The sequence below is a fragment of the Prionailurus bengalensis genome, chromosome D3 (genome assembly GCF_016509475.1).
Source record: "Prionailurus bengalensis isolate Pbe53 chromosome D3, Fcat_Pben_1.1_paternal_pri, whole genome shotgun sequence".
Taxonomy (NCBI): Eukaryota; Metazoa; Chordata; class Mammalia; order Carnivora; family Felidae; genus Prionailurus; species Prionailurus bengalensis.
This window is the reverse complement of record NC_057356.1, coordinates 291,187-393,863: the sequence shown is the minus strand read 5'-3', so window position 1 is coordinate 393,863 and position 102,677 is coordinate 291,187. Positions and strand designations below refer to the sequence as shown.

General features: G+C 43.8%; 2 protein-coding genes and 1 non-coding gene across 11 annotated transcripts; 1 reads left to right on the top strand and 2 right to left on the bottom strand.

Annotated features, from left to right (window-relative positions):
- Window positions 1-2,875: 2,875 nt before the first annotated feature.
- Window positions 2,876-22,672, bottom strand: ZNF605 (zinc finger protein 605). Of its 2 annotated transcripts, none has more exons than XM_043557219.1 (6): window positions 20,675-22,672; window positions 20,436-20,557; window positions 18,480-18,640; window positions 11,391-11,511; window positions 11,074-11,163; window positions 2,876-7,593 (listed from the first exon to the last, which is right to left on the bottom strand). In XM_043557219.1, exons 3-6 carry the CDS (start codon window positions 18,492-18,494, stop codon window positions 5,801-5,803), a joined length of 2,019 nt encoding a protein of 672 aa, XP_043413154.1. In that variant the 5' UTR covers window positions 18,495-18,640; window positions 20,436-20,557; window positions 20,675-22,672; the 3' UTR covers window positions 2,876-5,800. The 2 variants fall into 2 exon arrangements, with proteins under 2 accessions (XP_043413154.1, XP_043413153.1); XM_043557218.1 differs by having other exon boundaries at window positions 2,876-7,596; window positions 20,438-20,557.
- Window positions 22,673-30,194: 7,522 nt separating this feature from the next.
- LOC122470078 (zinc finger protein 26) lies at window positions 30,195-90,844 on the top strand. 8 transcript variants are annotated; one of them, XM_043557217.1, is made up of 7 exons: window positions 30,195-30,495; window positions 30,608-30,660; window positions 40,169-40,295; window positions 40,557-40,652; window positions 45,319-45,790; window positions 46,040-46,463; window positions 85,623-90,844. In XM_043557217.1, the coding sequence occupies exons 2-7, from the start codon at window positions 30,628-30,630 to the stop codon at window positions 87,096-87,098; spliced, it is 2,628 nt and encodes an 875-aa protein (XP_043413152.1). In that variant the 5' UTR covers window positions 30,195-30,495; window positions 30,608-30,627; the 3' UTR covers window positions 87,099-90,844. The 8 variants fall into 8 exon arrangements, with proteins under 8 accessions (XP_043413152.1, XP_043413151.1, XP_043413150.1 ...); XM_043557211.1 differs by lacking the exons at window positions 30,195-30,495; window positions 30,608-30,660; window positions 40,169-40,295; ... (1 more) ...; window positions 45,319-45,790; window positions 46,040-46,463 and adding exons at window positions 60,987-61,043; window positions 62,728-62,841; window positions 63,668-63,860; ... (1 more) ...; window positions 79,123-79,249; window positions 79,870-79,965 and having other exon boundaries at window positions 85,114-90,844; XM_043557212.1 differs by lacking the exons at window positions 30,195-30,495; window positions 30,608-30,660; window positions 40,169-40,295; ... (1 more) ...; window positions 45,319-45,790; window positions 46,040-46,463 and adding exons at window positions 61,243-61,436; window positions 62,067-62,155; window positions 62,728-62,841; ... (1 more) ...; window positions 79,123-79,249; window positions 79,870-79,965 and having other exon boundaries at window positions 85,114-90,844.
- On the bottom strand, window positions 77,414-77,516 carry LOC122471088. The gene has a single exon (XR_006294105.1). It is a non-coding gene; the product is annotated as a small nucleolar RNA U13 (small nucleolar RNA).
- Window positions 90,845-102,677: the final 11,833 nt, after the last annotated feature.

The following is a 102,677-nucleotide window of genomic DNA, read 5'->3' as shown; positions in this document are numbered from 1 at the left end:
GAGATCGTGACCTGGCTGAAGTCGGACGCTTAACCGACTGTGCCACCCAGGCGCCCCACAAACAACTAAAATCTTAAAAAAAAAAACTGGTGCCTGGGTGGCTCAGCCCCTTGAGTGTCTGACGGAGGTCAGCTCAGGTCATGATCTCACAGTTGGTGAGTTGGATCCCTGCATGGGGCTCACTGCTGTCAGCGCAGAACATGCTTGGAATTCTTCTCCCTCTCTTGCTCTCCCCCCTCCCCTGCTCACACTCTCGCTCAAAAATAAAAATAAAATCAATTAATTAAATTAAACCGTTGGGGAAAAGACCATAAAGGAATCCAAGGACAAGTGCGTCTCCCACTGGACATTGGGGTGTGGAATCCAGGTCTGGTCCTGCACTTTGTGGTTTCGTGGGGATTCGGATCAGGTGATATCTGACACAGAAAGCACAGGGTAGATGTGAGTAAATCTTTTTACAGTGTGCCTCATCTCTTTTTAGAAGTTGTGCTCACTAAACTGTAAGTATCCAACTCTTTTTAAGATTCGAAGGATTAGGGGAGCCCCCAGTTTAGCATGGGGGGGAAAAAGCGAGGTGAGCCAAGGGCTGGGCAGAGCATTAACTCTTAACACTGCCGACAAGTAAACGAGAGCTGGTCTCTTGATGTTTCAGGAGTATTTTAATGATAAACATGTTGGAAACTGGCGACAGCTCAGATTTGGTTTGGGTTACCTAGTTGAATGGAAGCTAGAGTTCATTGTTCCCAATGATCACACTCACACATATTAATTCATTCAACAGTTTACTCAGTAAACATACAGGTACAGAGATTTTCTTTTCAAGCACAGCAGAGAGATGTGTGTGCACCAGTCTGAGCTCCCACAGCTCCCACAGGCGCCTTTGCTCTCCAGGTGCAGCAGGCAGTGGAAACACATGCCAGCAACTTACAGACTGCTTCTCACCAAAGGGACAACAGCTGACCTTGTTCATTAGCTGTCTGCCCTGTCCTTGTGTGTGAGGCACAGCTGGCCCAGATCTCAGATGTCATTGCCTGACACATTCTGCTCTGTACAAACACATACAACAGAGTAAGTATATATGACTTGTTCATGCACTTAGAGAGGCCCTGTGGCCACCATGGTTTGGAGATAAAGCCACACAGCCATTCCAATGGCTGCAGTGGTAGTTTAATATGCTTCCTTAACATAACCGTTCTCTAACAAATGCTAGAAGTTAATCTGCTTCCCCATCTTCTTGGGAATCTCAGCTTGATGTGGGTTTTTTGTAAATAATTTTAATCCTAGGAATCATAGCAATGCTTTAAATGAGAATCTAATTACAAATGTCACTTCATTTGTATTTCTCTCTTATCTTACCAGTGGCTGCTTCTATAGCTACACTATTTGTTGGGCACTTTTAATGATTTAAGTGTTGTAAAATATCTATGTATAATGACTTAGTTATGCAATAAAGTTGGTGTTCCCAGGTTTATTTAATCTTAGCATCTGAAAGGAATAGGCTCAATGGCAAGATGTCCAGACTACCTGGATTCAATGAGTAGTCACTGTGACCTAAGTAACAAAGACCCCCAAAGAAAATAAAGTTACCAGATGGCACCACCAAGTCCACAGGTGGGGTGAGCCACGCTGGGAGGCGCCTCGTAACTTAGCTACTGATCATGCTTGTGAGCTGGTCACAAGAACTTATACTGCCTGTGTCTATGCTGCAGACAGACATGATGAGATGAAGTTTTCTAAGATAAGGAGAGTGAGTGTGGCCTGACCCTTCAGCATGACAAAGGGGTGGGGAGGGAAAAGCTGTTAGGCTTATGTGCTGCCACCTAGAGGGCACACGGCACTGTTGCAGACACTGCCACAGCTGACTGTCACAGTGCTAGTCCAGTTGTGCCCAAGCCTTGAAATATTTATTACATTTACTAGCTAATTCCTTAAAGACAGGATCAGAGTTATACACAAGTTTACTGGCACAGACTACACTGTGAATGGTGCCGTTGGGGTTGTACAAAAAGGAACACCTCCGTGAAAAGCTTCTTCAAAATGCAGATCGAAATGCAAACACAAATGGGAGAGAAAATACAGGGGTGCCTGGGTGGCTCAGTCAGTTGAGCGTCCGACTTCGGCTCAGGTCATGATCTCACGGCTTGTGGGTTCGAGCCCTGTGTCGGGCTCTGTGCTGACAGCTCGGAGCCTGGAGCCTGCTTCGGATTCTGTGTCTCCCTCTCTCTTTGCCTCTCCCCACTCATGCTTTGTCTCTCTCTCAGAAATAAACATTTAAAAAATTAAAAAAAGAAAAAGAAAATACAGCTGTGCAGCCTGATGCAATACTTCCCTTCAAAAATGGTTACCAGACTAGGTGAGAGAGGGTACAGAAAGGTGAAATGAAGTCTTAAGATGTATTCGACAAACGACAGGACGGTGCTGCTATGTTGGGCCTCTTTGGTGGTTTATTTCATCCTAACTTATTACTGGGGTGGGGCCCCTGAAGTGATTGTAGTAATGCTGACCCACTGACATGGAAGTCTTGTGTGGGGGTTACAGATTACATAGATTATATGTAATAAAAAGCAACAGACTATGGAATGAGGACATTTTAACTGCACAGCACAGTGTTCCTAAATGACAAGCTAGGAAGTATGAAGCATCATTCCCTTCTGCCTTACTCAGAAACTTTTTCCTTGTCCATACGTATTGAACATAAATGACATTTTTTTTTCTTTTTGTTGTAAATTGCTTGGCTAATCGAGAGGTAGCATAAGACTTCATAAATGTTTTGGTTTCAAGAGTTAGTGTAAGTGCAAGACCACTGGGTATGTAGCAGACAACAACCTATGGAGCCATTTAGATTTGAAGCAAAACAAAAAAACACAAAGAATTCTGTTACTTGTTATAATTTCTACTGCATTGGTTAAAAACAGAGAGAAAATACTGATATTTAGTGTGGGAAGTCTTGACAGATGTCAGTCTATGCCCGACGAGGCACATGTCCCAGTAACTGATTCTCAGAATTGTGTTAAATGCTCGTTTAACACCTGGCACAGAAAACAAGTGCTACAAGCAAAATATTAACCTAAGAACATTCACTAGAGGAACCATGTCCAGGTATGTGTTCTGAATTAAGGAAACCCAAACCAACCAGAGGTAGGTAAGCACCCAGAAATAGTTAACACCCCAAATTGTGAAGAGCAAGGAGAAGGAAGCGTTAACTGAACAACGGTCTATGGCCCCAGGAGGGCAGCAGGGGGAGGGGGGGAGGGTGTGCTGCAGCCCTTCGGGCACAGACACCACTCACACCCACCACTCACACCGACGTCCAGGCAGGGGCGTGGGGTTAAGTGTTCCAACCTCTCTCCTCCCGCCCGCTGACTGAGTACCTCCCGTGTTCAAACCTAAGCACAATCCCTGGTGAGGCCGTCCCTAGGGGACAGCCCCTGGGGGTGCAGAGCCGGGGAAGGCGGGGGGATGTGGAGAACGAGCAGCACATACACACGTCCGTCACATGTGCCATTCTACTGTGTGGCTGCTACACACACAAGTTGCCCTCAGCCCTGGGGAAGCAGGTTTCTGACTCAGAGGGTGCAGTCTATTTAACTAGTTCTGAAGATTCACACTTAAGTGTTGTCGTTGAGATACGCTTTACTTCTAAAGACATCATAACCCACAATACATTATTTGGCTTTAAGCAGTCAATTACCATTTTAAAAGACTCTTAAATGAGGAAAGAGATCTTTTATATTTACCCACATATTCACCACTTCCAGAGCTCCTCTTTTCTTCCTGTAGATCCTCATTTCCACCTAGGATTTTCTTGCCGCACCAAAACTTGCTTTAGTGTTTCCTGAAATAAGGTCTATAGATAAAGTCTCTTTCATTTTGTTTCTCTGAGAAACTTTTTTTTTTTTTTTTTTTGCTATCATTTTTGAAAGATGTTTTTGATGGGAAATCGACAAACGGCAGGTGGTGGGGGTTTTATGTAAAGTTGTCTGTCCCTCACTCCGTTGTGTTCCAGCTCGAGTAGTTTCTGACCACAAGTGTGTGTGGTCCTCTGTTCTGTGCAAGTATCCTGTCTTTCTCCGGGTGCTTTACAACTGTTCTCTTTATCATTGGGTTTTATCCGTTTGACTATGAGTCCATCAGCAGGACTTTCTTCATGATCTTGAGGTTCTTTGAACTTCTTGAATATGTGGAGTTACATTTTTCATCATATGTGTAAAAATTTCATCTGTTATTTACTCAAATACTTTCTTAGGCCTCTTCTCTGCCCTGTCCTTCTAGGACTCCATGCGCATACACGTGCCTCGCTGTAACCAACTCCCTATTGTCTTTTCTTCGAGTCTTTTTTTCCTGTGTCCATCAGTTGGACAGTTTTTATTTTCACTCAAGTTCATTGATCTTCTATGTCTAATCTGCTCCTAATTCCATCCAAAGTTGTTGTTTTGTTTTAATTTTCAGATATTGTTGTTTTCATCCTGAGAAGTTCCACTCGGGCTTTTAAAAATACATCTTCCAATTCATCTGTCACATTCCTGTTTTCCCGTACATCTATAAAAGCTATTTGAATATCCTTATTTAATGCCAACTGCTTCCATTTTTTCTGTATCTTTCTAGTGACTGATTTTTCTCCTGGTTACAAGTCGTATTCTCATGGCTTCTGTATATGCCAGCTATGTTTTTGGATGCCAGACATTGTGGGTCCAGACTAGCTTTCGATCTAGGATTAATTACTTCACTACCAAGATAATACTCTGCTGGGAATCCTACCTGATGCCCCATGTGTTAGAAGTCGTTGCCATTTCAGGTGGTGGGAATTTTATTCCCAGCCCTACATTGATTTCTGGGAACTGTCTGGCGGACTGCTTTCCAGCACTTTTCCTGGACTCAGGAAATTTCTGGTCACACATGTGCAAATCAGTACTAAGCCAAAAGACTAAGCGGCCTCCTTGTAGATTTCTGCAGCCCTCTCTCTGGGAAGCTCCCTCCTCTCCAGTACAACTCCCTGCAAACTCTAGCTACTCTGGCCTCCCCAAATGGCAATTCAGCAATTCTCTTTGATTCAGCAAGACCACATTTGTTCCTTTCCCTGATCTGCAGCCTGGGAACTGGCACCAGGCACCAGGCTGGGCTCTTATGGGCTCACCTCACTCTCTACACCTTCTGCCAGGGATCACACACTTCCGCCTGTCATAGGTCTCGAAACCGTTATTTCATATACATTTTACAGTTTCTAGCTGTTCAAGGCAGGGGATTAATCTGGCCCTTGCCGCATCACCACAGCAGAAAGCATAACTTCACACTTAAAACACAGCTACCACTTAAAATTAACTACTTTTGTAACTTATATACAACACAACTCTATAGGATTATTTCGATAGAATCATGCTTACCAGAATTCTTCCAAACTATTAGGACTTCTCCTTCATACTGAAATCTCTAATTCAAGATGCTCAGTATTTCCTTTGCATATGTCTTCTCTAGTGTACCACGAATTATCCTTATTGACGAAACCCCCCACTCAATTTTTACAACGACTGAGTTTCTCCTCATGTTTAGGTCCTCTGATGAGAAGCTGTCACTCCTGACTACCAGGTTCTGCACTACTAGGATACTGATAAGACTTCCACACCAACAAGTCATTAACGTGTAATAAGCTGTGTGTTTCAGGAGAAGGCTCTTACGCTGTCTACGTAAAAATACCTCCCTCCTTTCTGAACTCTGCTGGGTGGGACCTGCATTCTCAGTGCACCGACAGGATTTCTCCTATCAGTCTGACAGATTTCCCATATTCACGGCACTCGTGCGGTTTCTAGATTACATGAGTCCTCTGATGAGCCATGAGCTGTGACTTCCTGCTGAAGGCAGTCCCACACTCACTGCATCCATAGTATTTATCTCCTGTGTGAATTCTCTGATGCCTCATAAGGTGTGACTTTCTAGTGAAAGACTTCCCACATTCACTACATTTATAGGGTCTTTCTCCTGTGTGAATTCTCTGATGTATAATGAGCTGTGCCTTCTCAAAGAAAGCTTTCGCACACTCACTGCACCCATAGGTTTTCTCTCCTGTGTGATTTCTTTGATGCTTAATGAGCTGCACTTTCTGAACAAAGGCTTTCCCACATTCACTGCACTCGTAAGGTTTCTCCCCTGTATGAATTCTCTGGTGCCTTAGAAGCTGTGGCTTCCAGGCAAAAGCTTTCCTGCACTCGCTACATTCAAAGGGTTTTTCTCCAGTATGGGTTCTCTGATGATGAACGAGGCTTGACTTCTCGCTGAAGGTTTTCCCACAGTCCCTGCACTCATAGGGCTTCTCTCCTGTGTGCGTCCTCTGATGTGATATCAGGCTTGACTTCTGGGTGAAGGCTCTCCCACACTCACTGCACTCATAAGGCTTCTCTCCAGTGTGAGTTCTCTGATGCGTCAGGAGCTGTGACTTCCCAAAGAAGGTTTTTCCACATTCAACACATCCATAGGGTTTCTCCCCTAAATGGGTTTTTTGATGTCTGATTAGCTCTGACTTCTTAAAGAATGCTTCTTCACAGTCACTGCACTGATAGTTCTTCTCTCCTGTATGAGTTACTTGATGCTTCACGAGCTGTGGTTTTCGGACAAAGGCTTCGCCACACTCCCTGCATTCGTAGGGTTTCTCTCCTGTGTGGATCCTCTGATGCCTAATGAGGAGTGAGTTCCTGCTGAAGGCTTTGGTACACTCATTACATGCATACGGTTTCTTCCCCGTATGAGTCCTCTGATGAGTGATGAGCTGGGACTTCCAAAAGAAGGCTTTCCCACAATCACCACATTTATAGGGTTTCTCTCCTGTATGTGTTCTCTGATGTGTAATGAGCTTTAATTTCTGGGAGAAAGCTTTCCCACAGTCACTGCAGCCAAATGGTTTCTCAACAGTATGCGTCCTCTGATGTCTTTTGAGCTGTGACTTCCTGCTGAAAGCTTTTCCACATTCGCTGCATCCGTAGGGCTTCTCTCCCGTATGAGTTCTCTGATGTAAAATGAGTAATGACTTCCTACTGAAAGCCTTCTGACACTCACCACACCCGTATGGTTTTTCTCCTGAATGAGTCCTTTGATGAATAGTGAGCAATGACTTCTGTGAGAAGGCTTTTCCACATTCGCTGCATCCATAGGGCTTCTCTCCTGTATGAGTCCTCTGATGTATAATAAGCTGTGACTTCTTATTAAAAACTCTGCCACACTCCATGCATAAATAGACTCCAGTATGTGTAATATGGTCTGCAATGAGCCACGACTCTCTACTGCTGGCCTTTCTACATGTACTGCAATCACAGTATTTTATTCCACCATGGGTTCTATCAGGTTTGATGTAGAATAAAAATTTCTTACTGAGCTCATCAAGTTTCTTTCTTCCAAGGTTATTTTTTGAAATAAGAAACTCAAAACGATGTTTCAAATGTTTTTCACCTGTGCCACATTTATGGGGTCTCATTGCTAAATGAACAAAGTTAATGCTTGAATGAAATATTTTCCTAAAAACATCACATTCATCGCCTCTCTCCATACTTCTAAGCTCGTCTTGATTATCCTGGTGCCACATTTTGAGATTGTTATCTAGCCAGACTTCTAAAAAGGAAAAAAATGAATCATACTGTGTAAATCCCCCAATGATTATGCTTATTGAACAAAACTTCTGAAATGGAGCCTAGGATTCCAGTTTAAAAAAAAAAAAAAATCTCCCAAATACAATCTCTCCTTATGGGACATGAAAAATGTTCACACACACTGTATGTTAACAAACTGGAATTTAAACATGAGAAACAGTAGGTTCCTGTACTAGCGTTACATTTAAAGAACATTCTCATTCAAGACCATCACCTGAATCACTGATATCACTAACTTCACCATCACTGAAACTATATCTTGGGGTTATCAAAGAGTTCTCCAGAGCTCAGCATCAACACTTTTATTTAGGATTTTTGACATTTTAACTGAATGTATATAATCTACGTAATGAATCTACATGTAATCCTATCAATGAAAATTATTCCAAACCACAAGAATTCTTTTAACATTAGGACAGGCTTTTTTTCACCAAGTACAATTGTTTGTGATTTCTACAACACGACCACTTATTGGATTATTTTTAAATGAATGTTTGTTTGCTTTATGATATCATTTATTAGCGATGGTGAGGTAATATTCCCAATATACCCTGAAAGATAAAAGATCTGCCAAGACTTCAAATACAAGGCAGCTACTTCTCTTCTGCAGGATTTTTTGGAGGGAAGGGGGTTGGGGAGGTAGAGCCTAATCTAATCCTCAGACATATCAGAATGTCCGAACAAGGACCAACTAGAGCTGCTGGTGTGGAGAATAAAAGGATTCAGTGTTTTGAGGTTGAGTGAGTGGACGTATTAATACTATTCACTGAGTGGCTCAGTCGATTAAACGTTCCAACTTCAGCTCAGGTCATGATCTCACAGTCTGTGGGTTCGAGCCCTGTGTCGGGCTCTGTGCTAACGGCTCGGAGCCTGGCGCCTGCTTGGGATTCTGTGTCTCCCTCTCTCTCTGCCCCTCCCCCACTCACACTGTCTCTTTCTCTCTCTCAAAAATAAACAAACATTAAAAAAAAAAGAAAGAGTAGGGACACCTGGGTGGCTCAGTCGGTTAAGCGTCCGACTTCGGCTCAGGCCATGATCTCACGGATTGTGGGTTCGAGCTGTGTCGGGTTCTGTGCTGACAGCTGGGAGCCTGAAGCCTGCTTTGGATTCTGTATCTCCCTCTCTCTCTGCCCCTCCCCGACTCATGCTCTGTCTCTCTCTCTCTCAAAAATAAATAAACTTAAAGAAAGGAAAAAAGAAAAGGTGATCAGGCTTTTTACCCCTTTGCTTAAAAACCCTTTGGTAAATACAAGCTTTCATCCTGACTCACATGCCCTTGCATGTCCTGGTCTCTTCCAACCTCTCTGACTTCGCTCACAGGCTCTTCCTCACTACTGCTCAGCCACAGTGAATGCCTTCCCATCCCTTCCATCCCAAAGGCCTTTTCTGCCTTAGGACCTTTTCATTTGCTGTTTTATTTGACACGCTTTTCCCAGCTTTCAGCAAGCCTGGCTCATTTCAGCGTAAACATCATTTCAAGAGCATACTAACAATACCCTGTTTATTTCCTTCCTGGCTCTCACCAAACAGGTAATCACCTTACTTCTGTGTCCCCCACGGGAATGTAAACCCTGGGGGAAGGGAAAAGGCTCGTTATTTTTCACTGCTGTATCCCCACGACACAGCACACAGCAAGTGCTCAACGCACGCAGGATCAGTACTGTTCACTCATAACTGGACTTCTTTTTTATTTTTTTTTAACATTTATTTATTTTTGAGACAGAGAGAGACAGAGCATGAACGGGGGAGGGTCAGAGAGAGAGGGAGACACAGAATCCGAAACAGGCTCCAGGCTCTGAGCGGTCAGCACAGAGCCCGATGCGGGGCTTGAACTCACGGACCGCGAGATCATGACCTGAGCTGAAGTTGGACGCTTAACTGACTGAGCCACCCAGGCGCCCCATAACTGGACTTCTAAAGCAGTGCCCTTCCGTGCCATTAATCTTGATCATTAACTTTGCATTTTAATACAAATGCTTCGTGTTTGATACTGAACTATTGAATAAATACAGTTTTGCATTGTCTTCTATATTAAAATTCTCTGGTCCTGTGAGGCTATTTCATGGCTACTTCTCTCAATTCCTCTCATTCTTCATAACAGCAGCTGTTCTAAACTAGTAGATGAACATAAAATCTATCTTCACAGGTGGTGGCTTCTAAGCTACATATACCCAGACCTAATAATCCATGTGAAGGGTACCCAGAGATCCATAATTTGAAATATTTCTTAAGGTGAGCAGAGACACTTGCTTAGATGAAAACCTTGGCACTAAAGAAATATTTGATAAACAAGAAAGGTCCTGCCTTACCTGGCCCCATAACAGTCAATTAATGAAACATTTAATCAGTACACACCATAAATCCTACAGACAACAGAGAAGAATACGTTATTTGCCATCTTTCTACGTGGGGAAAAAAACCTGTAAGATCTAATTGTTTAAAAATTCCAGATAATGTCTGACCAGGGCCAAGATTCCTACAATACAATACTAAGTGGGCAGAGACTTCAGAAAGGCTGGGAGTCTATAGTCTCTGGAGGTAAAAAAGGGGCCACCTGAAGAGAGGGACACTGTCTACGTGAGGAAAAGGTATGATAATCAATGGCCCACGTGCAGAGAAAAATGTATGAAATGCGTGGAGGAAGAAACTAGTTCTAATGCAGCTGACCCTGACTTCTGGGCCAAGAAAATACAAACCAAAACTGAATAAAATGCTGCTATACCATGAGTTCTTCAATATACATGTAGTTAAAAGATCACATGGCACATGGGGGTCTTGAGCCCAGCAGACGATGGGTTGAACGAGGAGCTTGGAGAAGACGAACCTCAAAGGCACCAAAAAGCACCACGGAGCTGACCGCACAGGGTCAGTCTGCACAGAACAGGGAAAGAGGCAGAGCCCCCTGAGCAGGTTCACGGTGTTAGCTTTTCATTCTGTATCCTTAGATTCACTGTCTGCTCTCTCTGGGTTTAAAACAGAAATCTGACCAATTAGAGGGACAAATTAGAGGGACTGACTCAGTGTTCCTTTAACAGGAAAAATTTATGAATTCATAAGGAGTTATGAGTAAAGAAGCCTAGCCCTGCAGGCTAGAAGTGCGGGAGAGAAGGGAAAGGAGACCGAGGAGCTGGGAAGAAGAGCCCGGCCCAAAAGCAAGGCCCTAAGTGCTAGCCCCCAACTTATGCTGCTGTATAGGAAAGGGGGTACGTGCCGCTATGAGCTCTGTGCAAAAAGGACACATCCTGATGTGGAGACCGGGAGAGAGAGCACGTGAAAACCCAGAAGGGACTCAGGGCACCAGTCCTGAGCCAACTCTAAAGATTTAGGAATTTCAACCAGTTTTATAAATAACATTTCAAACTAACTTTTCAAAACATTGTAACCTGACATCAAAAACCTTATTAAACTTTCACTGTGTGTCACACACCTGATTACCTCTCACCTGAAAAGTTCTGACTTAGAACTTCATCTATTATCCATGGCTCTTCCTTCTCCAGCTTGAAAATCCCATGAGGCTTGATAATTTGATAACCTGTTAATTAGAAAAACAGACAACTTGGACCCAACTGCTTGGGCTGACGGACTCTTAAACATGAAGAATATTTACCACGAAGGCTAGAAAATAAACCAAGTGAACCAAAATCTTGTGATTGCGTATCAAGTGATCCTTGAAATCTGTAACTCAAATCCAACATTAGTAAACATCTTCCAGGTGCCACAGTTACCAGACTCACGCTGTTTCCACAAGAACACTCTTACCCAAGAACACTAGGTTGCTATAGTTCTCCAGCATCACGTCTCTGTACAAGTTCTTCTGCGTAGGATTAAGTAGCCGCCACTCCTCCAACGTGAAGTCCACAGCCACATCCTCAAATGAGATCTAGAAAAGCGGATTTGCTGTTAAACCTGAATGGGCTCCATGCAGAATACATGCTTTCTTCTCCACGGTGCCAGGCAGCCGCAGGGACCCCTAGCTCCCGGTCCTGGTGCGTGTGTGTCACACTTCCCTCCTGAGTGTGGGCTGCACTTACGGGCTCACCTCCGCTGAACACAATAATGATGGGATGTCACTGCTGAGATCAGGTCACAAAGGAAGGTCACTTCCATCTGGGGAACCCTCCTTGCTCTCAGGGGGAATCCAGCTGCCGTGCCTTGAGGCAGGCCTGTGGAGAAGCCCATGTGGCCAGGCACTGAGGCCTGCCCACTCCCACGTGAATGAGCTTGGAAGGGGAGTACCTCCCTGTTGCACCCTGAAAGGACCTCAGCCCTTCCTAACCTCTTGAGCACAGGCTTGTAGGAGACCCCGACTGGGAACCAAATGTGAGCGCAGCTGGCAAATTTCTAACCCAGAGAAACTGTGAGATAAATGTTGATGTTATTAGCCACGGAGGTTGTGGTAACTTGTTACACGGCAATCGAGAACGAACATAATATCCTAACCGTGCACTATACTTTGAGAGAGAGACAAAATGCTAAAATATTTATCATTATGAATTTAGTTGTCTATCCATCCATCGATCCATTACAAAAGAATTTGGAACAGGTTGTATTTAAAGTCACTGTGCTTCTCAAAGAAGGTACCACTGGGTATTTGGGAACAATTCTTAGCTGAGGCCCACGTGGTGTTAGACCCTCAGCAAGCCTGGCCTCTATGTGCAAAACGACAGTAATGTTTTTTGGTTACTGTCAAAACCCAAACCGAACCTACATATTTATTATTATCATTATTTTAATATTTATTTATTTTGAGAGAGAGAGACAGAGCATGAGCAGGGCAGGGGCAGAGAGAGAGAGGGAGACTCAGAATCCGAAGCAGGCTCCAGGCTCTGAGCTGTCAGCACAGAGCCTGACGTGGGTCTTGAACCCACCAACCGTGAGATCGTGACCTGAGCTGAAGTCAGACGTTTAATCCACCGAGCCAGCTAGGTGTCCCCCCTGCCCCCCGCATTATCTACATATTTAAAACACTCTTCTCCCTCCAGGTGGTTTTGCACCCAAGTAGTAACAATTAACTGGCTCCTTCACATATCTTCTTGAACACATGTTTTGAGCATTAAGGCTCCCCAAACCAGAAAAAGTGTTAGAAATATAAATATGAGTAGAACAAAAACCATGTTCTTAAATACTTTTTGGTCTTTTCAGGCCAGGAAATAAGGTGTTACAAAGGTCATGAAACAAGTAGATACAGGGTTTTGGGACAAAAGGCAAAGGAACTACAATAACAAAAACGAAACGATGTGGAAGAACAACAATGTTGCAGGATTCACGTTATCTGAGTTTAAGACTTCCCATAATGCCCCAGTGATGAAGACAATGGTAGTATTAGACAAAAGTTGAATGAACCAGAACAGAGAGCCTAAAAATAGACCCCCCTAAACATGCTCGGTTCATTTCTTACAAAATGAATGCCATGAAGAAAGGAGTTTTTTCAACAAACGATGCTGGAACCCATAAGCAAAAGAATAAACCTCAACACATACCTCATACCATATAAAAATGAATTCAAAATGGATCACAGGCCTAAATGGGGGGAAAAAATCATAAAGCTCTAGGAAATAACCCGTGTGATCTTCGGTTTGGCAATGAGATTAAAATAAGAATGGGGGGGGGCGGGGAGGGACACCTGGGTGGCTCAGTCGGTTAACTGTCCAACTTTGGCTCATAGCATGATCTCACAGTCCATGAGTTTGAGTCCTACGTAAGGCTCTGCGCTGACAGTTCAGAGCCTGGAGCCTGCTTCAGATTCTGTGTCTCCCTCTCTTTCTGCCCTTCCCTTGCTCGTGCTCTCTCTCTCTGTCATTCAAAAATAAATAAACATTAAAAAAAATTTTTTTTTTCCAGTTTATTTTGAGAGAGAAAGAGCATGTGAACCGGGTAGGGACAGAGAGAGAATCCCAAGCAGACTCTGCACTGTCAGAGCAGAGCCCAATGTGGAGCTCAATCTCACGAAGCACGAGATCATGACCTGAGCCAAAACCAAGAGCTGGACACTTAACTTACTGAATCACCCAGGCGCTCCTTGGCAATGAGATTTTAGGTACAACACTGAATGCATGGTCAACTTAAGAAAAAAATCAACGAAATGGACTTTTTCAAAATTGAAATTTTTTCCTATATGAAAGACGCTGTTAAGAAAAGACAAGGCACAGACTATGACAAAATATTTGAAAACCACTTATCTGACAGAGCGTGTGTATTCAGAATAAATAATTCGTGAAACTCAACAATAAGAAAATACAATTAAAAATGGGTGTCTCTTTTTTTTTTTTAATTTTTTTTTTCAACGTTTATTTATTTTTGGGACAGAGAGAGACAGAGCATGAACGGGGGAGGGGCAGAGAGAGAGGGAGACACAGAATCGGAAACAGGCTCCAGGCTCCGGGCCATCAGCCCAGAGCCTGACGCGGGGCTCAAACTCACGGACCGCAAGATCGTGACCTGGCTGAAGTCGGACGCTTAACCGACTGTGCCACCCAGGCGCCCCAAAAAATGGGTGTCTCTTGAAACAAGGGAAATAAAAGCAAAAACGAACTACTGGGACCTCATCAAGATAAAAAACCTTCTGCACAGCAAAGGAAACCATCAACAAAGGTAAAAGGCAACCAGCAGAATAGGAGAAGATATTTGCAAATGACATATCTAATAAATGGTTAGTATCCAAAATATATAAAGAACTGATACAACACAACACCCCCCAAAATGTAATCCAATTAAAAATGGGCAATAGATATAAACAGACATTTTCCCAAAGACATGTGGATGGCCAACACAGGAAAAGATGCTCAACATCACTCATCACCAGGGAAATGCAATCAGGGAATGGCTAAAATTAACACAAGAAACAACAGGTGTTGGCAAGGGTGCAGAGAAAAGGGAACCCTCTTACACTGCTGGTGGGAATGCCAATGGGTACAGACCCTGTGGAAAATAGTATGGAGGTTCCTCGAGAAGTTAAAAATAGAGCTACCCTACAATCCAGTAATTGCACTACTGGGTATCTACCCAAAAAATACAAAAACACGAATTCAAAGGGATACATGCACCCCGTTTATAGCAGCATTATCTACACTAGCCAAGATGTGGAAGCAGCCCAAGTGTCCATCAGCAGATGAAAAGACACAGAAGACGTGGTATACGTACAATGGAATATTATTCAGCCATGCAAAAGAATGAAATCTTTCCGCTTGCAACAATGTGGATAAAGCTAAGTAAGTTAAGTCAGAGAAAGATAAATACCGTCTGATTTCACTCATATGTGGATTTTAAGAAACAAAACAAACGAGCAAAGGAAAGAGAAAGAGAGAGAGAGAGAGAGAGAGAAAGGCAAACCAAGAAACACTGTTAACTGTAGAGAACACACTGATGGTCACCAGAGGGGAGGCGGGAGGGGGGCATGGGGGAAACAGGTGATGGGGATTAAGAGCACACTCATGATGAGCGCCAGGTGACATATGGGACAGCTGAATCGCTGTATCATACACCTGAAACGAATCTAACACTCTGTTAACTATACTGAAATTAAAATAAGAAACTTAAAAAAAAAAAAACCTCTTATTTAAAAAAAAGTCAGCTAACCAAAAAATAGACAAAAGATCTTAACAAGCACTTAACTGAAGAAGATGTACAGATAAAAAATAAACATATGAAAATATGTTCAACATCATTTGTCAATAGGGAAATACAAATTAAAACTATAATGGGACACTACATACCTATTAGAATTGCTAAATACAAAACAAAAACAAAAACAAAAACAAAAACAAAACACCCCACACAAAAAGTGACAAATGCCAGTGAGGATGCACGGCAACAGCTCTCCTGCCGTGAAGTTGGGAACGCCAAAAGGGCAGTGACTCTGGAAGATGTGTTGGGGTTGAACAGAGACTTACTACTCCCAGGTACGTGCCCAAGGACACTCAAAACTTCTGCTCACCTCAAGATTTACGTTCAAATCTGTATGCACATGAACACAATTGCTAAAATCTGGAAGGAACCAAGCAGCCCTTCGGAAGTGAAAGGGTAAGCAAACTGGCAGGTTCGTACAAGGGGGTGCGATCCAGGGACCGCACTCAACAGGAAAAGGAGCCAACTACTGATTCAAACAAGGGCGATGAATCTCGAAGACACAAGTGAAAAAAGGCAGTAGCAAAAGGTTATACACTAATGAGTCCATTCTATGACATTCTGGAAAAGGCAAAACTGCAGTGACAGAGAACAGATGAGTTGCTGCTGGGGTTAGGGACGCATGGAGGTGAGACGGGGAATTTCTGTGGAGGCTGGAGCTGTTCTAAATCCCAACTAGGATGCTGGTCATGTTAATTTATACATGTCCTGATCACGAGGAGCCCTCCCATGGGCCAAGACATCTGGATACGCTCCCAGTGAGCTTGTCATTACCCGTGTGGATGCTCAGGAGCAAGGCCCCCACACTCACCAACAGACGTGCCCCGTCAACCCAACGTGGAGACCAAACCTGCCTCCACCACAAAGCCCTCGAGTATGTGACTGATTGCCACCAGGACCCAGAAGACGCTGGCCCGTGGAGACTCAGATTCCGTCCTCAGTGGGGCCTGTGCACGTGCCGCCCGGGGCCATCAGAAGAGGCTGAAACGGCCTGGACGTCACGTCTGGCCTTCCACACGCTGGCCGTGGCTAGAAACCGCCCAGACACAAGTTCCTGTGCCGAGGGCCACGACGTTGACAGGTAGCTCTCATTGGGCCCTCTGCCCCGGCCAGAGGGTTTCACTGGACTCTGACTGCAGCTGACACCCTCTTCAAGTTTGGTTTAGCGTCCCCATGGGTTCCACTGACTTGGGCCACACTATCCAGGCACTACAAGACCACATTTGTTCCTTTCTGCGGTTCCCTGGATTCACTACATGAGAACGGCCCCAGATGAGCCATGCAGTTGTCTCAGTGGACACTTAAGGACAGACTTATGTGACTGACGGGAGGGGTCAAGATAGCCCCAGCCCAGATTACACAGCTCAAATGGGCATCCTGGGGCCTCAGTGCAGTAAGTCCCCAAAGGACACTTCTCTTTGCTGCCATGTGAAGACCAGGCTGTCTTCACAGACACACCCATCTTCCACAGTTACTGAGACCTCAGGCTCCATGGGGGACACAGCAAAAGGCTTCCATCCCCTATGACCTCTTCCTGAAGATTTGACGAATGTGAGATTATATAAAACTGTTTTAAAATCTTTTGAAAATTCTGGAGGTTTTGTTAGCTGATTCTTAAACATGATGCATCTTTCCGGTTAAGTTAGATAAAAATATCTGTACCTCTTACATACACCCTTTCCAGACAAAGCGTCTGGACGAAAACAGATGAGCTTTTAAAAAGTTGTGGGAGTGCCTGGGTGGCTCAGACTTCAGCTTAGGTCAGGATCTCATGATCATGGGATGTCCCAGCATTGGGCTCTGCATTGAGTGTGGAGCCTGCTTGGGATTTGCTCTCCCTTTCTCTCTCTCTCTGCTCTCTGTCACTCTCCCCTGCTTGTGCACGCTCTCTCTCTAGAATAAAAATTAAAGATAATTTAAAATAAATAAAGTTTTGATTACTAAATGGGGTACACTGATACAACAGAAAAACAAAAACAAAATCAACCTAGCACCCGGGGAAGCATGGGGGTACAGAAGTACATGAATGATGTTTGTTCTCTGGACTTGCTCCTAAAAGCTTCCCCCTCCTCTTGGAAAAAACAAAAAGCAAAAGACACACCTCCCAGTGCTGCCTCTCCAAGCTCTGGCGAATTCTCTGGATTTAGACTGACTGCTGAGCCAAAACAGATGCCTTCCCGACAGGGCTGACTGGAGACAGCAGACGGCAGCCTCAGTTCCTGTACTTTCCAGGAAGAGCATCCCCAGAAGTTGCCCACATCTAACAGAGTGGACTAATAAACTGGGGTCGTGGACACAGCGATTTGGAAGTAAATGCCCCAAGCACTTCCTCTAAAGCCAAGGACTAAACTACATTATTCAGACTTGACTAGAAACCCAGGGCAGAAGGGCCCACAGTGGAAAGCCACACTGAGGGCCGGCCCTGCTTGAGGTACCCTCCGTAAATCCTTTGTTTCCAGAAAAACCACACGTGTCCTCTAGGGTTGCACTTCTGACCCCAACCTTCGTGACACTCTCCATTTCTTGAGTCAAGAAAGTGAAAAGAGCTAAAGGCAGATACACCCACGCCCAGCTTTTGCCAACAGAAGCAAAGATATTTCTATCCAAAATGTACCAAAATTCCAACTGAGAGAATGTGGGGACCATCTGAAAGTTCTGTAGTGGCCAATTCTGCCGATGATTTAGGTTTCCTTCCTAAAACTGGAACACAGGTAAGATGGGTATCGGGGCCCACTGTTTCAGTCCTGAAACAAACTCTGTTCTGAGCTTTCCTTCAAATTTGTGCCCTTAGCTCACACTGAGGAACTCTGTAATTTCTTAGCACCGCGAAATATGTTTGTTATAGGGCTGCTATTTAGGACTGTGTCCACTCTCTCATCCCCATCAATAGCTGTCCAAATATTTTGGGCTCTGCATCATCAGCAAGGTTTGCTTCTGCTGAGTAACCAGTCTGCTTTTCGTCAGAGGAGACCACGTAACTATTCCCGCTTCCCTTCCTGTCTCCACTTCTGGGAACATCTGAGGACAGCGGGCAGCTCACCTTCCTGTACATCCATGCTTCAACTTTAAGACTTTTGTATGATTCCACAATCCACTTCGTTCTTCTCTGACATCTTCTTTCCCAAGTTTGTATTTTCTGATTATGACTCAAATGTATTTAGAGCTTTCCTGCAAACCTCTCATGTCTACATATAAAAACTGCCAGATAATAAACAAGTAACTCACCTGTGATTTGATCATTTTCAGCTGCTTGGAAAATCTGCTCTGTTCTGATGCTCTGGAGAGAGGCCTCTGGTCAAATGTCTGTACACTGAGAATGCACCCCTAGTCCTGAGGCCTCTTCTTTTTTATCTCACATGAGTTATCTTGTTCCTCAGAGCCATGCCCTGGAGATGCAGTGGAATTTCATTTTAGATGATGTCATTAATCCGGGACCCTATCTCGGATCTCTCTTCCTGACAACGCCCATCGGGTTTAGTGGGTAAGAAACAGGGCGGAAGTCTCGACTGGGCCAGACTGCATCTGGGCCGGGCCTGCGCCACACAGCACACTTGCAGCCCTGGCCCGCACCTGAGAACGCCACGTGAAAGCCACACGTCTCACTGGTTCGGCCAAACATCCCCAGAGGAGCGTCACCCCACCAAATGCTCTGCAGAGGTCAACAAAGTTCAGGAACATAACCTTGGCTCGTTCAATCTGCAGCAGTATTTCCCGGGGACACAGGTGCTACAGAGTAAAATGCAACTTATCTCTAGGCAGGATGGTAAAGGGAAAATGGCTGTTAGACCAAGATGGTGAAGCAGCCTGGGGTGCTGGCTTTCTACTCCAAAACCAGCCCTGCAGTGAAAAGAAAGCCTAGATCAGAGAAACTAACAGAAACAGTAAGAAGAGAGGCCCTGGGGGAAGACTAAGGCTCCCGTGTGGGTCTGAGGCGGGGCGGGGGGAGCCACATCCACGACAGCGAGGAGGCGTGAGGAACCTTCCCCGTGGTGCCTCTCGGTGCGCGCCAGGACAAAACTGCCTGCCCTTTCCCTCAGAAGCCAGCAGGGACAGCCTGGGCCACACTTCCAAGATCAAAATCCCTGCAGAGTGAAGGGGCCGCAGAGATGACAAGGGCTGCCCTTCGTCACCTCCCACAGCCCTCCGTACAAGGACGCTGTCCACACCTGCTGCTCAGGGTCTCTGACCCTTGACGGCAGGAGATGCTTGAGGGGGTGGTGGGACAGCACTGTGTGTTCGGCAGGGTCCACGTTGTCGGCCCTGGCGCCCCTCCCCTCTCCTCCCCTTCAAAGGTGCAGCCTCAGCCCTCCCCTAGTGCAAATTACCCAGAGTGCAGGAGAGCAGCTAACACTCTAGAGGAATATGCATGAGCTCAGAGGCCAGTACAGGCAAATACAAACTAAAACTAAGAAAAAAAAAATTAATTCTCCCTCATGCAAAAAAAGGGAAAAAGACTCCCGACTCCTCTTCGCAAAGTATTTACTTTCGAAAACCCACAACCGTACATTCTCTGTTCCTTTGAGATACGAATAAATCTCTTCTAAAGCTAAATAAGCTTCGTCCAGCTTCCCACCCCAAAACATCTTTCTTAAGGACCTAGGAGCTATCTCTTTGAAATCATCGGGAAGATACACCCCTATTTCCCAATCTCAGGAAGGGCAGGGGCCTGGCCAAGTGCCTGACTTTGGCAGCTGATGTCCCGCTGCAGTCCTGTCACCAACACAGAGGTCTATTTTCCCTTTGGATAAAGGTGATTGGCTAACACAAACAGCCACCCCAAGTGCCAGGTAAGTAGCATGAACCATGTGCGACACATTATCATTTATCTTGAGACCACGTGGACATGGGTTCTTCCGGCCTGGCTGGAGAAAAGAGGGAGATTTCTTTCTGCCTTTGCGATCTCTTTAGCAGGTTGTCTGTGAAGCTCACTGCATTCCAGTTTAACTGCTTTTCTTTTTCTTCTGCTTTTGTGAGATTTGGGGGTTGGCAGATTTGGGTTTTAATTATTTCCCCAACAGACCAAATAACCAGATAACTGAGTACAACCACTATTTTAAAAGCCTTTTAAGAGATCACAAACCACCTAACAGATATCTCAGGCAGAATTTTTGGAACAAATGAACCAAGGTTTCAGCTAAGTATAATAAAAAATACTACATCTTGATGTGTACACATACTTACACTTTGAATTCCTCCACTGCTCATGGACCAGGTCACTTACATTCAACCAGATACAAGATCAGAGCCGGGGACTCCACAGCATGAGGTCACAAAGAGATGTCATTTCCTTCCTAAGAATACACCTAAAAGGAAATGTTCAAAAATCACAGTACCCAGTAAACTTGGGGACAAGAGGGACAAATCCCACCTTTCGCAGCAGCCCTGCCAAGAGAGGTCTGTCTGGCACTTGTGGTCTCTACCTGTGGTCTAGGGTGTTTGCCGAGCACCTAAGCTCCTGGTGCTCCCAGCTTGGTCTCCACAGGCTGACAGGCTACTTAAGAAGACTGGACACGGTGGACTGGTCAGTGGGCACTTTTCCAGCAAATAAACAGAACAAAGAGATAATATAGTACCTGTGGAAGGTTTAGGGCAAGAGCTCTTTATTTAAAGGCACTGTTCTATTAAAGAATAGGTGAGGGTGTCTCCAATGTCCCAATGGACATAGAGACAAATCTGCTGCAAATGAAGATAGGAAGTTATGCTTGGATGTTAGTGAACTGCCAGGTTTTGCCCCAGGGCAACTAATAAGAGTGGGGCCAGACCAGGCCCCCCCCCCCCCACAGGCAGTTACTACCCACCCCAAGTTGGGCCAAGGGCTGGAAACAGACGAGACAAAGCTGCTCTCATCACCAGATGCTGCTTGGTCAGCAAAGCCCATGCCCTGTGCAGACAGTGAGCAGGCAGGAGAAAAGAAACATCTGAACACATCTTAGCCTTGACCTGACCCTGTACATCAGCTTCTGACATCATCTCCTGAGGGCCTTGAAAGTCTCCCACCTTATGATGAAGAGAATGGAGGGACGACTTGGGGCAGTAAGTGGAGACATCAACAATATAAGGAGGTTCCCTTATATTGAGGTTCCCACATCAACAATATAAGGAGGATCTTGTGGGGCAGTCAAGAAAGAATCGAAAGACAGGCTGGATTTTGAATATTGACCCAAAACAGTGGTAGAGGGCAGAGCAAGGGCATCCAGAGCAGGAAAAATTCCTAAAAGTGGGAAGGGAGAAGAACGACAGGGGTTTTGCCCACTTGTGGTGTATATACATAAAAGTCAGATCCCCCCAGGGAAACTGGACTCTGTTTAGTCCAGTGTGAAGAGTGCAGGGCTGGAGGGCAAATCTCTGAGAAAAGGTTCTAGGGGAGCAGAGAGCAACATTCAAAGGTGAAATGCCTCTTTCCAAGATGCCCAGGAAGCTCTCCCGGACACAGTTAGGGGTCTCAACAGTCTGGGAAGCCCTGAGTGAAAAAAGAGAGCTGTTGCCATCCGAACCTGGGGTCCCTGAGATCAAAGGCCCACGTGCCCCAGGAGCTTCTGTCCAGCTTGGACCCCTTTGGGGTTGATGCACGCATCTTCTCTCACCTCTGGAAAAGGGAATGTGCCGACCATACTAACATCCCAAACTGCCGCTCCCGTTTCCTCCTTCAGGATCCCGACATACTCCTGCACCCCGCCCTCACACACACATGTACATTCAGCACTCTCATGTACACACACACTCACACACACATGCACAGTCTTGTTTACGGGCCAGGAGAGCAGCAGTTTGCTGAATGCCTCTCCCAACCAGGCCCTGTTCTGAACACATGGGGGAGACAACTTAAGGTCCCAAGACAGGGTCCCTGTCCTCTAAGAAATGCATTCTAAGATGGAAAACAAGTAAATAAAGTAACGTCAGACTAAAAGAGTGCTCACGGGAAACTTTAAATGTGACAGAGGAAGGGGTGGGTGGAGGGTGCTCCTTCCCACGGCCAGAAAAGGCATCCTGGAAATGACTTTTAGCTGAGTCCTGAACAGAGGATGGAACCCACTGTGGACGCCTGTGGGAAGAGCATGCCCATCAGGGAGCACCACACTCAAACGGCTGGAGCTAGAGAGAGCTGAAGGCGGTTCGGGCAGAGAGGAGGGCAATGAGGCTGAACCAGCTGAGAACGTTTAAGTGAGGAAATATTTCGGTAAAAGGAGCCGTCACTGACCAACAAAGTGATGTGTTGGGTGAGAAAGACCAAAGAACAAAAGAGAATATGGTCATTTAACAGAAGTCACTCTGTGAGAGTCTTGCCTGAGCCAACGCATGGTCAGCACTCATTGAGACTACCCACACCCACAAACACAACCACACAGGCCCATAATCACCAAAGACGGCCTCGATCACACACGAGGCCCAACAGACCTTGCATGACTGAACCCCCAGCCACCCCACCCCACGGACCAACCTTCAGCATTCACAAGGCTCCCAGTTCCCCACCCACCCACCTGAGAGTTCTCCAGCCCCCATTTCACTGAACACAACAGGGACCTCACAAATTCCAGACCGCACAACCACTGAGCCCCATAAGCCCCACTCCCACTTATCCCACTAGCCCATCATCCCACTAGGACCCTCATTATTGATTCCACAGGCCGCCCCTCCAGGACCTTCAATTACACCTATGGTAGGTCTCCAGTGACTGCTCTACAAAGCCCCCGATCACCAACCCCCAAGTGACAAAACCAACGCACAGAAGTGCATCAACCAATGGAATCCAAAGTCTCTCCACAGCCCCGCCCCCAATCAGATCCCCTTAGGACCCTTCATTCCTGATCATTCCAGGCTCCCCCTCGCTCAGCCCCAAGCACCCCGCGTGGTCATTCCTATAGGTCCCTTGACTGATTATGATGGCACAGCCCCTCATCACTGATTCCCACAGGGTTCTAAACACTAACGCCGAGAAACCCGTCACTGGCTCCCCTACACTCCCATGCAGTAATCTCAGCAAAGTCCATTCATTGACTAGGAATGGAGTCCGTGCAATCCTCAACACCGAGTCCCAAAGGACCCCTACAGAATTCCCAGCCCTCCCTCCTTCAGTTGCCCATCCACTCACCTTAACAGTGCCCCAATCACCGGTTCTCACAGACTGAACCCAGGGGATGCCCAATCCGTCATCATACGGGGACCCCAACCACTCACTTCCATGACACCCCACTTTCTAATCTACCCCACGCTCACCCACCATTCACTAGCACCCCCTACAGATCCTCACCATCGTCACCTGAACGGGCCGCCAGCTCCGCCCTGCCCTAACACGCTACCTCCAATGACTCTAGTTACTACCCGCACCGTCTGCTCGCTCACAACCCCCACAGGCCACCCCCACAGGCCACCCACCAACTCGTATCCAGACCTTGTCACTGACACGCAGTGCCCCAGTCCCTGACGCCTCAACCACAAAACCTCCCAAACACAGGCACAGACCACTCAGCAGCACAGGCCACCCCGGTCCTCCCCCTCCATCGAAACAGCTACCGCTGAACTGCCAAATAGAAGGTAAAGAAATATCTTATTCCACAGTTACTGCAGGAGGCGGGGGGCATACTACAATAGGGCGAACGCTGTGGCCGGAAGAGTTGCCAGCATCTACGCAGGGCAAAGACCTACGTGGTTCCTTCCACGGAAAGGGAGATACAAGGTCAGAAGAACCAGGAGCGTGGAAGGAAAGGGCAGGACGATCAGAGAGTAGATCAGACGAGGGCAGTTCTCGGGAAGGAGGGGGCGCAAAGCAGCTCAGGTAGGGAGTGAATCAAAGTTCAGGGCCCGGGGGGGGGGGGGGGTAGGCGGGGGAGAAGGAGGCTTAAGTCCCACAATCGTCTTCTCCTGACTGCTCAGTGGGGACGACAGTCCAGCTCATCGCTGGTGGGGCAAAGCATGGGAGTTTGGAGGCCTGCTCTCCGGCCGCGTCATCGGCCAACAAGCGGGCACGTGTTACGCAGAACACACGCTTCCTGGAGCAGGAGACGGGGGCGGGAGACGTCTTAACCTTCCTGCTTCCCGGGAGCCCAGCGCTCAGTACAATCCAGCACTGCCACCAACCAACAGGCCTTCCAGTCGAAGAAATCCTCGGGCCGCCAATTCTGAGCTCCCCCAAACACACCTCCACGAAGATCTTATGGTCCATCCACACCGGGCCCACTTGCCGACCCGGAGGCATCTAAATCACTGACGAGCAGAGTCCTAATCCCTCCGGAAAACCACCCTTCGGCCGCATCCCCGACGGCACACACTCGCCGTCCAGCGTCTCCACACTGGGGCAGCTTCACGGACTTCCTCTCTCCCGACCCCTGCCCCTCATGCCCAGAACTGCCAAGCCCACGAGTCTCGGCCTCCGCCCAGAGCCGCTCCCACTACGACTCGCGCCAAAGGGCCCCATCACCCACTTAATTCCCTCCGCCGGCTCCACAACCACTCGTCCGCCGCGAACCCCGGCTCACTGATGTATCACAGACACTCCAATCCCTTGACCCGCGAGCGCCCCACGAATGGGCCGGCTCCACCATCTCCCTCACAGCCTCCTCGTCACCCACCACCACAGGCGGCTCCGCCAGACCCCCAAATCTCCCTCCTGACACCCACAGTCGCCGCCCGCCACGCCCGTCCCATCCCTACGCGCCCCCAGGCCCCTAAAGCTGCCCCAGAACCGCACCGCACCGCCCCCACGCCACGCCCCACCCGGACCGGAACCGGCGCCTGCGCTGCGTGGCCGGCCCCCACAAACTCCCCCCCCGCCCCCGCCCCGGGTCCTCGTCGCACCCGGCTCCGGAGCCAGTTCGTGCGCGCGTCAGGGTTCACCGCGGGGCCCCCGCGGACATCAAGGCCGCCCCGGCCCCCGCAGCCTCGCCGCGTCGCCCCTACCCCCCCACCTCAGGCTTCGGGCCGCTGCGCCGGGACTCACGCGGCCCACCTCGGAAGTGTGCGCGCAGAACTACATTTCCCAGAGTGCCGCCCTCCCTAGAACTACATCTCCCAGACGGCTCTGCGGCGCACCTCCCCGGATTGGCAGGTCGGAGGTTTCCGATGGACCTCCTCTCCCGCGCTGCCTGAGGCTTTCTGGGTCAGAAATGTCAGGCGGAGCCGCTCTCCTCAAAATAGGTCTGTGGGTGGACATAAATGTGTCACCAGGAGGAAACTTCTGTATCCTTTACATTTCTGATGCTAAAGCGAAGTCATTTACAAAGTCAAAGTAAGTGAAGCAGGTAAATTCTAGTGCATCCAACTCAGCACTGACCAAAGTAATGAAAATAAATGAAATGAGGGCTTTAGGGAGAAAGAAACTTCAGCGGTGGAAAGAAGAAGAAATTAACGAATATAAAAGCAGAAGTTAGGGGCTCAGTCGGTTGAGCGTCTGACTTCGGCTCAGGTCATGATCTCACGGTTCGTGAGTTCGAGCCCGGTGGCGGGCTCTGTGCTGACAGCTCGGAGCCTGGAGCTGCTTTGGATTCTGTGTCTCCCTCTCTCTCTGCCCCTCCCTCACTTGCACTCGGTCTCTATCTCTCTCAAAAATAAATAAACATTAAAAAAAATTTTTTGAAACAGAAGTTAAGGAATTAAAACAGCAAAAACTTGAAAACCCACGTTTTTAAAATAAAATATAAAATCATACTAGAAATTTTTATCAAAAAATGGGGAGGAACAGCAAAAACAGCTGGTAAAGAGAAAATAGAAACAGCCATAAAAAACACATTTAAGGGGCGCCTAGCTGGCTCAGTTGGAGGAGGGTGTCACTCTTGATCTTGGGGTCCTGAGTTCAAGCCCCACATTGGGTATAGAGATTACTTAAACTAGGCCTGTCTGGGTGGCTCAGTTGGTTAAGTTTCTGACTTCAGCTCAGGTCATGATCTCGTGGTTTATGGATTCGAGCCACAAGTCATGCTCTGTTGAGACTCGGAGCCTGAAGCCTGCTTCGGATTTTCCGTCTCCCTCTCTCTTTGCCTCTCTCTCTCTCCCAAAAATAAAATTTAAAAAAAAATTAGAAAAAATTAAAAAATAAATAAACTGAAAAAATTAAATACTTGTAAAAGAATATTTTACTCAATTCTTTGTAGTATGTTAATAAATTTGGAAACCAATGAAGTACATGTTTAAAGGAATAGTTAGGTAACTAACTTATTTTAAAATAATATCCATGTAGAACTAAAGCCAGTGTTAAAATGCTTTCAGCTCCTGGCTCAGATGTTTTAATGGGTGAATCTGAATCCTCCACACTATGAAAGGACATAGTTCTTGCCAATTTCCAGAAAAATCTAGATCGGAGGGAAGTTCTTCTTAACACAAAGGTAGCAAAATACTTATGCCATAACGAGACAAAGGTTAAAAAAAAAACCCAAAAAACTATAAAGCAATCTCAGTTCTGATATTTTTGTGAAAATTATGAAAAAATAGCAAGTGAAATCAAGCAATATTAAAAATACATATGAGGGCGCCTGGGTGGCTCAGTGAGTTGAGTGTCCTACTTGGCTCAGGTCATGATCTCGCAGCTCGTGAGTTCAAGCCCCACCGTTGGGCTCTGCTGACAGCTCAGAGCCTGGAGCCTACTTTGGATTCTGTGTTTCCGTCTCTCTTTGCCTCTCCCCCAACTTGTGCTATGTCTCTCTCTATCAAAAATAAATAAAATGTTAAAAAAAATACATATCACAACTAAGTAGAAGGCATTGCAGGACTTTATAAACTAATGTAATTAGTAATGTAATGTAATTATTAAAGATTAAAGGGGGAAACGGGCATCATCATCTCAATGGATACTGAAAAATCATTCAATGAAATTCAATCTGGAATGTGTATTTTTAAAGAATTTACTCATACAGGGGAGCCTGGGTGGCTCAGTCGGTTAAGCGTCCAACTCTTGATTTCAGCTCAGGGCGTGATTTCACGGTTCCTGAGTTCAAGCCCCGTTTGGGTTCTGCACTGACATTGCAGAGCGCGGTTGGGGTTCTCTCTCTGCCTCTCTCTCTCTCTCACTCTCTCTCTCTCTCTCTCACAATAAGTAAACTTAGAAAAAAAAAAGAACTGTGTTACAGCTACAGTTTTTTTCACATTTAAAATGCTCATAAAATTTCTCTCAAGTAAGAACTCTCAGATATGGGGATGCCTGTGTGGCTCAGTCACTTAAGTGTCTGCCCTCAGCTGAAGGGAGCTGCCTCACCCGAGTAACCTCCTTGGGGTCAGCCCATATCCAAAAACTGGTCAATATAAGGTTACAAAGTCCCCACCCCTTTACCTCAATTTTCTTCATCTCTGAACAACCAGTTTCAGAGATTCTGTGAAATTAGTTGAGGCCTCTGTTGTGAAAGCATCGCTGTTCAACTTTACCCCTCTGTCCGGTCCTGCTTCCCTCATTCCCGCACGGTGGTCGTTCCTGAGAGCCGTCCCTAATACACCACCCGTTCATTATAAAGTCTGTTTCCCGCAAAATTCAACCTACTGCATGCGTATACTTACTGTCCTAGCTAGCTTATAAATCTTAGAAAAATAAATTTGTCTCATTCTTTGCTGAGTCCCTTAAGGGAATAGACTTAGATTGTAGATATTCTACAAGAGCACGGTAATAGGAAGATCTAGAAAAGCTAAGACTGAGAAGAAACTATTACGGGGGTGCCTGGCTGGCTCAGTCTGTGGAGCACATGATTCTTGAAATCAGGCTTGTTGAGTTCAACCGTCATGTTGGGCGTGGAGCCTACCCAATAAGGAGGAGGAGGAGGAAAGAAAAGAAGAAATGGTGATGTAAAAGACAATTCCAAAAATGAAGAAATAATTATTCTAGGGGTATTCCATATAAATTAACCAACCAATCCAATATCTAATAACAGCCCATTGTTTCCAAATTTGGGAACAAAAACAAATAAGAGCACTTTTTAAAGTTTATTTTGAGAGAGAGTGTGAGCAGGGGAGAGGCAGAGAGAGGAGACAGAGCCACATTCTGTAAGCATTTATGGGAGAAACAAAGCAGCAATGACAGAAAATCTCATGATCTTGAGTAATTATAACAACACCAAAAAGGCAAATTAAAGTCTCAAAAACCTGGTGAAAGAACAAGTAAATAAGCCAAAAAAAAAAAAAAAAAAAAAAAAGCAAAGGATATATTAAACGTAAAGGCAAACAACCAGACAACACTGGCAAGAACTAAAAGACGGAAAGTAACGGACATCTAGAGAACACACTGTTAGAAAACCACAGGCCCAAAGTGGGGGCACTTGTAATACCTAACCTAATACAGTCCCAACTTCCTAGAAATGCAATCCTAATAGGTCAGCACCAGTAAGATAATCTGTCACATAGCCCTTTTCATCCCCCAAAGGAAGAGGAGGTAATCCACACTAAACATCCTTTGTCCTCAAATGAAGGTGACCTTACCTAAAATAATCTTTTTTGTTTGTTTATGACCTCTTTGTCCTGCCTTTTAAAACCTTTTCCTTTCTGTAGCCATTTGAGGCTCCCCTCTACCTGTTAGATGGAATGTTGCCTGATTCATGAATTGATTAATAAAGCCATTAGATCTTTAAATTTTAGTTGGTTTGATTTTTCTTCAACAACACTATCTAAAGACTGTTAAGCATGCTAATCTTTATGTGCACATGGCACACTGTCCCGGATAGGTTCTATATTGGACCACAAAGTTAGTCTCAATAGATTTACAAGGATTGAAATTAAAACAAGACAAAACTCAACATACCAAAAAAGTCTAAACTGATAGAAATACAAGTCCTGAACTCTTTTCTTTATTCCACTTGCCTCCAATTTAATCTTCCCTTTCTATCTGAATCCAGAGCTACTCAGTTATAGACTCATAAAACTGCCAAGCAGATTATATTTTTAGCAAGTCTCAAAAATATATTCTCTGCCTAGTTCTCTGATTGATGTAAATTTTTACCACGTAAAACCTTTCTTAGGCTAGCCTCCAATCCTCCAATCTGGATTGCCATTTTATGTCATGTAAGTAAATGTAAATGCACAGGCTCTAATCCTACAGTCTTCCCTGATCTTTCCATAGGGGCTTTAGTCTCTTGCTAATCCAGGTCTCCTTATTCATAATTGTGTGCCTACATTTTTGTCTTTATTTCCCTATTTCATTCAAATATTTGTTGAATAGAAAGCTTTTCTTTAAAAAAAAAAAAAAGATTTTCAGGCAGAAAGGCCTTTTAAAATTATGCTGTTCGGGGGCACCTAGGTGGCTCAGTCGGTTAGGCTATGGACTCTGGATTTCAGCTCAGGTCATGAGCTCAGTTTGTGAGTTTGAGCCTTGCATCGGACTCGGGATTCTCTCTCCCCCTCTCTCTGCCTTTCCCATGCTCTCTTTCTCAAAACAAGTAAAATAAACTTAAAAATATGCTATTCATAGTTTTGGGGGGTTTAAAAAAATTTTTTTTAGTGATCTCTATACCCAACGTGGGGCTCGCACTCACAACCCAGAGATCAAGAGTCGCCTGCTCCACCAGGAGCCAGCCAGGAGCCCCATTATAGTTTTATTGTATTGTTACGAGATAATTGTTTGATCTTGGACCAGGAATCTATTCGTGTCTATTCTTGGTGCCCTTCTATTCATTTCTTTTCACCTACTGTAGTTTCTCTTGTATGGAGTTACTGTGTTATTCAGTGCGCTGCTATTCAAGACTTGTTTTATAACGCTGGGAACGGCAGCTGGTGGCCTTACAAAGTGTCCTTCTCTGCTACGCGTTGGGATCTGAACCCTGTCTTGTTTGACAGCGGACCTCAGCCAGTCGGTCCCTGCACTGAGGCCGGAACGCAGAGGGGACCGACACTAACCCACCAGACTTGGTCCGCTCTGCACAGCCGCCTTCTGCTGGAGGCCGGGCCAGTGAACGGGGACCCTCCGCAGAGGATTCTGGGAGATGTAGTTTTTCTTCGGGGCCGTGCCTTCAGGTGCATCGACGCATGACGTACTTCCGCTGCGCCGCACCCGCGGCTGTAGTCGCGTACTCTCCTGCAGGGCTGTTTCCGGCTCGGTGTTGGTGGACCGGAGCGGGCCCGGGAGTTGCGGGTTCCCGGGGCCCTGGACCCGCGAAAGCACAGACTTAGCCCTGCCCGGCACGTCCTGTGCAGACCGGGAGCTTGGCCAGCTAAGCCCTACGGTCGGTCTGGGGCGTGGTCGGAGCCAGGCCGGCCTCGGGGGTTCCCGTGTCAGGGCCGCGTCACCGTACAAACTCCTCTCCGACTTCTTCTGCCCGGGGCCCGAGGCCTCGGACGGGTAGGTGACGGGTGCCCGCGGACCCACCCTCTGTGGAGCGGGAGGTCCGTCCTGGGTGGGCGCGGGTGAGACCAGCAGGGAGACCCTCACGGTTCGGTTCTCTGCTCCGCAGTCTGCACGAAACAGCACGGGATGGCCGCCGGGTTCCGGACAGCTTCGTGTTGGGTAAGTAGGGACTTTCTCGTTTTTAAAAAGGTGACTCGGCACGGAGGATGGGCACGTTCATCTTATGGTCACAACCGGGGCCCGAACTCGCGTGTTCCCGCGCTTCACCCCTCCCCGCCCCCTTCTCCCCGTGTCTCTGGTCTCTAGAAACGTTCCCTGTTTTCTGGCATTTTGTGCCCGGTGTCCTCCCCTTTGAAAGTTATGCTTTATTGCCAGCTGCAGACCCTGAACTTTGGGGGAAATGAGGGTCCTTGTTAAGGGAGCAGGAGGGAGCAGTTTTGGAGCTGGGGAGGGCCAGTGGATCTGGCTGGTGACTAGCCAAGTGATTGATGGAGGGAGCGAGAGGGGACTTGACAGTGATTGCTGAACTTCTGACCTCTTGACAGGGTGGTGATGCTTCCAGTCTTGGGAACGTTATAAGCGACATCCAGGAAAAGAGTGTAGCTTTGTAGGTGTTGAACATGTGGTGCCTACAGTTGAATCTGTAGCTCGAGTGGGAGTTCTCAATTGGAAATGTCCGGATTAAAGGTCCCTATGTTAGTCGGAGCTCAGGATATGATGTCACAGAGCCCTGCAAAGGGCCAAATGGAGGGTTTGTGGCAAAGACCAGAAAGGACTGTAGTGCAGAAGGGCCAGGGAGCAAGAGAGGTGGAAGTTTGGGAGAGTGGCTGTTTCCCTGTAAATTTGAGAAAAGAGATCTTCATAAAAGCCGTGAAATGAAATACTTCAGAGCAGTATTTCATGAGACAAATGGTATCTTTTGGACTTGGATATTTATAAATCCTAAGCAGTTTTTTCCTACCAGAGAGAACGTTGGAATGGTCACTTCCTGAGAGGTAGTGGGAGTGTTGTAAAGTGGATCACATAAGATCGTGGACAGTGGAGCGTAAGGAAAATTACTGACAGCAGAGACCTCTCTTAGGTGGTGTGACACTTCGTGTGTGACAAGAGTTTGGGTGCCAGTAAGAAAGGAGTTCACTGAGGTGGCCTGAGTGATACACTTGACCTTAAAAGTAAGGATATTTTACTTTATTTATTATTATTATTATTATTTTTTTAGTACTCTCTATACCCAATGTAGGGCTCAAACTCACAACCCTTAGATCTAGACTAAGCCAGCCAGGTGCCCCAGGATCCCCAGGATATTTTTATCCTTTTTTTTTTTAATTTTATTTATTTATTTATTTATTTAATTTTTTTTTTTCAACGTTTATTTATTTTTGGGACAGAGAGAGACAGAGCATGAACGGGGGAGGGGCAGACAGAGAGGGAGACACAGAATCGGAAACAGGCTCCAGGCTCTGAGCCATCAGCCCAGAGCCCGACGCGGGGCTCGAACTCCCGGACCGCGAGATCGTGACCTGGCCGAAGTCGGACGCTTAACCGACTGCGCCACCCAGGTGCCCCATGGACTGTCCAATTCTTGATTTCAGCTCAGGTCATTCCTGGGTTTGTGGGATCTAGTCAGGTCTGCATTGAGCATGGATCCTGCTTGAGATTCCCTCTCCCCCGTCCCTCTCCCTTGCTTGGTCATGTGCACGCTCTCTTGCTCTTTCTTACAAAAACAAACAAACAAAACCATAACTATATAGAAAATACCGTAAGAGAAAACATGTTTACGATAACAACTAAAAAAAGGTAAAATAAGTGAACGGAATCATACTTTATAAAGAATAAGTAAGTAAACAAGACTAAATTAAGACTATTTTTTTAAATGAAGACTCTAAAACTATTGAATAGTAGTAGGTACCACAGTTGGGTAGGTACTTTGTATGAAATCATTAAAGACTTGTGACGCCGTGAGGCAGGTGTGTCTCCATTTTACAGGTAAGGAAACTGGGAAACCTGTCCATGGTACCAAACTGGTAAAGGATACAAGGGGACCAGGGTTGCAGGGCAGGGATTCAAACAAAGCAGTGTTTTCAGAGTTTGTGCTCTTACTGCCCCTTACATTTTAACGTGAACAGTATTTGCCTGTTTTGAGTGCACGTTTTGACTTAACAAACATTTACTGACTATTACGCCAGGTAATTTTCTAGGGCATGTAGGAGTGAGCAAGATTGTCAGGGTCCGTGATCCCATGCAGGGTGTGGGAGATGGTCAGACATTCCAGAGGAGCATCATAAACAGACAAAAACAGCTGTGAATATCACGCGTGTGAAAGAGAGCGGCTGGGTGGCTACTTTAGATTGGCTTCCTCTCGAGGCAACGTAGAAGTAGAATCTGAGTGATAACTTCATGATCATAGGACAGTGGGTGTAGCAGGGGAGGAAGCATTGCAGCCTGGGGTTGCGTTCCAAGCAAGTGGCAGGTGCCTCTGGTGGAAAGCAAGCCCGGGCTGGAGTGGATCGGGTTGGTGCATCAGCCGGGGCCAGATTGTGTAGGGCCCTTTAAGTGAGGGGAAGGATCATGATGGAGAGTCCTAGGAGATTTCATGTTACCTTATGTTATGTTATTATTTTCAAACTGTAGAGAAGTTGCAAGAATAGTATTAAAAACTCCTGTACAGTATTGTATAAAAAAACCCAAAAACCCTTGCCCCAGAATTGTCAACTATTTGCCATATTCAGTCTGTCATTTTCTCTTTTCTTCCTCGTCTGTGTATATACGCATGTGTACACACGCACACTCATTTTCCTCCCTCCCTCTTTGTTGTTCCAGTTCGTGGCATCGCTTCACCTCTGAAAGCCAGCTCTTGCCTACACACCTCATCTTTTCCCCCCAGTCCTCTCTTCCTTCTTTCTTTCCCTTCCCTGTTATTTTATTGACACATATATTCTAGCTTAAAAGTGTTGCTTTTCCTCTTTCATATTAAACAGTTTTTGATTGCATCCTTTTAGAAAATGGGATTGTAAGACACAGCCAAACCCCCTTTGGCTTCCTCTTCTGTCAAGAGGTAGTCAGTAGCGGCTGCCCGATCTCAGGGTCGAGTCAGGCCCCATAGTGGTGTGGAGCCTACCTAAAATAAAATTTAAAAAGCTTTATAAAAGGTAGTCAGATTGGGGGCTCCCCATCCAGACTTTTCCTTTCCTTTCCTTTCCTTTCCTTTCCTTTCCTTTCCTTTCCTTTTTTTTTTTTTTAAATGCTTTTTTTATTTTTGAGAGAGAGAGCGCGCCTGAGTAGGGGAGGTGCAGAGAGGGAGACAGAGGATCCAAAGACAGCAGTGAGCCCGAATTGGGGCTCGAACTCCCGAAGCATGAGATCATGACCTGAGCCGAAGTTGGACACTCAACTGACTGAGCCCCCCAGGTGCCCCCAGACCTTTTCTATTGGAAACGTGGTTTTATGTTTTTCTTCTCTTCTGTAAATGGTGCCGTTTGCCATTTCCCCTACATTTGTTTTAGAATTCTTTATGGCAATACATATAGATTGTTGTGTTTCTTTATTCTTTTGAGGGACAAGTATGTTTAAATTTTTAAAAATAATTGATTAAAACTATGACTTTTATGGGTGATGGGGTGGAATGTCAGGTGTGCTTAATTCAACATTTGAAAAGTTTTGTTTCTATATGAATTGCATCATACTGTGTATAATCATATTCCAATTTGAAAAAAACGTCACTATGGAATGGACGTACCATATTCTCATTTAGCTATTCTCTTCTTGATGGAAATTTAGGTTGTTGAGCGTGTTGCTCTTACAGACTTTGAAACAGTGAACAACTCTGCACATGTACGGATGTTCCTATCATTAATTTTGGGTGACAAATTTGGTACTTCTACATTCTCTTAAAACACAGTGCAGTCACAGGGCGCCTGGGTGGCTCAGTCGGTTGAGTGTCCGACTTCGGCTCAGGTCATGATCTCGCGGTCCATGGGTTCGAGCCCTGCATCAGGCTCTGTGCTGACAGCTCAGAGCCCGGACCCTGCTTCAGATTCTGTGTCTCCTGCTCTCTCTGCATTCTCGCACGCGCTCTTTCCTTCTCTCTCAAAATAAGTAAACATATTTTTAAAAATTAAAAAAAAATGCACAATTCAGTTTCCTATAATCGTCTTCCCATCCTACTTCCCCTTTCTCTCCTTAGAGGTAATCAATTTGGTGTATATTCTTCTAGATCTTTGTACATACCTTTGTGTATAGCTGTTTATATCCTTAAAACATTTGGTTTATTTGTGTGGGTTATTATTTAAATGGGTTTCACTCTATATAACATTATTTCTGTTTTTTTCCATTAAAAAATATATTTATAGTTGTGCCTGTAATGGTTTTATACATATTTATCCCTATGTGACTTCTGACTTTTTTTTTCTTTAATTGAGTTCTAACTTAATGATAGTAAAATGCATAAATCTTAAATAGACTATTTATATTCTTTTAGGTTTCTGGACCCAATTCCAACGAGAGGGGTGGGGGTGCAGTTCCCCTACATACAACAGCAACCAACTCTTGGACACCAGCAGGTTGTCTGAGAATTCAACTTAATTCCAGCACTGTCTGCCCAGAGATGGCGCTAGATTTCACAAGCTGAGGGCTCAGTCCCACCAGACTGCCCTTCTTCCCCCAAGCTCAGCCACAGGTTTCAAGGCCCAGGCTGTTGTTACCAGGGTTACAGATGGGAAGTTTCAAAGACTTGCTCCTTAGGTTCAGTTAGTTTGCTGGAATAGCTCACAGAACTCAGGGAAACACTTAATTTACATTCACCCGTCTATTAAAGGATATGGTAAAGAACACCAAGTCAACAGCCAGAGTTAGAAGCGCACATGGGGCAAGGGCTTGGAGCCTCCGCGCCCTCCCAGGTGCGCCAGTCTCCCCTCTCCACGTCTTCAATCTGGAAGCTCTCCGAATCCAGGCCTTTTGGTTTTTAGGGAGGCTTCGCTGCATCGGTGTGATTGATTAAATCATTGACTGCTGGTGATTGATTCAACCTCTAGCCCTTCTCCCCTCCTTGGAGACTGGGCAGAAGTGGGGGGGCACTCTCCCATCAACCAGCTGCCCATCTGTAGGTTACCTAAGGGTTTCCTAAAGTTGCCGCATTAACAAAAGATACCTTAATCACACTTATCAGGGAATTTCCAAGGGTTTTAGGAGCTGTGAGCCAGGAACCCTTGGATGAAGACCAAATACATGTGAGAAATATGTTTTGAACATTTGAATGGCCAGATATTTTTACAAATCACAAGACTGAAGCATACACTGAAGACAAATCAAAATCAAAATCAAGATTTCCGACCCCCTAGCAGGTTCCGTTGTGTTTCCTATCACCACTGCCCCCCCCCCCCCGCCTCCAGGGGCCACTTCTTTTTTTTCTGTTACACCATAAATCTTGCCTTTTTTTTTTTTTTTTTAAACTTAATGTAATTGGAATTCTAAGTAAAGTGTCTGGGGTTATGTGTCAAAGAGTAAAATTCCTTTCTACTTTTAGCTGAATTCTGAATTTTAAGTGTTGAATTCTACCACATTACTTTGTTTCATCTATTAAAATGATTGGTTGGCTGTTCTCCATGAATATACTAGTGTGACTTCACGGACAGATTTTTGTGGGTTTTTTGTTAATTTTGGATTGTCCCTTAATTTTTTGGATTAATTTCCTCATCCTAGTGCTATGTATGTGTGTACAGGCCTTGTTACTTTACTAGTATTTTTATCCAGATATTTTGATCAGAGTTGATAATAAATGAGTTAACACTACAGTCTGTGCTGTACTTGCCTGGTTTTGTCTGTGGGGTTTTGTGTAAGTTTGTGTGATATACTGTGTGGGCATCCCATGGTTTCCTGGCTCAACATCAGTTAGACATTTTGGGAATTTTATGTTCTTTCCATGTTGGTAGAACTTACTTAAATGTAGTGTGGGTCCATTGCCTTTCTGGAGAGGGTATACCTTTGTGGGGTTTTTTGGGTTTTTTGTTTTGTTTTTTTTAGTGTGTTTTATTTTTTATTTTTTGAGAGAGACAGAATGCGAGCAGGGGAAGGACAGAGAGAGAGGGAGACAGAGAATCTGAAGCAGGCTTTAGGCTCTGAGCTGTCAGCACAGACCCTAATGCAGGGCTTGAACCCACAAACCATGAGATCATGACCTGGGCTGAAGCCGGACACTTAACCAACTGAGCCACCCAGGTGCCCCAAGAGGGTATGCCTTTGATTGCTACTTATTTATTTTAATTTTTTTAAAAAGATTTTAATGTAACCTCTGTACTCAACATGGGGCTCGAACTCCTAACCTTCAGATCAAGAGTCGCATGCTCTTCTGACTGAGCCAGCCAGCGTCCCACTACTTATTTTGTGACCATTGATTAGTCAAGCTTGCTTTTTAAATTATTTCTGGGCCAATTTTGGTTACTTTTACTTTTTTAAAACAATTAGTTAAATCCACGTTAGTTTACAGATTACTTTTACTTTCTTAGAGGATTTTTGTTTCTTAAGTTTTCAAATTTATTGGAACAAATTTGTAAATATAGTTAGGTCTGCCACCATGTTTGCTTTAGAAACGTGGATTCAGCACAGTTGGTACCGTAGGGAACAGCGTGAACTTTCTGTCTGACTTCAGACAGGCCTTTTTCCACTATTTTATGATCAGCTGCAGCCCCTCTGACATCCAAACACCAGGTCTTGCAAAGTGAAGTGCTATATTGTCATTTTATATATTTCTTAAATAAAAGAAATATTTTTATATATTTCATAAATGTCATTTTATATATTTTATATATTTCATAAAACTTCTGTTTTTGGTAGGTTCCTGGTGTTCATTTTTATGTGTTGCTGACAAAGGTGTTGTGCCCCAACCCCATTCTCCCCATAATCCCTGTGAGTTTGCTGTGTGACTTTGCATAGTGATGATTTTTTGCAGCGTACCTGTCACATTATGGTAGAATTGCCTCTGTATAATTCATGAATTTAACAATCTCAGAGTTATGGACTCTGTCCTGGTCATAATAGTTTTCTTTTTTTTTTTTTAATTCCTGCGTTTCTTGACCAGGCTTGGCCAATAAAAGCTTTTTAAAATAGTTTCTTTGTATTTTATTTTTATTCTCATCAAGCTCAAAATATAGTAAAAAGCTTAAAATAAGCCTCATGGCTTGCCTCCACTCTCTGCTCTGCACCTTTTTTCTTCCATCCTGTGTCCACACTCAGCCATTTTGGTCCCTGTTCACTCTTGTGGCCCTGCCGTCGCTTTTACACAGTCACTTTGGTGTGCGTTGCTTTGGTTTCTCCTCCGTCATAAAGTTGCTGGCTTGATGAGTGGCCTGGGCTTGATCTGGATGCAGGAAGTCACGGCCTCATTTTTCTCCATCACAACCTCAGATATGCCTGTCAGCTCTCCCTGTCCTTGGCTCCGGCGGTTGTGTCGGCGAGCATTCATGATTCTCTGGTCACTTTCAGACATTGGAGAGTCCAGTCCATGCTCTATTCCCGCCTCCTCTTCTCGCCCGACTTAGGCTGCGGAGGAGAGATGGGAGGGCTCATCTCTTTACTCCCACTTCCTGTGGAGGCTCCTCCTGGGTTTGAAAGATCAGTGCTGAGACCAGAGAAGCTCCTGTTGTCAGGTGGTCCGTGCCCAGCACCAACATGGTTGCTTGGAGCCTGAGACGGGCCCCGCCCTGTATTTCCATGTTGTGAAGCGATTCTCTCTCACTCACCTCTGCAAGTTCCCCCAGAATTCACTGTCTCTTCCCACTGCAGGGTCTTCCTGCAGGCAGCGCTGTTGGGTTGGGATCCTGTCAAGGGGGATCAAGTTCAGGAATCTTTGGGTGTCACTTCTCCACTGCCTTTGCAGAGTGCTCCAGAATCCTCATCTTCAGGAATTCCCAGAGTGCAATGTACCAGATTCCTGGTTTACTGAAATCCCTGAACACAGACCAGTTCCTCCTGACTGGGCTCGGTGGACATCCACACTGCCTCTTCCTTCCCGCCCTTCCGCCAGTGGCCTGCTTCAGGGAATTGTGTCCGGCTGCTTCTCCAGCCTCTCGTTCCCCTCATTCCTTCTCCCTCAGGCATCCTCGCCTTGTTAAAGGGCCGCGTCCTTGCCGTCCTCCTCAGCACCCTTCTCTGTTGGCCATGTCATACCCACCAGGATGTCATCTGGCCCTGTTCTCACTGGATGCCCAGAACCCAACCACTACTTACTACTCCAGTGCTCTCACTCTGATACCAGCTACCTTCATCGCTCCCAGATCCAGGACCCTCCCTCCTCCGTGGCAGGAAGAATGCTGTCAGGTGTGAGTCAGATCACTCTGCTCTTGTCTGAGGCCTTCCGACGGCCCCTCCTCTCTAGGAATGGAACCCCAAGACCTTACCATTCCCTTTGAGCCATGCAGGACTGTGTCTTAGTTTTCATGTAGCCTGGAGGGCTCTTCCTGCAGAAATCTTGACATTCCTTCCTACAGCGCTTGGGTTTCTGCCAAATGTTGCCTCACCGGAGGGCTCCCTGATCACTCCATCTTCCTGTGCCTGCTTCCTGAGCTCTGTCCCCTTACCCTGCTTGAGTCTTGGCAGAGCGCTGTCCCCACCTGCTTGGTGGGTAGTTACAGGTTTACTGTCACCTCCCCCTGAAGGAACAGAAACCCAATGTGCATTGCTGAGCCCCCAGCACCTGGGACAATCCTGGCACTGTCGGTGACTCATAAATGCTTGTTGAACGATCAGTACTTTTTTGGTCCCATGAAAGGATTTATTACGAGCCTACTGGGTAGTCCGCGCTTACGGCTCACACAGAACTGCCAGCCCACGCCCACCCACAGTGGCTCTCTGTCGTCTTCAGCTCTGCAACACGAGCTCCAGGCCCAGAGTCTGCTGGAGGGAACCCTGCTTGGCCTCAGTAATGGATCCCTTCTTTTTTTAATCAAAAAATTTTTTTAATTTTTTTTTTTTTTTTTTTTTTTTGAGACAGAGCACGAATGGGGGAGGGGCAGAGAGAGAGGGAGACCAAATCTGAAGCAGGATCCAGGCTCTGGGCGGTCAGCAGAGAGTGCGACATGGGGCTCGAACTCACAAACTGAAATCACGACCTGAGCCGCTGAAGTTGGATGCTTAACCAATGGAGCCACCCACGTGCTGCTGGGCCCCTTGTTTTTTAATTAATTTATTTATGTATTAATTTATTTAATTTTTTTTATGGTGCCAGGCTCTCACTCCCTCTGAGACTCAAGATGGGTTGAGTAGCTGTGAAGATGACAGCTACTTTGGAGGGTAGCCCTTCCCATGTGTTTAGAATTGTTCTCTCCATTCCTGGGCAAAATGTATCCTGGATAATTTTTTTTTATCAAAGATTTGAAACACCTGTTTCATATGCATGTATGGATGTTTATCTCCCTCTACAAGACTGAAAGCTTCTTGAAGGCGGAAGCTGGTTGTGTTCATCCTGATTATTTTCAGGATCAAAAACAGTATTTTGAACATGGAAGCTCAAAAATTTTTTTGTTTTGGTTTGGTTTTATTCTAAAAGCCTGTGCTGAACTGGGCACAGGAGGCAGTCAGTCTATGGAGGAACATTTCTCCTTTCCCAGCTCCTGTACATCTGTCCACATCACCTAATGCAGTGGCATCCAATTGAATGGGATGTATATTATTACAGGGGTTGTTGTCATTCAAGGATATATCTATGGAGTTCACCTGGGATGAGTGGCAGTTACTGGATTCTGCGCAGAAGTACCTGTACAGGGATGTGATACTGGAGAACTATAGCCACCTGGTGTCTGTGGGTAAGTGCAGCTTCTTTGTTGACCTCCGATCACGAATTATAAATTGCCATCCTTTTGTCTTTTATCTACCCTGAGGTCTCTAAAGTACTTAATGATTATGGGCTTGAACTTTGGAGGTCAAAGGCTCCTAGTCCCTATTTGGCCCTCATCTCCTAATTGTAATCTTCCCCCCAAGTGCAAGTGAGCAGTTTCACTTTGTAGTTCCAGACCCCTGAGTTCCTAGCGGCTCGGCCCACATCCTCTGTGATTTTCCATCAACAGGGTATCATGGTACCAAACCTGATTTAATCTTCAAGTTGGAGCAAGGAGAGGAGCCATGGATAATAAATGCCAAAGTTTCCCGTCAGAGCTGTCCAGGTGGGTGAGTGGGAACCAGGAAGATGTGGGTGGGGGTGTGAAGCACAGCTTGCACTTAGGCCGTGTGGTGCAGAAACTTTCCTTTGAAGCCCTTGAACCATGGGGGGCACTCGGGATGGGCCCACAAGCTAGCTCCTCAGGAAAGGAAGGGACCATCGCTCTGCCCACGTGTGGGTTTTTGTCTCTTAGCTCTGAGGGGCAGGCGCGCCCTTCCTATCTGCACTCTGCTCAGATGCTTTCTGGGTTAGCTTCCTTCCCCCCATGGTCCAGGGCCGCCTCAGCCATCCCAGCCTCTGAACAGTCCTCTCTCCTCTCCTTTTGTGTGACTTCATGCCCTCTGCTCTCCTTATGTGTACTTCTTCTCTTCCTTCCACAGATAAAGCCCTCAGTCTTTTCGTCCTTTGCTCGGCATCATCGTGTTGCGTTATTTCAGTGCTTCCTTTTCTCAAACTGGTCACCTTGATTACAACTGTTGCTTTCTTGGGCACTTTTCTTAAAAGGATTCCAAAACCTGCCACGGACTCACCTGTGTCATTAAGTGATTTTGTCACCTTACATTTCCTGGCTCCTTACTCTTCCCTTCGGAGTCATACAGAGTTTCCCAAATTTACCTGTTCTTTCCTGCCGATATTGTAACGACTGAAAGTCTCTTGCACTCTGAGGATTTAAGCTTTCTTTCCCCCGTGTTGTAGCATCCTGTGGACATCCTTGTCCTCTTTCTTCCGCCGTCTCTTCCTGGCTGTAAATGCTCATAAGAGAGCCGGGCTTCCTCACTCGTTCTCAGCAGCAGAACTGGGAAGGAACGCTTCCTCTGTGCCTTCCTCTCTTTGATTACTGCTGCTGTTGCACTTGAACTACCACGACCCAGCTCTGCAGGCTCTCCTTGGGTGCCCCGTCTCCCTTCTCCTTTGCTAATATCAGTTCTGCTTCTGTTTTTGCTAGTAGCTTAACCTTTGGTGGTGTCTCCATAGCTCCTATGTCCTCAGTTGTCACCCAGACAGGATCAGTATTTTCCCAGGCGTGGACAGCTCAGATTCTTAGCCATATTTGAGAACTCTAGTCTTTTCTTTAGCTGTTCCTGCTGTAGTTATTTTCATAAACATCCCTGTCACTAGTTTGAGGAAATACACAAGTATCTTACCTCCCAGATTCAACCTGAGGAAACATTAAAGAATTTATAGTTTCAAGTGACTCTTGTCTGGCACCGGATGGCAGCTCCACAGTGGCTCAGTGCAGAAGGTCGGTGATGTCAGGGACCAAGGTGCCACGTGTGTCCCTTTTCTCACCCTCAGATGTTACACTTTTCTTCTGCCCAGGTGGGTACCTTCATGCCGGGCATCACATGAAGACACAGTCACTGGATAAGCCCTGGTTTTTTCCAGAAAATCCCTCTCATCAGTCCCCAGAATTTTTCCCAAAGCCTGCCAGCATGTTTTCTTACAGTTGACATGCCAGTGTCTGAACTAGCCGGGGGGCGGGGGCGGGGTGGCAGAGCTTGGTGGAGCACCACGTGGACCCTGTCTTCCCCGGTCAGGGCTGGTGCTCGGGAGGAGGGCAGTACCGTTGGGAGTGTAGTGAACAGTGTGTGCTGGAGTCCTGCCTCTGGGTTTTCATCACACTGCCCTTCTTGCCACCTGGACGCCTTTAAATGCGCGAATGTGAACATGAAACACGGTCATCGCTTCTCCGGGGAGCGGTACGTGTCTTGTCCTGGACCTGAGTCCAGTCCCAAGTCCAGAATTTCTTGAGATGTGTGTGGTATCAGCAGACAGGTGTGGCTGTGGCCTCACGATCTGAAGTGATGGGGTGAAAAGATCGACGGTCTGTTCCAGACACATGCAGTAGTGGGGAAGGAACTGGAAGCTATGGTGAAAGCTTCTCTTCCCAGAGGGGTGGATGAGGGATGGCAGTCATCACTGGTCTGTCACACACTCTCCTCCTTGGGAAAAAGTTCAAGGAAGACTTCTTGCCCTGGCATTGGTGTAATTTCCCTGTTCAGTCTTCTCTTTTTGTCCTGTGCAGCCCCTGGTGAGATAAGGCTTGGGGAGAATGGCCCGTGTCTGTTGGTGCAGATTTGGGGGTAGTTAGGGCTAAAAAATCATAGGCTGTTATCAGATCAGGCTGAGGTTCCCTTCAAAACTTCGCGAGTTTCCGGTTAGTTTTTTTTTTTTTTTTCCCCTGACTAATTCTGTTAAGCCAGTAACAACAACCAAAAATTGTCCAGACATGTCTTCAAGCCTGAGAAGTCCTCTCTTCTAGCCATTGGTCTTGGTATTATCACCCCATCCCCCCATTCTTGAGTTTAGTGGGCCCGCTTTGAGGTACAAAACATACTCCAAATTGTTTCCACGTGAACAGGGAGAGAGGGATTAGCAGGAGGTCCTCAGGAAGCAGGAGGGCTCCTGATGATTCCACGGTGTGAGGCTGTCGTGGGATGATGAGGCTGTACCCCGATGAGTGCTCGACCCACACCTGCCACTTCTTTCCAGGCGCCCTGTGTGGACATCACACTCACCATGGCGTGATTGGGCCTCATCGCTGTGCGGCCTTCAGTGTCATCCGCTCCAGGGCTGTTTTGGTACCCCTGCCCTGGAGCGGATGGACAGGGAGTCCTGTCCATCACAGCATGGAGATCAGCCCCCTCTTCACTGAGCACTGACCTGTGGTCTGTGTGCCTGCTTACTGTCTTCATTTGGATATTTGGTATCTCAAGTGTAGTAAGATTCAAAACAAAGTCCTTCGTTTTTCCTCCAAACATGGGTCTCTCAGTGTTTTCCCCCTGCAAGGGCAGCACCCCGTTTCTCAAGCCTACAATCTGGAGTCAGTAAAGCGTCCCCTTCTCAGCTTCTCCTCCATCTAGTCCTTTGGTAGGTTTTCTTGGTTCTGTGTCTGTGTATGTTCCACATTTGCTCAGCTCCAGAGTTCAGTCTGGGCCACTATCAACGTCTTCCTGCCTTACTACAGCGGCTTTCTCGTTGGTCTGTCAGCCCTTCCCTTCATTTTTTACTTAACAGCCAAACATCTTTTAAAAGCATGACATGAAAGGGGGGCCTGGGTAGCTCAGTCAGTTAAGTGTCCAACTGGCAATTTCAGCTCAGGTCATGATCTCAGGGTCATGAGATTGAGGCTTGTGTCATGTGGAGGATTCTCTCTCCCTCTCTCCCCCCATCCTCTCCCCTCTGCCCTTCCCCCACTCTCACACATGCTCTCTCCCCCAAAAAATGTTTCAAAAAATGTTTTCTGGAAAAAAAAAAAAAAAGAACAGGGTGAGTCGGTTAAGCATCCAACTCTTGATTTCGGCTCAAGTCATGATCTCACGGTTTGTGGGTTCGAGCCCCACATCAGGCTCTGTGCTGACAGCTCAGAGCCTTCTTTGGATTCCATGTCTCCCTCTTTCTCTGTCCCTCCCCCACATGCACACTCTCTCTCTGTCTCTCAGAGATACATATACTTAAAAGCAGAACACGAATCAAGATGTCCTCTAATTAAAACCCCTTGGTAAGATGAAAACTTTTTGTCATGGCCTTGCCTGTTTGGTTCCTGCCTCACTCTATTCATTCAGTGGGCTTTAACTATCCTGACCTTTTTCTATTTCTTTTTTTTTTTTTTTTAATTTTTATTTAAAGTAAGCACATGCAACATGGGGCTTGAACTCACAACCCTGAGATCAAGAGTCTCATGCTCTACTGACTGAGCCAGCCAGGTGCCCCATTTTTTCTGTTCCTTAACTATGCCAAGCAGGTTCCCTTCTCAAGAACTTCGTATGTGCTTTTCCTTCGGTTTGAAATGCTCTTGCTTTAATTTTCGTGTGGCTGACTCAATCTTCTATTTTTTTTTAATTTTCACTTTTTTAAAATATTTATTTTTGAAAGAGTGTGAGTGAGGGAGGGGCAGGAAGAGAGGGGGACAGAGGATCTGAAATGGGCTCTGCGCTGACAGCAGAGAGTCTGACACAGGGCTCCAACTCATGAACTGTGAGATCATGACCTGGGCCCAAGCTGGACACTCAACCACCCAGGAGCCCTGCTAACTCAGGCTTTTAGTGTCTCATTGTACCTGTCTGAATATTATACCCTAGTTACTCTGTATTGTCTCAGTTCACTTTTTGGGTAATAAGCATCTGTAATAATGACATTTCGATATCAGATAAATGACATTGGCTTCTAAGTGCAGGCTAAGCTTTGTAAGCCTCTGTTTTAAAAGCCATTTTGGGGGCACCTGGGTGGCTCAGTCGGTTAAGTGTCTGACCCTTGGTTTTGGCTCAGGTCGTGATCTTGAGGTTCATGAATTTGAGCCCCACGTTGGGCTCTGCACTGACAGTGCAGAGCCTGCTTGGGATTCTTTTCCCCCTCTCTGCCCCTCCCCTGCTCACCTGCTCATGTTCTCGTTCTCTCTCTCTCTCTCTCTCAAAACAAATAAACTTAAAAAACCATTTTTAATCACTGCTAATTTGCCACCCGTATTTCCGTAATGGGCTTGGTTTGACGTCGTTCCTCGTGCTCCCCAGCTCAGAAAGAAGGCATGTACACTTGGCCAGTATTTCTTTTGAACCAGTGTCTGAGGTCTGTTATCAAAAAAAGACTCATTTCGTGGCAGTTTTAAAACTAATTTGATATCAGCTACATGTGATGATTAAAAATATATATATGTATTTTTTTCTTACAAGATTGGAAAGAATGGTACCAGAAAAATCCAGATGAGCTTGAAAATGTTGAGAGAACTTATGCTTGTAGTGCATTTGGAAAACTTAATCTGAGCAGAACCCATGTTTCTTCAAGACAGAGAATCCATAAGTATAACACACATGGAAGAAGTCTGACACAAAACTCAGGTCCAACCAGAAACTGTCTGAGAAAAAATCCTGATAAGTTTCATGGATACGAAGAATCATATTTTCTTAAGCATCAAAGAGCTCACAGTATAGAAAAAAACTGTGTGTGTAACGAATGTGGGAAAGCTTTTCGTTGTAAATCACAGCTGATCGTCCATCTGAGAATTCATACGGGAGAGAGGCCTTACGAATGCACGAAATGTGAAAGGGCGTTCAGTGCGAAGTCAAACCTCAATGCTCACCAGAGAGTCCACACGGGAGAGAAGCCCTACTCCTGCAGCGAGTGCGGGAAAGTTTTCTCTTTCAGGTCACAGCTCATCGTCCATCAGGAAATTCACACGGGAGGGAAACCTTACGGCTGCAGTGATTGTGGGAAAGCCTATAGCTGGAAATCACAGCTCATTTTGCACCAGAGAAGCCACACAGGAGTGAAACCTTACGAATGTGGCGAGTGTGGGAAAGCCTTTAGTTTGAAGTCCCCGTTCGTTGTACACCAGAGGACTCACACGGGAGTGAAGCCCCATAAGTGCAGCGAATGTGGGAAAGCCTTTAGGAGCAAGTCCTACCTCCTGGTTCACATCAGGATGCACACAGGCGAGAAACCTTACCAGTGCGGTGATTGTGGGAAAGCCTTCAATATGAAGACACAACTTGTTGTTCACCAGGGAATCCACACGGGAAATAATCCTTATCAGTGCGGGGAATGCGGGAAAGCCTTCGGTAGGAAGGAGCAGCTCACTGCGCATCTGAGAGCGCATGCAGGGGAGAAGCCCTACGGGTGCAGCGAGTGTGGGAAGGCTTTCAGCAGTAAATCCTACCTCGTTATACACAGGCGAACACACACAGGAGAGAGACCCTATGAATGTAGTTTCTGCGAGAGAGCCTTTTGTGGGAAATCACAGCTAATTATACACCAGAGGACTCACTCAACAGAGAAGCCCTACGAATGCAGCGAATGTGAGAAAGCCTATCCTAGGAAGGCTTCACTTCAGATACACCAGAAGACTCATTCAGGAGAGAAACCTTTTAAATGTAGTGAATGTGGGAAGGCTTTCACCCAGAAGTCGTCCCTCAGTGAACATCAGAGAGTTCATACAGGAGAGAAACCGTGGAAATGCTCCGAATGCGGGAAGTCCTTCTGTTGGAATTCAGGGCTTCGTATACATCGAAAAACTCACAAGTGAGAAATTGAAGCGAAGTAGATGTTAGAAACTCTCTCATAGAAGTTGATCCTCAGGAGACTAAATGATAATATGGGTGGGATGCATTAAGCGGGAAGTCCTAAAAATACACTCCTGCCGATTGAGTCCGAGAGAGACGGTCATATTTGGAAGAGTGGGCAAAAGCTTTGAGAAGTAAGTCCTACAAGTCTCTGTAGACAAGAACTGAAGGAGTGAGGAACAGTGACATCAGATGCGGTGGTGTCATTATGAAGATAAAATTCAGAGAATTCGTATTTAAAACCTTCTAAATTTAATAAATTGGAAAAGCATTGTCCCATAGAAAATGTTATCTGTGGAGAGTCACATTCCAGATTTGAAGCTATGTTTTAGATTGAAGAAAACCTCAATTATAAATGGTAGATTTTTTCATGGTGGAGTATAAAGTTGATTTTTATTTTGATATGTAAATAAAGCAGTGGAGGGAAATGGCAAGGAACATATTCTGAGGGTTGAGAGATATTTAGTGTGACTTTCCTGAGTAACACTGAATAGCATTTTTAAAAATTTTTGGTATTTTATTTTTTAACGTAACTTGTTAGACATATATTTGGTAGCTTGTGGAATAACATCCCCCCGATATTCTCCATATTAAATGCTAAATATCAGTATTGTGTCTTCATTTCTTAGCAATATGACAGAAATAATGTGGGTTTTAATAATGAAAAGATACTGCTCCCTAAAGGAGTCGACTCACTCACCAATCTACGTAAGTGGGTCTGGCAGTTATTACGCGGCTGCTGCATAAGAGAACTCATTGGAACGAACGTGGATTATATGTTAGCAGTGTGGTGTCTGTTCACGGGTAAGAGCACAACTAGTTTTCTCTGCAGAAGCACCTCTCGTGTGCGTTGTCCAGTTGGCGTCTTTCCAGGCATCTGTTCATCGGCCATTGCTGGATCTTTGCTAGATTTTGAGCCTCAGATTCAGTGTCACATGAACCAGAAGGGAAGTGTGGGAACTCACTTACTCTTGCCCCAGAGTTGAGGCCATCAATTCCTCCTGCCCTCCTGGTTTCCCAGAATAACTCTGGGTGCTGTCTCTCCTTGCACCTGCTTTGCTGGCCTGTGTGCTTCCTCCTCTCCAGTAAAAGTGTTTTTTTCTGCTAAAGTTAAAGAGAGTTAATTTTTTTTTAAGTTTGTTCATTCATTTTGAGAGAGAGCAGAAGCGCAAGTGGGGAGGGGCAGAAGAGAGGAAAGAGCAAGAATCCCAGGGAGTCTCCACAGTGCCAGTGCAGAGCCTGACATGGAGCTTGAGCTCAGGAACCGAGAGATCACGACCTGAGCCGAAGTCAGACACTCAACTGACTGAACCACCCAGATGCCCTATTTCTTTTCTTCAATATTTATTTATCTTGAGAGAGTGAGAGATTGTGAGTGGGGGAGGGGCAGAGAGCCAGGAAGACAGAATCCCAAGCAGGCTCCACACTCAGCGCAGACCCGGACTTGGGGCTTGAACCCAACAAACCAGGAGATGATGACCTGAGCCGAAATCAAGAGTCGGACAGATGTTTAACCGACTGAGCCACCTGGGCGCCTCAAGGCGAGTGAATTTCTGGGGTGCCTGGGTGGCTCAGTTGGTTAAGCGTCCGACTTCAGCTCAGGTCATGATCTCACGGTTTGTGGTTCGAGGCCCACTTCAGGCTCTGTGCTGACAGCTCGGAGTCCGCTTCGGATTCTGTGCCTCCCTCTCTTTCTGCCCCTCCCCCACTCGCGGTCTGGTCTCTCTTCCTGAGTCAAGAAGAAAATCAGATTCTGTTTACATTCCAGTATGGAAACCTGTTAGCCCATAGTATGAAATAGTGTCCTTGTGGACACCAAGAACCTTGTAACCCCTGATGATTAGATTTTGGGAACACTGAGGGACTGTTGCCAAAGAAGAATTTTTAATTTATGAAGAAATAGACGGGGTGGGGTGGCTACTCCTGGTCATACTAGCCCTTAAGCAGTGACAGACGTGAAGCCCTGAAATCTCTTCTCAAGGAAGAGTATTAACTGTGACATTTGTCTTGCTGAAGTAAGCCGTCCATTTCACGTGCTCGCTGATCCCTTATGTAAACAAGTACTGGTCTAGAAAAAGTTGTCTCTTGATAATTTCGTGTATTTATAGCTGACAGGAGCCTGAGGACTCGGTCTAGCAAACTCCTGGCAGACGTCACTAGAGGCTCTAGAAATACGTAGCTTGGATGTTGGAAGCTTACAGCTCACCCGTCACATGCAGCTTGCTGCCTGCATTTGTATGGCTGGCAAGCCAAGAAGTCTTTATGTTTTTAAATGTATTTTTATGGCTGTATGTATTTGTATGGCTGTATTTGTATGGCTGGCAAGCCAAGAAGTCTTTATGTTTTTAAATGGCTGCAAAAAGATCAAAACTACTTCATGAATTGAAAAAATTATTTGAAATTCAAATTTCAGCATCCATAAATCAAGTTTTGTTGGAACACTGCCAGGCCTAATCGTTTGTGTGTTGTCTGGCGGCTTTTGCACTAACTACAATGGCAGAGCTGTGACAGATACTGTTGCCCAGGAAACCTGCCAACTCCTGATGTAGGGCCCCTTTCCCTCCCTGGAAAAGTGGAAGAGAAAACCTCGCAAGAGCAGGTTTATTCTGCCAACACCCCAGGGCTCAATACTACCAGTTCTGTGCCCAAATCTGTTCTCATAAGGATCCCAGTCGTTGGCTTAAGTCTCACCCTTGTTATCTAATTTTCACGTGATTATTTCCATAAAGAAACTATTGCTAATTAACTTCACGTCCTGAGGTACTGGAGGCTAAGAATCCAATACGTCTTTCTTGAATGGACGCAATTCAAACCATAAGTTTGCCCTCTTGCTCCCCCTCACCAAATCCGTGTTCTTTTCATATGCAAAGTACATTCCCCCCAGCCCCAAACCCCCTGAAGGCTTAATTCACCCAGCAAGCAAGGGAGCTCAACTTGAAAGACTCCTCTAAACACCATCTAAATCAGATGTGTGTGAGACTTGGGGTAGCTTTGTCCCGAGGCAACATTTCTCTCCATTTGGGAACGTGAAATCAGACAAGTTCTCAGCTTCCAACGTACAGTGATCAGACAGGCACAAGATAGACCTTCCCATCCCAAAAGGGAGAAGTCAGGAAAAGGAGTTGTGAGGCCTAAGCAAGTCCAAAATAGGGCAAATTCCATTAGATTTTAAGGCCTGAGAATAATTCTCCTTGGCTGAATGCTCTGTCTTCTGAGCCCACTGGGGTGGTGGCCCTGCTTCTCATCCTGGATGGCGGCCCCGCCTCTGGAATTGAAAAGGTGGCTTCACCCTCTGGGACCGAGGAGGTGGTTCTGCCCTCGAGGTCGTTCTGACCTGTGTGCACATCTAGATGGCTCTATCAGCCTGTTTTTCTGCCTGCAGAACCCCAGACATCCAACGACTTTCCTTCATTTCAACCCGTCTCTGTCCCCATCAGTCCAAGCTGGTAACATTTCTGCTGAGTCGGTTGATGGATTTAGTCCCACACCTAATATCTCTGCTGTTCTGCCACATCCTTGTTCTCTCCAGAGCGTGCTTTTGCATTTCTTTGCAGGATGGGTAAATTGAGGGTCTTCCAAATTTGTTTAACAATTGGTTCTTCAGTGTATCTCTGTCCTCCCAAATTGTACTATTAGCAGGAAGAAGTCGGGCCAGGTCTTTAACGCTCTGCTTAGAAATCTCTTCCGCTAAGCATTCCAGTTCATTGTTTCTAAGTTCTGCTTTTGACAACACACTAGAACACAATTTAGCCACGTTCTCTGTCACTTCATTACAAAAACCATTTCTTCTCCAATTTCTAGTACCATGTTCCTCACTGTTACCTGACACCAGAAGTACCTTGGACTTCCATGTTTCTACCAACAGCGTCTTCAGAAGGCACTCCAGGTTTTTCGTACCAGGTGCCATCCTCTGCCAAATCCAAAGCTGCTTTCACATTAAAATATATAATTATTTTTTATGAGAGCGTGCGAGTGAGAGAGGGGCAGAGAGAGAGAGAGGGAATCCCACCAGATACAGAGGGAGAGAGAGTGCAGAGCCCAAGCTGACCTGATGCCGGGCTTGAATTCACCACCTGTGAGATCATGACCTGAGCTGAAGTCAGATGCTTAACTGACTGAGCCACCCAGGTGCCCTGCTTCCATGTTTTAAGGTATTTGCTGCAGCAGCACCCTGCTTTCCAGTGCAGAGACCTTTATTCATTTGCTAGGTTGCCATAACAAAGTCCTTCAAAATGAGTGATTTAAACAACAGACACTTGCTGTGTTATGGGTCCAGAGGTCAGAAGTCTGAAAACGAGGTGCCACAGAGTTGTTCTCTCTGATGCTGAGAAGGAAGAATCTTGTTGCTAGCTGCGCTCTTTGGCTTGTCCATTCCTTTGCCTCTTCACATCATTTTTTCCCTGTGTGTGTCTATATTTGTGTCCAGATTTCTCCTTTTTTATATGGATACCAGTCATATAGGCTTAGGGCCCATCCCAATGACCTCACTTAAACATGATTATCTTTGGGACACCTGAGTGGCTCAGTCGGTTGAGCATCAACTCTTGATTTTGGCTGAGGTCATCATCTCATGGTTCAAGGGATAGAACCTTGGATGGGGCTCTGTGCTGATAACCTGGAGCTTACGTGAGGTTCTCTCTTTCTCTCTCTCTGCCCCTCCCCTGCTCTCTCTCTCCCTTTCTCCTAAAATAAATAAACTTTAAAAAAGACAATGATTATCTTTTTTTTTAAGGTTTTTTTTTTGTTTTTTTTTTTTTTAATTTATCTTGAGAGAGAGAGAGTGAGCAAGCAGGGATACTGAAGCTACGTTTTGTCTCTTGGACTTTATTAGGACTACTGATGGAATTTGAACAAGTTTTGTGTATTTGATAATAGAACTGCATTTATGTTCGATTTCTCAATTTGATAACTTACTGTGGTTAGATAATGGAATGACTTTCTTGGAAATACTCACTGAAGAGTTCAGGAGTGTAGAGGAATTATGTCTGTCAGAAAAATATGTTCTTACATAGAGAAAGCAGACATGGTAAAATGTTAACATTTGGGGAATATAGGTAAAATGTATTTAGGAATTCTTCACTATTCTGTGAATTCTATAATTATGTGATTTTTAAAACTTTGCATCAGTATCAAATAATTTCTAAATAAAAAAAATGATTCATCAGATCAGGTCAATATATCCAAATCAATGCTATTTTTTGCATACCAGAAACTTTACAAAATGCGATTTAATAAAATAAATCCATTAAAAAATATATTAAAACACAACATGTAAAAAAAAACTTGTGGTGTTGGAACTGTTCAGTATCATGACTGTGATTATGGATACATTAACCTACACAGGTGTAAAACTGAGTAGAACCTAATACATGAACACGGGTGTAAGTGAAACTGGAGAAATCTTGATGAGTACTGTGGGCCATATTAATGCCAGTATTCTGACTGTGATACACTATAGTTTTGCAAAATGGTAACATTGGGGTAAACTGGGCTAAGTCTGTAAGGGATTTCTTTCTATTATTTTTTACACTGCAGGAGAATTTACAATTGTCTCAATAAAAGTTTCAATCGAAATAAGTCTATTAAAGATGTAAAAGGGGAATGAATATTATATACAGTCAATGGAATATTAAGTACTATGACACAAACTACAACTGCCTAAACCACATGTCCAAGTATTAGATACATAATACTGAGTGATAAAAGTCACTCTCAGAAGGCTATGCAGAATCCCATTGTTGAAGGCCAAATTAAAGTGAAATGGAATTACATATTATTTAGGCAGGCATGTAATCTGTGATAAAATGATGAACCAGAAAAGAAAGGACGATAACTGAAATATTTGTGTTGGTGTCTGTGCAGAGGAGCAGCAAATAGAAGCTGCAAATTCCTTGTAATTTCCTATTTCTCAAATTGGATGACAGAGTCATGAACATTCATGAGAAAGAACTTGAGAACTTGTAACTAATGTTAGATGAAAAGAGGGCATAAATACAGATAATTCATATTTTTTAAAATTATAGGAGAGGGGTGCCTGGGTGGCTCAGTCGGTTAAGCGGCCGACTTCAGCTCAGGTCACGATCTCGCGGTTCATGAGTTCGAGCCCCGCGTCGGGCTCTGTGCCGACAGCTCAGAGCCTGGAGCCTGTTTTGGATTCTGTGTCTCCCTCTCTCTCTGACCCTCCCCCGTTCATGCTCTGTCTCTCTCTGTCTCAAAAATAAATAAACGTTAAAAAAATTAAAAAAAAATTATAGGAGAATACTAAGGGTAACCATGTGCCACTAAATATGAAAAATTAGATAAAATTTCTCCATTTTCTTGCAAATTTCTCCATTTTCTTGCATCGCCAAAATTGACCAAGCTGAAAAAGCAAGACTTACTAAGTCAGTAACAAATAAGGAAATTGCACTGTAGTTAAAATGTTCCTCAATGAAATGTAGCAAGCTTAGATTACTGAACAGTAAAACTGTACAAAACATTGACGGACTTGATCATCATTGTGTTATACAACAGTATGAGAAAATTTTATTTTATTTTTTAGTGTTCGTTTATTTTGAGAGAGCGCATGAGCAAGGGAGGGGCAGAAAGGGAGAGAGAATCCCAAGCAGACTCCATGCTGTCAGTACAGATCCCGATGCACAGATTGAACTCATGAACCGTGAGATCATGACCTGAACTGAAATCAAGACTCAGATGCTTAACCAACTGAGCCACCCAGGCACCCCAGTATTAGAAAAGTTTAAAGGATAGATCACTCCTAAAATCATTTTACAATCCTAGTATAAACTTCACAGCAAATCTGGATAGAGACCATAGAAAAACATATTATAGGCCGGTCTAATAGATGAAACCTCTCTGAATAAAATGGAATCCGAGCTTTCCCATGTACACATCAGTATATGTCCATTTAGGCCGAATTATGTGAAATTACTGATAATTGGCCATTTTTTACATATGTGGTAGATTTTGCTTTCCAACGATGGGTGTAGCCAAGAGCCAGCCCCTTCTCACCTCCTCTTGTACAGTGTGGCTGAGCCACCCCTCCCACCGAGAGTTCTGTTTGCTGGTGGTCGCCGTAGCCACCAGAATGTGGTGGAGGGCTGCTGCGTGCTCCCTACACACACACACACACACACACACACACACACACCGGAAAGGCAATGCAGCTTCTGCTGTCCTGCCTGGAGTACTTGTTCTTGAAGCTCTGGGCTGCCACGTGAGCAGTCCTTCAGGCTGTGATGCTAGGGGTACCCCTGAGAGCCCATAAAGAGAAACAGTGTAGACCGGCCCTGAGGCCACATGAAGAGAGAGATGCCGTATTCGTCAATGCCATCTTCCCAGCTCCAGCCACCGAACAGCTTTGCACGCGACATCCTGAGCCAGAAACTGCCTGGCCAAACCTTTCTGGAATTCCTGACCAACAGAACCGTGAGAGAGAATAACATCTTTGTTGTTATGTGTGCTAGGGTTTTGAGGGTGATATTTTAGGTAGCAGTTGTGATTAGAATAGAAATTTGGTCTACAAGTGGGGTGCTACTGGCCTTGGCACTGGGTGGTCAGCAGAATCTGGAAGACTCTAGAGGAAAATAGTAGTGAAACCCTGAAGGGCCCTTGGGGAGAGTATTAACAGAGTCCAAAGTCATAGGTTGTTGCTGAGCACTTGAAGGAATATGGGGAGAGTGTTATGGGAACATGGGGAAAGGAGGCTTTTTAAATTTTATTTTTTAGAGAGAAAGAGACAGAGCATGAGCAGGGGAAGGGCAGAGAGAGAGGGAGACACAGAATCCGAAGCAGGCTCCAGGATCTGAGCTGTCAGCACAAAGCCCGATGAGGGGGCTCGAACCCATGAGCCGTGAGATCATGATCTGAGCCGAAGTCGGACGCTTAACTGACTAAGCCTGCAGCTGCCCCAAGGAGACTTTTTAGATAAAGTCAGACCTTCTCAATATTGCCTTTGCCCTGGCATACCTAATGCCCTCAAATGGAATACCTGGGGATGTGGCTTTTGCCTAATTGATACATAAAAAGCCCACAATGTCCCCGCTCCCGCTTCCTATGTATCCCCTGCAACAATGCATATTTATAATTACCAAACTCCTTCTCTACGAAAATACTCCTAAAACAGAAATGGGGGTGGGGGGAGTAGGCGGTGCCTGGGTGGCTCAGTTGGTTAAGCATCTGACTCTTGATTTCAGCTCAGGTCATGATCTCATGGGTTTATGGGATTGAGCCCCATGTCCAGCTCTGAGCTGATTGTGGAGACTGCTTGGGATTCTCTCTCTGCCTCTCTCTAAATAAATAAATAAACATTAAAAAAAACAACAGAAATTTGGGAGCTCCTCTTTTTAAGAATAGAAGTCAAGCCTTCAATGAGATAAGCCATAGCATCAGCTGGTGAGTTCTAAGAACCTGCTTGCAAATCTGGTAGAAAATCATTTTGAAGAAAATTTTATTACAACTTCAATTCCCAAGAGTATCTTCCATTACTTGAGTTGGAGACATGCTAACCAAAGAGTTGTCGTGAGATTCATGAATGTCTAGTTAAAAACAAACCAAAAAAAAAAAAAAGGTAAAATTGCAAAGTTAGTGGAAAAATACAGGATAAAATTATGGTATGACTAATTGTAGTGTTCACAGCGAAAAAGAAAATGGGAGAAAAATCAAATTGTAATCTGAAAAGTGATATAAATACATACATGCACACAATAAGTTTTAATTTTTGAATGTTTATTTATTTTTGAGAGAGAGACAGAGCATGAGCAGGGGAGGGGCAGAGAGAGAGAGACGGCGACACAGAATCCAAAGCAGGATCCAGGCTCTGAGCTGTAAGCACAGAGCTCGACGTGGGGCTTGAACCCATGAACCATGAGATTGTAACCTGAGCTGAAGTTGGACGCTTAAATGACTGAGCCACCCAAGTGCCCCCAAACCACAAAGTTTTAAACAGCAATATCAACTTTGACTAAAAAGGACAAACCCTATGCAAAATAAAAGGAGCTCTGGGGCGCCTGGGTGGCGCAGTCGGTTAAGCGTCCGACTTCAGCCAGGTCACGATCTTGCGGCCCGTGAGTTCGAGCCCCGCGTCGGGCTCTGGGCTGATGGCTCAGAGCCTGGAGCCTGTTTCCGATTCTGTGTCTCCCTCTCTCTCTGCCCCTCCCCCGTTCATGCTCTGTCTCTCTCTGTCCCAAAAATAAATAAATGTTGAAAAAAAAAAAAAAGGAGCTCTTAGGACTGCCAAGAAGAGACTGAGAAGGATTTCTTCTTGCAAACATGGATCAGTTTTTATTAATAAGGAAGGATGACTCAGATGGCAGAATCAAGGTCCAGAGGGCGCAGCCAAGAGCTAGGAAGAACTCCAAGAGAACAGGACCAAACCCTAAAGGGCGAGCTGGTAACACGTATTTAGTAGGATTTAGGCATTTCTGTAGACCAATGACCGCGGGGTGGGGACTGTTGTCCCCGGTTTCGAATATGAGTATCTGTAGCGGTTTTTCTGTGTGTGCTCTGCTATTGTATTTTGGGTGTGCAAGATGAAGACAGCCTCATTTAACCTTAATTTCCTTAGATGTCCATCTCCAAATATAGCCACCCTGGGTTGTGATTTCAACAAAGGAATTTTGAAAGAACACAAATATTCAGTCCATAGTGTATTTAATAGCAAGTAAGAAAATACACTAGGGGAAAAAAACTTCATTATATCATTAGGATTGAGAAGCTTCTTAGGAATACATCTGGTACAATGTTGAATTAAAAATGATGGGGCGCCTGGGTGGCTCAGTCGGTTGAGTGTCCGACTTCGGCTCAGGTCACGATCTCGCGGTCCGTGAGTTCGAGCCCCACGTCGGGCTCTGGGCTGATGGCTCAGAGCCTGGAGCCTGGTTCCGATTCTGTGTCTCCCTCTCTCTCTGCCCCTCCCCTGTTCATGCTCTGTCTCTCTCTGTCTCAAAAATAAATAAATGTTAAAAAAATTAAAAAAAAAAATAAAATGAAAACTATCAGGGTGTCTGGGTGGCTCAGTTGGTTAAGCCTCCAAATCTTGGTTTTGGCCTCAGGTTACAATCTTGAAGTTGTGTGAGTTTGAGCCCCAAGTCAGGCTCTGTGCTGACAGGGCAGAGTCTGCTTGGGATTCTCTCCCTCTCTCTCTCTGCCCCTCCCAACTCACCATCTCTCTCAAAATAAAGAAATAAACTAAAAAAATAAAATAAAATGAAAACTATCTAGGAATAAGTCTCTTAAAAACTTACAGAAACAGAATTTATGAATAAAACAATAACATTCATAAAAGAACTGAAAAAATTTAGGGTGCCTGGGTGGCTCAGTCAGTTAAGGGTCCGGGTCTTGATTTTGGCTCAGGTCATCATCCCACAGTTTGTTGGTTCGAGCCCACATCAGGCTCTGTGCTGACAAAAGCATGGAGCCTGCTTGGTTTCTTTCTCTCCCTCTCTCTCTGCCCCTCCCTGCTTCTGCTCTCTCTATCTCAAAAATAAAAAAACATTTAAAAAAAGAACTGAAAATTTCAAAGATATACTATGTTAAAAAATTTTTTTTTAATTTTTATTTATTTTTGAGAGAGAGAGACAGACAGACAGACAGACTGTGAGTGGGGAGGGGTAGAGAGAGAGGGAAACACAGAATCTGAAGCAGGCTCTAGGCTCTGTACTGTCAGCACAGAGACCTACCCGGGGCTCGAACTCACAAGTGGCAAGATCATGACCTGGGCCAAAGTCAGACGCTTAACCAACTGAGCCACCCAGGCACCCCAAAGATATACTATATTGATAGAGTCAAGTCAGTATAATGAAAATATTAATTCTTGCAAAATATACATTTAATAAAATTCCAATGAGAACAATAAAAGAATTTTCTTTCTTGAAATGGGACAGATTCTATCGTTTACAGGAAAGTTTACTGGTCTCCAACTATGCAAGATCATCAAGAACAAGCACAGGTAGAATAGTTTCCCTTCCAGATACAGGAGGTTTTTTTAAGCTAGAATATGAAAACATTGTGGTACTCACACAGTGATAGACTAATAGGCAGGTGGAACAGAAAATATTCCAGAAAGGGTAACTTGGGCATATAGGAACTTGGGATATAAAAGAAATTAATTTGTAAGTATTGAAGAAAGAATGGGTTGTTTGATACTTGGTGTTATGGGCTGAATTGCGCCCCCCTTTCAAATTCTTATGTTAGAGTCCAACCCCCAGCACCTCAGGAAGTGACTGTATTTGGAAACAGGGGCTTTAAAGAGGAAATTCAGGTACAACTCAGTCATATAGATGACCCCAATCTGGAAATGACTGGTGTCCTTGTAAGAAAGGCGATTAGGACACAGACACACACGGAGGGACAGCCATGTGAGGACACAGCCACCTGCAGGCCAAGGACGGAGTCTTTGGAAGAAACCAAACCTGCCAACACCTTAGTCTTGGACTTTTCACGTCCAGAATCTTGACACACGAGATTTCTGTTGTTCGTCCCACCCTGTGGTATTTGTTGTGGCAGCCCCCGTGCTACTGCTGAGAGGGTCTGTGTTGTGTCTGTGGAGTCTTGGTTCTTGGATTCCCCTCAAAACATTTGCGTGGGGATCCTGCTCAAATAAAGAGGGCCAGAAGGAAGGGATCAAGCACAAAGCAGCTTGCTGAGGACAGGCCACTCTCGGGAAGGGAGGGCGGGCAGGTCCAGGGTGGCACCTGCACTGAAGTTTTGTATTGGCGACGGGTCACAGGTAGGGCAGTCTCCGACTGAGGTTGTTCCCCTCCCCTGGGAGGGGGAGTTCTGGCTCCTACAAGGTTCTTGCTGGAACTGTCATGGCCATCTTTCCCCACGGGGAGGCGAGGTGGGAGGGGGGCTGAAACCGCCAAATGTGTGAACTATAATAAACCCGGGGTGTGGGGGGGGGTCATGCTGGGCAGAAGTTGAAGAGGAGAGCACGTGTTTTGCACCTGTGGCTCTTGGTCTGTCAGCTCCCGGGGTGTTAGAAGCCACAAGGCCAAGATGTTGAAAACCACAAAGGATGTTGTGCCCTCGGCTTCTAATGTGTCACCTGTTTCTCACCACCCTTGCCACCACCAGCTAACTGCCTGCTCTATCACTAGCAAACGAATACCCTTGGAGTCAGGAAATTAGCTTCCCATAGGGCAACAAAATGAAATGAGATCAATACTTCGCACTATACGCATACACACAACTCCAGAAAGATTAAAACTTAAGTGTCAAGCCAAAATGCTGAAACTGTTAGAAGATAATTAATACAAGGAAATATTTTACGTTAACAAAATGGAGAAATATTTCTTTTTGTTTTCTCTTTCAAGAGAAAGATTTCTCAACGAGACACATAAGGAACCCATAAAAGAAAACCTAGATACATTTTATAATGTCAAAACTAATATCCAAGGGACCAACATGTTGATAATCTAAGTTCAAAGACAATGAATTAAACAAAAAAATTAAAACATGTTGCATATTGAGGATTTGTAAACAATATACATCCAACTCCATGAATCTAGTAGAAAAAGATAACCTGACAGAAAAATGGGCAAAGGATAATCGACAGTCTATGAAACAAAACCCCAAATTGTGTGGAAATATATACACTTCAGCAGACACGTTACCTGTATGTTCCGCATTTCAAATATTAGTCCAGTTTTTAAAATCTTGATCTTAACTATTCATATCTCGCCACTAACTCCTCCTGATGTTCCAACATTAAACAGCATACTAGCTTTATGGTTATTGTCTATTTTTAAAATTATGTTAAAGCAGCTAACAATTTTTTCTAATTTGTTCTTCTTTTATTCTTTTTTGAGGGGGAAGGGGGAGGGGCAGATGGAGACAAAGACTCTTAAGCAGGCTCCAGACTCAGCACAAAGCCTGACATGGAGCCCCATGCAGGGCTCAATGCCATGACCCTGGGCTCACGACCTGAGCCGAAATCAAGAGTTGGATGCTCAACCGACTGAGCCACACAGGTGCCCCTCTAATTTATTTTTTAAAACTCTGGAATGTAATTGTAAAATGTTTATTTATATTTAGAGAGAAAGAGCATGTATGCAGGGGAGGGGAAGTTAGAGAGGGAGAGAGAATCCCAAGGAGGCTCCGCACCGGCAGTGCAGAGCCAGACATGGGGCTTGATCCCACGACCCGGGCGATCGTGACCGGAGTCAAAATCAAGAGTCAGATGCCCAACCAACTGAGCCACCCAGGATCCCCTCTTAGTATTTTTGCATGGGTAGTCATAACCAAGTTTTGTCTGAGCTTCCTTTTCAAGTCATACATGTGGATTTTGGTGTCTTTATGCTGCCTAATAAATAGAAACAGTTCCTTCTTCTATTTCCTCTGGAAATTTTTATGTGTAAGAATTCTGTAATCACTGGATGTTTGAAAGAATTCCCCAGAAAGTCAATGATTGGTGCTTTTTGGCAGATAATCTCTGCCAAATTGTCCTCATTTTTATCCATGATGTGTTTTTCTCCTTTCTTGAGTTGAATTTGACACATCCATCCCAGGAGAATCATTTAATTTCAAATTTCTTAGCATAGAGAGGATTCTCATTCAATTTCCTGTATGTCTGTGGTTGTTCTCTTTTTATCATCCTTTCCTTCTCTCTGTAAGGATAGTGACTTATTTAGAACTTTCCCCACATCACTTGAATTATGGATCAGCTTTATTTTTTTGTTAATTCCTATCTGCTTAATATAAACGTATGGATAAAATTTTTTTTATTTCCTCAGTTGGATTCTTAAACCAATTGTCTCTTCTTTTTTAACGTATTGATAGATTTGGGTTCCCAGTGTTTCAAATCGTAATCTTTTTTTTTTTTTTTATAATGTTTTTGTTTCTTTTTGAGACAGAGAGAAAGACAGAGCATGAGCAGGGGAGGGGCAGAGAGAGAGGGAGACCCAGAATCCGAAGCAGGCTCCAGGCTCCGAGCTGTCAGCACAGAGCCCGATGCGGGCCTCGAACTCACGGACCGTGAGATCATGACTGAGCCTGTCAGACGCAAAACCGAGTGAGCCACCTAAGCGCCGCCTAAACCGAGATCTTTTACGTTTTTCCCAAAAGCGTGTTCACGCAACTCGGTCCTGGGCGCGCGGTCGCCCTCGCGTCTCTAGGCAACCAGCGCTCCTCAGCCGGCCGGGCGCCTACGTGCCGCGGATCCTTCTGGGAAATGTAGTACAAAGGCCCCTTCCTTGAGTGAAGCCGACCGAAAAAAAAAAAAAAAAGAAAAAAGAAAAAACAAAGGCGTCTTTCTCTCGCGCACGCGTACTCGCACTCGCACGGCCACCGACGCTTTCGGGTTGCGCCCCTTCTCTTTGTCCTTCGTCGCCAAGCGAGAGGCGAGTGTGGGCGTCTCCGCGCGCGCGCCCGCGTACCCGTGCGCGGCCCCGGGCCCCGCCGCAGCCCGGTCGGGATTTCGTGGGCCCGCTGGCTCAGCACGGAGGCCAGCGGGTCGTGGCCCGGGGCGCGTGCGGGCGGGGGGCGGGGCGTCGGTGAGTCGGGGTGGGGGGAGGGGGCGCGCGGGGCGGGTCACGTGGTTCCCGGGCCTGCGCGTCCGAAGACTGAGGCCTGCGGTCGGTGCCGGGTTTTTGCGGGGTCCGGGCCGGCCGTTGGGGTTACGTGTGGCGGGGCTCGCGGGAAGGACTCGGCGGTCGTGTCTGGGCCGCAGGCTTGGAGGCCTGTGGGCGTCGGCGCGGGGCTCGGGGTTCGCAGGCAGCGCGGCGGGGCGCCGGGTGAGTGCAGGGGCGCGGGGCCGGGGCCGCCGCCGGCCCCCGGCCTCTGGGCTCTTACTTGGCGGCGGGGGGGGGGGGGGGCTTTCCGCTGGGGTTGTGAGGGCCGTGCCTCCCCGCCTGGGTCCCCGGACGCGGGGGGCTGCGTGGGTGGTCCCGGCCTGAGCCCAGAGCTGGTCCTTGAGGCGTCGGGCGGCGAGGGGACTTCTTGTCTGGGCCCCTGTAGCCCGGCTTCATCCGCCCAGCCCCGCCTGGATCAGTAGGATTGTTTGCAAAGGCTTCGCGGCTACAGAACAACCCTCCGGGCCAAACCCCAACCCCAGGCAGTTTCTGACCGACCATAAGTGGCCGCCGTGGCCGCGACAACAATGGCCCGAAGTTCTTAGGGCCGAATTTGGTCCACCCGCGATTTCTGGGCCTCACGTTTATCGGCTCAAAGTGAGGGGGTGAAAAGAAATGTTTTTCCCCTAGCTCCGATGCTTTTTGCTGTCATTAAAACATACTTCTGTTTATTTTAATCACTTACTGCTTGTTTCATCCGTGTAGTGCTCGGCTTGCCGGCTGTGCTCTTGGATTAGGGACCTTAAGATTTTGAAAAATAATGTTTATACTTTTTTTCTGTTATGGATTTAGAATGTGTTCACTGCAGTCAGTCTGGAGCATCTGGACCCACAGACTCAAGTGAAAATCTTCCATGATCTCATCGCCAGGAGATAGTGACTGTTAGCATTTTAGTACATTTCTTCTAGTCCGTACACGCGTGTCGACTTTTGGTACACGTTATTTATGTTTGCTTAAAAAAACAAATTGGGAGTATGCTGTTCGCAGCCATTTCAGTTTATCACAGATACGTTTCTTCAACGGGAGCTATTTTGTTCCAGGCCCGCAGTGTTTTCAGCGGGCCTCTGAGAACTTCTTTTGTTTTCCTCCTTACTCTGCCCTGGTGTTCTTATTTCTGGACAGCGAGTGGACTGCATGGCACCTGTACTGGAAATCTGAACAGAGACTCTGGGGGCCTTTGTCCAGCTCTCCCTCCAGCGTTTTGGGGAGCGGGGGGGGGGCTGTGACTGCAGGTCTGAGGGGCACTGAGGGGACCAGCGGCCCAGATTTGCCACTTCCTAGGCGTGTCATCCATGTTGGGCAACTTGCTGAACCTCTCTGTGCCTTATCACTGTCTGTGATGGGTGCGGGATGCTTTAAAAAAAAAGGCACGATGATGTTTAAAACGTCTGTCACAAAGTAATTAAGTCAACACTTTTTATTATTCTCCATTTTCCCCCTGAATTTCCTTTAGAACTTGATGCTAAGTGGAACTGTGGGATGATGACGAAGGTTGCGCCTTCCTTCTGAAGATAAACCTGAGAGCTGTCACAGGGAGAGGTGCAGTGTGATGCGGGAAACTGCCCAGGTACATGACAAAACCGCTGAAGTTAAATCGGGCCAAATTGTACAGTGAAGGGCATAGGCTTCATTTGCTGAGAGGACGTGTGGTGCCAAATATAAAAGTTCAGAGAAGAACTTCTCCCTGAGGGGCCAACTTTCAAAACATTTGTTTAGAGTAAGGTTGGATCTCCCTTTTTTTAAACCTTTTTTTAAAAGAATGTTTGTTTATAGGGGCTCCTGGGTGGCTCGATTGGTTGAGTGTCCAACTTCAGCTTAGGTCATGATCTCACGGCTCGTGGGTTCCCAGCCCTAGGTGGGGCTTTGTGCTGACATCTCACAGCCTGGCACCTGCTTTGGATTCTGTGTCTCCCTCTCTCTCTGTCCCTCCCCGGCTCACACTCTGTCTCTCTCTCTCTCTCTCTCTCTCTCTCTCTCTCTCTCTCTCAAATGAGAGAGACAGAGCACAAATAGGGGAGGAGCAGAGAAGGAGAGAGGGAGACCGATTCTGAGGCAGGCTTCAGACTCTGAGCTGTCCGTACAGAGCCTGACATGGGGCTCAATCCCATGAACCCTGAGATCATGACCTGAGCCAAAGTTGGAGGCTTAACTGAGCCACCCACTTGCCCCTCTTTTTTTTTTTTTTTTTTTTTTTTTTAAAGATTTTATTTTTAAGTAATGTCTACACCCAGTCTTGGGCTCAAACTCACAACCCAAGATCAAGAGTCACATGCTCCACCAACTAGGCCAGCCAGGCACCTAACTCTGCATTTTTCTTAATGATAAACTTAAATATCATCGGAAATGTTTGATTTTTTATTTTTATATATTTATTTGTTTATTTATGTAAGTAGGCTTCATGCCCAACATGGAGCCCAGCACAGGGCTTGAACTCACATCCAGAGAACAAGACGTGAGCTGAGATCAAGAGTTGGATGCTTAACCGACTGAGCAACCCAGGCGTCCCCATCAGAAATACTTTAAAACTACCCCACTGATGGCTTGTCACACCCTGTTGAACTGAAATTCTCAACTCTGTTTTCTATAGTAAGTCTACATCATGTTGACTTAAGTTTTCCACTCTTGATAGGTTCTCACTGAAAGCAAGTAAACTTTCTTTGACAACAATTGTAAAGGAAATTTTAAAATCAAATTGTGAATTTGTGTTTAAAGAAATGATTTCAATAAGAAACCTAGTTTCATTTGTCACAATGCCAGAAATCTTATTGTGTGAAATGAAGTGAAAGCATAATGTGAAGCAAGTGACATTTGTTGTAGGTATATTTTCTTGGTTTGTGCTGTGTGTGTTGATGTTTTTTTTTAGCCACACGGGGGTTTTTATATTTAAAAAAAATATTTTTTAAATGTTTATTCATTTTTGAGAGAGAGAGAAACAGCGTGAGCCGGGGGAGGGGCAGAGAGAGATGAAGACACAGAATCTGAAGCAAGCTCCAGGCTCCGAGCTGTCAGCACAGATCCTGAGGCGGGGCTCAAACTCACAAACCGTGAGATCAGACCTGAGCCGAAGTCAGACGCGTGACTGACTGAGCCACCCAGGCCCCCTAAGTTTTTTTCATGGTTAAATTTATTGACTTTTTAAAAAAAAATTAAAACATTTTAAAAAAACGTTTATTTATTTTTTCTTGAAAGGGAACATTTTATTTGCGTTTTCTAGGGAAAAAATAGGATCAAGAAATACCCTCGAAAAGATTAATACATCCCCATGGAGACTAGAACAAAGAACTCTCAATTCAAGCTCTTTTATTTATGTAAGGATTGTCATTAAGAAGAAAGAAAGATGTACATATATCATTATCTACTCATCTATCTATATAGCTAGGTACAGAGAGGATACATTTACACACATATTCATACATGGTATGTATTGGTTATATAGATATGTGCGTGTATACGCCCACACACACACACTACTGTGTGTATCAAGTACCGTTTTAAGCACTTTGCAAATAACATCCGAGATGTATAGATTAAAATTACTAAGCCATAGTACTTTTATAGTAATTATAATCTGTGAAGTTTGAAATATGCAAATAATGGCAGAAAATTATTTATAAAAGAGGTTTAATGTCATTTTGGTGCTTTTTTTTTAACACATCTTTTTTTTTTTTTTTTTTTAATTTGTATCGGAATTAGTTAGCGTATAGTGCAACAGTGATTTCAGGAGTAGATTCCTTAATGCTCCTTATCCATTTAGCCCATCCCCTCTCCCACAACCCCTCTAGTAACCCTCTGTTTGTTCTCCATATTTAAGAGTCTCTTATGTTTTGTCCCCCTCCCGATTTTTATATTATTTTTGCTTCCCATATGTTAATCTGTTCTGTGTCTTAAAGTCCTCATATGAGTGAAGTCATATGATATTTGTCTTTCTCTGACTAATTTTGCTTAGCATAATACCCTCCAGTTCCATCCACATAGTTGCAAATGGCAAGATTTCATTCTTTTTGATTGCCAAGTAATCCTCCATTGTCTATATATACACCACATCTTCTTTATCCATCCATCGATATACATTTGGGCTCTTTCCGTACTTTAGCTATTATTGATAGTGCTGCTGTAAACATTGGGGTGCATGTGTCCCTTCGAAACAGCACACCTGTATCCCTTGGATAAATAACCTAGTACTACAATTGCTGGGTCATATAGGGTAGTTCTGTTTTTAATTTCTTGAGGAACCTCCATACTGTTTTCCAAAGTGGCTGCACCAGTTTGCATTCCCACCAGCAGTGCAAAAGAGATCCTCTTTCTCCGCATCCTTACCAACATCGGTTGTTGCCTGAGTTGTTAATGTTAGCCATTCTGACAGGTGTAAGGTGGTATCTCATTGTGGTTTTGATTTGTATTTCCCTGATGATAAGTGGTGTGGAGCATTTTTTCATGCGTCGGTTGGCCATCTGGATGTCTTCTTTGGAAAAGTGTCTATTCATGTCTTTTGCCCATTTCTTCACTGGGTTATTTGTTTTTTTGGGTGTTGAGTTTGATAAGTTCTTTATAGATTTTGGTTACTAACCCTTTATCTGATATGGCGTTTGCAAATATCTTTTCCATTCTGTTGGTTGCCTTTTAGTTTTGCTGATTATTTCCTTTGCTGTGCAGATGCTTTTTATTTTGATGAGGTCCCAATAGTTCATTTTTGCTTTTGTTTCCCTTGCCTCTGGAGATGTGTTGAGTAAGAAGTTGTTGCGGCCAAGGTCAAAGAAGTTTTTGCCTGATTTCTCCTTGAGGATTTTGATGGCTTCCTGTCTTATGTTTAGGTCTTTCATCCATTTTGAGTTTATTTTTGGGTATGGTGGAAGAAAGTGGTCCAGGTTCATTCTTGTGCATGTCGCTGTCCAGTTTTCCCAGCACCACTTGCTGAAGAGACCATCTTTATTCCATTGGATATTCTTTCCTGCTTTGTCAAAGATTAGTTGGCCATACGTTTGTGGGTCCATTTCTGGGTTCTCTATTCTGTTCCACTGATCTGAGTGTCTGCTCTTGTGCCAGTACCATACTGTCTTGATGATGACAGCGTTGTAATACAGCTTGAAGTCTGGGATTGTGATGCCTTCTGCTGTGGTTTTCTTGTTTCAAGATTGCTTTGGCTATTCGGGGTCTTTTCTGCTTCCATACAAATTTTAGGATTGTTTGTTGTAGCTCTGTGAAGAATGCTGGTGTTATTTTGGTAGGAATTGCATTGAATATGTAGATTGCTTTGAGTAGTATTGACATTTAAACAATATTCTTCCTATCCAGGAGCATGGAATATTTTTCCATTTTTTTGTGTCTTCTTCAATTTCTTTCATAAGCTTTCTGTAGTTTACAGTGTGTAGATTTCTCACTGCTTTGGTTAGATTTATTCGTAGGTATTTTACGGTTTTTGGTGCAATTGTAAATAGGATCCATTCCTTGATTTCTCTTTCTGTTGCTTCGTTGTTGGTGTATAGGAATGGAACTAATTTCTGTGCATTATTTTTATATGCTGCCACTTTGCTGAAAATTTTTTTTTAATGTTTATTTATTTTTAAGAGAGACCAAGTGTGAGTGGGGGAGGGGCAGAGAGAAAAGGAGACACAGAATCTGAATCAGGCTCTAGGCTCTGAGCTGTCAACACAGAGTCCAACGTGAGGCTCGAACTCATGGACTGCGAGATCATGACCTGAGCCGAAGTTGGATGCTCAACTGACTGAGCCACCCAGTTTCCCCCCCCCCCCCTTTTTTTTAAATTTCTTTTTAACGTGAAGTGCCCAACTCTTGATCTCAGCTCAAGTCTGGATCTCAGGGTTGTGAGTTAAAGCCCCGTGTTGGGCTCCATGCTGGATGTTGTCATAGACTCTTTTTTTTTTTAATATGAAATTTATTGTCAAATTGGTTTCCATACAACACTCAGTGCTCATCCCAACAGGTGCCCTCCTCAGTACCCATCACCCACCCCCCCTCCCTCCCACCCCCCATCAACCCTCAGATTGTTCTCAGTTTTTAAGAGTCTTTTATGGTTTGGCTCCCTCCCTCTCTAACTTTTTTCTTTCCCCTCCCCCATGGTCTTCTGTTAAGTTTCTCAGGATCCAGGTAAGAGTGAAAACATATGGTATCTGTCTTTCTCTGTATGGCTTATTTCCCTTAGCAAACACTTTCCAGTTTCATCCACGTTGCTACAAAAGGCCATATTTCATTCTTTCTCATTGCCACGTAGTATTCCATGCAAACTCTTAAGTCTAAACTTCTTTCTTGGCCAGCAAGAAATCGGGTGCAGGATTAAAATGGGAGGGATGGCTAATGTTCGTGAAAAGACAAGAGCCCCGATTAAGGGTCCTTGCTCCGTTTTTATTAGGATCAGAAGGCTTACAAACATGGTGATGGACGTGCACAAAGAGACAATGAAACTGTGGACATTAACTCATGGACGTGAGGGAAAGGGGTTCTTGAAGATATTCGGGTTTAGGGGTTTGGGTTGATAAAAAACAAAATGCTGGCGACAGGTGGATGGGCAGATGTTAATGGCAGACGTGAGAAGCTGTGTCTGTTTATCTTCGCTAGCCTAGGGGATAAGACATAGCATGTAACCTCAGTGTTAACAAGGCACCATTCTTTTGTTAATTAGCTCCCCTCTGGGCAGCTTCACCTGCAGTGCTCTAGCCCTATTTACCTAATTTGGCCGTTCCTTCCTATGAAAGCAGCTTTCTGCTATAGTACTGAATTGGGGGTGCTTTAGCCTTGAATACCTAATCTTGCTTACCTCATGTACTTTTGTATTGGGGGCCTTCCCCCACCCTACTCCATTCTGGGGGCCATAGCCCCCCTTCTCTATCCTTATTCGCCTAATCTTGTTTACCCAATCTTGGGTGTGAGCATCCTATGGCCTTGTAATTCTTTATGCCTTGTTAACCCATCAGTGCAGGCTCAGGGAGTTCCTAAGCTTATTCCCCACAGACATGAAGACTACTTGAATTCCTGGTTCCTAGCAAGAGGAGAAAAGATTTTAGGTGCAGTATGAATATACCAATAAAGTGCTTTATTCCTATGTTCACAGATCCTGGTTACCCACAGATGAGCCTGCTCATGTGATATAAGAAAGGAGCTCCTGGAGCCAGGAACTTGTCAGTGTGAAAGACCCAGCCACCGCCTTACAGTGGAGCTTTGGGACAGAAACGGAAGAGGTTCAGCGTGGAGCAGGTCTCAGATGTGCAACTCGTCTGGCCTAGGCAACAGAAAATGACCATGTTACAGGTTAGTTGATTGTTTCTTCTTCATTATTTTCTGGGGGATTAGAAGAGGTATGTAAGTCTTCCAGTGAAAAAGAAAAGTGTAAGTAGTTCAGAAATCAGAGGAAGATAACCTTGGAGTTGAAGATCCAGGTTGGGACAAAACTGGAGCAGTTAGAATAACGTGGGCATCAGGGATGGCAGCTCCCTGCACAGTGGAAAATCCATGTGTAACTTTTGACTCCCCAAAACTTAACTACTGGTAGCCTACTGTTGACCAGAAGCCTTACCGATAACAGGTGATTAACACGTACAGTATTTTGTATGTGTATGATATACTATATTGTATGATAAACCCATGATGTCCAAAGTTCAAACCCATGTTGTCCAAACATGTTCAAACCCATGATGTCCAAAGATCAACTTTATTTAACTATAGGGCTTTCAGAAGGTCTTGAGATTTGAATTTTAATGAGCCATAGTGTCCTGCATAATTAATGAATTTGAGGTACAAACTTGGTTCTCAAATTTTTAGCAGTTTTAATAAAGAAATTAGAACATTTCTATGAGTTGCACTATCCTAGAAAAACGTAAACTAATTCTTCATAGAGAGTAAATATTTTTCATTCTTTGATGAAGTTTTGAACAAATGATACCGTGTGAGTGATGTCCTCAGAGAAATATAGTAAATACATGGGTCTTATGGTAATTTTTCATAGTTTTCTGGAGTGTGACCCAGGGAGAAAATGCCAGAACAGAACTTAGTAATCATAATTTCTCTCTTTAAATGTGGAGCAGAATTCACACACAGAAAAGTACATAAAATGTAAAAGTACAAAGTAATGAGTTATTATCAACTGAACGAATACCCATGAACCCACCATTCAGGTCAAGGAACAGAACATTCCAGCCCAGGTGAGGCCTTCCATGTGCCTCTGCCAATCACCACTTCTCCCTCTTAACAGAGGGAACCAGGACCCTGACTTTGTAACCATTTCCTTGCTCTTTATGGTTTTACTCCAAAGTATCCGTCCCTAAACACTGCAGTTTCATGTTGTCTGCTGCAGTATGTACTAATTTGTGTTTGTTTCTTTCACCATTTTGATTGTGAGATTCAGTGCAGTTGGAATCTTCTTCAGTTAAGGCAGCTTCTCAGTATCACCAAATCCAGTCGGTGGTCACATTTCTAGTTGTCTCGTAAAATTTACAAGTCACTTGCAGTTTGTTTGCATCAGAATCCAGGAAAGTTCATACAGTGTAATTCGTTCATCTGTCTCTTAAGTCTTCTTAACCTGTTGGCTCTTTTTTTTTCTAGCCCCATTCTTGATTGAAGAGGCCAGGGCATTTATTCTGTGGATCTCCCACTGTCTGGGTTTTGCTCCTTGCATCCCCACAGTGTGCCAATGTGTTCTGTGTTTCCTGTAAATAGGCAGATTTAGAGTTGTGCTGGCTAGTACCCAAGCCACTGGCCACACAACAATGTTTAAATTTAAAACCACTAAATCCAGCCCTTCAGTCACACTAGCCACATTTCAGGTACTTAGTAGCCATGAATTAGCACAGATAAAAGCATATCTTCATCATTACAGATTTGATTTGGAGGCTTGATCAGACTTAGGTGTGACTTTTTGGGTAAGAGTGTTTCAGAGGTGGTGGTGTGTATTCCAGGAGGTGACTCCTGTCTGCTTGCCCGTTTTGTCACGTCAGCAGCTTTATGATTGTTGCCTTGATGGACTGTTTTATTAGGGGCCACAGAATGATACTCTGCTTCTAAGCACTTCCTTGTTTCTTAAATGAAGTTATTGCTCTATCACATGATAAAATATGTCAAGGATCAGCTTGTACACTTTCTGTCCCAGATCTGTAATTAGTCATTTCCACAGTACGTGGCATTTGAAATTTTATGGTATATAAAATTTTAAAAATTTTCTTGCCGAAACGTGGAAATATAGTAGGTTTTTACATACTGACTTTGCATTCAGGAACTTCTTAAGCCTGTTTGTTTATTTTTAAAGTTTATTTATTTATTTTGAGAGAGAGAAAGAGAGACAGTACCAGTGGGAGAGAAACGGGTAGAAAGGGAGATGAAGAATCCCAAACAGGCTCTGTACCTGTCAGTACAGAGCCTGATGTGGGGCTTGAACTCACTAACTGTGAGATCATGACCTGAGCGGAGATCAGGAGTTGGACTCTTAATCCCTTGAGCCACTTAGGCTCCCTTAAACCTTTTTATTAATTCTAATAATTTTCTTTAGATTTTTTAGATTTTCCATGTTAACAAAAATATCAGCAATATTTTTTTTCTTAGTAAAAATAAATTGTAAATTCCTAGTTTGCCAGGACTTTTTTTTAAATTTAATTTTTTTTAATATTTATTTATTTTGGAGAGAGAGAGACAGAGCACGAGTGGGGGAGGAGCAGAGAGGGAGATGCAGAATCTGAAACAGGCTCCAGTCTCTGAACTGTCAGCACAGAGCCCGATGTGGGTCTCAAACTCACAAACCATGAGATCATGACCTGAGCCAAAGCCGGATGCTCAACCGACTGAGCCACCCAGGTGCCCCAGGACTTTTTTTTTTTTTTTTTTTTTAAGTAAGCTATATACCGAATGTGGGGCCTGAAGTCAACGACCCTCTTAGATCAGGAGTCGGACAGTCCTCCTACTAAACCAGCCAGGCGCCCCTGCTAAGACTTTTTGTAACAAATGTTGATTACTTTTCAGTTTTTGGTATGTTTTACTCTTTTCTCGTCTGCTTGTTCTTTTTCATATTTTTGTATTCCTTCCTTATGAAATACAGTGCTTCTATATGAAAACTTAAACGAGCATTTTAGCAATTTTGTTCAGTTTTTTTCTGTTGTTTGTAGTTCTTGTGTACATTCTTTTAATTTGCAAATATTCTTTATCTGCATCTATTGACGTGATTACATATCTTTTCTTAATCTGTTAAAGTAGTGAATATATATATTCCTTTTAATGTTAAATGCAACTTGAATTTTGAATTTCTCGGATAAACTCCAACTTAGTCCTTTTTTTTCTTTCCCCCCAGTGCAAAAGGTGATTTTCTTAAAGCACAGGGATAGGACCCATGGGCAGGAAATGCTGCCTGCCCCAGGACTGTGAGGAGAGACTGATTATATACCCAGGAGTAACTCTGACTTAGCCTTAAATTTTTTTTTTTTTAAGTTTATTTATTTATTTTGAGAGAGAGGGTGAGCAGGAGAGGGGCAGAGAGAATCCTAAGCAGGCTCCACCCTCACAAGTGTGAGATCACGATCTGAGCCGAAATGAAGAGCTGGACACTCAACCGACTGAGCCACCCAGGTGCCCCTCCAGCTCAGTCTTGCTATATTTTCTTCTTTACATATTGCTCAGTATAGTTGTCATTTAGGATTTTCACATGAATGTTCATGTGTAAACTGGCCTTTGCTTTTCCTTTCTTGCAGTATCCTTACTGAGTTTTGTTATCAAGGTGATGATGCTTGTATCAAAGTGTAGGGTTGTGTTCTTGCTTCTGTGTTTGGTAATTGTTTAGTAAAACAGGAATTATTTCTTCATTAAATGTCTACAGAATTAACTGGTAAAGCTATTTCTTTGTGAGAAGATTTTAACTCATAAAACCAATATTTTCCACATGACTAATGCTTGATGTTATAAAATCTTTAATGGGAAAATTATCCACTGAAAGATCCAGATAAAACGTTAGATTTTAATGTAACAATATGAGAAGCTCATTAATTGATAAAGGTGGAGGTTGTACACTGCAGCTCATCTTTTTTTTTTAAATTTTTTTACATTTATTCATTTTTGAGAGACGAGAGCATGAGTGGGGGAGGGGCAGAGAGAGAGGGAGACACAGAATCCAAAGCAAGGCTCCAGGCTCCGAGCTGTCAGCACAGAGCTCGATGCGGGGCCCGGACTCATGAACCGTGAGATCATGACCCGAGCCTGAGTCAGATATTTAAGCCACTGAGCCACTCAGGCGCCCCTGTTGTAGCTCATTTTTAAGAGACTACAAGTTGATTAGTTTTGGTGTGGTGTCAAAGAATATCCACCGTTAACTAATTATCATCGTTTGTAGGATTTCTTAAATTTTCTTCATATGCAGTCATACTATGCACGACAGTGTTACATCTTCTTTTCAGTATTTGTACTTTTTCCTTGCATTTTATTGTACTGGCCAGGACCTCCTGGACAATGTGGGTTAGAAGTGTCATTGCCTCCCTGCTCTCGGCCGGCACTGCTTTCTGTCTGGTGCATTCCAGCATTCGTTTCTGGCACCATCTGGAGTTAGTACAGACTACAGGTTAAGGACACCCAACAAGACTGCTCTCATTTCACTTGCCAGCTGTAAGTCTCCCAAGCCACTTGTACTTGTGACCAACTGGCTACAAATTTGGGGGGTTCCCATGACCCCTTCATGTTTGCTGGAACAAGTCACAGAACTTAGGGAAGTGTTATCCTTACAATTACAGTTTTCTTATCAACAACACAAACTGGAACCAGCCAAATGAAGAGACACAATAGGATGGGGTCTGGGAGGGTTGCGGATGCAGAGCTTCTGTGCCCTCTCCCTGTGGAATCAGGGCACATCACGTTTCTGGCACGTTTTTGTGTTTACCACCTAGGAAGCTAACCTCACGTTCCAATGTCCAGAATTTTTATGGAGTTTTTATCACGTAGGTATGGTCATGTAGGTTGATTGAATCAGTGGCTGTATGATTGAGCTCAGCCTTCTCCCCTTCCTGGAGGTTGTGCTGATACCACCTGACTCAAAGCCTCAACTGTTTAATCAGATGGTTGATCTTTCCAGCCAGTGCCCATTCGGAAGACTAGGAGCCCACCGTGAGTCACCGTTTTTGTGAGAAGCATAAACTCAGGAGGGGCCCCCATGAATAATAAAAGCATTTCTGTCACTGGGGAAAGAGCAAGGCTCTGTCCCAGGAATCTGACACAGGCCAGACAAATTATACAGCCGTTTGCCATTAGCTACCTGTGCTGTCTAAATTTAAATTGGTTAAAAATAGGGGCTCTTGGGTGCCTTAGTCAAGCGTCTGACTCCTGATTTTGGCTCAGGTCATAATCTCAGAGTGGTGAGATCGAGCCCTGCGTAGTTGGGTTCTGGGCTGGGCATGGAGACTGCTTAACATTCTCTCTCCCTCTGCTCCTACCCCCTTGCACACACACTCTTGAGTGCTCTGTCTCTGAAAAAATAAAAAGCTGAGGGGTGCCTTGGTGGCTCAGTCGGTTAAGTGTTTGACTTCGGCTCAGGTCATGATCTCATCGTTCTTGAGTTCGAGCCCCATGTCGGGCTGTCTGCTGTCAGTACAGAGCCCTCTTCACTTTAGATCCTCTGTCTTAAAAATAAACACACATTAAAAATAAATAAAAATAAATATAAGTTGGTTAAAAATAAGTAAAACTAAAAAGTCCTTTCCTAGTCACCTTTGAAGTATTCAGTAGATGTTTGTGGCTGACGGCTACCTTGCTGGATGGTGCAGATAGAGGACATTTAAGTCATCACAAAACATTCTTTTAGATAATGCTATTCCAGTCCCCAGGGAGCAAATATTCCTTATTTTGCCATTAAGTGTGATGTTAGCTGTAGATATTGGTAGGTTATGATTATTAGGTTTGTTCGATTCTTAGTTTGTTTGACAGTATTTTACAATGAATGGATTTTTATTATATGCCTTTTCCACGTCTGTTGAAATAATGGTTTTTTTCCCATATTCTGTTAATAAGTTTTATGGATTTCTGAATGCTAACCCTGTCTTGCACTGCTGAAGGAAACCTTATTTGGTCAACTGACATTATGCTTTGTTTATATATGGCTTTTTGTTAGGAATTTTGTTTCTTTTTTTTTCTTTTTTTCTTCTTTTTTTTTTTTTTTAGGAATTTTGTTTCTATTAATTTCCCTGTGATGTTCACTCCTTTTGTGTTCTTGTTTGGTTTGGTCTGCTGGCCTTATACAGTGAGTTGAGAAGTTTACACTCTTGCTCTGGTCTCTGGAGGAATTTCTGTGAAGTCACTTTATTTATTCCTTAAATGGTTGGAAGAATTCACCTCTGAAGCCTCATAGATTTGGAGGTTTCTTTGAAGGAAGGTTTTGGGGGATGGGGTCAGTCTTTTTAACATTCAACTGATACAGATTTTTATTTCATATTGTGTAATTTTTGAGTGCATTGTTTGAATATCTGTTTCATCTAAGTTGTCAAATACATTAACATAAAATTACTAATTTTGTTATCTTTTTTAACAGCTTTTTTGAACTATGACCTCAGTAGGATCTACCCAATTTAAGTATATACTGGGGTGATTTTTTGGTAATTTTATGTTGTGTTACTGTCCTTACCCTCCAGTTTTAGAGGGTTTGTTTCATCCCAAGAGAATTTTGTCATTTTGCAGTCAGTTCTTATTTCCATCCATGGCTAAGGAAACCACCAGTTTGCTTCCTCTCTATATAGGGTTTCCTTTTGGACATTTCATATCAATGGATTTATATAATGTGTATTCTTTTGTGTCTAGCTTCTTTGCATTAGCATAGGTTTTTGAAGTCCGTCAACATTTTAGCATATGTCAGAAATTCATTCTTTTTATTGTGGACTAGTGTTCCATTAAATGGATATACCTCTCTTTGTCTCTTTACTACTTGATGGGCATGTGGATTATTTACCCTTGATGGGCATGTGGATTATTTACCCTTGATGGGCATGTGGATTATTTACCCTTCGCAGTGGTTGTAAGTGCTGCTCACAGGAGCAGCCATGTACAAGTTTTACATGAACACGTTTTCATTTCTCTGGAGTATATACCTAAGAGTGTAATTGCTGGGTTGTATGGTCAAATTATATTTACTTTTTAAGAAACTGCCACAGTCCATCGTGTCAGACCACTTTGTATTTCTAGCAGTGTTGAGTTCCAGTTTCTCCACATCCTTTCCAATACTTATCATCTGTCTTTTTATCATTATGGCGAGTGTGAAGTGGTGTTTCATTATGGTTTTAATTTCCTTCATAACTAATGATGTTGGTCATTGTTTCATGTGCTCATGTGCTTAATAGCCGTTCCTGTATCTTCTTTGATAAAATATATTAAAATATTCTACCTACTTTTAATATTTATTTATTTTTATTTTTTAATATCTTTTTTTTAATGTTTTTTTTTTTTAATGTTTTTTTTTCAACGTTTATTTATTTTTGGGACAGAGAGAGACAGAGCATGAACGGGGGAGGGGCAGAGAGAGAGGGAGACACAGAATCGGAAACAGGCTCCAGGCTCCGAGCCATCAGCCCAGAGCCTGACGCGGGGCTCGAACTCATGGACCGCGAGATCGTGACCTGGCTGAAGTCGGAAGCTTAACCGACTGCGCCACCCAGGCGCCCCTTTTTTTTAATGTTTTTAATGCTCATTTATTTTTGAGAGAGAGGGAGAGAGAGAGAGACACAGAGCATGAGAAGGGGAGGGGCAGAGAGAGAGGGAGACACAGAATCCAAAGCAGGCTCCAGTCTCCGAGCTGTCAGCAAAGAGCCCGACGTGGGGCTAGAACCCAGGAACCGTGAGATCATGATCCGAGCCGAAGTTGGATGCCCAACCAACTGAGCCACCCAGGTGCCCCTATTTTTTAATATCTTTTTAAAGTAAGCTCTACGTCCATGCAGGACTTGAACTGCTAACCCTGAGATCAACAGTCACCTGAGCCAGCCAGGTGCCCCTACCTACTTTTTAACTTTTCTTAAAATTTTAATTTAGTTTTTTTATTGAGTTCTAAGAGGTTTTTCTTATAAGTTCTGAGTCAAGTTTTTTTTTTTCAACATAAGTAGGATTTGCAAATAATTTTTTCCTGATTGTGGCTTGCCTTTTCATTTTTCAGTTGTGTAGTTTGAAGTGCAACAGTTTTATATCTTGTTACTTGGATAGGAATATGGAAACCTTACACTGTCTAGGTGTTGTGACACTCTGTCTGCTGTGTTTATGTTACACCTTTGCATGTTGAAAATCCATCAGAAGATACTACGATACTACGATTTTTGCATCCAGCGGTCAAACATACTTCAAGGAACGAAGAGGAGGGGCACTTGGGTGGTTTAGTTGGTTAAGTGTCTGACTCTTGACTTTGGCTCAGGTCGTGATCTCATGGTTCATGGGTTCAAGTGTGGAGCCTGCTTGGAATTCTCTCTCTGCCCCTACCCCACTCTTGTGCGTGAGCTCTCTCTCAAAATAAATAAACATTAAAAAAAAAAAAAAAAAGGAGCATCTGAGTAGCTCAGTCAGTTAAGCGTCCCGACACAAGCTCAGGTCATGATCTCACATTTCGTGGGTTCGAGCCCCACGTCGGGCTCTGTGCTGACAGCTCAGAGGCTGGAGCCTGTTTCGGATTCTGTGTCTCCCTCTCTCTCTGCCCCTCCCCCACTCATGCTCTGTCTCTGTCTCTCTCTCTTAAAAATAAGTGAACAGTAAAGGAAGGGAGGGAGGGAGGGAGGGAGGAAACAAAGGACGTTAGAGGAGAAGATTGTGTTGTATTTGCATGGATATTTGCCATCCCTGTTCTTAATTCTTGAGCCTGGAGTTGCCTGCTGGTACTGCTTCCGTCGGAAGGCCTCGCACCTGTCAGCCCTTTGCCGGCAGCTCTGCTGCCCTGGATTCTCTTAGTTTTTCTTCATAAGAGAAAATGCCCTCACTTCACAATTATTCCTGGTGAATAAGCTGGTTACAAAATCCTCGGTTAACAGGTTTTTCTTTTCAGCACTTTTAAAGTGTTTTCCTTTTCTGTCCTCTGCTTTTTAATAGGAAATTTACAGTCATTTGAATTGCTGTTCTCTATAAGTGAGGTGACTGTTTCCTTGTCTGTATTCTGTAGCAGTTTGATTATGATGTGTTTGGTGGTGGCTTTCTTTTTTTCACGTCAGACACGTAATGTGCCGACATCGTAACAAGGTTTAAGGGTGGCACATGTCACACAGTGGCGTGAACGCTCACTTATCACACTTATGAACTACAAAAGCTCGGTGGTGGCTTTCTTTATGTTATCATCCAGTTGGGGGATCACTGAGTTTCCTGTTGACTTACGCCTTTTGCCCCATTTGAGGAGCATTTGGCCATCATTTCTGTTTTCCACCATGTTCTTGCTTTTTTCCTTCTGGAACTCCTCTGACATGCATTTGGTGACAGTGTCCTGAGGCCTGAGTGTCTGAGCTCTTTTTTAAGTTTTGTTTTTTTTTTTTCCTCAGTTGCTCAAAATGGGTACTTTTATTGACTGTCTTCAGGTGTACCAGCTCTTCTCAGAGTGTATGATGTGCTGCTTAGAGTCAGGTTTCTTATTTTCTGATGCTATTATGGATTATTTAGAGTGCATGTTTTCTGATCATCTCAGGTAACTTCGGGATGGAAATCCATCTCTTTAAAAATTTTTTTTCTTAATGTTTATTTTTGAGAGAGAGAGAGAGAGAGAGAGAGATCATGAGCAGAGGAGGGGCAGAGAGAGAGGGAGACACAATCTGAAGCAGGCTCCAGGCTCTGAGCTGTCAGCACAGAGCCTGATGCAGGACTTGAGCCACAAACTGCAAGATCATGACCTGAGCTGAAGTTGGATGCTCAACAAACTGAGCCACCTGGGTACTCCGAGATGGAAATCCATCTTGACCTAAATCCAGAAACCTTTCTAAAACCTAGATTTGGTTATATCTCTCCCATCTCATGGAATCATGGCTAGCTGTTGGCAACGAGAAAGTGTCTATCTCTGTTAACCAGTCTGCACCCCCCCCCATGTGGCCTTTTAATCTAATTACTACTTTGTACCTTGTGTTCTTATCTAAGTGAACTGTTTGTATCTCCTCAACTCTCCTGGTTTTGGGGTTTCATTGGAGCTGTTGGCTCCCAGAATGCCTTTGCACCTCCTTTTTTTGTGGAAAGCATTGCTAATTTCTTAAAACTCACCTCAGGCTTTACCTCTTGCAGAGAGCCCGAGTTGACACCGAAATTGAAGCTGTCCTTGCTTTGACCCACGTGGTGCCTCAGCTACAGCAGCTTATTTTATGAATAGGCGTATATATTTGTAGCCTCTACGAGACTATGCAGTTTTTTAGGGTATTGTGTTATTACCTTTTTTTGGGTACCACCTCTCTGGTGGCAGATTTGAGGTTCAGTAAATATTTTGTTGGTGGTTCAGAATATTTTTGAATTTTTATTTATTTATTTTTTTAATTTGATTTTTTTTGGGGGGGGGGGCGGAGAAAGAGTATGTGTGTGACCAGAAGAGGGACAGAGGGAGAGAGAATCCTAAGCAGACTCCAGGCTCAGCATGGAGCCTGACATTTGATTTCACGACCCTGGGATCATGACTTGAGCCAAAGTCAAGAGTCACACCCTCAACCAGCTGAGCCATTCATACGCCCCCTGTTGAGATTTAAACTCCTGAATTCCATTTCTAATGTATTGTATATATGGAAGGGTGGAAGAGTGCATCATCGTGTTTTATTGCAGAAATACCGTGCAAAGGACACAGTCATTCTCCATAACTTGCTGTGATGAGAAAAATGTGCTTACACTCCAATTCTTTCCTATCTCTCAGAGTGATAATTGCTTCAGATTCACCAGGGTTATGCTTTTACAGGAGGCATTCTCATTTGAGGATTTATCTGTGGACTTCACCCAGAAGGAGTGGCAACTCCTGGACCCCAGTCAGAAGGACTTATACAAGGATGTCATGCTGGAGAACTACAGCAGCCTAGTTTCGCTGGGTAAGAAGAACTTCCTGGAGGACCTCAGACTATGCCTAATACCTTACTTGTTTAGTTGCTGAGAGCTGTGGGGGTTCTGAATTTTTTAATGGTTTTGAACCTGAATTCAGGAGATTAAAAGTTCCGTGTACTGTGACACTAGGGAAAACATCTGGACCTGACCTTCCAATTACGAAGGCTTATTTTCTTTATGCGTCCTCCGAAACTTACCGCATTCATGGGGGGTTGGCACCTAATGCAAGGAAATGGCTGTGTTCCACTTGCTTCTTCTGTGTTGACTTACTTACAGAGCAGTTTTGTATAGCAGGTACAGTTCTGCTCCTTTTAAGTCACTTTCCCAAGGATTGACAGCTAGTCATTGAAAGGGCCTGGATTTGAACCCAGGCTGATGGGCTCGGGAGCCTCTGAAGCAGGTAACGGTTTTGTATTTGGATTACAGAAGTGAACAATCTTAGGACCATCAGCCACCAGGGAGACCCCTGCTGTTGAGAATTATTTAGTCTGTTCATACACAGATGGGTACTTCACTGGGCCGGTGTGATGCCAAACCTTTCTGTTTCTTCGGTGGCCCTGAAGCCCAAGCAGTCAGGGTCAAGGCTTTTGTGTTTTCCCCTGAACAGGGTATGAAGTTATGAAACCTGATGTCATCTTCAAGCTGGAGCAAGGAGAAGAGCCATGGGTGGGAGATGGAGAAGTTCCAAGTGCAGACTGCTCAGGTGGGTGTGAGAACCAGCCAGAAATTCAGTCTCAGTTGGTCACTGGGTTGATGACATCTCTGAAATGTGCTTTTGAGAGCTCTTTTCACAATCTCTGGCCCCGTGGTGGGGTTTCAGAACACCCGATGTGAGCCACTTTGTGTCTTTAGGTGTGGCTTCTTTGCTTCCAGCTTGTTTAGGCCATGAACTACTCCCTGTCTGCCAAGTCTGGAACTTTGGCTTCTTTCATATTCTGACATGTTTAATCTTCTGTCCTCTGCTCACCTACAGTTAGACACGTCTGCTTGTACAGTTAGGAGGTTTCTTTCTCGCCTCAGTGGGGTGTCTGATGCCCAGAGAAGTACCCCGTGGGCCCACTGCACTCCATTCAGCCTCTGTACAGCTGAGAACAGTTGCTCGTTCCTCCCAAAAAATTGGTCCTTTTTCTCCCTTTTTAAAATTAGGTTCTGTTGTACTTTTCCTGTAGATTAGATACCACGGAGTACATCGAATGGTCTGTCTCTTATTTAAGTTTTTTGCACTTTGGAAGTTATCTTTTTAACTTAACTCCTCAACACACACTTAAAACTAGGCCCTTGATGTCCCTTAGGGACATCTGAATTATCCAAATAATTGGATTTGGAATTTACTTCACTTACTGAATTATCCAAATTTCTAGATAGGTGTAGAATCTAACCTTCTTTTATAAGTTCAGGCTCCCTCGAAATCACCCCCTGAGATACGTATCTGAGTGGCACTGTGGTGGGAGGAAGGGCGTTGATGTGGGGGTGGGGAGGGAATGGCAGTGCATGTGATGGAAGGGTGCTCACCTGTGGCGGCTGCCTGGACCCCCCGAGGGACCAGGAAGCCGGTCACCTGCTAACGCCCAGTGCTCAGGGCTTGAGCGTTGCTCTGGGGTCGTTCGTGAATTCTCCAGAATGCCCAGAATCCCTGCACACAGACCAAGCATGCGCTTGCAGCTTAAGGATTATTTTGGGCAGAGAGAGATGGGTGCCTGGGGTGTGCCCCACAGTCTTCCCAGGGTGCAGGTGCCATCTGAATGTAGCTGAGGCATTGACAAGAGTCTGCTACAGCCTATAGCCTCTTCTTCCAGGCTCTCCACTGTGTGAATCTGTGCAGCCTCTCCTGCTGTTTATACCCTCTTCCTCAAATTCATGGTCAACTCCATTTGAACATTTCTCAGTGTTTTCAGACGAAATACTTACTCTTCTCTGCATCTCCGTTTGATTGTGCTGTGTTTTATCTTAATCCTTTCCACACAAACTCTGTTTTCACATACACATTCATACACATGGAATGTTCCTTGACTGTCCAGCTCAGTTGGTCTCACTTTTTTCGGAAGTCCCATTCCAGACCTGATCACAGGCTGGGTAATATTCTTTAGTTGGTTGGTCTCTGAGCTTTGTGTGCATGCACAGACACAGGCTTATAGTTTTATACCCAGCTCTGTGTCAGACAGGATTCATTCCGCAAATTCTTCTCCACAAGCCCATTGTTCTAATACAGATGTTTTTAGCCAGGTGTGCATTAGATCACATGGGGATTTGATTCAGTAGAGTGCTGTATACGTATGTTAAAATGTAGTATTCTAGAACTGGAATTTGTAGTTTGAGAAACTCTTGTGCTTTTTTTTTTTTTTATGTGACCCTCTCTCATTGATGGCCACCACTTGAGTTTCTACTAAAGTGATTAAAAAGTAAAATACCTGGAAAATACCATACAGAAGCATAGAACTTACTTAAGAAGTGACATTTGCATCCAATTTTTTTAACTCTGCATTTAAATAGTGAACATTTATGTTTCACTGCAATGTAGCGCAAAGTTAGTTGTCAAAATTAACAAGGCCTGCACTTCAGGGTCCCCAAGAACACCACTATGCTCAGAGGTTCAACGGGACTGCGGATGTTGTAGGAATGGCTAAGATTTATTACAGTGACATAATGACACATAGCTGCATCACCATGGAACGGGCCCAGGCAGAGTCTGGAGGAATCCAGGTGCAGGTTTCCTGTGCTGCTCCCTCCATGAGGGTGACACAGAGCTCACTTCTTCCCCAGCAATGAAAATGCAGTAGTATGTGTGGTATTTCTGCCCAGGAAAGGTCACTAAAGACCGAGCACCCAGGGTTTTATTGGGAGCTGGTCAGAGGCACCTCTGCCTAGCACTTCGGCTAGGAGTCCAGCATTTCAGACTCCCAGGGGACCAGGTACTCAGCATAAACCACGTGGTTTGCACACAGTCCACCACAGGGAGCCCCTTTTATCAGCTGGGGATGGTAGGAACACTCCAGAAACCCAGGTTCCCAAATGCTAGCCAAGAGCAACCTTGCAAGTAGTCGTGTGTGCATAGCACTCTCAGGCCTGGTGCCAACTCTTTTCTGCACAACAACTTTAGCAGTTCATAGAAAATTGAATATGTGTTGATTTCTCTTATTATTTTTAAGGTATTGTGCTGGATGGTGTGGATATTCCTTGTCTACACAGTGCTTACTTTCTCACGGGAGGATAAAAGTGAACAAGTTTTCAAATAACCAGGGTAAAACAGAGATCCTGAAAGTGCTCTTATAGAAATAAGGTAGATAATAATATGGTAGAGAGAGTGTTAGTCTGCTCAAGAAGTTACTCCCGCAGTTTTGGAGGCTGGAAGTCCCAAGATCAAGGTGCCTGCGTGATTTGGGTTCTGATGAAAGCTGTTTTGCTGGCTTGTAGCAATGTAGCTCTGCCCTCATATGGCCTTTCCTCATTCATGAATGTGGGTAGATTAGGGGCCAAGGAGTACTCTGGTGTTTCTGATAAGGATACTAATCTTTTTGGATCAGGGCCCTACCATTATGATCTCATTTAACCTTAATTCCTTCCTTTGGGATCTCATTTCCAAATACAACCACACCGTAGGTTAAAGCTTAAATACATAAATTTTGGGGAATGGCACAAACATTTGATCCATAACAGGGTCATGTGGAGAAGGCAACTCTAGACATGAAGACTGAAAGGAACAAGCTATCTGAATTAGGAGAAAGTGTTCCTGAAAGGAATGACAAATATGGGGGTGCCTGGGGGGCTCAGTTGGTTAAGCATCTGACTCTTGATTTCAGCTCAGGTCATGATCTCATGGTTTGTGAGTTCGAGCTCTGTGTCGTCTGCTCTGACAGTGCAGAGCCTGCTTGGGATTCATTCTCTCTCTCTCTCTCTCTCTCTCTCTCTCTCTCTCTCTGCCCCTCCCCTGCTCGCACTCTCTCTTTCTCAAAATAAATACTGAAAAAAAGGAATGATAAATATGAATCCATTAAGTCAGGAAGGGACTTAGTTACTTAGAAAGGCCTTGCCTCAGGGAGATAGGGGTTGGGGAGTGTGCAGAAACTAGATCATACATCAACTTGTAAGCAATAGGAAGGAGTTTGAATTGATTCAAACAATTTTAAATGATAATAAAATTATCTGATTTGTATTTTAAAAAGCTTAACCTGACTGCAGAGTAGAAAATTAACAGGAAGCAGGGAAACCAGTTGGAAGGATATTTTACTGAGATATTAAGATGGATTAAACTACAGCAGAGAGGAACACCTGGGTTGCTCAGTCGGTTGAGCATCTGATTCTTGATTTCAGCTCAGGTCATGATCCCGGAGTCATGGGATTGAGCCCTACGTGGAGCCTGCTTGTGATTCTCTCTCTTTCTCCTTCTGCCCCTCTTCCTCACTCATGCTTTCTTTCTCTCTAAAATAAAAAATAAAATACTTAAAAATAAACAAGCTACAGCAGAAAAAAGTGGTGGGGAGAGTTGGGGTATCTGGGATATACTACAAATGGTCAAACATGAAGCAAACCCGTTTTTCTAATGGGGAAAAATTAAAGTTGGAAGAAGTTAGATACAATTTCCAAATGTGTATTTAGTTGAACAATGTAACAGTTAAGGTAACAAAATTACAAGTTTAATTTGTAAGTACTCATTTTCTGTTCTCACGTTTCCTGTTACCGCTTTATTCAAACTTGTAACGTACATCTCAAAGCTAATATTTCTGTAGTAGACTTTTGATTTTAACCCCCAGGCTTCCTTTTCCTTCATTCTTCTCAACTCAGTAATGAACACCATAATCCACTGAATTGCTCAAACCTCAGTCTTAGGGTTCATTCTTGATTCCTTGCTTTCCCTTATTCCTTACATGTCAAATCCATCAGCAAATCTTGTTGACTCTACCTCCTGAATGGATATGGCCAACAGTAAGTTGTGGGTTTCCTGCAAATTTATTACCCTTGATTGACATTTAAGTCTTTAAAAAGTTTTTCACATTACTGGTTGGCTTTCATACCTGTGGGTAAGAGCTCAGGAACAATTCCAAGTGTTGATTGTTAGTGAAAAATAAGCCTTTTGAAGAACACTTATAACAGTGGCCTAAGTGGTTATGTTGTGAGAATAATGACAAAAGAGCTATATAATAAAGGGCAAATTGAGAATATTTGAAGAATGGGAACTTGTATCTTAAGATATTTTCAGTGAAAGAACACATAGATTGTGAGGTTTTGTGCCTAAATACGTTAGATGAAAAATGGTGTGCTCCACGAAATGGCTCTCTTGGTGATAATGCTGAAAATGTTTCTGGTAAGTTTAAAACGTTCAGAAAATTTTAAAATGGGAAAAGGGACAAATATGATTTCTCATTCTCTAAGCTTGTAATGGCTTTAGTAGTTACTCTGTCAACCTGTTAATTTTCTCTATTTGTTTTCTTTTCCATTACAATTAAGTTGCTCAAGGTCAGGGGCTTGTTTCCTGTCTCTTGCGATTCATGCTCCACCTGGGGCACAGTGTGTACTCAGTAGGTGTTGAGGAAATCATTTCCTCACAATATTGGATCAGTGCTTCTTCCAACCTCCTTTCTTTGTTCCTCGTTGCTCTTGATATATTTTTTACATTCTCTTACATTTTATAAACTTATATTTGACCACAATCACAGGTGACATAATATACTGCCTGTATGTCATTCCTATTTATAGCATTTTATTTTCTTTTTTTCCCCAGTACCTAGAGGATAGACCTTCTACCTGGGACTGGGAAACGGCCTTCCCCAGCATTCATCCCCTTACATAGCATAGCTGGTTTTTCATTTAGGAAAGACAACCACAGAAACATTCACAGGTTTTTATTTCTTTGTAGAACAAGACTTGCAAGGAAATGGTCATATGACGTGGCGCCAGGATGACCAGGAGAAGCTTAGAAATCTGAAACAGGATCACGAATGTGATGCATTTGGAAAAAAACTCAATCTGAGCATGAACTTTGTTCCTTTAAGGAAATCAAACAGTGAAGATAATGTAGATGGATTATTTTTAAAACATCACTTAGATTTACTTATTCCAAAAGCAGATTATGGAAAGACAGAATCGGATGGTTTCAGTGTATTTGATAAGTTGTTTCTCGATACCAAGCCTGAGGAAACTGATGCTTGGTTAAAATACTATGAATATGATAAATATGATAAAATTAGTTCTAAGAAGTCACAGATTATCATATTTCACAGAACTCGTCTAGGGGAGAAACTCTATGAATGCAGTGAATGTAGGAAACGCTTCACTAAGAGATCAAGTCTCATTAAACATCAGACCAGACACATAAGGGAGATAGCCTATGGCTGTGGTAAGTGTGGCAAAACCTTTCCCCAGAAGTCACAGTTTGTTACACATCACAGGACTCACACAGGAGAGAAACCTTACAATTGTAGCCAGTGTGGGAAAGCCTTCTCCCAAAAGTCACAGCTCACATCCCATCAGAGGACACACACAGGAGAGAAACCATATGAATGTGGTGAATGCGGGAAAGCCTTCTCCCGGAAGTCCCATCTCATATCACACTGGAGGACACACACAGGTGAGAAACCCTACGGGTGCAATGAATGTGGAAGGGCCTTTAGTGAGAAGTCAAATCTTATTAATCATCAGAGAATTCATACAGGAGAGAAACCATTTGAATGCAGAGAATGTGGGAAGGCCTTCAGCAGGAAATCACAACTCGTTACACATCACAGGACTCACACAGGAACAAAACCCTATGGGTGTAGTGATTGTAGAAAAGCCTTCTTTGAGAAATCAGAGCTCATTAGACATCAGACAATTCATACTGGAGAGAAGCCCTATGAATGCAGTGAATGTCGTAAAGCATTCAGAGAGAGGTCAAGTCTCATTAACCATCAGAGGACTCATACAGGAGAGAAGCCTCATGGGTGCATTCAGTGTGGGAAAGCCTTCTCCCAGAAGTCACATCTCATTTCCCATCAGATGACACACACAGGAGAGAAACCCTTTGTATGCAGTAAATGTGGGAAAGCCTTCAGCAGGAAATCTCAGCTTGTTAGACATCAGAGAACTCACACAGGAGAAAAGCCCTATGAATGCAGTGAGTGCGGGAAGGCTTTCAGTGAAAAATTAAGCCTTACTAATCATCAGAGAATTCACACAGGAGAAAAGCCTTATGTGTGCAGTGAGTGTGGGAAGGCCTTTTGTCAGAAGTCTCATCTCATATCACATCAGAGGACTCATACAGGAGAGAAGCCCTATGAATGCACTGAATGTGGGAAAGCTTTTGGTGAGAAGTCCAGTCTCGCAACTCACCAGAGAACTCATACAGGAGAGAAACCATACGGGTGCAGGGATTGTGAAAAAGCCTTCTCCCAGAAGTCACAGCTCAATACTCACCAGAGAATCCACACAGGAGAGAAACCCTACGAATGCAGTCTTTGCAGGAAAGCTTTCTTTGAGAAATCTGAGCTAATTAGACATCAGAGAACTCATACAGGAGAAAAACCTTATGAATGCAGCGAATGTGGGAAAGCCTTTAGGGAGAAGTCAAGTCTCATCAATCATCAGAGAACACATACAGGAGAGAAACCCTTTGAATGCAGCGAATGTGGAAAAGCCTTCTCTCGGAAATCACACCTCATACCGCACCAGAGGACACACACTGGGGAGAAGCCCTACGGATGCAGCGAATGTAGGAAGGCCTTCTCTCAGAAATCACAGCTTGTTAACCACCAGAGAATTCATACAGGAGAGAAACCTTACCAATGCCATGAATGTGGGAAAGCCTTCTCCCAAAAGTCACAGCTCATTAATCACCAGAGAACTCATACAGCAAAGAAATCCTAGGATTGGAGTTAATATTAGTCTTTGACAGAGACCTTACCTCTTTGTACTTCAGAAAATGCAGTTATGGTAAACCTTTCAAATAAATAGTCACATCACATTGTAGGTCTGAGTAATCTTTTAGGGTAGGAACTCTAAGTGAGGTTATGTAGGGAAAGTTTTCAGCTGATTAACATGCTTATATAGGAACTCATGGAGTAGAATGAGCCTATGAGATGCAGTGGATTTTAAAAGCTTGGCAAGCATACAGTAGGAAATTAATGGCAAAGATGAGTACTGTGAACATCAGAAAGCTTTGCAGAGGCCACATCTCATTAGCTGTTGGAAATATGCCCACTGGGGTAAACCCTAATCCAGCAAATGAAGAAAAATCCCATGAATACGGCAAGTGAGGTGATGTTTCCATCAAGAAATCACAGCTCATTGTGCATTAAAATACTCAGGAATGAAGCTCTGTGAAAATACTAAATATGGGACACTCTTCAGCAGGTAATCCAACCATATTTTTTGGGGGGGGGGATTTACATTGTGGGTAAGCCTAACGATTGAAAGAAATGGGAAACGTGCCCCTAGAAATAAGGCTATAAAGGGAAGCCATACATTTTTTTATAGACGTGGTTATTAGAAACCCCATACTGATGATTGACATGTTCATTCTGAAGTATGAAGTTTTAAAAATATGTGAATAAATTGAGTCATTGAAACATCTAGATAAGACATTTCTCAGTGGTATTTATGGTTTACTTTCCTGTGTCACACAGTGTGTCTCATATTTTGGAATCACATATGATGATGTAATTGTGAGCATGAAATGCACATACCTTGTAGTAGTGCCTCTGATGTCAGGACATAACCACATGCCGCTGGTTTTTCTGTTTTAATGATACTGTTGAAATGGCAATTGGTATAACATGTCTTACTGTTAAGTACGCAGCTTAATAACACTACATCTCTTTTTTTCCTTATGGCTTGTTGGCATATAAACGGGTCTGTGGTTGCTGATGTTTCTCTTCCGTTATGAAAGCCAACATTATATAAAGTCTGCAATCTCAGACTCAGAAACAATTTACCTAATACCTGGTTAATGAGTATTCAAAGACAGGAACGCAAAACGCAATAGTGACTCATTATGTACTGAGTGAGCAAAAGAAAGGCGTGTGAACTGTATCACACAGCACTCGAGCTAAATGGCAGTAGTGCTGTCCAGGTGTTGTTCTCATTCAGTGTGGTGCCTTTGTGCATCCAGTGTATGTACTTCAAGTGCTGTGTGCCCAAGTACAGCTTGTATTTAAGTTACTCTGATGAAATATGCTGTGTGCTATTGTTTTCAGTGTTTCATAAGATATTTTGTGGAAAAGCTAGGGGGAGAAACCAATTATTTAGGGGTCACGTTCGGAAAATGTAAAGTATAGATTTTTGTGTGCTGAGAAATATATTTTTGATGTATTCAAGGAAGCCTATTTTACCTTCCTGCACATTTCTGTGATGTCTGGACAGGTATTAGGAAGTAGGCCTTTCACTGCTTCATCATTTGAAGTACCTGTGCTTTGCCTCTCTTCACCAGCTGCACCGTGCACATGGTGATCCTGTTGTGAACCTTTCATTGTAAGTAGGGCTCACTTCGACAGTGCATGAACCACCCTTTAGCTCAGGTGGAACTTTGCAGTGATCTTTATAATGATCCTTGACAAAGTGTATAGTATTCTTTGTATGATGGTGAAATTCAGAAAAGTCCTGACTTTGATACCAGACTTGGGAAAATCAAGACTTCTTTCATGCACAAGTTGCTTTGTCCGCACCTTTGAGTTTACCAGTATTCTTTCCTGTAATTACCAGTTTTACATCATTGTTGAAAAATTGGGACTTCAATGAGAGTAATTTTCTAATCCACTACACCAGGATGGTAATTTTAAAAGTATCTAACTTCCCAAATTTTTATTCATGCTCAAACATATGGACTTCCTGCTTTTCTCCCTCAAACCTGAAGGTGATTTTATCAACTTCATTTGTAAAAGAATAGTTATAGGGTTATGTTTTACTTTGTAGATTCTCCCACTTTTAAATTTTTATCTCTCCTGATTCTCTTCCCTAGTCCCAGATATTGATTCGTTAGTTCTTGGATTGAGTTTGGAGTCTGTGGTCTAAAAATGACCTAATTTTTCTCACTTCAGTTCTAGATTGTTCCATTTACTATTAAGGAGTTAAACCCAGTAGTTTACTCTCTAGATAACCAAACTTTGGCTTTAGCCTACTGGTTGAATACCGAAGAGCAGATTTTTTCCTTAGGGGTCATGTGTCAGTCATAGGGAGTGCTAACGCTGGCAACAGAGGCCTTGTTTATCAAAATACCTTACGCGGAGACCCAGGTATGCTGTGTAGAACTCACTGGGTACTCTCTTTCTGAAGAGGGGTCTTTGATTCTGAAATTAGAGATTTTCAGTGTCCACGTTTTAAATTACCTTGGTAAACCACAAAAAAAACACGAGTCCCCACATTTCCCCCACCACAAATCCCACATCAAGAAGAGAGCTGGTTTTGATGCTAAGAGGGATTTACTTGCAGCTTCATGGAGCATAGTAGCTGATGTTGGTAGAATGCATAGGGAGAGCATCCCCTCCCTCCTCTTTCACCACCCAGGTTCCCCCACTGTCCTGGAAGACCGTTCTGCCAAGGACAGTTCTACTGTATTCCTTTTACTAAGTAATGGATCATTTGGAGATCAAGTCTTTGAGTCTTGGGGAGTGCCTTTCTATTCAGTGTTTCTTTGTGGGCTTTTGTAACGTGACACCATTCTCTCTATGGATCCAATGTTCTGGGTATTTTGATCTCAAGATCATCACCTGTAGAACCTGAGGTGAAATAAACCCAAAGAATATCCAATTTATCCAGCAATACCTGTACCAGTAGAAGAATGTAGGTCAGTGGGCATCTGGAATCTACATCTGAGGCTTCCCTCATTTGGCCGTTTATTCCAGCAGTATATGCTCAGGTTGTCAGCTCTGCTGGGCTCATGAGTCTACAGATACGGTACCAGCAAGCTGCTAGGTGTTCAGCACCTAGTCTGGCCTATGCTGATGTGCTAACCCAACCATGACCCTTGTAGCTGTATGTATAATTTCTTGCACCTTGCCTTCATTCTTTTTTTAGTCCATTTTCCACACTACACATAGTATTTTAAGGTGCAATTCTGATTATACACTTCTGTGTTGAAACAGCAGGTAGCTAATTGTGGACTTAATGAGGACTTCTGTATAAATCCGGCCTATCCATCATTTCTGAATATCTTTCCTCCTGCACAGTACTTTTTGGCCTCCTTGAACTACTTGCAGTTCCTTTGTATTTCTACAATCTCACAAGTCTCCTGTCACTGAAATGCCCATGTTCCTTATTAACGCTTGGCCATCCTTTATGAACCGCACATGTGTTTGTCACTGTGGTAATACAATCATCGCATGTGTTGTCTTTTCCATTAGAAAGCTTCTGGAAACCTGGGACTATCTTGTTTGTCTATATGGTTTTAGCAACTGAGGTTGTAATCTATGAACGTGGGTGCTCACAGTGGCTGCTTTCCCCCACATAGGGAAACACAGTCTGCAGTGAGGGAGAAGAGTGAAGCCTGGAAGCTTATTCCGGGACCTGGTTCTTGTCCTAATGTCCAGACTCACATCTGCCCTTTTCATGCCTTGATTGTTGCATTCTTCTGTGAGATATCCCAAATACCCTTCTAATAAATTCTCATGCTTGCTTCATCTGGTTCAAGTTGTGTTTGTTACTTACAACCCAAATATTCCTAACACAGGTTAGGCTGTGCGATAAGTTGGGTTCTCTGGAAGTGGATCCTGAGATGCAGTTTGGAGTGCAAGGTGTTTATTGAGGATCAGCATCTGTGGGGTGATGGGAAGGTGAATAGGAAAGGGTGGGTCGGAGGAAGAAGTCAGGCTGGACTGAGGCTGGTGAGACCCTGGCCACACCAGTAGGAAGCTCTGAAGGAAGTGCTGCTCGTGAGTGTCTCCTGTGGGGCAAGATGGTCAGGTCTCTGCATCCCCGAGGAGCTCCGTCACCAGGGGCCTGTTGCCCTGGGAAGGGGAGCATCCCAAGTGAATCTGCTCTCTTTAGCTGAGAACAACTCCACAAACTCCGGCAACTGGGGGCAGTCAGCTGACCACTCCCTGCTGCTGAGCAACAAGTCCTTCCCTGGAGAGGGTTGGGTGGCCTCACTCTGTGCCCACAGTCCATCCCACCTCTGCTGAGTTCCATTTTCCCAGCGTTAGGTCTGTCCGAGGAGAGACTGAGGAAACAAAGTTCGCTGGGACCAACAGGTCCCTCCTGATGCTGTCGTTTTCTCTCACCTGTGAGCTATTCTGGGGCCTCTGCCACCTCTGCTGGCATTGATGGCTCACCTCCTTGCTGAGGGGTCTGAGCTATGGTTCCCGTGCCCTCAGACCAAGTTGCTGTATCTGTGCATGTACCTTCACAACTGGGTAAGAAAGTTGCAAGAAGCCCCTAAGTGGATCACCTGAATCCATTCCTTCCTCCCCACCCTGTTGTGTAAGCAGCACTGCATCCTCCTCGTGCATCAAGTACCCCTGAAAAAGAGCGACTCCTCGTCTGCCCTGCTGGTCCCTGGACACAAGGAGCACAATGCCCACGGCGTACCTGGAGCTTGCAATTAAGTAGGAAACTTGCTCTGTTTTGGTGAAAAGTGTGTTCTCCGTACAGATCAAGACTTCTAACCTTGCAGAGCCCAGAGTTGTGGGTATGGGAAGCACAAAGGCCTCTGGAGGCAATCATTGGTAATGTGGCGGTAGGTGAGGCCATCCCTGCTTAAGAGAGACAGAGCACGTGGTGAAGGGCAGAGAGAGAGGGGGATCTGAAGCAGGCTCTCTGCTGACAGCAGCAAGCCCAGTGCAGGGCTCTAACTCACGAACTGTGAGGTCAGACTTTTGGCTCTGAGCCAAAGTCAGATGCTCGGCCAACTGAGCCACCCAGGTGCCCCTCTTGCTTTCCGTTTTTTTTTTCTTTCTTTTTTTTTTTTAAATTTTTTTTTTCCAATGTTTATTTATTTTTGGGACAGAGAGAGACAGAGCATGAACGGGGGAGGGGCAGAGAGAGAGGGAGACACAGAATCGGAAACAGGCCCCAGGCTCCGAGCCATCAGCCCAGAGCCCGACGCGGGGCTCGAACCCACGGACCGCGAGATCGTGACCTGGCTGAAGTCGGACGCTTAACCGACTGCGCCACCCAGGCGCCCCTGTTTTTTTTCTTTTTTAAAAGAAAATTTTTAATGTTTATTTTGAGAGAGAGAAAGAGAGAGGTAGTGGGGAAGGGCAGAGAAAGAGAGACAGAATCCAAAGCTGGCTCCAAGCTGACAGCACAGAGCCTGACACTGGGCTTGAACCCATAAACTGTGAGATCAAGACCTGAGCTGAAGTCAGGTGCTCAACCAACTGAGCCACCCCAGTGCCCCACTTTTCTTCTTTTTAAAAAGATTTATCTTAGAAGGAGAGGGAGGAAGCGGGATAGGGAGAGAATCCCAAGCAGGCTCCACACTCGGCACAGAGCCCGACATGGGGCTTGATACCATGACCCTGGGATCATGACCTGAGCTGAAATCAAGTCAGACGTTCAACCTACTGAGCCATCCAGGCGCCCAGAATCTGCTTTTCAAATGGAGAATATTTCTCTGCCACAGAAATCATGGCTTTGCAACAGAACCCTAGAGGGCTCTGCAGCTCTATCAGAGATTGAAGTAGACTCCAGACAGCATCCTTAACTGCCTTGGATACTTCTAACAGACCTTCTGCACCATGTGAGTTAACCTACAGGGTACCTCGCACCAGTCCTGTCCCTGCTGCAGAGCTCTCTTGCTCTAGGCGCCACTCAAAATTGGGAGCTTTACAAACCACCCAAGATCGGAGTCAAATTTCCAAGTGTGTTCCATGATCCCTTCCAGCGTCAAAGAGGCCCATGTTAACGTTCCTTTAACAAATTTTAGTCTTTACATTTTCTTAAAAAATTTTTTTAATGTTTATTTTTGAGAGACAGAGACAGAGCACGAGCGGGGCAGGGGCAGAGATAGAGGGAGACACGGAATCTGAAGCAGGCTTTAGGCTTCGAGCTGTCAGCACAGAGCCTGACACGGGGCTCGAAAACACGGACCATGAGGTCATGACCTGAGCTGAAGCCGGATGCTCAATCAGCTGAGTCACCCAGGTGCCCCAGGTCTTTCCATTTTCATTCATTCTTCAGAACCACATTTTAGGACTAAATTTTGATAAAATTTAGACAATAAAATGTATCTACTTTTCACATAGAGTTGAACTTCCATGAGTTTTGGTAAAAATGTTTAGGCCAACGTGAGTACCGCTTCCTACCAAGTTGTAGATTATTTCATTTCCATCACTTTAAAATGTTCCCTTGTACCTCTTCACAAATTTCACTTCCACTGCTGACCTTAACCGCTGATCTCTCTTCTGACACTAGATTCTTTTTATCTGTTCTAGAATTTCATATGATTGGGATTGTACAATAACCCTTCGTATCTGGCTTCTCTCAGTCTAATGTTTTTGGGATATGTGCATGTTTTTTGCGCATCAGTTTTGTTTTTGTTGTTTTTTTTATTGCTCAGCTTTCCATTGTATGGAAATACCATTGTATGGATATACCAGAGTTTGTCCATCCACTCACCTGTTGATGGACATACAAATTGTTTCATATTTTGGCCATGAAGAATAATGCTGAGTCTTTCCACTACATTCACCAGAATAGCCAAACATGGAATATAAAACAATACAAGCACTTTGGAAGACAGTGTGGCAATTTCTTAAAAGTTCATCATACAGTTGTATGGTGACAGATGGCAGCTACACGTGTGATGAGCAAGCACAATGTGTGGACTTATCAATCACTATGTTGTATACCTGAAATGTTAACATTTTGTGTCAACTATACGTCAATAAAAAATAATTTAAAAAACTGGTAAATATATATGTACCATAAGATTCAGGAATTCTACTCCTAAGACTGTACCCATGGAAAATGAAAACATATGTTCAGAAAATTTTGTATACCAATGTGCATAAGATCTGTTTAGGGAATGTTTGGTTGGTCTTCTAAGCCGTGCTGCTGATGCTACAGATTGAGGGTTAATGAAAAGGAAAAAAGAAAAAAAAATAGAGTCGACAAAAGGAGAATCCTGAGGGGTATATATTTATATATTCCTGTTCTTAAAAATGTTTGAGAAATACATTCAGAAGAGCTTTGTGTGGCAGAATCTGGGAGCCTTTTTGAACAGATGTGTTATTGTTTGTCCCTAAGTAATCTCGGGCCACTGAAGAAATTTGACTTTTAAAAAAACTTTTTTTAACATTTATTTATTTTTGAGAGCTTGAGAGCAAGCAAGTGGGGGAGGGACGGAGAGAGGGAGAGAAGCATGCCGACTGCAGGGCTTGAACTCACAAACCATGAGATCATGACCTGAGCAGAAATCAAGAGTTGGCCGCTTAGCCGACTGAGCCACCCGGGCACCCAGAATTTGACTTTAAAATTAAAAGCAGGATTGAGGCACCTAGCTGGCTCAGTTAAATGTCTGATTCTTGGTTTCACCTCAGGTCATGATCTTGTGGTTCCGTGGGTTTGATCACTGCGTTGGGCTCTTTGGTGACAGTGCTGAGCTTGGGATTCTCTGTCTCCTTCTCTCTCTCTGCCTCTCAAACAAAATAAACTTAAAAAAATTAAAAGGATGTTTTATTCAATATATGTTATTAGGGCCCACAACCAAAAATTTTGGACAAAATAATAGCATTGCATCCTTACACTAAAAAACATAAATTACAGAAGGGATAATTTTGTAATTGCATATAAGAAACAAAACATCATATATAAATATATGAATATTCATAATATGGATGAAAAAGGTTTTAGAAACACACCCTGAGGATGTGTTTTTAAAACCTGAACCGTGGTTCAGTTGGTTCTGCATCTGACTTTGGCTCAGGTTATGATCTCACAGTTTGTGAGTTTGAACCCCATATCAGGCACTGCTCTGAGAGCACGGAGCCTGCTTATTCTCTGTCTACCTCTCTCTGTCTCTCCCTCTTTCTCTCTCAAAAATAAGATAAACATTATTAAAAAAACATAAATTTCACTGTGTAAAATTTAATGTTATAGGATATAAAATCTTCTGTTGTCTAGTTTTAGGATTTAAGTCTTTTACTCTAATTTGTGATAAATCTATACAATGAAAATGTGCACATTTACAAAATGATGCTAATAGGATATATTCACTTAATTCAAAAATATTTTATGAGCCTTCATACACCATGTACTACCTGTCATGTACCACTATTCTAGGCAATGGGGTAAAGGTCTGAACAAGACAGAAAAGGTTTCTGCTCTCAGGAGGTTAATTCAATTTAATAAGGAGAGATATGGCAATGCAAACTGGTGCCCCTTTCCTGGGAAACTGTGGAGGTTCCTCAGAAAATTAAAAATAGAACTACCCTATGACCCAGCAATAGCACTGCTAGGAATTTACTCAAGGGATACAGGAGTGCTCATGCATAGGGGCACATGTACCCCAATGTTTATAGCAGCACTTTCAACAATAGCCAAATTATGGAAAGAGGCTAAATGTCCATCGGGTGTGATTTATAAATACAATGGAATACTACTTGGCAATGAGAAAGAATGAGATCTGGCCATTTGCAGCAATGTGGATGGAACTGGAGGGTATTATGCTAAGTGAAATAAGTCAGTTAGAGAAAGACAAATACCATATGTTTTCACTCATATGTGGATCTTCAGAAACTTAACAGAGGCCATGGGGGAGGGGAAGGGGAAAAAAAAGTTAGGCGAGGTGAGAGCAGAGGAGGGACACAGAGAGGGGAAGAAAGAGAATCCCAAGCAGGCTCCATACTGTAGTACAGAGCCCGACACCGGGCTTGGTCCCAGGAACATGAGATTGTGACCTGAACTAAAATCAAGAGTTGGATACTTAACTGCCTGAGCCACCTAGGTGCTCCAGTGTTACATTTTTTTTCAACTACCAAACTCATGAGAAGGACAGTCCATTACATTTATCCCTATTTTTACCCACGCCACTGTCTTTATAAGTTCTAACCCTTGTTATAATTTCTTTTACAGTTGGAGACCTCCCTCTAGCCAGCCTCTAAGGTAAGGGCAGCTGGTGACAGATTATTAACTTTCCTTCACCTTCATCATATGGAGGTCTTTATTTCCCCTTCATCTGAAGAGTATTTTTGCTAGATACAGAATTAAGGGTTTACAATTATTATTTTTTCCCTAGCATGTGAAAAATATGCCACCTCCTTCTGGCCTCCACTTCTCAGATGAGAACTCCCCTGTCACTCACTTTTTCCTCTGTAGGTAGTGCTTTATTTATTTTATTTAATATACTTATATTTTTAAATGTTTATTTATGAGAGAGACAGAGTGAGTGGTGGAAGGGCAGAGAGAGAGGGAGACACAGAATCTGAAGCAGGATCTAGGCTCTGAGTTGTCAGCACAGAGCCCAACACGGGGCTCAAACTCACAAACCACGAGATCGTGACCTGAGCTGAAGTTGGATGCTTAATCAACTAAGCCACCCAAGTGCCCCTACAATATATTTTAAAACTTAGAATGTAGATATCCTTTATAAACAAGAGAAATTCAATAGCCAACAAGGAAATGAATAGATTTCACTGCATAAAAACTTCAAAGTACAGCATGCACGCAAACACACACATTACACACAAAGGGAAATGAGAAGTAATGGCTTGTAAGAATATGCTTTATCTGTAACATACATAAAAGGCATAAAATCCCAAAGAGCTCTTATAAATCAATGATAAAAGCAGAGATTCTAATAGGAAAATGGACAAAAGATATGAATAAGTATTTCACAGAAGGTAAATAAGAACTAGTCAATAAACAGAGTTGCTTATTCTCACAAAAAGCAAATTTACAATAAGATATCTTAAGTCACTATATGACAAAAATTAAATTTGGTAATAGCCACTTGTCATTCATTCAGTCAATAAATACACATTGGGCCCTCACTCTGTGTCAGCAATATGGTATAGAGATAATAATAAGCAAAATAGTCTCTAGATTCATACTAGTGAGGTTGACAATTATTAACAAAGTACACACATAAATACATATATTTATAAACAAGCAAATTAGGCAAATGCTAGAGAGAGTAAGTATAGAATTCAGTGAGTTTTCTGGGGACAAGCTGGCAGCTGACCATTGCCCATTGAGACCCTCCCTCAGAGGGTCAGAGCAGGTCCAAGTGGCAGGCCCTCAGAAGAGAGGGGTTTGGAAACAGAGCCCCATCTGAGATAAAACTCAGGAGGGTAGTGCTGCTGGTAGGCTGATGGCTTGGACATGGACAGTGTAGAAGTGGAGACTGGACAGAAACCAGAAACAAAGAAGGGGTGTCTGATGGCTGGTGGGTGAGTGCAGAGTTCCTGTGCCAGAGATTGGGAAGCTAGGTGACACCATTTTCACCTCTACCATGCATGTGCATAGACACCCACGTGCCCCACACAGTTCCACCCCAGTAAGCTAAGCAGCGCCACATAGTGGAGAACAGAGCCTTTTGCCAAGGCCCATCCAACTGTACCAACCAAGCCCTAGAGAATCACCACAAGTCTCTCTGCCTGCTTAATGTATGGACTATAGAGTGCATCATAGTTTGATTTCTAGGGGAAACTGGATGTAGTTACATTTGGATTTCATTTGGTTTGCTGCTCCATCTATTTGGGTTTTTAGGTGTTGTGTTTTTTTTTTTTTTTTCATTTTTTTCTTTTCTTGGATTCAGAAAAAAATTTTATTTTCCGTTAAAAAAATTTTTTTTAACATTTATTTATTTTTAAGAGACGGAGACAGAGAACGAGCAGGAGAGGGCAAAGAGAGAGGGAGACACAGAATCTGAAGCAGGCTCCAGGCTCTGAGCTATCAGCACAGAGCCCAACAGGAAGCTTGAATTCACGAGCTGTGAGATCATGACCTGAGCTGAAATTGGTCACTTTAACCAACAGAGCCACCCAGGTGCCCCTATTTCCCGTTTTTATAAAATTTTTTTAAATTAATTTTTACTGTATTTTTTATTTTTTGTAAATTTTTAAATTCTATTTTACTTCATTTTATTCTATACATTTATTTTAATTTTTAAACATTTTCTTTTTACTTTCCCTTTTTTCCTTTATTCTATCAAGCTTCTTTTCAACAACCAGACCAAAACACACCTAGGACCTAGCTTCTTTTAATTGATTTTTTGTGTTGGTTTTTATTTTTTAATTTGTACTTTATTAATTCTTTTTCATCCTCCAAAATGACAAAACAAAGGTATTCACGCCAAAAGAACAGGAAGAAATGAAAGCCAGGGACTTAATCAACACATATATAAACAGGATGTCTGAACTAGACTTTAGAATCACGATAATAAGAATAGGGTTGAAAAAAGAATAGAATCCCTTCCTGTGGAGATAAAAGAAGTAAAATCTAGTCAGGACTAAATTAAAAATGCCATAACTGAGATGCAATCTCAAATGCATACCATGGCGGCAAGTATGGATGAAGCAGAGCAGTGGATTAGCGATACAGAACACTAAATTATGCAGAATGTGAAGCAGAAAAGAGGGAAAATTAGGCAAAAGAGCACTATATAAGAATCAGACAACTCAGTGACTCATTAAAAATGAGTAACATCTGAATTATAGGAGTCCCAGAAGATGAAGAGAGAGAAAAAGGGGTAGAAGGTTTATGTGAGCAAATCATAGAAGAAAACATTCCCAACCTGGGGAAAGACACAGACATCAAAATCCAAGAAGCACAGAGAACTCCCTTTAGATTCAACAAAAACCAACCATCAACAAGGCATATCATAGTCAAATTCACAAAATACACAGACAAGGGAAGAATTATGAAAGCAGCAAGGGGACAAAAGTCTGTAACCTACAAGGGAAGACAGTTCAAGTTTGCAGCAGACCTATCCACAGAAACTTGGCAGGCTGGAAAAGATTGGCAGGATATATTCAATGTGCTGAATCAGAAAAATAATGCAGTCAAGAATTCTTTATTCAGCAACTGTGTCACTGAAAATAGAAGGAGAGATAAAGAGTTTCTCAGACAGACAGAAACTAAAGGAGTTTGTAACCACTAAATCAGCCCTGCAAAAATTTTTAAGGGGGACTCTCTAAGGGAAGAAAAGATGAAACAAAACAAAAAAGACCAAAAGCAACAAAGACTAGAAAGGACCAGGGAACAGCACCAGAAACTCCAACTCTACAGGGAACACAATGACAATAAATTCGTATCTTTCAGTACTCACTCTAAACATCAATGGACTAAATGCTCCAACCAAAAGACATAGGGTAATAGAACAGATAAGAAAACGAAATCCATCTATATACTGTTACAAGAGACCCATTTTAGACCTAAAGACACCTTCAGATTGAAAGTAAGGGGATGGAGAACCATCTATTATGCTAATGGTCACAGAAAGCCAGAGTAGACATACTTATGTCAGACAATCTAGCTTTTAAAATAAAGACTGTAACAAGAGATAAAGAAGGGCATTATATATAATCTTCTCGAGTGCACATGGAACATTCTCCAGAACAGATCACATACTGGTGCACAAATCAGCCCTCAACAAGTACAAAAAGATTGAGAGCATACTGTGCATATTTTCAGACCACAATGCTATGAAACTTCAAATCAGCCACAAAAAAAAAAAAAAAAAAGGAAAGACAACGAATACCCGGAGACTAAAAAACATCCTATTAAAGAATGAATTGGTTAACCAAGAAGTTAAAGAGGGAATTAAAAGGCACATGGAGGCCAACGAAAATGATAACACCACAGCCCAAAACCTCTGGCATACAGCAAAGGTGGTCATGAGGGAAGTATATAGCAATCCAGGCCTTTCTAAAGAAGAAAGAAAGGTCTCAGATACACAACCTAACCTTATACCTTAAAGAGCTGGAAAAAGAACATCAAACAAAACCCCAGACCCAGTAGAAGGGTGGGAAATAATAAAGATTAGAGCAGAAATCAATGATATTGAAATAAAACAAACAGAACAGATAGATGAACCCAGGAGCTGGTTCTTGGAAAGAATTAACAAAATTGGTAAACTCTTAGCCAATTTGACAAAAACAAACAAACAAACAAACAAACAAACAAAAACAAATAAAATCAAGAATGAAAGAGGATAGATCACAAACAACACTGCAGAAATACAGACAATAATAAGAGAATATTATGAGCAATTATATGCCAAGAAATTAAGCAATATGGAAGAAATGGACAAATCCCTAGAAATATGTAAACTACCAAAAGTGAAACAGGAAGAATTGAACAGACTCATAACCAGTAAAGAAATTGAATTCTTAATAAAAAATTTCCCCCAAAATAAGAGTCCAGTGCTGGATGGCTTTTCAGGGAAATTCTACCAAAAATTTAAAGAATAGTTAATGTCTATTCTTTTGAAGCTGTTCCAAAAAATAGAAATGGAAGGAAAACGTCTAAACTCATTTAATGAAGCCAGCATTACCTTGATTCCAAACCAGACAAAGACCCCACTAAAAAGGAGAAGTATAGACCAATTTCCCTGATGAGCATGGATGCATAAATTCTCAACAAGATACTAGCCAACTGGATCTAACAACACATTAAAATAATTCTTCACCATGATCAAGTGGGATTTATATTGGGGATGCAGGGCTGGTTCAATATCAGCAAATCAATCAATGTGATACATCACATTAAAAGAAAGGACAAGTACTACATGATCCTCTCAATAGATGCAGAGAAAGCATTTGACAAAATACAGCATCCTTTCTTGATAAAAACCCTCAATAAAGTAGGGATAGAAGGATCATAAAATATCTCAGGATCATAAAAGCCCTATATGAAAGACCCACCGCTAATATCATCTTCAATGGGGAAAAACTGAGAGCTTTTCCCCTAAGATCAGGAGCACGTCAGGGATGTCCACTCTCGCCACTGTTATTCAACAAAGTATTGGAAGTCCTAGCCTCAGCAATCAGACAACATAAGGAAATAAAAAGGCATCCAAATCAGCAAAGAGGAAGCCAAACTTCCACTCTTTGCAGGTGACATGATAACTCTATATGGAAAACCCAAATGATTTGACCAAACACTGCTAGAACTGATCCATGAATTCAGCAACGTTGCAGGATATAAAATCAATGCCCAGAAATCGGTTGCATTTCTATACACCAATAACGAAGCAGCAGAAAGAGAAATAAAGTGACCAATCCCATTTACAGTTGCACCAAAACCCATAAAATACCTAGGAATAAACCTAACCAAAGAGGTAAAAAAAAATCTTTACACTGAAAACTATAGAAAGCTTATGAAAGAAATTGAAGAAGACACAAAAAATGGAAAAATATTCTATGCTTATGGACTGGAAGGACAAATATTGTTAAAATGTCGATACTACCCAAAGCAATCTACATATTCAATGTAATCCCTATCAAAATAACACCAGCAGTCTTCACAGAGCTAGAACAAATAATCCTAAAATTTTTATGGAACCAAAAAAGACCCTAAATTACCAAAGCAATCCCAAAAAAGAAAACCAAAGCTGGAGGTATCACAATTCCAGATTTCAAGATGTATTATAAAGCTGTAATCATTAAGGCAGTATGGTACTGGAACAAAAACAGACACTCAGATCAGTGGAGCAGAATAGAGAATCCAGAAATGGACCCATAAATGTGTGGCCAACTAATCTTTGACAAAGCAGGAAAGAATATCCAATGGAATAAAGACAGCATCTTCAGCAAATGGTGTTGGGAAAACTGGACAGCGACATGCAGAAGAATGAACCTGGACCACTTTCTTACACCATACCCAAAAATAAACTCAAAATGGATGAAAGACCTAAACATAAGACAGGAAGCCATCAAAATCCTCAAGGAGAAATCAGGCAAAAACTTCTTTGACCTTGGGCACAACAACTTCTTACTCAACACATCTCCAGAGGCAAGGGAAACAAAAGCAAAAATGAACTATTGGGACCTCATCAAGATAAAAAGCTTCTGCATGGCAAAGGAAACAATCAGGAAAACTAAAAGGCAACCAACGGAATGGGAGAAGATATTTGCATATATCAGATAAAGGGTTAGTAACCAAAATCTATAAAGAACTTATCAAACTCAACACCTCCAAAAAACTAAATAATCCAGCGAAGAAATGGGCAAAAGACACGAATAGACACTTTTCCAAAGAAGACATCCAGATGGCCAACTGACACATGAAAAGACGTTCAACATCACTCATCTCCAGGGAAATACAAATCAAAACCACCATGAGATACTACATCACCACTGTCAGAATGGCTAAAAGTAACAACTCAGGCAATGACAGACGTTGGCAAAGATGTGAAGAAAGAGGAGTTCTTTTGCACTCCTGGTGGGAATGCAAACTGGTGCAGCTACTCTGGAAAACAGTATGGAGGCTTTTCAAAAAATTAAAAATGGAACTACCATATGACCCAGCAATTGCACTACTAGGTATTTATCCAAACGATACAGGTGT

Coding starts and splice junctions, on each gene's coding strand:
- ZNF605 (XM_043557218.1), bottom strand. Junction 11,164..11,390: donor TAGCAACCTAGTGTTCTTGG/GTAAGAGTGTTC, acceptor TCTAATTAACAG/GTTATCAAATTATCAAGCCT. Junction 7,597..11,073: donor TCTAAGTCAGAACTTTTCAG/GTGAGAGGTAAT, acceptor TTTTTTCCTTTT/TAGAAGTCTGGCTAGATAAC.
- LOC122470078 (XM_043557217.1), top strand. CDS start 30,628: ATGGCCGCCGGGTTCCGGACAGCTTCGTGTTGG. Junction 30,661..40,168: donor TCCGGACAGCTTCGTGTTGG/GTAAGTAGGGAC, acceptor ATATTATTACAG/GGGTTGTTGTCATTCAAGGA. Junction 46,464..85,622: donor AGAAAGCCTATCCTAGGAAG/GCTTCACTTCAG, acceptor TTTCCCCAGAAG/TCACAGTTTGTTACACATCA.